Source organism: Salvelinus fontinalis, chromosome 7 (genome assembly GCF_029448725.1).
Source record: "Salvelinus fontinalis isolate EN_2023a chromosome 7, ASM2944872v1, whole genome shotgun sequence".
Taxonomy (NCBI): Eukaryota; Metazoa; Chordata; class Actinopteri; order Salmoniformes; family Salmonidae; genus Salvelinus; species Salvelinus fontinalis.
This window is the reverse complement of record NC_074671.1, coordinates 30,057,340-30,175,715: the sequence shown is the minus strand read 5'-3', so window position 1 is coordinate 30,175,715 and position 118,376 is coordinate 30,057,340. Positions and strand designations below refer to the sequence as shown.

Sequence of the window (118,376 nt, the reverse complement as noted above, 5' to 3'; positions counted from 1 at the left end):
CACTGCATAGCCTACTGCAACCGCATATTTGCTGCTGCTATTACTTACTACAACGACTGTGTGGCTGCTGCAATTATAATTATCAAATCAAATCAAGTTTATTTTATATAGCCCTTCGTACATCAGCTAATATCTCGAAGCGCTGTACAGAAACCCAGCCTAAAACCCCAAACAGCAAGCAATGCAGGTGTAGAAGCACGGTGGCTAGGAAAAACTCCCTAGAAAGGCCAAAACCTAGGAAGAAACCTAGAGAGGAACCAGGCTATGAGGGGTGGCCAGTCCTCTTCTGGCTGTGCCGGGTGGAGATTATAACAGAACATGGCTAAGATGTTCAAAATGTTCATAAGTGACAAGCATGGTCAAATAATAATCAGGAATAAATGTCAGTTGGCTTTTCATAGCCGATCATTAAGAGTTGAAAACAGCAGGTCTGGGACAGGTAGGGGTTCCATAACCGCAGGCAGAACAGTTGAAACTGGAATAGCAGCAAGGCCAGGTGGACTGGGGACAGCAAGGAGTCATCATGCCCGGTAGTCTTGACGTATGGTCCTAGGGCTCAGGTCCTCCGAGAGAGAGAGAAAGAAAAAGAGAAGGAGAGAATTAGAGAGAGCCAAGATTTTCAAAATGTTCATAAATGACAAGCATGGTCAAATAATAATCAGGAATAAATGTCTGTTGGCTTTTCATATCCGATCATTAAGATTTGAAAACAGCAGGTCTGGGACAGGTAGGGGTTCCATAACCGCAGGCAGAACAGTTGAAACTGGAATAGCAGCAAGGCCAGATGGACTGGGGACAGCAAGGAGTCATCATGCCCGGTAGTCCTGATGTATGGTCCTAGGGCTCAGGTCCTCCGAGAGAGAGAAAGAAAAAGAGAAGGAGAGAATTAGAGAGAGCCAAGATTTTCAAAATGTTCATAAATGACAAGCATGGTCAAATAATAATCAGGAATAAATGTCAGTTGGCTTTTCATATCCGATCATTAAGATTTGAAAACAGCAGGTCTGGGACAGGTAAGGGTTCCATAACCGCAGGCAGAACAGTTGAAACTGGAATAGCAGCAAGGCCAGATGGACTGGGGACAGCAAGGAGTCATCATGCCCGGTAGTCCTGACGTATGGTCCTAGGGCTCAGGTCCTCCGAGAGAGAGAAAGAAAACGAGAAGGAGAGAATTAGAGAGAGCCAAGATTTTCAAAATGGTCATAAATGACAAGCATGGTCAAATAATAATCAGGAATAAATGTTAGTTGGCTTTTCATAGCCGATCATTAAGAGTTGAAAGCAGCAGGTCTGGGACAGGTCCTGACGTATGGTCCTAGGGCTCAGGTTCTCAGAGAGAGAGAAAGAAAGAGAGAACGAGAGAATTAGAGAGAGCATACTTAAATTCACACAGGACACTGGATAAGACAGGAGAAGTACTCCAGATATAACCAACTGACCCTAGCCCCCCGACACATAAACTACTGCAGCATAAATACTGGAGGCTGAGACAGGAGGGGTCAGGAGACACTGTGGCCCCATCCGATGATACCCCCGGACAGGGCCAAACAGAAAGGATATAACCCCACCCACTTTGCCAAAGCACAGCCCCCGCACCACTAGAGGGATATCTTCAACCACCAACTTACAATCCTGAGACAAGGCCGAGTATAGCCCACAAAGATCTCCACCACAGCACAAACCAAGGGGGGGGGGGGGGGCGCCAACCCAGACAGGAAGATCACGTCAGTAACTCAACCCACTCAAGTGACGCACTCCTCCTAGGGACGGCATGAAAGAGCACCAGTAAGCCAGTGACTCAGCCCCTGTAATAGGGTTAGAATCCCAGTGGAGAGAGGGGAACCGGCCAGGCAGAGACAGCAAGGGCGGTTCGTTGCTCCAGAGCCTTTCCGTTCACCTTCACACTCCTGGGCCAGACTACACTCAAACATATGACCTACTGAAGAGATAAGTCCTCAGTAAAGACTTAAGGTTGAGACCGAGTCTGCGTCTCTCACATGGGTAGGCAGACCGTTCCATAAAAATGGAGATCTATAGGAGAAAGCCCTGCCTCCAGCTGTTTGCTTAGAAATTCTAGGGACAATTAGGAGGCCTGCGTCTTGTGACCGTAGCGTACGTGTAGGTATGTACGGCAGGACCAACTCGGAAAGATAGGTAGGAGCAAGCCCATGTAACGCTTTATAGGATAACAGTAAAACCTTGAAATCAGCCCTTGCCTTAACAGAAAGCCAGTGTAGGGAAGCTAGCACTGGAGTAATATGATCAAATTTCTTGGTTCTAGTCAGGACTCTAGCAGCTGTATTTAGCACTAACTGAAGTTTATTTAGTGCTTTATCCGGGTAGCCGGAAAGTAGAGCATTGCAGTAGTCTAACCTAGAAGTAACAAATGCATGGATTAATTTTTCTGCATCATTTTTGGACAGAAAATTTCTGATTTTTGCAATGTTACGTAGATGGAAAAAAGCTGTCCTTGAAACAGTCTTGATATGTTTGTCAAAAGAGAGATCAGGGTCAAGAGTAACGCCGAGGTCCTTCACAGTTTTATTTGAGACGACTTTACAACCATCAAGATTAATTGTCAGATTTAACAGAAGATCTCTTTGTTTCTTGGGACCTAGAACAAGCATCTCTGTTTTGTCCGAGTTTAAAAGTAGAAAGTTTTCAGCCATCCACTTCCTTATGTCTGAAACACAGGCTTCTAGCGAGGGCAATTTTGGGGCTTCACCATGTTTCATTGAAATGTACAGCTGTGTGTCATCCGCATAGCAGTGAAAGTTAACATTATGCTTTCGAATAACATCCCCAAGAGGTAAAATATATAGTGAAAACAATAGTGGTCCTAAAACGGAACCTTGAGGAACACCGAAATGTACAGTTGATTTGTCAGAGGACAAACCATTCACAGAGACAAACTGATATCTTTCCGACAGATAGATAAGATCTAAACCAGGCCAGAACTTGTCCGTGTAAGCCAATTTGGGTTTCCAGTCTCTCCAAAAGAATGTGGTGATTGATGGTGTCAAAGGCAGCACTAAGGTCTAGTAGCACGAGGACAGATGCAAAGCCTCGGTCTGACGCCATTAAAAGGTACTTTACCACCTTCACAAGTGCAGTCTCAGTGCTATGATGGGGTCTAAAACCAGACTGAAGCATTTCGTATACATTGTTTGTCTTCAGGAAGGCAGTGAGTTGCTGCGCAACAGCTTTTTCAAAAAAAATTGAGAGGAATGGAAGATTCGATATAGGCCGATAGTTTTTTATATTTTCCGTGTCAAGGTTTGGCTTTTTCAAGAGAGGCTTTATTACTGCCACTTTTAGTGAGTTTGGTACACATCCGGTGGATAGAGAGCCGTTTATTATGTTCAACATAGGAGGGCCAAGCACATGAAGCAGCTCTTTCAGTAGTTTAGTTGGAATAGGATCCAGTATGCAGCTTGAAGGTTTAGAGGCCATGATTATTTTCATCATTGTGTCAAGAGATATAGTACTAAAACACTTAAATGTCTCTCCCGATCCCAGGCCCTGGCAGAGCTGTGCAGATCCAGGACAGCTAAGCCCTGGAGGAATACGCAGATTTAAAGAGGAGTCCGTAATTTGCTTTCTAATGATCATGATCTTTTCCTCAAAGAAGTTCATGAATTTATTACTGCTGAAGTGAAAGCCATCCTCTCTTGGGGAATGCTGCTTTTTAGTTAGCTTTGCAACAGTTTCAAAAAGAAATTTTGGATTGTTCTTATTTTCCTCAATTAAGTTGGAAAAGTAGGATGATCGAGCAGCAGTGAGGGCTCTTCGATACTGCACGGTAATGTCTTTCCAAGCTAGTCGGAAGACTTCCAGTTTGGTGTGGCGCCATTTCCGTTCCAATTTTCTGGAAGCTTGCTTCAGAGTTCGGGTATTTTCTGTATACCAGGGAGCTAGTTTCTTATGACAAATGTTTTTCGTTTTTAGGGGTGCAACTGCATCTAGGGTATTGCGCAAGGTTAAATTGAGTTCCTCAGTTAGGTGGTTAACTGATTTTTGTCCTCTGACGTCCTTGGGTAGGCAGAAGGAGTCTGGAAGGGCATCAAGGAATTTTTGTGTTGTCTGAGAATTTATAGCACGACTTTTGATGCTCCTTGGTTGGGGTCTGAGCAGATTATTTGTTGCGATTGCAAACGTAATAAAATGGTGGTCCGATAGTCCAGGATTATGAGGAAAAACATTAAGATCTACAACATTTATTCCATGGGACAAAACTAGGTCCAGAGTATGACTGTGGCAGTGAGTAGGTCCAGAGACATGTTGGACAAAACCCACCGAGTTCAATGATGGCTCCGAAAGCCTTTTGGAGTGGGTCTGTGGACTTCTCCATATGAATATTAAAATCACCAAAAATTTGAATATGATCTGCTATGACTACAAGGTCCGATAGGAATTCAGGGAACTCAGAGAGGAACGCTGTATATGGCCCAGGAGGCCTGTAAACAGTAGCTATAAAAAGTGATTGAGTAGGCTGCATAGATTTCATGACTAGAAGCTCAAAAGACGAAAACGTCATTTTTTTTTGGTAAATTGAAATTTGCTATGTTAGCAACACCTCCGCCTTTGCGGGATGCATGGGGGATATGGTCACTAGTGTAACCAGGAGGAGAGGCCTCATTTAACACAGTAAATTCATCAGGCTTAAGCCATGTTTCAGTCAGGCCAATCACATCAAGATTATGATCAGTGATTAGTTCATTGACTATAACTGCCTTTGAAGTGAGGGATCTAACATTAAGTAACCCTATTTTGAGATGTGAGGTATCATGATCTCTTTCAATAATGGCAGAAATGGAGGAGGTCTTTATCCTAATGAGATTGCTAAGGCGAACACCGCCATGTTAGTTTTGCCCAAACTAGGTCGAGGCACAGACACAGTCTCAATGTGGATGGCTGAGCTGACTACACTGACTGTGCTAGTGGCAGACTCCACTAAGCTGGCAGGTTGGCTAACAGCCTGCTGCCTGGCCTGCACCCTATTTCATTGTGGATCTAGAGGAGTTAGAGCCCTGTCTATGTTGGTAGATAAGATGAGAGCACCCCTGCAGCTAGGATGGAGTGGAAAGAGGGCCAATTATCTACAAATTCTATCTTTTGGGAGGGGCAGAAAACAGTTTTCAACCAGCGATTGAGTTGTGAGACTAATTGTCTCACTCCCCCTAACTGGGAGGGGGCCAGAGACAATTACTCAATGCCGACACATCTTTCCAACTGATTTACAGGCTGAAGCTATGTTGCGCTTGGTGACCTCTGACTGTTTCATCCTAACATCGTTGGTGCCGACGTGGATAACAATATCTCTATACTCTCTACACTCGCCAGTTTTAGCTTTAGCCAGCACCATCTTCAGATTAGCCTTAACGTCGGTAGCCCTGCCCCCTGGTAAACAGTGTATGATCGCTGGGTGATTCGTTTTAAGTCTAATACTGCGGGTAATGGAGTCGCCAATGACTAGGGTTTTCAATTTGTCAGAGCTAATGGTGGGAGCCTTCGGCGTCTCAGACCCCGTAACGGGAGGAGTAGAGACAAGAGAAGACTCGGCCTCAGACTCCGACTCGCTACTTAATGGGGAAAACCGGTTGAAAGTTTCTGTCGGCTGAATGAGCCACACCAGTTGAGCATTCCTACAGCATTTCCCTCCAGAAGCCATGAGAAAGTTGTACGGCTGCGGGGACTGTGCGGGGGGATTTATACTAACGTTACTATCTGTACTTACTGGTGGCACAGACGCTGTTTCATCCTTTCCTACACTGAAATTACCCTTGCCTAACGATTGCGTCTGAAGCTGGGCTTGCAGCACAGCTATCCTCGCCATAAGGCGATCGTTCTCCTGTATATTATGAGTACAGCGACTGCAATTAGAAGACATCATGTTAATGTTACTACTTAGCTTCGGCTGTTGAAAGTGCTGACGAACCATGTCCAGATAAAGCGTCCGGAGTGAAAAAGTTGAATGAGGGAAAAAAGTTGTGATGGAAAAACTAAAAATATAAACGGTAATTAAAAAGAAAAAAAAAAAAAACGTAAAGTTGTCAGCTAGTAAAGTAAGGTTGGCAACAAAACGCACAGCAACAAAACGCACAACAACACGTCTGCAAATTCAAGAGGAAGTTATAATTATAATTATACTACTACTACTACTACAACTACTACTACTACTACAACTACTACAACTACTACAACTACTACAACTACTACAACAACACTAGGTAGCCTAGTGGTTAGAGCATTGGGCCAGTAACCAAAAGGTTGCTCGATTGAATCCCAGAGCTGACAAGGTAAAAAAAAAAATCGTTCTTCCCCTGAGCAAGGCAGTTAACCCACTGTTCCCCGGCAGCCGAGACGTGGGTGTCGATTATGGCAGCCCCCCACCTCTCTGATTCAGAGGCGTTGGGTTAAATGCGGAACAGACATTTCAGTTGAATGCATTCAGTTGTACAACTGACTAGGTATCCCCCTTTCCTTTAATTCTATAATACTGAAAATAGGCTAATAAAAACACTCATATATAGGACTTAATTCCACCAATGTATTAAATGAAAACACTTGTGCTCTGTAATGTTAGATACAGGTATGGGTGTGATATCAAGACTATCAGACTATCATTGGTCTTCCATCTTTCAAGGTGAGGAAGTGAAAAGTTTACCCCTGTATGCTGTGGCTGTGGTATGCCTTTTTAACCTCTATATCACTAGGGCCCAACTCGTCAAATCGAGCTGCATCTTGGCTAGAGATGGCTTTGCCTCTTACCTCTTCTATCCCACCGCATCACTAGAAGAGGGACCTGCTGGGAAACAATCAACACATTTCTCTCAGATCTGAGTGATTCTGGACAAATCAATACTCCATGCTGGTCTACTGTGAACACGAGAGGCTTTGGCCCTGCAGGTATCAGAGAAGGAACATTTGTTGTCACCTTGTCTTAAAAGCACCTCATAAGTACACATTTCCCTTTTATATTTCTATCCAGTTCTGGACATTTGTAGGCTACCAAATCTGGGTCCTCCAAGGATAGACCTATCAATGTCTGTGTGTTGAGTCTATGTATACTGAACAAAAATATAAACACAACATGTAAAGTGTTGTTCCCATGATTTATGAGCTCAAATAAAAGATCCTAGTACTTTTCCATATGCACAAAAAGCTAATTTCTCTCAAATTATGTGCAGAAATGTGTTTACATCTCTCTTAGTGAGCATTTCTCCTTTGCCAAGATAATCTACAGTATCTACCTGACAGGTGTAGCATATCAAGAAGCTAATTAAACAGCATGATCATAACAAAAGTGTTTACCATAAAATAAAAATGTAAGTTTTACACATTTTGCCAAGGGGCGGATTTTTTTGTTGCAATTTTATAACAAATTTCATGCAATTCTAATAATTTTATTTATAAAAAAAATAAAAAATCTGTTTTAAAGCAAGCTTTCTGCAGAATGACACATTTTGCCATCGGGCGGAGAGAACATGCCCTTTTATAACATATTTAATGCAATTCTACTTATTTTGCCATGGGGCAGAGATACATTTTTGCAGGTTTAAAGCAAATTTAATTTAATTCTACACATTTTGCCAAATTATATATGTCATGGCAAAATGTGTAGAATTAAATGGAATTTGCTTTGAGTGAGAGTGACTTTGAGTGAGAGTGACTAACAAAAGTAATGGGGGCCCCCTGGAGGTCAGAGCCCCTGGGCACATGCCCTGCGTGCCCGGTCAGTATTCGGCCATGATTAGTTTAGATAACTGTTTAGATAGTTTAGATAACCTTGTTTCCATTGACCCATTTTTATTAGACAAAAGCAATGTCGCAAAAAAATCATTTCGATATGTGTAATGGCAATGGCAGATATAGCAGAAATGTTCTAAAGATCGACAACATTTTTATACATTCGACAGGGGTGGATTTTTCATTTGTTGAGCTTTCTTTATAGCAACAAATGATGATATAAATATATATTTTTAAGAAATGATGATTGCTGAATCATTTTTGAAGGTACGCAGGGCACGTGATGTCACCCCGTAACTTTAAAACTCCACTCCACATTTAATTCTAAATGCCTACAGCTAGCAAAATTGCCTTTTTCTTTACTATAAAAATAATGTTTCTTTGCAGAACAGATCTACAGGAGTGCAGGTTTCACCATGGCACCGACCGTGACGATACGCTGGCACATGGGAATTATTTGAATATGTAAAATATTAGTCAATTATTGCATTCTAACCATGCTTGCTGAGATGATTGTCCTACTGGAAGGTTCTCCAATCTCCACAAAGGAACTCAAGAGCTCTGTTAGAGTGACCATTGGGTTCTTGGTCACCTCCCTGACCAAGGCCCTTCTCTCCCGATTGTTGTGTGGCAGGGCGGCCAGCTATAGGAAGAGTCTTGTTGGTTCAAAAGTTCTTCCATTTAAGAATGATGGAGGCCACTGTGTTCTTGAGGGATCTTCAATACTGCAGAATTATTTTGGTACCCTACCCTAGATCTGTGCCTCAACACAATCTTGTCTCGGACCTCTATGGACAATTCTTTTGACTTCATGGCTTGGTTTTTGCTCTGACATGCATTGTCAACTGTGGGACTTATATAGACAGGTGTGTGCCTTTCCAAATCATGTCCAATCAAATTGAATTTACCACAGGTGGACTCCAATCCAGGAGTAAAAACATTTCAAGGACCATCAGTGGAAGCAGGATGCACCTGAGCTCAATTTCAAGTCTAATAGGAAATGCTCTGAATACTTATGTTAATAAGATATTTCTGTTTTTTATTTTGAATAATTTCACAAAAAATTCTAAAAAACAGTTTTTGCTTTGTCATTATGGAGTATTGTGTGTAGATTACTATTTTTTATTTATTTATATATTTAATAAATGTTATATTAAGGCTGTAATGTAACAACATGTGGAAAAGTCAAGGGGTCTGAATACCTTCCAAATGCGCTGTATGCATTTCAATCCTCAGTCTTACTATTTTAGGGCTTTAACTCCCCAAATTGATGCAAACAGAGAGCTGCATCTTGGTTAGAGATGGCTTTACCTCTTACTTTTTCTATCCCACCGCATCACTAGAAGAGGGAACTACTGGGAAACAATCAACACATTTCTCTCAGATCTGAGTGATTCTGGACAAATCAATACTCCATGCTGGTCTACTGTGAACACATGAGAGACTTTGGCCCGGCAGGTATCAGATAAGGAACATTTGTTGTCACCTTGCCTTAAAAGCACCTCATAAGTACACATTTCCCTTTTATATTTCTATCCAGTTCTGGACATTTGTAGGCTACCAAATCTGGGTTCTCCAAGAGTAAGCCTATCAGTGTTGCCTTTGTGTTGATTCTATGCATTGTTTCACAAATACAGGGCAATATTCAGGATAACAGAGTAAACTTACTTGAATAATAGAAAAAAAAGGACAAAAAATTAAGGAAATAAAATAAAAAAGTATATACATGTACAGACTATAATATGCAAGCAAATTCATTCTTGTAAACAATGCAATTTTCCATTTCTGTCAGCACATGACGTCATGAAAACTGACCTGTCCGCTCCACAATTTTTTTGTTTGTTATAAACAACAACAAAAAATCTCACAATGTTCTGGCTTGAAATCAATCATTATCTTTGTTGAAACGGAAGGTAGTCCATAGTAACCTTTGCAATAAGTAGCCTAGTTTAAGTTGTATCCATTAATATAGGTTCAAGTCTTTCAATGTCATTTGTGAATGGTTATATACGTAGTTGTTATGCCACATTTTAGAACCTTGCTCAGCTGTTTACCAGGAAATGTTTGTCATGTGGGACTTCCTACTCTTAAATCAACCACATGTTGGTGGTCAACATTGCCAGATGGAATCATCTTGTTAAAATATTATAATACACCTGCCTTTTGTGTCAATAACAATAAGATACATTGTAATCTCTATAATCTCAAATTAATTAAACAAACATTTGAGGACGGTCTATGAATTATTTTTTGTGCATATAATGACATCAGCACATAGGCTAGGAATATTTGGCCATGACCTAGGCCTACATTTGTGGGCCAATTCTCCAGAGTAGTGGAACATAATATACTATAATTTTTGGTGTTGTTGTAGTTTACCCCCTTTTTCTCCAAATTTCAATTATGTTCTTGTCTCATCGCTGCAACTCCCGAAGGGGCTCGGGAGAGGCGAAGGTCGAGTCATGCGTCCTCCGGAACATGACCCGCCAAACTGCGCTCCTTTAACACCTGCCTGCTTAACCCGGAAGCCGGAAGCCTCCTTGTGTCGGAGGAAACACCGTTCAACTGACGACCAAAGTCAGCCTGCAGGCGCCCGGCCCACCACAAGGAGTCACTACAGCGCGATGAGCAAAGTAAAGCCCCCCCGAACAAACCCTTTCCTAAACAGGACGACGCTGGGCCAACTGTGCACCGCCCTATGGGACTCCCGATCACGGCCAGTTGTGACACAGCCTGGAATCGAACCCTGGTCTGTAGGGACACCTCAGTAGTGACACCTTAGACCGCTGCACTACTCGGGCGGCCCCGGGACATAATATACTGATCAAAAAGTATAAACGCAATATGCAACCACTTCAACAATTTTGCTGAGTTACAGTTCATAAGGAAATCAGTCAATTGAAATAAATAAATTAGGCCCTAATCTATGGATTTCACATGACTGGGCAAGGGCGCAACCATGGGTGGGCCTGGAAGGGCAGCGGTCCACCCACAGGGGAGCCAGGCCCAGCCAATCAGAATGAGTTTTTCCCCACAAAGAGGCTTTATTACAGACAGAAATACTCCTTGGTTTCATCAGCTGTCCGGCTGGCTGGTCTCAGACGATCCCGCAGGTGAAAAAGCTGGATGTGGAGGTCCTGGGATGGCGTGGTTACACGTGGTCTGTGGTTGTGAGGCTGTTTGGATGTACTGCCAAATTCTCTAAAACGATGGCTTGTGGTAGAGAAATGAATATAACATTCTCTGGCAAAAGCTCTGGTAGGCATTCCATGCCAATTGCATGCTCTCTTAAAACTTGAGACATCTGTGGCATTGTATTGTGGCCATTTATTGTCTCCAGCACAAGGTGCACCTGTGTAATGATCATGCTGTTTAGTCAGCTTCTTGATATGCCACACCTGTCAAGGGGGTGGATTATCTTGGCAAAGGAGAAACGCTCCCCAGCAGGGTAGTAAACACATTTATTTCAGCTCATGAAACATGAGACCAACACTTTACATATTTAAATTTTTGTTCAGTATAGATGCCCAATTGTTTTGATAATAAATAACTGAGTAGGGTATTATAATAATGTACTGCCTTTAGAAACGCCTGTTACAGCCATTCCCTGCAAGGTAGAGCTTTGAGAGCATTATGCATCTTGTATAATATATTAAATAAGGTTGCCAACACACACAGTTAAGTTAACTATATTAGTCAAAATGAAATCAAATTGTATTGGTCACATGAGCAGAATACAACAGGTGTAGACTTTATCATGATATGCTTACTTTACAAGCTCATTCACAGCAATGCAGAGTTAAAAAAGTAAGACAAATGCTAAAAATTAAAATTAAGGAAATAGTAACACAATAACATAACAATAATGAGGCTATATACAAGGAGCACCTGTACCGAGTCAATGTTTAGCGGTACGAGGTAGTTGTAGGTACATGTAGGTAGGGGTAAAAGTGACTAGGGAATCAGGATAGATAATAAACAGAGTGCAGGCAGCGTGTGTAAAGAGTGTGGAAGTGTGTCTGTGTGACTGTGTGTGTGTGTGTTTGGCAACAATATGCATGTGTGCGTGTTTGTGTATGTGTGTGTTGGAGTGTCAGTGTAGTATATGTGAGTGGGTGAAGTCTAGTGAGTGTGCATAGAGCCGGTGCAATAGAATCAGTGCAAAAAAATATACAAGCGTAAATAGTCCGGGTAGCCATTTGATTAACTGTTTAGGAGTCTATTGGCTTGGGGGTAGAAGTTGTTCAGGAACCTTTTGGTCCCAGACTTGGCGCTCCGGTACTGCTTGCCGTGCGGCAGCAGAGAGAACAGTTTAGGACTTGGATGGCTGGAGTCTTTGACAATTTTTATGGCTTTCCTCTGACACCATCTGGTATAGAGGTCCTGAATGACAGGGAGTTCGGCCTCAGTGATGTACAGGGGTGTATTCCTTCCGCCGATTCTGTTGAAAAACGTTTCTTAAACGGAAGCAAACGAACCAAAACGGGGATAAAAATACCTGCATTTTTACAATTGAAATTCTTGTTTGCAACTATTGGACTAATGATTATACCCTAGATCAGCTAGATGCAGGAAGGAGTGTGCAAGGAGGTATTGAATGTATCGCTGTCTGTCCATGTGTTACTGTCTGTCACCTCAAGTTTTTCTCTCGACCTGTGTGCACCTACGTTGTAGACTTTAATTCATAGGCTAGGTTGAAGCAAACTCATAATGGGTATAGGGAAAATGTGAGTATCATGTAGTAGCCTAAACCTATGGCTGTTACATTGAACTGGGTGAATGGGATATGAATGACAGTCGTCCAACATGCTGCAATAGAAGTAAGGACATGCTCATGAAAAAAAACCGTCACCAACTGCCGACGGTTTGCACCATGATAGGTCCTTCGGGGTGTGGACACAGAGGAACTAAGGAACTTGAAGCTCTCAACCCGCTCCACTACAGCCCTGTCGATGTGAATGAGAGCTTGTTCGGCACTCCGTTTCCTGTAGTCCACGATAAGCTCCTTTGTCTTGCCCACGTTGAGGGAGAGGTTGTTGTCCTGGCACCACACTGCCAGGTGTCTGACCTCCTCCCTATAGGCTGTCTCATCGTCGCCGGTGATCAGGCCTACCACCTTCGTGTTGTTGGCAAACTTAATAATGGTGTTGGGGTCGTGCGCGGCCACGCAGTCGTGGGTGAACAGGGAGAACAGGAGGGGACTAAGCATGCACCCCTGATGGGACCCCGTGTTGAGGGTCAGAGTGACAGATGTGTTGTTACCTACCCTCACCACCTTGGGCGGCCCGTCAGGAAGTCCAGGATACAGTTGCAGAGGGAGGTCTTCAGTCCTAGGGTTCTTAGCTTGGTGATGGCACTGTGGTGCTGAACGCTGAGCTGTAGTCAATGAACAGCATTCTGACGTTGGTGTTCCTTTTGTCCAGGTGGGAATAGGCAGTGTGGAGTGCAATAGAGATTGCGTCATCTGTGGATTTGTTGGGGCAGTATGTGAATTGAAGTGTGTCCAGGGTTTCTGGAATGATGGTGTTGATGTGATCCATAACCAGCCTTTCAAAGCATTTCATGGCTAAAAATGTGAGTGCTACAGGGCGGTAGTCATTGAGACATGTTACCTTGGAGCTCTTTGGCGCAGGGACTATGGTGGTTGGCTTGAAACATGTACATATTACAGACTGGGTCAGGGAGAGGTTGAAAATGTCAGTAAAGACACTTGCCAGCTGGTCAGCATATGCTCTGAGTACGCGTCTTGATAATCCGTCTGGCCCTGCGGCCTTGTTTAAAGGTCTTTCTTACATCGGCTAGGGAGAACATGAACAGCTGGTGCTCTCACGCGTGGTTCAGTGTTGCTTGCCTAGAAGCATTGAGCCAGTGAAAGAATAGTTATTGTCAAGTTATCAAGAGGAATGTAATGTTTTATTGTCCAACATCATTAATGGAATGCAATGTGTTATTGTCCAAATTATCATTCATAGAATGGAATGTGTTATTGTCCAACTTGTCATTAATGTCAAATAAGGTATCAAGATAAATGTCATGTTTTTCAACAAAAAGTATCTCCATGCAAATGTGATAGATGTGGGCTGGGATCAGCTATTAATTTCTATCTAAGCAGGAAAACAATGTCTTCCTCTAGTTGACATTCAGAGTATTGCTTCTCCCCTAATTATGATCAACCAACAGTAGATCCGACCCACTGCCCCCTTCTGCAATTAGTTTGTATTAGACAGTGGATGACTAACACTCCCTGTTGACATGACAACTCAATGAAGTGATACATTCAATGACGTTCACTGCAAAAAGTCACTCCTGGCATCTGAGGCTGCCGTAGCTGGATTGGCCTGAGAGAACATTACAGGCTATGATAGGCTCATATTCTATTTGTTGTTGGGGGGGGGGGGGGGCATCAGACAAAACAAACACGTGGGAACCAGTAGAGTAAAAACATTTGTGCTCATTCTCCTGCCTCTCAAACTAGAATGATATTTATAAGGCTTTACTCTGCTGTGGTAGTGGTGTGGCTTGAGTCCAGATGGGTGCTATAGGCATGATTTGTCTCTGCTTTATTGAGATTGAGTTCCACCCCCACCTTCGCTTATCCATCCTCAGGAGAATTCTAATGCACTGACACCAGTCGGGAATCATTTTTTTTCTTTACAATCTATTTAGCAATGATTTATCGATCGCTGCCTCTTCCCTCATAGAAAATTACCAATCCTTTTTGGGAAATCAGATTTTCACACCTTCATGAGAATGTGGTTATGGTGCAGGTCCCAGGGGTGGGTGGGGGTGGCTGGGGGGAAGTTGACTTTAAACTCCCATGGTGCTGTGTGGCTCTCTGTGCCTTTCAGTCGTGATAGTGGCAAATGTAACGTTGGCCCAGGGATAACACTCTCTTTTTCCCTCTCTTTTTTCCCCTCTGCACAGCTGTCTGAGTTTGTAATGTTTTGTTTTTTAAATGAAATCTAATTGCAGATTTTGGTAAATGCTGACTACAAGAGGTATTGGAATTAACATGAAGATGAAGTGACCTTCTTAAAGTTGATACATTGCTGTTTCACTAAGACGGTTTTGAGCAGATCTACAGTATGTAGTGTAGGTTAGACCTGTTCTGTAGAATGCTGAGGGAGATGCGTTCCGAAATGACCAGCCATTTGTCGCACTGGTAAAGGTAAAGGTAGCTTTCCCCTGCTCAGATGTTGCACGGCGCCAGATTGCTATATCATATGATATGGTTAGCTGATACATAAAATACCTATCCAGGTATCGTAAGATCTGGTCAGCAACGTCTGAGCAGAGGAACACGACCGAAAGCTTGTTGCATTTTCCACAGGGAAAGCTTCACCTGCCCTTATAGGAGGAGTCAGATTAAACACAGCAAAGGCTTTGATGCTCCAGAATGTCAGCACTGTGGATTAATGTACAAAAAACACACTCCTGACCAATCAGGTTATTTTATTTGTTGTGGATCTGCTGTGTCTCCTGGTTTACAGGCTTCAAAGAGCTCTTTTTAATATACAGTCTTTGATAGTCTTCAGCCTGCGCTGATCCATTATGGCATGGCATTTTGGAACATGTTCTATTTTAGTGGAGGTAGGGAGCCTTAATCATTGATTATTAATGAGAAATATGAAAGAGAAACTTATATTTTCCTGTTGGATGGTTTAAACGGTCATTCTGGGAAAAGTCGTCCTATTCTATTCAGAGAATAATGTGCTTATGGGAGAGATGCCTTACATTAAATTTCAAGTTAGCCATCAGTTTACTGTATGATACTGGTATCACTTGATGAAGAAATCTGAATGAATTGCACTGGGGTCACATGTCTATAAAGGATAAGAAAGCCTCAGAGCATATTTATTGAAAATACTGTATATTTGAGATTGCACTTGACCTTTTTTCATTTATTTATTTATATAGTTTTGTCTTAACATGGGAATAGCTGGACACTATTGTAAAAGCCGCCCAGTGCACAACAGACGTGTCATAGTGGGGGAATGGGTAGATAAACAGTATGTTTCCCTACCCTAAGGGGGAGACAAATCATCATCTCTCATAGCACATGCAGCATGCCATAGAGGTGCTGGGTGGGACATTATACAATATCTCTGGGGTGTAGGGTGCATTATCCTTTCATTTCACCAGAATTATCCTTCCACCCACCAGCATTGGTGACAATGGCATCACTCATTTTTGTTGAAGCATATTCTCTTCAACGCTCCTACTTAACCTTTTATAGGCATTTGTTTTTCTAAATCTCAGAGAACTTCTCACTGTAACTTCTCACAGATAACTTCTCCGTGTGCTTTTTATTATTATTTGGAGACTAACTTTCTTCAGGTGAAAAAAAGGGCTTATTTACCCTGCATCTTGTACGCAAACACTGTACACAAGTGTAACAACTCTGCTATCTCCTCAGGGACATCAATTGTGATCTAAATTTAAGCAACACATATTCTGCCACAAAGAATGATCTATTCTTAATTTATGACAAGTGACGGTGAGTATGTCAATGACGCCTTAATAAAAGAAGACAATAGTTGTCATACTGAATCAGTTTATAGATTTACTGTCAAATACCTGGATATGATAGCTTTGGAACAGAGTAGAAATAGGCAACTTGCAGAAAACAAATAGCCACTGTAAATTCACCATTTCCTTTTGCGTTTAGAACATTCTAGATTATTCATTTCAATTGTGTAATGTGTTATAAATCAGGATTATTAACTTATAATTGTAAAATAATGATTGTCATAATATTATATTAGAACTTACTCGATTCTGAAGGACAGGCTATATGTTTGACACAGAACCGGGTGCAAATATTATTATTATTATTATTACCACCATTTTTATCCTTGTTATTACCATTTACTCTTATTCTTTTTATTATTATTAACATTACTTCATTATCATTCTCTTCCAGCGTCCAGAGCCTTGCATTTCGGTTGAGCTGAGCATGGTCGACCGAGGCAGAAGTCCCTTGCTCAGGGGGGACAACGGCATTAAGGCCATTAGCTATTAGCATGGATATCTGATGAGCACTGAGGGCTCTGTGCTGACCACCTCTTTCATGGACACTGATGGTAGGGACGGAGGAGTGGGAGGGACCGAGGGGTGAAAGCCAAGTGCTTTTCCCTGTTCCTGCACTGAGGCCATGGAGACGAAGGCAACCCCACTCCCCCCTACTCACCCCACTCCCCCCATACTCACCCCACTCCACCCCTAAGCCCCCACGCCAAACACACCCATTCCCACTTCGGCTAAAGAGCTGCACCCAGAGCCCTTTTTTAATCATGTAATTAACAGCCCTGGATGAAGGAGGAAGAGAGTGATGCTGCACCTATCCTCCAGCAGACTTAGAGGCCAGTGGAACTGAAGATTAGAGCTGTGATCTCATTCCCACCACTTGTTTAGAGTCTATCAGGAAGAGAAATGCCAGCATTACCAACACTCCTTATATGATGAAAAGGGGGAAAAGGAAAGAAATGGAATGATGGACAGATCTGGACCCTGCCTTGATTCTAAGTGTCATTTGATTATTATTCTATTTCTCATCATAACTGGTGGGGAAAAGATTCCCCTTTCTCTTAATTTTTCCCACATTCCAACAAAAGGCACTACCTTCATTTTTATTATATTTTATATTTTGTCTTGCGAACTCTCATGCCCCGGTGAAAATTACATTGTGAAATGACGAGAGAAATTTCAGCACCGCCCGTGCTCCCTGCTGCTGTCCCTCTGAGCTTTCAAACAGCCGACAGACTGTGAAGAATAAATAATACAAAACTATTGATTATTTTGATGACTGCAAGATTCAATTAGGTATTAATTTTGCCCTCCAGTGGACCTATCAAGCGACTCAAAGGATAGGAGATGGGAGGTGGGGGTGGGCCCAAATGGATGCAGAGAGAGCGTAAGACCAGCCTCAGACAGAGGGGGAAATGTGTTTACCTCGCCAGGCAGAGAGGTGCATTTATGCTCAGAGTTCCATATTTAAGTGCTCCACCAATGAAGCCCTGATGACAAGCGACATTGTTACCAGGGATATGAGTATTGACCAGCCGGCTCGCCTTTGGATGACAGCTACTATTTCCATTGATGAACATTTTCATAGATTATCATGTCATATCAAAGCCCCCCCGATTCCTCTGATGAGCGCATTAAAAGAGCCCCTCTGGGCAGGAAAACATCGACCACCCTGGCAGGAGTGGGGGTGGTGGTGTACTGGCGCAGGGGCAAGGTTGGCCCCCCTTTCCCTCTCGCCATACATGCTGGTCACCTGTCCCCATCTCCAACCCATTTAGACTGAATGTTCTTGTCCATAAATAAGGCAGCATGAGTGGGACAGAGTTTTACCCCTCTGTGTTGCTGCGGTTCTTTGTGTGTCTCAGAGCAGGAGGGAGGGGGAACAGTCTGAGGTGACACAAGGGAGAGGAGACACAGGAGAGGCAGAGAGAGAGAGAGAGAGAGAGAGAGAGAGAGAGAGAGAGAGAGAGAGAGAGAGAGAGAGAGAGAGAGAGAGAGAGGAGAGAGAGAGAGAGAGAGAGAGAGAGAGAGAGAGAGAGAGAGAGAGAGAGAGAGAGAGAGAGAGGAGAGAGAGAGAGAGAGAGAGAGAGAGAGAGAGAGAGAGAGAGAGAGAGAGAGAGAGAGAGAGAGAGAGAGAGAGAGAGAGAGAGAGAGAGAGAGAGAGAGAGAGAGAGAGAGAGAGAGAGAGAGAGAGAGAGAGAGAGAGAGAGAGAGAGAGAGAGAGAGAGGAGAGAGAAAGTAGAGTTGACGTCTCCAGTGCTTGTCTTGGAAGCAACCTCAGGCTTGAACCCGCAGTGGCTATTCAGATGCAACAAGGTCGAGGAGGCTGTTTCTGTTTTTGTAGCAAGCATCATGCACTAGCTGGTCTCTGCTCTGTGGTGGCGAGCATGTTTTAATTGGTTTCTGTCAGATTTTTGGGACATTCAGAAGATAATCTTTGACGCTTTTTTTTGTCATTTAGTGGAGCTTCATTTAGGTATGTATGCTTTTTGTTGGTTTATTTATTTTGTGCACTTTTAGATAGTTGCACATCAGTAATTAGCCAGGTTACTTCATTACACTATACATTACGTTGTTAATAATTCATTGACAGTAATTCTAATTCCCTCCAGTTTATGGTGGTTTTTGTTTTGTAAAATGTGAGACATTGGAATTTCAAAACGTAATTTGGGGAGGACCTATGATATGCCGTGATCTATTCCTGCTCTTGATTGGAAGAGGCCTTGATCGTTCACTGGTTGCCTCTGACTAATGCATAAGAATAATGACACATTTGACTTCTTGCTCTTACCGAAAGTATCGTGCAGGCTTTACCTTTGAGAAATGAATAAACTGTCTACATAGATATTTTTTTTGTAATAGCAAATACATCTTTAGCAATTTAATTTCTAGGTACGGTATGCGTGTACAGGATGAGTGTAATGATGAAATTGTGACACGTGTGTTCTGTTGGTATTATCGAGCCTGGGGAGGTGTGGAGAACCTTTAAGGCTGAAAGGTATAATGGCAAAGCCATAAGAAACCTTAACCGCTCTTCACTGGGCAGGCTGCAGCCAGCAATATCAGCGGGAGAAGCACCAGTCTCAGATACAGGAGAGCGCGCTAGAGAGAGAGAGTGATGAGTGAGCGATAGAGGGGAGACACCGGGATAGAGAGAAGGGGCGAGTGAAGGGGGGTAGACAGAGAGAACAAGCCGGTGTAGAGTAGTGTGCTGCGAGGCAAATCTAACCACGTTGTTCTGTTGTTTTCCCCACCTGGGCTCCCCAGCTCCCTCCACGATCCGATGATTACAGGGCAGCTGAGCAAGCCGCTGCTCTCCCTGCGCAGCGAGATGAGCGTGGCGGAACTCCGGGCCGAGGACAAAGCGGCCACCCCAGATAGCGAGCTCAACGACGAGTCCCTGCTCCTGTCCTCAGAGGCCAGGGACAGAGAGGACATTCCTAACAAGCTCTATGGTGAGTCCATGGACAGGACAGCTCTCAGTCTCTCCTCTCCCGTCGGGGACTGGTCGTGGCACGAGAGGACAGGGAAATGCTCTGCTTCTGTGTGTGTTGGATAGGGCTGTCTGAGACCAGGTGCTGCTGGATCAGGTGCTAGAAGACTGTGATAGACCTAACTAAGTTGAGGTGTAGGGATTCAGGGAGGAGGTGGATGCAATAGGGTTGGTTGCCTGAGTTGTAGTATTGTAGAAGACAAGTTATTTAGGTGAGTTTTCAGGTGATGTGGTGTTTTACATGTTCATTATGTCTTCATGACTTTTTTTCACTGGAAATATAAGTGAAGTCATATCCTACAAACGGTTTGGTATTTTGTTATGAGTCTTGTGTTAATTGATTAATTGATTTATCTTTAGAAGTTTATCTTGAGAAGTTTAGGTGTGGTAACATTTTCAAATAGAATGTGTGAGAGTCCCCATCAGATGATTATTCAAATATCACACTTGGAGTTGTTCAAATATCACAGTTGGAGTTGCAATGTGCCTTTAGGCATAGACAAACAAATTTAGGTATTAGTGTTTGTATAGTTTACATAGATTAGATTGGTAGGACAGACGAAAATATTTGTGACAAGTGACCCTTCCTTTCATAACTTTTAAAATAAGCATCTATGGCTGCGTTTACACAGGCAGCCCAATTCTTTCATTTTTCCACTAATTGGTCTTTTGACCAATCACATCAGATCTTTTTACATCAGATCTTTCTCAGAGCTGATCTGACAGGTCAAAAGACCAATTAGTGAGAGAGAAAAATTGAATTGGTCTGCCTGTGTAAACGCAGCCTATGTCTTGGAACGTGACGTTTTATATTTTGTTGCTTGTGTGAAAGTGAAAAGTGTGAACGTTGTGACAAAATATGCCAAATTAGAGAGAATGTTAGGCTATATTGTATCAGGGGAAAAAATGCCTATGAATTGAGCAAGTGGTGAGAATCTCTGGCTTTGGTTTTCGTTTGTGAAATGTGCTTGTGCTTGATTATCTCTGCAGTGGTGGATCATCACAATGTATTATTATGTGAGCAACTAACAAATGTTTTTTTGTAGTCCAATGGCAAATAACGGTATGAAGATGAATTGATATTTATTACAAGTATATACAGTAAACACATTTAAATCACTTAATATAACATTTGCAATTTAGACATTGAAATGATGGTCAAATTAATAATTGTTGGAAAATGGCCTATAGCTCTTATAGGGAATTACATTCAAATCCCACAATTAGAATATTAAGAGATACTAATTAGTAAGAAATGGATGTCATTTTAACAGATAGAAAATGTGTATTTATCTATCTCTCTTATTCATTTCATGTTCAGGTTCAATTACAGTTGTGACCAAGTTAATTAATATGCTTTTAGTTCAACTAATTTACTTATCCAGGCAGTCCAATTTAATCCCAGGTCATAACAATGAATCAATAGGTCTAATGAGATGAAAACACGTTTTATAATGAAACTATAAAGGTCATAACACTATGTCTAATATTGACTGCTGTAACATGTAGATTCAGCCTCAAAGGAAAGCGGATACACTACCTCAATTATTTCAACTTGTTTGTTTGGATTTTGCTCAGATCCTTTTTGATGGGAGTATTGGCACTCAGTTTTTAGTCAGTGCGGTCACAAAAATCATTCAGATGCATTCAGTCACTCACTAATCCTTACTTACGCCAAATGATCACTCAATAAATGTTTGGTGCCATCAAATTTATGGTTAATTTTTAAACAACATGTACCGATTCCAACATTGATATGGTAATATGGATCTAAGATATGCATTTCTGCTTTTCAAAAAGGCACCACAGAGGCATACTTTATTTCTTCTACTAATTCTCTCAGGCACTGCAATTTGAACGTTTTAATTAAATGAGCTAATAGAACCATTATTGTATGTCATGGAGAGGCTAAAGTTGACTTTTTTGCTATCCTGTGCTGCAGGTGTGGGTAATGGGATGGGCTATGATGTGGTCTATTTAAGACATCATTTTAATCTGTGCTTTCATCAAAGGCTATTTCATGGTACAGTACTTTAAGACTTAGTACACATCTGAACATGCTTTTAAGGTTATGAGTCAGTACTCAGCCATTAAGGATGTAATACGTCTATTTCTGAAAATGCCCATGGACATCAGTGTAAAAGATTATTGACTAAAATTCCATAAACCCCCTTCAAATTACAGTAAATGTATGCGTGTGCAAAGAGGCTTTTAGTGGTCTGAAGAGATAGGCGAACTTGTACAATTACAAGATAATGGATTTAATATGTTTTCATGAAAGAAAACAAACTGAATTGTGTCTTACAGATAATATTGATACAAACTACTACAGTACTACTTATACGTGATTATACTGGTAGGAACATGCATACTCATATTAACGTACTACATTATGAACATAATAATGATAGTATTATAGTAATACAAAAAAAGACATATTGTTCTGTAACATAAACATCCTATGAAAATGTTGTACCAAAATAACAAATACCAAATATGTACACACGGATTCTGACGAGAAGAGTGCAGTCACCATATGGCATAATTGTAGATGATTCTATTTGGCCTTACAGGAATGTATGTGTAAGGTTTGATGTGGCTTTATAGGTGGCAACAGAGCATAGGCTACCTCGAGCTCCGATTATACCAGAAAAACATACATACACACAAAACCTATAAAAAAAAACATTTGGATTCTGCATTTGGCCTGACCTTAGCTACAATACCTTAACTCCTTTTCTATTGAAACACTGTCAGCACAACAATACATACCATTTTTACATCTCATTTACTTTTACATGTCTTGATGTTTTTTATTTGGCAATATTGTGACTTTCTCCCCCACACGTGTTAGTTAAGGGAAGGGGGTGCGCTTCCTGAGAGAAAACATTGAGCAGGTGTGTTACAACCCCCTACATAGATGTACTGCACTCAGTGCTAAGACTTGGAGGCATTATGATAATGCAAAAAGAGATGCTATCTTTTCTAATTTATGTGTGCTACCTGCTGCCAAAAACACAAATATATCACGTTAAAACAAGTTGAGTTTCTAATTATCACTGTATAATCAGGGCTAATCTCCTTTTGGATGAATTCTAATGATCAAGTACATGAAATCACTTACACTCATTAGGACACAAATAACATCTGGAATGACCCATTGCTGGTGACGTCCTCCAACGCCATTAGTGCCCAAGAGGAGCAATGCTCTAACAGTCTACCTGTAACACAAATCATAAACAAGGCAGTGTTACATTGGACATAAAAAGACGAGAGAGGCATTGGTTATTGCTAAATGAATAATACATCAGACGACAGCTATCATGTTGTGATATAGCATACAGTAGCCAGGTACTGTATGGTGTGTGTTTGTGTGTCTGTACAGGTTGTGTGTTTTGGGACTAGACAAGTGAGTGGTGCAAGGGGACGATAGTGTGTAGCCTGGCAGTGTTGTGTTCTGTTGTTGCCACAAAGCACCACTTGGCTGAACTTCTGAGAAATATTTTGGGGGAAGGTTCTCCAAACAGCTTCACGTCCTGATCAGTGTACGGCTCCAGCTGTCATTCAAATTAATTTTTTAGGATATCCCAGGGCTAGGCTCTCCAACACAGAGACTAGGCTAACAGGTAACTCATTCATCTCAACACTGTTACAATTCTCTGTAATAAGCATCAAGCCTGCTTTCACTTCACCTTCAGACTCCCGATAACAGCTGAAGCCCATTAGTCCATGTTTGTTTGTTCTCTCTCTATCTCCCTCCCTTTATTTCTGTATCTCTCTCTCACACACACACATTAAATTATAGACCATTTCTGCTGAAGAGACTACAATGATTTAAAAAAAAAAAAAAAAAAATCTAAATGAGAAATTACATCCTTCATACTGCAATGCACTTTTCTTAAACGGCAGTTGTTATTCTTATAATACTGTATTTAACATAACTCTGTTATCATTTTGTAATTCATGTAAATTCACCTGCTGTCACCTGTTATAAATAGAGTGGTGTGTTTTGGTAGAGGATGTCCTGATATGTGACTGACTGGCCAGAGTTGGTGTCTCTTGTGGGGCTGATGGAGGAAGGCATGACTCTGCCCGTAGGCTGTGCCTGGGGTGTGCCCTCAGAACCACTGCTCCTCCCCGGAGACTTGGCACAGCATAGAGGCAGTCAGGACATGTGGTTGCCAGGCTACCCAGCCTCCTTGCTCCAGCCAAACGCCACAGTCAGGAGATGAACGAGAGAGAAAGAGAGAGAGAGGGGGAGAGAGAGCAAGAGCGAGAGAGAGAGAGAGATAGGTAGGTAGCTCAACTCCTCTCACGAAGCAGCACTGCTCCTCTAACTGCAGGCCACAGGGCAAAGTGGATGACAGGAGGATGGTTGCTGCTCACAAACAAGAAAAAGTGTAGTGTTAAGCCAAGGTTGTACTGTATCTTTGTGCACACGTTTGTTTATGCATGTTTAGCCTATGTTACAGTACTATGCTCAGTTTTAGAGGGTGTAGAGTGCAGTGCTACCTCGGTGCGGATATGAGAGCGCGAGGTATGGAGACTCCATGCTATCTTATCAGCCTCCTTTAGTCCCCTTTACCGTAGACTACAGAGGCATGTACTCTAGGTTAAGGATGGATACGTATCTCTTTGCGATGATCGCTGCAAACTTTTATAAATGTGCAGGTTTTATTAAGGAGATTGATTATACTTAGAATTTCTTTATCAGAAAAATATATATAATGAAGTCTCCAAGTTGTGGTTTAAATGTTTGATCATGGATGTCCAATGCTCCAGCGTTTCCCTCTCCAATGTGTTGTTGTGTAGTTTTATGTGTCCAAGTAAAGAAATTGGGGGGGATGTTGAGAGAAATGCGGACTCTTAAGATTGTGTTACATTTTGACCCCTTGTTTATTAGCCAAGCTATGATTGTCCATGTATCTCAGCACTGTACAAAGGATTCCATATGTACTGAATCATAGTAAGTTCAACTCCGTGAACAAACCCCTTCTGGATAATGGTTATTAAGCTACTAATATGAGTCCTTTCAGATACTTTTGATTTGGTTAAGAAGTCCCAAGCCACCAACTTAACATATTAGACAAAATCCACAATATTATTTGCTGTTGATGGACTTCCTAACTTTATGTGACGCAACTCTTCACATTGTTCGTTGATGATTTAACCCAGGACAGCAAAGGAAAGTTTCTTATTTTTTGTGTGTCATTTTTAACATTACTTTGGTGGGTGAGGTCAATGTAGCCTACATGTGACGATTGTCCTATGCCCTCTGTCACCTAAGCTAAAGACAGGCCTTATGAATAACCAGACAGTGATTAAGTCAACCATTTATTCAGAAAAGCATATGTATTAATTGTAATCATGTGTGGATAGGTGATGTCCATTTGATTGTGGATCACCTGTAAAGAGGGCTATGGAGATTGGTTTCAGTGTGCAAAACCTTTTGTGGTGCGTTGCCCAACATTTTGCTTTCTATGCAGGAATGCAGCGATCAGATGGTACAACTAAAATGTGATCACGTTTAACTATTAAAACGTTAAGGTTAAGCTAAAATATTTTTTTAAACAATTACCTTGTTCACCCTCGTTTATTGAAGAGGTCCATTTCCTGGTTGTAGTTGCGACTGTCTAATGTGGCGATTGAAGAGGGCATAGAGTATTGAGAGTTACGGGGAATGCGGAAAGTAGCATTTTCCTGTGGGGACCTTCGAGTATGTGTATAATCTGAAGATATTTCGATTGTAATTCATGCTTCTGAACGTTAATTGATCATGATGTGAAATGTAATGTTCCCGTTGGTCAGATGCATGATGGTGAGTGGTTAAGAGCGTTGGGCCAGTTCAAATCCCAGAGCCGGCAAGATGGAGAAATCTGCCGTTCTGCCCTTGAGCAAGGCAGTCAACAACAACTGCTCCCCGGTGCCGATTACGTGGGCGTCGATTAAGGCAGTCCCCCCCCCTGCACATCTCTGATTCAGACGGGTTGGGTTAAATGCGGAAGACACATTTTAGTTGAATGCATTCAGTTGCGCAACTGACTAGGTCTCCCCTTTCCCCTTGTTTAAACTAATTTCTTTGTTTGTCTGACAGACAGGAACAGGTTGCCTGACAGACAGGCACAGGTCAAAGGTCGTCATGCTGCCGGGTTAACAAGTGTACTTGGAAGCCAGAGTTTTTCTTTTAAGAGCTCTATTTAATTAGGTTTAGTTCGACCCTTTGGTTCATCATCCTGTTTATTTGATTTTGTAGATATTGTACAGTTCGCCAGCTCTTTATCTCCACTTGGACATAAAAATCCTCCCTGGCAAGAAAAATTAGTTTTGCATTGTTGCGTCCTCATTGTTAAAATCGTACCGCTGGGTCAACCTCACTGTACACAATGATAGAGGCGTTTGTCAAAACCTACACAATATGGTTTCACACCATGCTCTTGAAAATATCCATGCAGCGGTCAACAAAAGCATGTCCTTGGAGACTGTATGGCTGAAAGCGCCTATATTCTTCTAGGTGGCTATGAGCTATAGTGGGTTGAGAGGCAGCAGAGGAAAATAGCAGAAAGAGTGTGAGAATGACATTCAGTGACTCTTTCAGACGGCGTCAACACAGTGAGCGAGTTCAGGTTCAGCCAGGTTATTTTGTGATGAACTGTTTTGTATAGAGTAGAGTGCTGCTTTTGGCTTTAATAGAATTTTTGACAGTTAAGTGGATAAGTACAAATTTCTGATTGCTGCTGCTGCAAAAAAAAAAAGTTGATTGAAGTGAAGGTGCGTACGTTCTGGGTGTTTTCGGGTTCGGTTGAGTGCTCAGGAAGCACTGATAGACAATGTCATTGGGAGTAATGTTTGTCTACCACACACCCAGCCATGCTCCCTTCACTGGTGAAATGGTTTCACACGTTTTTTTTTTAAAAGCTCATTTCTCACGGCTGTGCAAATAGCCTTCCACTCCAGCTAGCAGAAGCCATGAGGCACCACAACATCCTGATGACATGTATTTATTGCCTAGGAAAAATGGACATTAGGTTGCGAAAGCTGTGGTTAGGAAGCCACGCTATTTTCCCCCCGTGGGGGGCGAGATGGCGTGGCTGTGTACAGTTTCTGTCTTCCCCTCTCAAGCAAATCTCCCCCTTTCAAACACCAGCAGACAAGATAATAAGGCACTTGGAGCACAATTCGGGTATTATATTCCGCAACCAAAGGCTCATCTCTTGTCAGTTTGCATTTACTCTCCCAAGGATGTGACGCTTCTATCATCATGCTGTCAAATAGAGCCTGGCTGGAACGACAGGGCCACTCATTTCATACACTTACTGTTTACATGAAATGGCCTGCACTTATACCGATTCTGCCAAAATGGAGGAACATTTTCAGAAAGGTCACCTACAGACTAAAAAGAGGAGAGAAAAGGGAATCTTCTATTGATGTATGCGATTGGAGGTCATTCCGAAGAAAAGGTCTAGACAGACTCCTGTATAATACCCTACATCTCTTCATTTGTTGTATTTCGTAAGAGCAGTTACTCATTCATCTTAATAAGAAAATATATTTATGTTTTTTTGCACTCTGGCAGCTACTGTACAGTACCTCACTGAAATAATTTTAATGATTTGGATTACCGAGGTGGTAGTTGATACGCCAGTATAAAAATATTGCTATCACCAGGAAGAAACTTTTTTATTTTATTAGGATCAGCATGTATTGCATTTCATACCATCACTCACTTATCTCCCACTTCCTCATCCCCTTGTCTCCTTCAACCTGCCTTTCACTCTTCTGCATAAACACAAAGACAAACACTGCTGGAGGCACCCCCCCGCACCTATTATTTTTGTGTAATCAGCTTAGTGAGCAGGGCGAGTGACTGGAGGGGAGGGGGGGTTCTTTGGCTGCTTGCTAATGCAAAGAGGCCTGTAATGTCCTGCTGTGCTGGGGTTAAGTAATGAAGTGGTAGAGACACAGTGTGTGAATGGGACCAGCTCAGTAAAGTTAAAGAGACCAGGATAAAGGAGAACAAGAAAGGGAGTAGGACTCTCTCTCTCTCTCTCTCTCTCTCTCTCTCTCTCTCTTTCTCTCTCTCTCTCTCTCTCTCTCTCTCTCTCTCTCTCTCTCTCTCTCTCTCTCTCTCTCTCTCTCTCTCTCTCTCTCTCTCTCTCTCTCTCTCTCTCTTTCTCCCCAGGAGGTTGATCTCATTAGGAGGATTTCAGCTGCATGCCTATAAAGCAGGTGTAATACATTCTCTAATGCGCCCGGAGTTCCCGTGGGCTATCTTCGCTATCTTTACCATCACAGATCAAATAGCATTGAGGAACAAGGAGAGAATAAGGAAGATGGAGATGGACACGGAGAGAAGGTCATCCGTTTTACACATAAAAACCCCAGTCATGTAGATTACATTCATAGTGACACTGAGCACTTCAAAGTGACTGATATTATGATCTGCTGAATATATTGTGCAGATACAGTAGAAATGAATTGTTAACCTTTGCGTTGCTGAACAAACAAATATTGTAAAGCAAATTATATTGAGGGCACTTTGCCAGTGGCAAAGGAAATGTAATGAATACTATAATACACTTTATTCTGTTCTCACTATACTCTGGGGGAAATGATACTTTTCAAAGAAATATGTATTGCATAGTCTAGTTTCCATAAACAATATCAAAAAGCTCTTCATGTTGGACTAACAAAGAAACGTCACAGCTCCTTGGCGTTGACACGGTCGTTGATGTTTGGAAATAATTGAAGCAGGGAATGGAAATTACAATGTTGTCTTTGACTTGTGTGGCGTGAACCAGAGATCCATCCAAGCCCATGTGTCCTTCACAGCCCTTTATTATTTATAGCGCTCGTTCTTTGAGCAATGACCAGTACTAATGCATAACCTTCTGTCCTTCTGGCTGATTCGCTTCCTTTGAAACCAAAGATTGAGGGAAGAGAAAAGGGTGTGTGGAGGAGGCGGGGGTGCAGGGGAGGGGGTGCGGGGGGGGGGGGGGGGGTATAGGGCAGTCAAGATCCAGGCTATCGAGAAGTTATTATGTTCCCCCCCCCCCCCCCCCCCCTTCATATCTGAGGATGTGAAATAACATTGTGATGCTTCTTTTCTTGGGAAATGGAGTTACGGGCTTCAAAGCAATAGTCGATCCTGTACGTTCCCCTCCCTCCACAGCGTGACGGCACTATGAGTATGTTGTGTACTGTGGAAATTCTGTTCGAGAGAATGGAGGGTCGGTTCTGCCCCCCTTCACCATGTTTGCTGTTATGCCCATAGAATCTATATAGTTAAAACATTGCAGAACTTTGCATTTTCACCGTGTCACCTCCTGACTAATAGTGAGTTGTATAAATCCTTATTTGGAGGTTAGCACCCTGCTTCACATTGCTGGGGATTGAGGTGAGAACGACTCCAATGCAGACTGGAGCACTTTCTGTGATTCTGGGATGATAGATGCTGCACAGTAGCAGTGTAATCCATTATTATGATACTGTTATGAGAGTGTGCGATGTGGAGGCAGAGTATTGGGGGGGAACAGAAGCTCGGTGGGACAGGGGGCAGAAAGTGGGACAGCATTAGTGTAGGATAGCCTGAGGGCCCGAGGCTGATGTGTCAAGCGTGATATGTGGGTGTCTAGTCGCCCCCCGCACCGGCCCCTGTCCCCTTCCCCATCCCCGGCCCAGTCTCCACCCACAGACGCCACCGGCTGCCTCTTAATTGTTCTGCCACTGCTCTCGTTTGGCCAGATGCAACGCAGGTTGACAGGCGGCCGCTCTTTGGACGCGGTGAGTTCACCGTACATTCTACATTTTCTGCCTACAGTAATGTAAGGGTTGTGAACAGTTCACATAAATATCACTGTTTCTTTCTTTTGATACACTAAATATACAAAAGTATGTGGACACCCATTCAAATTAGTGGATTCGGCTATTTCAGCCACACCCGTTGCTGACAGGGGTATAAAATAGAGCACACAGCCACGCAATCTCCATAGACAAACATTGGCTGTAGAATGGCCTTACTGAAGAGCTCAGTGGCTTTCAACGTGGCACCGTTATAGGATACCACATTTCCAACAAGTCAGTTCGTCACATTTCTGCCCTGTTAGAGCTGCCCCGGCAACTGTAAGTGCTGTTATTGTGAAGTGGAAACGTCTAGGAGCAACAACGGCTCTGCTGCGGAGTGGTAGACCACACAAGCTCACAGAACGGGACCCCCGAGTACTGACGCATGTAGCGCAAAAAAATGTATCTGCCCTCGGTTGCAACACTCACTACCGAGTTGCAAACTGGCTCTGGAAGCAATGTCAGCACAATAACTGTTTGTCGGGAGCTTCATGAAATGGGTTTCCATGGCCGAGTAGCCGAGCAGTTAAGATCAACATGTCCAATGCCAAGCGTCACCTGGAGTGGTATAAAGCTCACCGTCATTGGACTCTGGAGCAGTGGAAACACGTTCTCTGGAGTGATGGATGCCAGGAGAAATCTACCTGCCCCAATGCATAGTGCCAACTGTAAAGTTCGGTGGAGGAGGAATAATGGTTTGGGGCTGTTCGGGCTAAGCCCCTTAGTTCCAGTGAAGGGAAATCTTAAAGCTTCCAACTTTATGGCAACAGTTTGAGGAAGGCCCTTTCCTGTTTCAACAGGACAATTCCCCCGTGCACAAAACGAGGTCCATACAGAAGTGGTTTGTCGAGATCGGTGTGGAAGAGAGCCCTGACCTCAATCCCTGCGAGCCAGGCCTAATCGCACAACATCAGTGCCCAACTCCCTAATGCTCTTGTGGCTGAATGGAAGCAAGTCCCCGCAGCAATGTTCCAACATCTAGTAGAAAGCCTTCACAGAAGAGTGGAGGCTGTTATACCAGCAAAAGGGGGACCAACTCCATATTAATGCCCATGATTTTGGAATGAGATGTTCGACGAGCAGGTGTCCACTAGGGCTGTGGCGGTCACAAAATCTTTTCAGCCGGTGATTTTTTAGCAAATAACTGTCGGTCTCACGGTAATTGCCTGTTAATTAACATAAACACATTTAGCATCTCCTGGCTTCCACACATAGTCTACAAGCCACTGATGCAGACCTTTGGAACATCTACATTTTAAAAAGTATAATAATATATCCATGTAATATAGCATACACCTTCACCATAAATCCAATATTTATTTTAGACAGTTCTAAAGAAGCATGATATGAAGAAAATGTAGTCTATTTCAAAAGGACAGAATAGCAAACTCTAAGTTGTCCTTATGTTAGGTCCTGATCTGGCTATTCCAAATGGCAGTGGGCTACACTAGTTCATTTAGCAGACAAGATTTGTTTTGAATTCCGTGGCATTCTTTTATAGTATGAAGAATACAATTTAACAAAGCTGAATAAAATAGAAAGGAGATTTTCTCCAAACTGTTTGAGGGAATGCGCACATTTGTGTTGAGCGGTTACCAAATAAAAATGTATTCCTATATGCTTAATTTAGAGTTATTAATGTAACGTTAGTTCTTCTATAAATGTTGGGCTACATGATGCGACTCTATCATGTGATCAGCTCTTTCTCACAGGCTACAAGTGAAGACAGACACATCGGGGATGCAACTGCAAGAGTCCTTATCCAATTCCGACGTGCATATTGAAGATATTGAAAGAACTGTCCACGTTAACTTTTCGTCTGCTAACAAGATGATTAGGACTAACGAACAGCAAAAGCACTAGCCTATGTCATTCTACTATCCCCCATAGTACAAAAGTCGACCTATTCTATAATGTGCAAGAAATAAATATTCCAAACATAGTCTGGGACAGTTGTGGGATGCGATAGATCCCAAATTAATACAACCACTAGCATCCCACAAAAAATGTTAAGCAATGTGGCTGACGCAACAGATCAGAACGTTTAGCTTAAAAAGTTGATAAACTATGTGGCTATTTCTTCACATTATAAGCGCAGCAATGCACACATGGATGTAGGCTGTAAGCGTCAATGTTCCATTAGCGGAAAACACCATTATCAAAAGTGACCGCAAATGCAATTATGCATGTAATGCTTTTATTATAAAGGTGCATTTTTATGGTGAAAATGATCTTCCCCAAACTTGAAACTCTCGCGCTGCTTATATATGCAAGTTATGCTCTACAGCCCTTGTAAAGCGCATTAATGTGCTTAATTTTAGGAATTTATTTGGCCACTTTAGTTGTGATACAAACCTTATCAAAACATATGGACATATGGGCTAGGCTACATGAGGTGTGCCACTATGATTAGAAAAAGTCAACAACAACAAAAAGGCATTGTTTCTTATGCTGGGCATCATTCACAAGTGATCATATATAATTCACAAGTAATAGGCTGATATTGTCACCCATCAGACTATTCTTGATTTAATCTTGTCTTTACATATACTAAATAATATATGTGTGATATTTGTTTTGATTTAGAATGGACCATTATCATGCACCTGTATCGAAACAGGGTCAGCGGGGGAAAAATACATTTAATCTATTCACTGAAATAGCGAATGGAGGACGCTTTTCTCGTGGTTCGTTTTCATGCCAGTCAGGTATGCAATACTCCTGTTTTAAATATAAGCAATGTGCTTAATATTAGGAAAGTTGAGAAATAAATATAGTAGACGTAGTCTATAGAAAACTAATGGGATCCTCCTCTTTTTAGTAATTGCATAGCCTATAGAAATGTTGCGCAACATGAGCTCATGGGCTCTCAAGAGGTATTTAATGTGATTTTTGATTTCATTTGCATTGATGTCAGAGTGATTAGAGGGACAATAGAGTGCTGAGTACCAGGCAGTTAGCACATTTGGTAGACTACTAATGACCAGCAGCCACATCAGAGCTTGGAGAAGCCTAATCACATGTGACTAAATGGTCATGTGGAATCTGACTGCCTTCATGACTCGTGACCACCGGTGTGGCGGTAATACGGTCACCGCAACAGCCCTAGTGTCCACATAGTTTTGGTCATGTAGAGTACTTTTGAAATGAATTGCATATAATGATGAATCACTTATTTGCTCTTCATTTGAAGCCGTATTACTCCACAAATCACTTTGTTTGTGACAGGAAAACACATTGGATAGAGATCCAGACAGAGAGCTATGGTTAAAGAGAAACCCTCTTGCGTGACGATGAAGGGGGCACCAGATCAGGCTGAATCCTATTTACCACAAATATAATTTAAGTAATTTCAGAAGAGGCTCCCATCAATAGGAAGGGAGGCATCTCAGCATTCCCCAGCTCTCCTAACAGGCTTACAGCTCTCTCAGGCAGGCCCTGATTTCCCCGTCCATGCTGCACTGATGACCATAAAAGGATGAGGAATAATTTGGGATTGTTATTGGTCTCTTTCAACCCTGAGGTAATCAGGTTGACATTGCTTGGGGAATGAGGAGAATGGACCGCAACAGATGTACTCATGTGCAAAGTGTTTTGCTCCCCTGAGAGCTGCCTGCACAAATGCTCTCTCTCTCTCTCCAACTCTCCCCCTCTTCCTCCTCTCCACCCCCCCCCCCGTCTCTCTTACTCTTCATCACACCCTCTCCTTCTTGACCTTTGCGATGAGCATTACCCCTTCTCTCCAATTGACCTCATCCTGTCCCATTTGTGCTCTCCAGTCTGCTTGGCTCCTGGTCCACTTCAAGGCAGAAGGAGAGGCAGGTAAGAGCAGGCCAAGAGTACTTCCTGTTGGAGGAAGACCCATGGCCATGTAAGAGAGGATAACTATGGGAGGATGCTACTTCCCTGTTATCAGTTGCATTTGCATACTGACGATGACCAATAACTACACTGAGCAGCAACAGGGGGGGTCTACACTTCAAAAACATTGTTTTTACCCTGTAATAATAATAATAATAATAATAATAATTTCTTAATGGGAAGACAGTCTTTAGTCAGTCTCTATACCCCCCCCCCCCCCCTCCCCTCTATCCCATGTTTTCTGGTGATCCTGTAATTACTGACTCCAGAAGTGGCTGAAGAACTGCTGAGGTGAAAAATCCAATCCACACTGCCATGTGCTTTGCTTTTCTTCCCATGTAATACCTTGACTCCATAATTCCACTTATTGGTGGAATAATGAATGAATTTGATATTTTTGCCTGTAGGGTCTGGAGCTCCTTGCTGCTCCAGCAGAAATCAACCATTAATATAAGGGGCCCAGAGAGACTGGCTCGGCCCCTGACCACCAAGCCCCTGCGCTGGGCCCTTAATTAAGGAAATGACAGCTCTCCAGGCTCTAGTGTACGATAATGCAGCTAATGGTATTACAGGCAGCCACTCAACAGTCAATGTCTGGTGTGTTCCCGACTCCAAAAACGCTATTGACGTATAACCAGCCAGCCTCTCCTCTGAGGGTCTCTAAACAGAGTATTACTTTCCTGCTCATCCTCAGGGAGCCATCTAATAAAGAGGACCCAGAGGTTATTGGCGGAACATTATCCTCTGGGTTATTGTTGAGGGATTTGGCGTGCTCAATGCAAGACAGAACAATGCTACAGACGTATTTGATCACCCTTTTGCAGGACAACGTTCCTGCCACGCAGGAAATGTCAAATGTGTAGTGTATTTGGCCAATGGTGCATGTCTTAACCTAGTTTGAGAAAAGCTAAGGGATTGGTCAAAAGATGCCTGAGTTATTGACAAATCCAAAATCTAATTGTATGTGTCCATTTAAACCACTGTAAATCCAGGGCACTATACAGTACTGTCCCTTCTCTTATTTTCAGATATAATGCAGTATGACTTACTGGGGAATAGGAAACTCTCTCTCTCTCTCCTCCTCTCCCTCTTTCGCTCCCGCGTGTAGAAAACTTGTGTTTGTGCCAATACCATAAAAGCTATGCCGTGTCAGGCCTTTCAGAAGCATTAGTGGAATCAATGGCCAAACAATCCAGCACAATTGGTCTGGTATTGATAGAATTAAACCTTGTGTATGATGTGACTTGTCATTTCTTTGGCCCAGTATGATGCCCTGACCCCCATCATCAGTGAATCTCTATTGATTCCTGCAGCCTGGGCTTTCACTCTCATTTGTTTAGCACTCAACAATAAGGAACAAAAACACATATTTCCATAGCAAATAGAAACTGTATGATAAGAATGCACAAATGTGTTTTCTTTTGAATGTCGATATTGTGTTGATATTTAATAGTAGAAAAAAGCATGAATAATAAATACGGAGGGGGAATAAACTGTGTTGAGATACGTTTAGTCACTGGTGTTGTTAATATATTAAATGCACGTTGTCATTTATTAGGACGACTCATGTACTGGAGGCAGCTCTGCAGGGTAGCCAGTAGATGGCACAGCAACAAAGTCATAAAATCGGATTTTTAACCTAACCCTAACCTTAACCCTAACCCTAACCTTAACCAACGTGCTAACCTTAAATGAAGACCAAAGGCACAGTTTGTATAGCCAAGTTTGACTTTGCCTCTGGCCCATCTAGAAATCTCTCAGCTCTGCCTCCAGGACAAGATTCATCCCAATACACGTCAACCTGCATATTACATCTCAATGAGAACAGCTACATAACGAAACAACATGCCCTCAGCCCAGCTTTTTGAAAAGAGCCATTACTAAAAAAAAAGGGGGGGGGGTTGGGGAGTTTATGGGCTGGTTGATTTTGAAAAGCCTGAATCGTTACCGCGGCTCTCTCTCCTATATTTGACAGCTTATAATGCATCGCCACTAAAATAGCTTAAGTGTTAACGCTTCTTTTATGGACAAAAATTGATTCATAAATGCAGTGGGGTGAAAGCTAACTCGGACACAAAGCCTTCAATAACACCCATGTCATTCACATGGTCAATGGATAAAGCAGTTGTTGCATTAGAGTAGATGGCAAACTGATTGCTTTATGAAATGCGGACTAATTGTTTTGTGTGGTCTTGTGCTTGGGGCAGCACTCTGTATTGAGACGAGCGGCGGATGACGTCAATTAAATGCAGCTCTTTGCACCCCATATACAAACCCTCTGCCCCGTGTGGGCATTGGACGTGGCTCTCCAGTCGCCACTTAGGTGATCAATGCAAGATCATTTATTTAGTGTCAGATATTGGGGAATATTTCCACACCATAAGCCACCGATCACGGATATAGGAATCATTATTGTTGTAGTGTAGAAGAGATGACTGTGGTTGGATATATGGGAGATAGTTTGGGGTTATTCAGTTGTGTTAAATCAGCACAAATAACAGAGTTGAGAAATTGTATTTTATAATGACAAGCATTAAGCTCTTAAGTTCAATGCAAGGTCTATGTGCTGTAATGCTGGGAAAAGGGTACCAAAGAGAGTTTACCAAATCAAAATGAAATGTGAACACATTGTTTTCTGGATTTTTGTGCACAAAATAGTGAAGGAATTACTTCAGTCTAAGTATAAAATTGTATTAACGTGTAAGTAGAAAATATGTATAAAACATTATTTCAGCAAACATTTTATCATTAACAAGTGTCATTATAGCTGTTATCAGTCCAGTGCTACTGTCCAAAAGGGAATCCACTTAAAGAAACCTTCACAATATATAAACTGGTTAAAATAACAAAGAACCTAGTAATAAAAGATCATTGAAGATGGACTCCCAAGATATTTCTCCTGTCAGCGTTTTAATTTTGTTAAAGAAATCACGACCAACACCTTAGGGCAAAGATGTGCATGTGCATTTATTTACTATCGATTCCTTTCCCAGAGCTAAACGTCTTTACGTCACAGATATTTGCAGGCAGATCAAGCTTTCTCTTAACATCCCGCTGAAATTATTGCGAGATGACGCAATGAAGGCATACAGCAGTTATTTAATAAGCCATAGCCCTCTGCGCTGCTTATCAAATGGAATATATTATTCACTACACCAACTGTGTTCATTACTTATTGATTGGTATTGCCATGCTGTAAACTTTCATTCGTTCATCAATAATAGAGCAGAGTGATCCCTCTGATTAGGGGTGGATGCCATAGTCAAGCCGCTGCTTATTTCATCTCTGATATTGAGACGGAATGGATATATGCTAATGAGATGAACTGCTGCCAGTGTTCAATGTTCAATTCCACTGTCGTGTTTCGTCGTTCTTTGATGTGACATTTGAGGATAGGCGTGCTTGTAGTTGTCGAAATTGATCGGAAACCAGTGGGGTCATTGAGTAATGCCTAATATATTCACAAATATGAACGAGATCCTCAATTGACTTGTGAATTTCCGGTTGTCATTATATGAAGAAACTTGTCTTCAAAAGACATTAGATCAAGTCAGAGGAAATGGTTGAATGGATGTCATGTATCATATCAGTGAGAAACCCTAAACTTAGCTCATCATCACGCAATTATGATAACGTCTTTTGAATGTTTGCCCCGGTGTTAGGATGAGACTAGGTTTCTGCTGTCCAAATCCAAATCCATTGTCTTCAAAATGGTTTTACTTCTCTTCAGTAATTAAAGGCATTGGGTTGGGCTATTTTTGACCCATAATGGGTAAAATTGGTAAGAAACTGCACTGTCTAATGTTAAGTGACTGCAGGGTTGACAAGCTTGGGTTTATGTGGACCAATATCAAGACACAGGCCCAGTGAGCCAGAGGTAGAAACCAGCGCAAAATGCGGGCTTGTCCCCCAGGGCAATTAAATCAAGCATCAAATGCTTAAGGTTCATTTGATGGGTCATGCCATTCACCAATTATTTGGAGTTTATGTAAAGATGAGATGATTTTGGATGGCAGAGTGGAGTTTGGGACGTAATGCGCAAATTTGTACCGTCCCAGTCCCACACAACCAACCAGCAACCGCATCTTGACAGCAAAGCCTTCAGTAATACAAAGGTCAAACTTTGATGCAGTGATTCTTTTAGATATATTTGTCTTCTTGTAACTTGCTCAAATTGAAAAGGGATACACCAGTGTATTCATGTTCTTTAGCTTCCTCTAGAACTCTCCCACTCGCTTTCCTACTTTCCTCGATTTGTTTACTTCTTTTACCAACTTGAATTCAAGTTTTTGTGGAAAGGGAGTTTTAATCTGTTGTACAATACATTGAAAGAGTTGTATAGTAGCCTACCATTGATGTATGGCTGCATTTAGAGAAAATATCAATATGCCGAGACCTCTATATTGATGACTTCTTTTGACTTGTGATCAATGTTCTTGACTTTTGGCAAAGATGGACGTTATACAAGTTAGCCCATACGGTATAAAAGCAAATAGTTTATCATTGAACTATCTGAAGGAATATACTTTTAATGAATAGTTTCATGGTTTATCTACTGTATAAAAGTTTCAACAGCTAGGCAGAAGGGACCTATAAAAACTGTACTATAGTGGCAAGGGACTTTTCTATCAGAACACGTCATCACACATGATGACTGAGGTCTGAGATGCGCATGAGCTGTAAGAGAGATGCTGAGAGCGAGACTCCATGTTTTAACAGTCCGTGCCTGTGTCCCAAATGGCGCCCTATGGGGCCTGGTCAAAAGTAGTGCCCTACGTAGGGAATAGGGTGCCATTTGGGACAGAAACCTGTGTCTCACCGCCCACCCACCCTGAGTGGTTTTGTTTTCTCTCCTGCCGTCACATCACACAGCAGGCCAGGCTTATTATCATGTCCCTGTCGGATGTGCTCCTCCTCGCTCCGCCGTGGCCTCATACTGTAGGAAACAGGTCTAATTGTGTCTCAGAGCCACAGGCTGTCTTCTGGTACGGGGGGGGGGGGGGGGGGGGGGGGTAGATGGGTGATGATACTCAACAATGTAAATGTGGGAATAATGCAGGGCCAGGCCCCACAGTTTATGTGGACCTCCATCTCTCATCCCTCATCTGTAATCGAGGCCGTCTGGGGAGCGGCTGCCTGGTAAGCATCATCCTCACGTCAATGAGACTCTCAACTGGCGGGTCTTTTATTCAGCGCTGATTGTGAGCGGTGCCGCAGCGGTTATTGATATAGCACTTTAACACAAAATCCCCTCCCCTCGCCTCCGTACTCGGGGCTGTGTGATCACAGCTGGCTATGTCTGCGTCTGGATGTTTTTTTGTGCATGATTGTTTCAACGTTATAGTGGATTAACATCTCGCCCCCCCCCCTCTCTCCCCCTCTATCTTTCTCCACCTCAGGAGCCCGTGATGGCTCTGTCCAGTCTGATGCCAGCAGCAGCCCGTCAGAACAGAGTCAGCTGGGACAGTGTCACCCAGCCTACCCGGTGGGACCACAGGTGGGTGTCTCTCCATGTCTCCTATTGACCTGCACCCAGTGGTGGAAAAATGAACCAATTGTCATACTTGAGTAAAAGTAAAGATACTGTAATAGAAAATTACTCAAGTAAAACTGAAATTCTCCCAGTAATTCTCCTTGATTAAAAGTCTAATAGTATTTGGTTTTAAATATACTTAAGGAACAAAAGTAATTGTAATTGCTAAATTATACTTAAGTATCAAATGTAAAAGTACCAATAATAATACATTCCTTAAATTAAGGGGCACACTCCAGGGGCACTCTCCAACACTCAGACATAATTTACAAACGAAGCATTTGTGTTAAGTGAGTCCACCAGATCAGAGGCAGTGGAGATGACCAGGGATGTTATCTTGATAAGTGTGTGAATTGGACCATTTTCCTGTCAAAATGTAATGAGTAATTTTGGGTGTCAGAGAAAATGTATGGAGTAAAAAGTACATTATTTTCTTTAGGAATGTAGTGAAGTAAAAGTAAAAGTTGTCAAATATAACTAGTCAAGTAAAACGTACAGATATCCCCCAAAAACGACTTAAGTACTACTTAAGTAGTACTTAAGTACTTTACACCACTGGCTGCACCTAAACACATCCCACCAGATATCACTGTATCCCACCAGATACAGCAGAACATGAAAATGATCTCCAAATGATATCAAATCCTCCCCAAAGATAATCAGTTGAGATGTCTTTATGAGCATATACTATAAAGCAGTTTTTTGGTGATCACTTTGTCATCAACATAGAATATATAGAGAGTTGTTTACATTTCCTCTACCCCTTGCCTTCAAGGCCAACAAAACGCACTCCAACCGCAGGCAGCCCTACTAAACAGCTCAATAGGACAGCCAGTGTATGTGATTGGTTTTACTGGGCTGGTGGCTCTGCCCCGTTTAATGAACATTTATCTCATTAGTGGTGTCTCACTGTCACCCCCCTAAACACAGTAGTGTGAACAGCCAGACAGGCAACCAAGCAGGCACAGAGCTTCCCTCCCTCCCTTCCCTTAATGAGCACACTCTCGCGGCACTCAGGGGTTTGAATCCCAAATGACACCCTATTCCCTTTATAGTGCACTACTTTTGACCTGAGCTCCATGGGCCCTGGTTAAAAGTAGTGCTCTATGGAATAAGGAATAGGGTGCCATTTGGGACACGGCACTCAGTGTTACTCAATTAAGGGATCCGCTACTGAATCAATCCTCATCAGGGTAAACAAAAGAGGATATTTGAGGGAAGAGAGACTAACTCACTGAGTTCCCTGCTGAATTATCTAACTCAGCTCAGCAGAATGAGCAGCCGACAACCAGACTGATTAAAACCACACTGTTGATGAGAGACATGATAGCTGTTTAATACACGGATGCTAAACAAGGGTATTAGACCAAATAGAAATGCTTTAGTGCAGCTGGTTGTGCCAGAGCCTACTGTATGAGCTACAAGAGATTGTTCCCCCAACAGTCTCAGTCTAATATATTAATGCTGTCAGTACAGTCTCAGTGAATCTAACACTTTTCAGAAACAAAGGCGCTGCGCATGCCATAACCAATTCTCCTGTTTCGGGATCAATATGTTTTGATAGATCCTCTCTCCGGAGCCGGATATTGTGCGAACAGCCATTATCCGAGGGTAGTTTACCCAACATGAATGTGCCTTCCTCCCCCCGACAAAAGTCGTCTATCTCTGTGATTACTGGCAATTTCTCAGAGCCTGCCTGTGCTGCAGATGGAAGGGCCTGCTGGCCCCTAATGGGCAGAGAGGCAGGGTACCTCATCTAGGTCTAAAGCCCCATCCAGCTCCACCCAGACCCCATCCAGAGCCCAACTCGACCCAGAACACATGCAGAGAGGCAGGGTACCTCATCTAGGTCTAAAGCCCCATCCAGCCCCACCTAGACCCCATCCAGCCCCCATCCAGAGCCCAACTCGACCCAGAACACATGCAGAGAGGCAGGGTACCTTATCCAGGTCTGGATTGCCACCCAGACCCCATCCAGAGCCAAACTCCAACCCAAAACACTTGCCTGCTCCCTTGGAGCCCCACTCCTCCACACTCAGCTGTCAGCCATGCCAACGGCAGTACCACACCATCCCCACTAGACCTGTGTTGGAAAGACAGGCAAGACAAACAAAGAATGGGAAATAATGCCGAACTATTCACACAGACACCCAAAGGAACAGAATGGGTTGTTTACTATAATGCTCTGGCATTTTAAAAGACAATATAGTTTTTACGATCTGGAAAGTGGTGGCGGCCAGAGGCTAGTTTTTCAGTAATCTTCAGTTAAATTAGTACTCACGCTTTGCATGTTTTACCGAAGCAAGTTGGGTAGACAATCAATTTCTAAACTGCCCCCGCCTCTTCTCTTCACAAAAGCCATGAGCCGCCCAGCAACAAACGAGCACAGCCTAAAGACAAATAACAAGGGGTCTTATTTACTCGAGGTGCTCTGAAGCTGGCAGACACGTGCTTGAAATAGTACATCGGCAGTACATTTGATGTATGTAGAATTGTTTTTTAATATCATTCCCTTCCATGTAGCTCTGTCTTCAGTGTCAGGCGAAAGGATCTCATTTAATTTGAAGTTGAAATGAATGTTCAAAGATGTCTTTGATTATCTGCCACTACAATTCAACATGAAATTTACTTTAAAAAACAAGATTAAACATATGTCACTTGCGCTGACAAAATTCCCCCCTTTGTTATTGTCCTTTGATGGTTAGTCTTTGCTCACTCAAATGACTAATTCCTTATTTATAGCTAATGACAAACATAATTTGGAATACGTTCAATGTCAACCAGTGGCACTCCTTTGTGTTATGATTTTCTATAGTACTTCAAAGCAAACTAAAATGGCTCTGAATGTTTTTTTAAACCTGATGAGTATTGACTATTCAAGCAATAAGGCATGAGGGGATGTGGTATATGGCCAATATACCACAGCTAAGGGCTGTTCTTAAGCACGACGCAACGCGGAGTGCCTGGATACAGCCCTTAGCCATGGTACAGTATATTGGCCATATACCACAAACGTCCGAGGAGCCTTATTGCTATTATAAACTGTTGACCAATGTAATTAGAGCAGTGAAAATAAATGTTTTGTCATACCCTGGTATACGGTGTGATATACTACGGCTGTCAGCCCATCAGCATTCAGGGCTCGAACCACCCGGTTTATAATAAAATAAAATAAATAATCATTGTTATTTAATCAGTTTTGTTTACAGGATACAGTTGCTAGCACCAAACCTCTCCCCATGTCATTGACTATCAAAGCTTCGTCGCTGGTCACCTTTTGATCAAAGGTGTAGGTGAAAGAAATACATGAGGAAATTAGAAACATATGTAGGTTTTCTCTTGCCCTGTTGTCTGTTTAAATGCTAGTGTTTCACCTTCCAATCTCTCCCAGCCTCTTGGCTTTAAACCCGTGTAACATCACATTCCTTAAGCTGTGATTGTGTCGGAACTGGTGCTTGCTTTCCTTAGCGCGCCGGGTTATCTTAGTGACACCGCTGTCACCCAGCAGCACCAAGCCTGGAAGTATGGTGGCATGTTGGCACCAGTCGGCCCCTCCGCTCCCTCGCCACAGACGCCCCATTCAAAATAGAAGCAGATAGCTGCCTAGTGCTGTTAAAGTTTCGTGGGCTCAGGCCAGTGTAGAGGAGTCATGCAGAGCAGGAGCAGCACCGAGGTCGCAGGGCAGGCAGGTATACTACAGGCATACAGGAGCCGAGACGTTTAAGGGATGTTTTTTAGGCTGGGCTTGGACACAAAGACACCATGCATTCTTTCTGTCTAGAGGGACACAACCCAGCAGATGTTTTAGGAATGTCGTTTTACACCATGTAAAAGGCTTGTTTCCTCTGATGACTTTATGAGAAGTCTGCATCTGGCAAACGGAAGAAAAATGTCGATGATATCAAGTTGAATGCATATCTGGATGTCACAGCTCTGTAATTCCGGTGGTGCTACAACCTTTTCACACCTTGTGTAAAGAACATGAGTTAAACTCGGGGTCAAAGCACTGTGGCAATAGAAATGTTGTCTGTATATTTGCAAACCCACTCCCTGGTAAGATACATTTGAACTGCTCCTCTACTCTGCCAAATATCTCCTGATCTCCAGATAACATATCTTAGCGTACATCTTAGCGTCTGTGTCTACGACTGCACAGATTCTACTCTGACTAATATTAGTGAATGCGGACATGAGGTCTTCTAGCAAAGGAGGAAAGTGCTGATATTTGCGAAATGACTGATTCTACGGTACAAGAGGTCAAATCAAATCACATTTTATTTGTCACATGCACCGACTACAACAGGTGTACACCTTACAGTGAAATGCTTACTCGCAAGCCCTTAACCAACAATGCCGTTTTAAGAAAAATAAGAGTTAAGAAAAATATATACAAAATAAACTAAAGTAAAAAATAAAAGAGCAACAATAAATAAACAATAACGAGGCTATGTGCAGGTGGTACAGGTACCGAGTCAATGTGCGGGGGTACAGATTAGTCAAGGTAATTGGGGTAGTATGTACATATAGGTAGGGGTAAAGTGACTATGCATAAATAATAGATAATAAATAGCGAGTAGCAGCAGCGTGAGAAAAAAAGGGGAGAGGGTCAATGCAAATAGTCCGGGTAGCCATTTGATGAGCTGTTCAGCAGTCTTATTGCTTGGGGGTAGAAGCTGTTAAGAAGCCTTTTGGACCTAGACTTGGTGCTCTGGTACCGTTTGCCGTGCGGTAGCAGAGAGAACAGTCTATGACTAGGATGGCTGGAGTCTTTGGCAATTTTTAGGGCCTTCCTCTGACACCTCCTAGTATATAGGTCCTGGATGGCAGGAAGCTTGGCCCCAGTGATGTATTGGGCCGTACGCACTACCCTCTGTAGCGCCTTGCGGTCATAGGCCGAGCAGTTGCCATACCAGGTGATGATGCAACCAGTCAAGATGCTATTGATGGTGCAGCTGTAGAACTTTTTGAGAATCTGAGGACCCATGCCAAATCTTTTCAGTCTCCTGAAGGGAAATAGGCACTATCATGCCCTCTTCATAACTGTCTTGGTGTGTTTGGACCATGTTAGTTTGTTGGTGATGTGTACACCAAGGAACTTGAAGCTCTCAACCTGCTCCACTACAGCCCCGTCGATGAGAATGGGGGCGTGCTTGGCCCTCCTTTTCCTGTAGTCCACAATCATCTCCTTTGTCTTGATCACGTTGAGGGAGAGGTTGTTGCCCTGGCACCACACTGCTAGGTCTCTGACCTCCTCCCTATAGGTTGTCTCATCATTGTCGGAGATCAGGCCTACCACCGCTGTGTCGTCTGTTAATGATGGTTTTGGAGTCGTGCTTAGCCACGCAGTCATGGGTGAACAGGGAGTACAGGAGGGGACTAAGCATGCACCCCTGAGGGGCCCACCCGTGTTGAGGATTAGCGTGGCAGATGTGTTGTTGCCTACCCTTACCACCTGGGGGCGGCCCTTCAGGAAGTCCAGGATCCATGTGCGGAGGGAGGTGTTTAGTCACAGGGTCCTTATCTTAGTGATGAGCTTTGGGGGCACTATGGTGTTGAACGCTGAGCTGAGCTGTGGTCAGATCTGCTCAATGGAGGTTGAGGGAGAGCTTTGTACACGTCTCTGTGTGTGGAGTAAAGTTGGTCTATGTTTTTTTTTGTAACATGCTGGTAGAAATGAGGTAAAACGGATTGAAGTTTCCCTGCATTAAAGTCCCTGGCCACTAGGAGAGCCGCCCCTGGAGGAGCATGTATACAGCTCGTTGAGTACTGTCTTAGTGCCAGCATCAGTTTCTTGAAAACTCTCTTGGTAAATAGTGTGGTCTACAGCTTATCATGACATACTCTACCTCAGGTGAACAAAACCTGTGTGTTCATTGTAATGAAATGTAAACCATTCTGCATCCATCTGAGAGGAAAATGCACTGCTCTCATTCAAAGGTTGGAGTTGTATTCCTTTTTCCACACGCCAATGAGCAGCACTGCGTTCCGACTGTCACTCTGGCTGTGGCATGTTTCAAAGCGGATGTCATCAACAAAAACAACAGCATTCATCAGAGCAGCACATTGATTAAAGCACTTCAGTCGCTTGAGTGAAATGAGCGTTACACGTGTGGTTACCTTGTTAACCCATTAATTCCCTCCCAGATGAATTTGATTTGAATATCATAATGTATCTTTATGAATGGCGTGTTCCATATCCCGACACAAGACACTCATAAACCTATGGATGAAATGGAATGTGAATGTGACCTCTCGCTACTATGCATACTAATACATTCATCACCTTCACTATGCCTTTTACTAATGTCAATACATTTTTTGTAACCCAGTGTCTTTCTATTCAGTCTCTGCTGATGGCTCAGCAACTAGCCCAGCAGCTGGCCGGGGGGTCTCCAGGCCTGAACCAGCCCATCCTCATCCCCTTCAATACAGGCGGCCACCTGGGAGGCCAGCAGGGGCTGGTGCTCTCGCTGCCCACGGCCAACATCCAGGGCCTGATGGCTGCAGCAGCCGCACAGGGCATCATGACCCTTCCCCTACAGAACCTGCAAGGTAAGAGGGCTGCTCCGCCAGATAACCTCCCAGAGTGGGAGACTCAATTTACAGTCATTTTGACAGTAATGCGTAGAGACGCATGCATTTGACGTAACAACAGCAGTAATCTTATGTTATAACATTCACCAAAAGTATTTCGTCCTCACACACTGTACGTACCAGTATGTACAGTTTATGCTACACAGGTTATGTGTTACGATTCACACTGTAAAAAATGTCAATCTAAAAAAAAACAGAGGATAAAAAGAGTTTTGGTGGGGGGGGGGGGTTATGTTCCAAATAGCTGCTCATCTTCAACTTTCCTGGAGAAAGAGCCATATTAATTACAGGTCAGCGTTTTGCCGCGCGGCGCAAAAGCACTTTGTGCCTGTTTTCCCTGCGTAAGAGTGCACTGTGCTCTCTTTGCTCTCTTTCCATCCTCATCCGTCCGTCCACGTGGCTGTACTTATCCTCGCCTTTTAAACTTTAATGCCCAAGTGTTCTCTTTTGATCATAGTTGTAAATGGTTTTCATTTTAATGTTTAAAACATTGTCTCTTTTATACCATTAGATTGAGGGATGGCTGGGGAAACCTTCAGTCATGAATGTTGGATGAGAGGGGCCTGGAGTCGCTAATGTAAAAAGATGCCAGGCTGCATGTAAAGCAGTGTGTTTTGGGGTGGAGATTACAATAATGCCAGTGCAGCACAAAGTGCATAGAGAGGAGCCCCCCCCCCCCCCCCCCCCCCCCCCCTCTTCATGTGAGGAAATGGATGGACAGATGGAATGAGTGAGGAAATGGGAAGGAAGGTAGAAGCCCTAATGGACACAAACATGCATAAATAACAACGTGCATCATCGCTATGGGGTGAGCTTTTAATAAACCCCACATCTATCTAGCCATTGTAGCCCCTCCAATGTATCCCGGAGCAATGGATGATAATGGGACCAGAAGGTCTGTCTGTCTCACACTTCAACAACTCACATTGTATGTGGGACAAGCCAGAGGCTGTGATAACCGACTGACAAACACATTGTCATAATGTTGAAGGAACATAACCAACACCTCTCAATCATCTTTTCTTAACAGACGGTTCGGTCCGCAATCCGTTGCTGTACTTCACCATTCGTTGGGTACAAAGCTAAGGAAAGAAATGCCTTCTCTGCGGTTTCTTTTGAAGCGCACAGACGCATTCACACGTTCTCCTCCCATCCCATCTGAGAGGGACGTATTGAAGGGACCTCCGTGGAGAGAAAGTGACACAAGTCAGGAGTGAAGCTAAATGTCTTGACTGTGTCCAGGGGCCTCTGGCCACGCGGCGCCCCTCCACTCTCCCCTGTCGGAGCTCATCAGGGCCCTGCTGACTATGAGGCCTGCTGGCACAGCACCTCTGTCAGGCAGCCCCGGCCTGCCCCCTTGCCCCTGCCCTCGCCCCTTCGCCCCCCCCTACTCACCCCAGTCCCCCTCAGCCCTGATTAATCACACGTTTACTGTTGGCAGTGTCCCTACTCCCTACTGTCGCCTGCAGCGCCCAGAGCTAGCAGCCAGCTCATTTCACGACCTCGGGAGCAAGTGTGTTTACAGCCCTGCTACACCGCACCGTGACACGCTGCTACGCTGGTTAATTAGCGTCAGAACAGACACAGACAACTATTAGCCTACAGTAATAAGACTGCAGGAGGATCTCTGGCTCTATTTAAATCTAATGACCCAGCTAATGATCAGCAAATATGTCTGTTTGACTTGGGGGGGGTGGATTCTTCACAGTATATAGCACAGTTTAGTAGCTACTATAGCCAGGATGAATTCCACTTTTTCCACGCTTTAACAAATGCCCAAATGTGATGCTAAAAAGTATACCTTTTCTGTCAGCGCTCACTGGCTTTTTAATCCGTATTGTTCACCCCATCAGCTTTTTTAAGGTGCTAAACATTCTTACAACTGAGATAAGCAGAGAAATGTGAGAGCCAAGAGGATTCCCGTTAAGCATCTTTGATCACTTATCTCTCGTTAAACACTCCTGGCATTTTGCCTCGTCTAAGATCCTTCTTTAAAATGAATAAAGAGAGAGAGAGAGAGCGAGAGCGAGAGAGAGGGGAGAGAGAGAGAAAGAGAGAGCGGGAGATAGGGAGGGAGAGAGAGGAGTGTGCAGGCTGGAGAGTTGTGAGAGTGAGACAGAGTGATGAATAACCGTCATTGTAATGAGGTTGTGCAGTAAAGTTGGAGCTGCTGCTTAAATAAAATGGAGCAGCAGCAGCAGCATCTTGCCGCGGACACGGTAAACACAGCAGCACCCAATGTAACTTGTTATTTGTCAGAATGATTTATGCCAGGAAACATTCTGTACAAACAAATTCCCATTGAAACTAAACAAGGGAGAAAGGTATCTTGTGTAACAGAGTTTACACTGTTGTACCTGCAAACTAGTTTAGGGTTATGCTGTTTGTCCAATTTTGTGATGATGCATATTGATTAACTGTAATTAACCTAATTTGACGTAATTATTACTATATTACTGTTGTATATTGTATAATTAGATATGTGAATGAAACGAAAAACAGTTGCACAACAAGTAGCTAACTAGATACAGCATTCTTGGAAGTATAGATTACTCACATAAATACCCTGCACTCTTAGAAAAAAAGGTGCTATCTAGAACCTAAAAGGATTCTTCGGCTGTCCCCATAGGAGAACCCCTTTGATGAACTAGTCTTGGTTCCAGGTAAAAACCCTTTTGGTTCGAGGTTGAACCCTTTTCGGTTCCACATAGAACCCTTTCCACAGAGGGTCCTACACGGGACCCCAAAGGGTTCTACCTGAAACTAAAAAAGGGTTCTACCTGGAACCAAAAGTAGTTATCATATGGGGACAGCTGAAGAACCCTTTTGGAACCCTTTTTTCTAGGAGTGTGATAACAATTTATTGGATTCTCAACACAGCTTTATTGCACGTACAGCCTACAGTAATTGGCCATGCAAGATTGCCTTCCTTGTATTGTAAGTTGTAAAGTATCAAAGAAACAGAATTGTAAAAGCTCAATGGAGGGAAATAAATGAAACATCATTGGCCTGCTTCTTTTCTCTATGACTGACTCGACACTAATTCAAGACTCAATTCAACCAAACAAACCCCTTTCTTGTTAATAAGCGTATCCCGTCCTTATTTGTTCTCAGCCCAGGCACCAGGCACCGCGCACATGACATCAGAGACCACAGTTCCAATGGTGAGGTGAGAGTATTGTTCCCCTCACTTGAAACGGCACTCAGGGATCCAGGTAGATAAATGCTGTGCATCCCACTCACCTAGCGGTGCCGCCTAATGAGAAGACATGTCAGTAGCAATCAAAGACATGTCTCCTCCATGGTTTGATGAAAACGTTCAAACACTACCGTTTTCATGTTGTGAGTGGGTGTTAACATGATACAAATTATGGAAATCACTCTGCTCATTACAACACCAAAGGGGTGCACTAGTTAGTCCATGTCAGACTCCATCTCTCCCGCTCAGCTGAATGCAGGTGGGGGTACGCCACCGCTCTTTTAAGAGATTAGCTCACCACAGCACCACAGCTCCCAGGAACCATGGGATTTAAAGTGAATCCCTGTCTATACCCTTTTCCTTACCCCTTTCCACCATTGGTGCATTTCAAACATGCCACTTTGTTTGAACTATACTGTCGTACAATGTGTGTGTGCGCGCGCGCACATTTGCATGTGTGCGTACTTGGCGGCGAATAAAGAGCTCTGTCACATAAACATTTGAGTTTTGAGAATCCTAAGAATAACTAACATTACAGCAGACTGTCATGGTGGTAAAGATGAGCTATGCAAAACGTATAATAGTTAATCTAATTTCAGTTTATGTGACAAAACAAGCAATGTCGAAAATCATAATACAACGAGGGTCTAATCCTGAATGCTGATTGGTTAAAACAACATTCCAGCCGGTGTCTATTCCACAAGTTTCCACCGGCTAAATTGGGCGCCCGAATGGCGCAGCGGTCTAAGGCACTGCATCTCAGTGCTAGAGGTGTCACTACAGACACCCTGGTTCAAATCCAGGCTGTATCACAAAGAGCCGTGCTTGGGGAGTCCCATAGGGTGGTGCAGAATTGGCCCAGGTTTGACCAGTGTAGGCCGTCATTGTAAATAAGAATTTGTTCTGAACTGACTTGCCTAGTTAAATAAAGGTTACATTTAAATAATCTATGAGGTTAAAATGCCTATTTACTCTGTTCCATCTGACTGCACATGGGATTAAAAGGGATCAGCCCAGCCAAGCAATTTATAAACTTGATCTCAGCTATAATCTCACATTTCTTTTAGACTAACATTTAGTTTTCAACAGCGGAGATTTGTATAAATGTTGCTGTCTGTCTCTCCGACATTTGCAACATTGTTTCAATGTTGAATCTCCTGTTGTCCCATAGTAATGAACCGGATGAGACAGCGCTTCTCAGCCAGTTGAAATCCTTAAATCAGCTGGCATCATTTTTATGGAAATATACAAAAAAAAGGTCAATTGAAAAAAGGTGAAACTATCACGTTTCAGGTAAGACCCAAATGCAGACTGTGTCGAAGTAACAATGTTTATTACAGTAACAGGGGCAGGCAAATGACAGGTCAAGGCAGGCAGGGGTCAATAATCTAGAGTAGTGGGCCAAAGGTACAGGACGGCAGGCAGGCTCAGGGTCAGATCAGGCAGAGGTTGGTAATCCAGAGTAGTGGGGCAAAGGTACAGGATGGCAGGCATTCTCAGTGCAGGCAGAAAAGGTCAAAACTGGGAAAAACAGGAACAATCAAGAGACAGGAACAGAGGGGAAAAAACGCTGGTAGGCTTGACGAAACAAAATTAACTGGCAACAGACAAGCAGAGAACACAGGTATAAATACACAGGGGATAATGGGGAAGATGAGCAACATCTGGAGGGAGTGGAGACAAGCACAAAGACAGGTGAAACAGATCAGGGCGTGACAGTACCCCCCTCTAGGGACGCCACCTGGTGACTTACCTTGGCGCATACCTGGTTGAGCGGGAGTGGCGGCGTTGGAACTCAGAGATGAGGCCTGGGTCCAGGATGTCCCAAGCGGAGACCCAGCACCTCTTCTGGGCCATAACCCTTCCAGTCAACCAGGTACTGGAATCCCCTGCCCTGAGGTCAAACCTTCAGGAGACGCCTCACCATGTAGGCCTGTTGGCCGTCGATAAGACGAGGGAGAGGGGTGGGCCTGGAAACAGGAGACAGAGGGCTGTGAGACATGGGTTTACATCTAGACACATGAAAAATAGGAAGTATACGGAGGGTACTGGGCAACAGAGGACGAACAGCAGAGGGGCTAATGATCTTGGAGCAGGGGAGAATAGTCTCGGCTTCATGAGGTGTAGCCGCAGGGCTATAGCGACATGCCAGCGCATCAGGCTTGACATTCTTGGGTACCAGTCGGTGTTGTGAAGCGAAGTGGACCGGACCTTACTGAACCCCTCCCGGAGGTCCTGGCGGAGAAGTCCGGGTCAATTTCCAAGCCCCCAGGAAGACGTCCCGGGGCAGGCAGAGCTGACTTTAGTCAATGAGTGTGGCAGAACGGGCTCCAGAACATGATGGCACCAGTAGACCAGTTAATAGAGGGATTGTGTCGCTGGAGCCAAGATAATCCCAATACCACGGTAACCTGCAGAGACTCAATTAGCAGGAATTGGATCATCTCGCTGTGGTTCCCCGACACTTGTAGGTTGATGGGGGTGGTATGGTGGGTGACCCGGCCTATAGAGCGCCCGTTCAGTGCTCTAACATCCATGGGAATGAAGATGGGTTGAGTTGGGATGCCCAGCTCGGATGCTAGGGTAACGTCCATAAGACTCATATTGGACCCCGAGTCGATGAGTATCTGGAGAGACTTGGACTGGTTGCCCCACAGCAGGGTGGCATGGAGAGGGGGGTGAGTAGGGGGAGATGCAAAATTATCCTTAAGACCCATAAGAGTACTCATTCTAACAAATGAGCTAGGTCTCTTAAAGGGACAGGTAGACACCTAATGACCGGCAGTACCGCAATACAGACAACTCTGGGTGTTAAGTCTGCGTTCGCGTTCGGCTGGAGACAACCTAGCCCTGCCGAGCTGCATTGGCTCGGGAAGAGGTACATCGTCACTCTTCGGAGGCTCTTGGAGGAACTCGGGTAAGCTTGGCTCCTCTCGGGGACGTAGACGCCAGGGACTTCCGGAGTTCATCAGATGCAAGGTGGGATCCTTGAGTGAGCTATCAGACCTCTTCTCCCTTCTACGTTCCCGTTCCCGTCCATCGATCCGGATGGTTAAGGCGATGAGTGAGACGAGATCCACCGGTAGTTCCCGGGCTGCAAGCTCGTGCTTTACTTCCTCCGATAATCCATGCAGGAACGTGCCGAACAGCACTTCCGGGTTCCAGGCACCCTCCGCTGCTAGCGTGTGTAAATCCACCACAGGCAGATTAGCCAGGCGAGGGCCCTCCCGGACATCCGCATGATGAGGTACACTATCTTAGAGCTGTCCGAGAGGAAGGAGGAAGGCTGCAGCTCCATGATGAGGGAACACTGAGCGAGAAACGCCTGACAGGTGCCCGAGTCTCCATCGAAGCGCTCCGGGGGAGGTAAGCGGGGTTCCCGAGAAACCGGGTTACTGAGGGGCTGGGAGGTTACCGTCATGGTAGGCTGCCTAGTGGACAACCCACGGAATTGCTCCTGCAATGTGTCCAATGCTAGGTCGTGCCGTTTGGCCACGTCCTGGAACCCTTCCATCAGACTGTGAAGCAACTCCTCACGCCTACCAATGGTGGCTCCTTGGGAGGAGATGGCATTGGTCAATTGAAAAAAGGTCAAACTATCACGTTTCAGGTAAGACAAGATCCCACAAAAACACAAAGGGGAAATGGCTGCCTAAATATGATCCCCAATCAGAGACAACGATAAACAGTTGTCTCTGATTGGGAAGCATAGCCAGGCCAACATAAACCATTAATCACCTAGATGACCCACCCTAGTACTATCATGCCCCAACCAACATAGAATAAACAGCTCTCTATGGTCCGGGCGTGACAACTATATCTTGTGGAAGGATGGAATAGTATGAATAAATTAATCAAAATAACGTTTTTAATGAAAATATGTCAATCATTATTGGAATACATTGGTAAACTGTTGTATAAAAGTAATAATGCCCTCAACGCCGGTGTTTGGAGGAAATAATGCCACAGTTTGCCGGCCCGAGACGTAGTCGAGGGCTGAACAACACCCGTGCCAATATATCCACCAAACAGCGGCTTCGAGGGAATTATCACTTAATTATACTATCTAAACCGCTGTGAAATATATTTTCAATAACCAAAAGTATTGTATTTTCAGCTGTTTGAAGCTGGTGTACAAAACGGACTAAAAGTAAAAGAAGCAAAAACTAAACTTAAGAAGGGAAGCATAGAAATAGCATACATAGAACAGATCCATCACTTCTTAGTCTTGCTTTCAATGAGAATGACATATTCATAACTCACATTTCAATGTAGATTTGATCGGATCGCCCATAAAGTTACATATAGCAGCTTTGTACGTGTTTGTCAAATTCATAGTGCATCAGGATGGATTATTATAATATCAGACAGAATTGTGAGACTTTATTACCTCCAAGTCCTCTCATACGTCCCCTAGATCAACACCCCTCTCGTAATCTCATCACAATAGAAACTATCCCAGCCCGTCTCCTGTTTAATTCGGAAGCGTCCTCCACCAGTATGTATTCCACGTCGTTCCTTTAATGATTCAACTTTGCTGCGGTTGTAAGGTGACTCGCAGGGGAGGGAGTGGCATTTACATAAATAACAGTGATAAAATGTAGACCTCATACATTTCAAATGTAATGCAACTAGCGACGCCATAAGGAGCAGCTGCATACACTGTCCTGGAGCGATAATTTGATTGATTTGTTGTGACAGCAGCCAAATAATTGAGAGTGAGAGGTGCTGTTGAAGATGAAGAGCAGACTGAGGCAGGTTCGCCCAGGCAATCCCAGCAGATATGACGCCTGGGTTCTCATCTCTGCCATTGATATCAGCTGCCACTAGTTTATTGTTTGGGAAACGTGGGGGGGCGACTGCCTGTGTGACAGTTCAGGGAAAGAAAATAACTCACCAATCAGAATGAGCCAGAGCAGTGTTCAAAAGGTTAGAATCAAACACCCTTTTTTCCCACTCAAGCAGGCAAACACTCGTACACACACGCATACACCTATCCCTTGAGACTTACTATTTAAACCTACATGTTAGTTTTTGAAGCAGAGGTGTAATTCAATTTCACCTCCGAATGTTACATTATTTCAAAACGTTTGTCCTCAATTTGCGGTTGTATTGCAACATCATGCATAGGATCAAATAATACGAGGAATACTATTTATTCTTTCTCCCTGTATACAATTTATTTACGGCTTATGTCTTTAAAAATGGCCATTGTCTGGCATACTCTCCCAGCTTTGCTGGTCACAACATTGACCTGCTAAATCCCAGCTCCTCCACATGTCGTTGTTTGTTTTCAGCTGTGCTGCAGGACAGCGAGTTGCTGGTGGAGCCTAAAGCAGAGAGAAAAAGGGAGAGGGTGAGAGCGAGAGAGAGGGGGGTGAGAGAGAGGGGGGAGCGAGAGAGAGAGAGAAAGGGAGAAAGGGGAGAGAGGGGGGGGGAGCGAGAGAGAGAGAGAAAGGGAGAAAGGGGAGAGAGAGAAAGAGAGAGAGGGGGTGAGAGAGAAAGAGAGAGGGAAAGGGAGAGAGGGGGAGAGAGAGAAAGAGAGAGAGAGAGATGGAAAGGGAGAGAGGGGGAGAGAGAGAAAGAGAGAGAGGGAAAGGGAGAGAGGGAAAGGGAGAGAGGGGGAGAGAAAGAGAGGGAAAGGGAGAGAGGGGGAGAGAGAGACAAAGAGAGAGAGAGGGAAAGGGAGAGAGGGGGAGAGAGAGACAAAGAGAGAGAGAGGGAAAGGGAGAGAGGGGGAGAGAGAGACAAAGAGAGAGAGCACTCTTGATGTCAGTGTAGTAATAACAATGCTAATCAGACATGGCTGTGGCTGCTTCACTACAGCAAGCCCTGACATGTGCCCTTACTGCGGCAGAGAGAGCACTGAGGGAGACATTCTGCTAACATCATGTCATAAACATAGACCCAAGAACTACACATGAGGTACCTGTACTGTATAGGGTGTGATGTGGAGTTCTACATATGCTTTGCACGATAGTAACGGTGTTTGTCGCCTAGCTATTTTGGCTGACAATAGAGGTCTGTGTGGAAGAGTAAAATGCTCTATTCTGACAGAGGTGGTGCAGGGAGGCCTGAAATGACTTGCGATTTTCCAACTGGTATTAAATTAAATCACAAAGTTGGAACACATTCCCTTTACCCTAGCCAGCTCTGATTCGATCAACTGGACTATAACAATACATTACATTACCAGCCTGACTCCTTCTGTCGCCCCATGTTCAGTCAAATATGGAATGAAAAATGGGATGGTGTTAAATATATATGTTTTTTACTTCTTCGATACTGAACTTGTATTTTAGGTAATACAATTATTATTATAATCATCAAGAGATTTTGTTTTTCAAACATTTTTACATTTCCATATTTCCAATATTTCTAGCAAATTACCTCAGAGCCTAGACAGTCGGACAGATGGTTGTTAGCATATACAGAATTACCTCTCACTCTGGTTATTTTCCCTCCAGAAGGTTAACAGAGGATTAGCACCCCTCACACATTAAAGGTCTGCCAGAGATTGCCACGGCACGATTCCTACGCGTTCAGGAACAATCTGTAGTCGAGCATTTTAAATGAAAATTGATTTGTGATTTACATGGTCACTGATAGGAAAATTACCTTACGAAATATTGTAAATGAAATATTAGACAAGGTGCTGTGGTAGAGAGCAGACAGACATGCTAATCTTGTGGAACTGAAATTCCCGCCTGGCAGAATTGGGTGACATTTTACATTTATCTGTGTTCCGCATGACTTGTAATGTTAATGGTCATTTTATGGGACAGAACTGGAATGAACATGGTGTTATCACCGATGGCCTCCAATGTAGAATTGTGTAAAGTAACACAGCTGTGTCCTTTACTTCCTATTTTTCAGTGAGGTGACTTATTGAATGATCTGTCCTCTGTTGTTGAATGTATGCGTTCACCCCCATTTTCTTTTTTTATCAGGCCGTTCAACTCCAAACGTCGTTACAAACACACACCTTTACTGAAGCAAAGGCTGCGAGACTGTAGTGTATTTTACCACAGGGTTGTTTGAAAATTCCTCTTCATGGGTTAGAGGTTTTAGAAGTGTGGAGGGAAAAGTACTGAAAGGCTTCTTTTCCTTCTACCAAGTGAGGATTTTAAAGAAGCTATTCAATCTGAATTTTCCTCTGGGGATACTTACAAAAAAAATGGCTACTGAAATTGGTAACGTTCAGTATGTTTTTGTCAGAAATCCTGAGAAATATATAGTTTTGATTTCTTACCGCACTGAATACTTTTCAAAAGTAATAGATATTTCTTTCATAATGGACAAGCAGCTCAAGCGTTACCGGAATACATAATTTTGTCAATACAAAAATATCAGATTATCAATACAACCCAACACTTTTTCAATACAAATCTACCATCAACTTAATAATAACAGGAAATCAATAAAGACTTATCTACTAATGAGTACTGCTTACACTCACCCCACATTTACTCATTTTAATCAATAGCCGGTGCACTCAACCTTTCCATTCCCTACAGTGACCAGACAGGCATAACACAGGGATTTCAAAGGGGAACAGTCCGGCGTGTTTGAAAAGTAATAGAAACAATTTAGCAGAACAAAGTGTGACTCCGTAAAGAGCATAAGGCTCAGGGGGTCACAAGGATCCAGTCCAGATCACTCTAAGGTCATTATTAACCACGGCTCGCCAGTTCCATGTCTGTGAAACCAGAGAGCCTGTGGTGACAGCAGATAGTGTTGAAACAAACCCCATGGCCATTGGGAGAAGGCTGGTCCGACAGGCTGCTAAAAGCTATCTGTGGTTACTAATTGCTGGCCGGGGCCTAATTGCCTTAATTAATAGGTTTGGTGTTTCAGGGCTAAGACAGGGGAGCTTGTATCAGTGTCAGAGGAGCTCAAAAGCCCAGGAGGTCTGGGGGGTGGTGGGGTCCCTGGGGGCCCATATCTGGATTAACCACAGATACATCACAGATGGATTATATAGTGTTTGAGCAGGATGGCATGTTTAGACCGGAGAGATCCATTACTCTCTGATCATAAGAGAGCATTACTTAGTACATCTCAGGGTAGAGAGAAAACCAATGGTTTCTGTCTCTGTTCACATCGCTCACCCCTCCTGTACTCTCCTCCTCTCCTCCCCCTTCCTCTCCGGTTCCTGAATTATGTGGCTGTAATTCAGAGGGACAAAGTAGATTTAGCACCTTTTCCCACCGACAATGGAGGTTTTGTTCAGTGAGCTCTCACTGTGAAATTAGCCCTGGTACTCTCTTTTTCCGGCTGCAGTGAAATGGTTACAAGACACAGATCAGCCCATAAGAAAATAGAAATGATTCAACAAATCTTCTGCTTTCCCCTCTGCCTGCTCCTCACCCCAACCCCACCTTCCCCTCTCCACTACCCCTTCCTCTTCCCCCATCAAGCACCTGGCAAAGGCTTGTAAGTTTCGGGTGCATGCATTTTTTTCTTCTGATGATATATTGTCCCGGCGGTGAATTTCATTTACTGCTGCTGCCCTTTGCTAAACCTGTTGCTAGTCAGTGAGCATGATAAGCGTATAAGTAGTGCACTACTTCATTCATCATACATCGTTCTGGGCCCTCAAATATCTCATATGCGATTCAGGAGGAAACTACTAAACCGGCACAAATAATCCCTCTAGGAAACAGCTGAGGTTATGTTAAACGCTGCGTAAGAAATATTTTGGATTATTTGCATGTGTAATGAAATATACATTTCTGATGCTTGCATTTTGCAGCGTATTTGCCTTCATTTCGGTTTATGTGCTATGAGATGTATCACAAGTGGTGGTGCTTGTGATTTACATCATAAAGCTCTCATATATCATCTTTGCCTTTGCATTTTGAAATCTGCCCCCCCCCCACCCCCAATCATATCGCTGCTGTGTTGTGTTGTATTAAAGAGCATCACTAATCACAAGAGGCTCTGTGTCACTCAGAAGTCTCCACATCACTGGGGCTGACAATGTTGTGCTGGTGGGCATGTTGTGCTGTGCGAAAGTGCTTACACTCTCCCACAGACAACCAAAGGGAATAATTAAAGACAGAATATGGAGGCAGAAGAATGGAGAGCAAATCCCATTGTTTTGGGGTTATTTCATCCCACTGAATTCTTTCTCTCCTCTCTCTCTCTCTTTCTATTCTCGCATTCCTCTCTCCAAATGCACTGTGGGTAATATGGCACACTTTCAAAAGCTTATGTAAGCGAGGCAGCGTACAACAAAGGGCCTATGATGTCCTACTCATCCCCACATTGTCTTTTCATTATTTTAGAATCATTTCATATCTGGGGGAGTGGGGGAGTGGGGAAGTGGGGAAGTGGGGGAGTGAGTAGGCGAACGAAGCAATGCTTAATAACCCCATAATGTAGCTGCCGGGAAGCTGAGAAGGAGAAATGCTTTTTGAAGGACTTGAAAACAAGCCGTGTGCTCTTATTTCTCCCTCCCTCCCTCCCTCCTCTCTCTTTTCTAACGGCATCATTTCTTTAAACCTCCCACAATCACAACTGTTATCAAAATAATCCCCAATGAAATTCTAATTTAAGTTGAGTAGACTATTAGAGGAGCTCGACTACACTCCATTCCGGGAGCAGTAAATGTTGCCCCTCAATCTCTCCCAGCTTTTACTGTCAGTCAGAGAGCACTCAGTCATCTCCGTGCATCGGGCCCGCAATATTGATTTTTCCACCCACTGAAACAGCCGCATGAACATAAATTTTGCATGAGGCTTTTACTCACGTCCTCCGCCTCGGTCTGACGACAGATGATGGGACCGTGAACGGGCTGTAATAACCCGGCCTGGCCTGCCAGGGCCAACAGGCTTCACAGGGGCTCCAGACTCTCCTTTGTTATCTACCACAGAATGGCAAAAGGCAGAGATACTGTTAGATGGACGATTTACGTCTGATGTGTTCAAGTGGCACGTTCTGTATTACCTCCACCTCTGTCTGAGCCTCCCTTCGGGACGGACTTTTGAAGAGCGAGAGAAGCCTGCTCTGTTCATAGGGAGTTTTCCTACTGTAGGGAATGAGTGGGTTAAGCAGCCATGTCTAGTATTATGTCCGATTGGGTGTTACAGAGAACACCTCAGCGGACAACTGTGATCAGCCGTGTCACTCCTCAGCTGTAGTTAAAGAGCCAGTTGGGATGTTCGGCCATCTTGATTGACTGTACTACTGTTTTGATGTAAGATATTGACCTTTCAGGTGGACAGATACAGGCTATAAAAAAAAATGCTATTCAAATCAATTATAGCAATTAAATATCTACTACGGTGAATCACAGATAAAGTAGGTCCGCTATTATACTGTATCTTTTTACTTATTTGTATTCTAATATCTCCACGGAGAGGACTCAATAGTCAATACTTTCAAATCCTTCCCCTGGGGTGAGAATTCCACAACACAGCTTCATATTGCCTTGCATCACAAAGTGAAAGCGTTATCTGTGGATCCCTACAAGCGGTGCGTTTTACTCTGTAAAACCCCACGGCCCGTTCGACTCAAGTCTCTACTGCTTCCATTTTTTGTAGTGTCTAAACCCCTCCAAAGCGACACTGAAACATTGATATTGTCTACAGTGACTGCAGGTAATATTTTTACACAGTTGGATCTTTTATCTGGTTTTATTTGCCCTGTGTTTATTCTAACCATGGCCAAGGAGCAGCAATCAATTTTTCATGCTCTCAACGTGATTCGTATACCACAGCTACCGAATGGAAAAACTGAGAAACACATTTGTGTTCCCAGATGTCTAGGGCAACCTATGACATTGAAATGTGTTGTGTGACCTTTAGTTCAATGTGTGAGCGTTATCTGTCGTTTCGGTGTTTATAGGATGTAACACCACAATGTCCGGAGCTGAAATTTTAAATCCTCCACTACACAAAATAAAATATGTTCGGTTTTAGTTCGATGTCTATTAAAAAAAGGGTGAAGAGAAACATGTCATTGAAATCTAATGCTGCATGCTAAATTGAGCCGCCATATTGCTAATACCAATAACATTGACTATTTCTCTGGAGTCAGTGCTCTTGCTAATTTACCACCTTGATAAAGTCGCATGGAAACAGCTGCATGTGCAAAAGACGTTTCTGCAAGAAATAACATGTTTTCATCCAGTTTATTAGTCTGAGTGTGCTTCCTCTTAATCCTCGGGGTAGAAATGACCTTCCTCCGTCCATGTTCATAATTGCCAAGTGCCTCGCCGACTAGTCCATCTCTCTCCAGTGGAGTAATTATCCGTGTGGCTCATTGAGCAACCATTCGAGACAGTGCTTTATGTACTCCCACAGTGGGACGTGAGGCAGAGACATAATAGGTCTGTTGTTTCCTCTCATTATCTCCTCTCCTCCTCTCCTCCTCCTCCTCCTCCTCTCCCTTTGCTTGTTCAAGAACCACAGCAATGTTAAGACGACCCCCTAAAATACTGGATGAGTCAGAACATTGAATTTTCATTTACTTCATGAAGGCATCTCTTCAGACCCCCGACTGACTCCTATTTTACTGCAGTCTGCTAATGATGCTGGGAGGAGAGGGGTGAAGATAGAGCGTGGTCGCTTTAAATTCGTTTTTGACCTTTTGATGTTTTATGCCTCCGAACAGTTGAACACATATTGTACCATTTTTCATTGAATGTTGTAGCCTACAATATTCTTATTTTTGTACTTGAAGAACTAACTCTTTACACAACATTAAATTGACTGGACTCCTCATCGTTATGTCTGTGCGATACACACAATACAATGTCAGAAAGAGATTTAGTAAAGAGTTAACCAATGGACTTAACTTTGTGGGTTGAAACCAGACCAGTCAATGTCCTTTTATCTGTTTATTTCTTAACTGTCTCGTTCATGTGGGCTTTGACCTGGCCTTTGCTGGGAGCTGAGTGTGATGAGCATGGATGTAGACACATTGAATGCTTCTCCTTTCAATTATAACATGACCTTTTGCCATTGGTGACTTTCTTTCAATACTGTATATAACAAATACTTGGCCTTTTTCATTATTTCTATACAGTATTTTTTATTGTACCTCGTATGCATGTGTCCTAACTACACACACACACACACACACACACACACACATCCACACACACACACACATATAGTGTGCAGTGCTATAAAAGTAAGTTAACTTGCTTCTCCTTAAAAGTAATTTCTTTGTAAATCTTTATTTTTTGTCTTTATTGTTCCTTATATGTATGGAATGATTTAATATCCTGACTTTCAAAATAGTTACTGCACATATGCATCCTATAGACAGATATGGACAAGTGCACATTACCCACTCACACACACACAAACACAGGGGTGAGCTGTTGTTAACACAGAGGAGAAAAGGACAGAGGCCAAATCAAGCCCAGAGAGAGAACTGCAGTAATGGTGCAGGGACCAGAGAGGGGGTCTGTTGTAATGAGAGAGGTGGCTGCTTCTCTCTCTCATCCTCTCCTGAGCGACACAGGAAACAAAAATAGCATTTTGTTTGACGTACGAGCCGGTTTTGACCTAGCCTTGCGACCTTTGACAATCAGTCTCGCTTTGTACTTCACACAGTCAGGGCTGCAGCAGTCAAAGACGACAGTTCATTTCTACAGTGGTACCGTCCACGCTGAAACAAAGTAGACAAGAACCCACAGTAGGGGTGTCAAACAAATGGGATCCGGCTCACGGGTGGTTTGATTTTGAAAAAACGACCTAAAAACGAACTCAATATACTTTGTATTGATTGAAACCAAATCAAAACGGCATACCCCCCAAGCCATAAGACTCCTGAACAGCTAATCAAATGGCTACCCAGACTATTTGCATTGCCCCGACCCCCCCCCCCCCCCCCCCCACCACATGCTGCTGCTACTCTCTGTTATTATCTATGCATAGCCACTATAATAACTCTACCTACATGCACATAATTACCTCTTACCTTCGATACCCCCTGTATATAGCCCCGCTATTGTTATTTACTGCTGCTCTTTAATTATTTGTTATTCTTATCTCTTACTTTTTGGGGGGGATTTTCTTAAAACTGCGTTGTTGGTTAAGGGCTTGTAAGTAAGCATTTCACTGTAAGGTCTACACCTGTTGTCATCGGCGAATGTGACAAATACATTTGATTTGATTTGAAATAATGGTCCATACAGTTTCTTGACTGTGTACAGCTCGCTAATAATCACCGAAATGAAAGCTAGATAGGGAGTATTGGTTAGCAAATTTGGACGGAGAGGAAGTATAACCAATTTTCAGTGCGGCCCTCCGGACCTCGTTGAAGGACAAATGCGCCCCCCCCCCCCCCCCCCCCCCCCCTGGGTCAAAAGGGGTTTGACACCCCTGGCCTACAGTATCCTGGGTCATATGACTCCCACTCCTCTGTGTAGAGAGAGAATCACTGTAACCTGTTTGAGGTATTTCATCTTCCACCTACTGGGACCTCTAATGGTCCAAAAGTGCTACAGTATACAGTAGATTACAACTTACAATAATACACATCTAATGAACATTTGACTTAATTTCTTCAGCTGGCATGTATTTTCAGTATTTTGTCCATGTTGTGGCTTATTCTTAATATCATGATTATCAGAGGCTTGCTGGTTCAACAGTCAGATTGGGCTGACGTTATCCTGTACCCCTTAGCATGGTGCCTGTAAGTGAGAGGGCCACTTGAACACAGTGCCAGGATTGGTGGACGTTCAGCCATGGGAGTGAAGAACACATAATGGGCTCCATAGGATCCAGGCAGCCTTTTGCCCTTGTCTCCATCTTCTCCGAACCTCCATTTCTCCTCCTCCTCCATCCACTGTCTGCTTGAGGAGGTAGCACGAACAATTAGTGGATACAGGGGTGCTAGATTATGAGGTCAGCCAAAGCAATCAGACAGCCGCTGTTAGAAAAATGCTCTTCCTTAAGCCGGGTGCCCGGCAACAGGGGGAAGAAGGGTCAGTGACGGTCTAAACAAGATGACAGAATTTATAAAGCATCGCTGTTAAAGAATATAGTTACCTGCGGTGTAGCCGTTATAATAAGGCCACATGGGGCTTCTACCATATTCCCTCAGTATTTGTTTTCCTTTTTCATATTCTTTTGTTTTGCCTCTCTTTCCTCCTCGGCCTCACGGTCGACGCTGGAGGAAATTCTCTGACTCCTCTTTGATCTTCCCCTGGTTTAGATACATTTTTTGACAGAAATCTCTTTTTATCTCTCTCGCTCTCCTTTTCGTTCTTTCTGTCTTTCATTCCTCCCCTTTTCCATCTTTTTAACTGGCGCACTCCACATTTCCTTGCGGTACACTTGCGAGCAGGAAGAGAGGTGCCCAGTCCTGTCATAGCTTGCTGGACAACTTGGCCCAACATTTCAAATGAGAATTGGACTCTTGGCTTTAGCGAGCCAAAGATGATATATAATTCATGGTGGGTGTGGGAGAGGTGTCAATGTGTCAGGAGGTAGAAGAAATGTAAAAGTGTTGCCGCTATTTACTGGCACAGAGACACTGGCCCACATCCCAAATTACACACTATTCCCTTTATAGTGCACTGCTTTTGAGCGGGCCCCGGTCAAAACTAGTGCACGGTATAGGGAATAGGGTGCCATTTGGGACACAACCACTTGCTTTCTTCACTGGGATTCTTCTTCTGCTACTTAGAGCCGAGGAAAAGAGGGAGGTCTTGATCAAATACTCGCATGCGCCTCTCCAGAACCCAGAGCGACCGGACTAATCAAAGAAATGTCTGCCCTCATGTTTTATTAATTCATCTCGCTATGAAACAGCCGTTGGTTTAATTATTGAAGCGCATTGATTCAGTATGTATACAAGCTGGTCTACCCCTCTATTCACAAATGCTCTGTTGTGTTATCAAACGCCAGCCAACACTCTCTTTTCTGCCATTGATCTATTGTTATTCTCTCCATTTCTCGAGACCTCTCATTGTTTTAAAGGCTGAAAGAGGACTCCGTTGCAGTAGCCTGGTCACTGTAGGTTATATTGATGTTATACGCCTTAAAATAGGATTCTTAACATACAGGAAGTAGGTAATAGTACTTTTGCAAGATACTGTAGTATACTCACATGCAGTCCCAGAACTGGCAAAAATACCACCAAGTATTAGGCTGGGGGCAGACCAATGGTAACAAGAGCCCTCTGAATGTCTATCAGATCTTTGCATGGGGCCTGTCGTTCACCACACCGCCAGTACCCTCTTCTCAAGGAAAAAAGTCAAGTAGATTCACAGTCAAATACTGGTCTCAGAACCTACAGTCTTTTTACTAGAGAACCGGTAAAGGTCAGGGAGAAAGTTGACGTCTTGATCAAATATTTGGTTTTGCCATTAGAAATGACTTGTTTTTTTGTCACTCTCTTTATACTGCCCGCTGAGTGATTATAAGGGTGAAATGCTGTATGCCTTAGGTCAAAACAGTCACTCATATAGTCACTTATGGTTTTGTAAAAAAAAAAAAAAAAAAACAAACAAAGATTTTCTGAGTCAATGGTTGAGAATTTGTGAAATGCACTACCACGCACTGTATTATATATGAAGAGCTGGATACGTATACGTATGGCATATTCTAAGAACCTCGTGGCTGCGTCCGTGTTGACGTACACACGAATGTGTCTGTCTGTCCATCCGGCCCGTCCGTCTGTCTGTCCATCTCTGGCTGTGTGTCACCGAAACGGTGAGAGAAGTGCATTGGGTTTCAATAGCGTTTAAATCCAGAGACGAGGATAACGCTATGATTTCTTCCGACTTGCCCATTCAAGAGGGATGACTCTCCTTCGGAGATTTCCCCGCAATTAAACGCGAGATTGTGACATCCTCCGAGTGAAAATGAAGCGCTCCTCTCCAGAGACGCCAATTATATCAGTTCATGTGGATAGCTTTGTCCTCTCACCACTGAAGCCAGGTTCTTCTGGAACTCCGTGGTAGAGGTTACAATGTTACGAGACTTTGTTGTGGGACTGGACAATTTACATTTATACCCCCACACCTTGACCTATTGTCTATCTATTGTTAGGTGTGAACATTCTTACCCCGACTGCTGGTTTTCATGATTACACATGAATGTGTTACAAACACTTTTGAATGAATGGTTTAAGATACAGTAGTGATGATATCAGTTTGATGTTCTGCTCCTCTTCCTTCACCAGCTACCTCATCCCTGAACTCCCAGCTTCAGCACCTGCAGCAGCTTCAACAGATACAACAGCACCACCAGCAGCAACAACAGCACCATCACCAACAACAGCAACACCATCAGCAGCATCAACACTCCCACAGCCACGCCCACAACCAGCTGTCATCGCGGGGTCACATGACCTCGCCCAGCCTACAGCCGTCCTCCGTCTCGGTCCCCTCCCCTGGCTCTGCCTCCTCCACCACCTCCATGACCGGCTCGGGCCAACCGCCACAGTCTCCGCCGCTCAGGCAGAACCAATCACCGGCCCGCAGCCTGCCCTCGCCCGTCACACCGCCCATGCCACTGCAGGTGAGCTCACTGTACCCTGTTACTGTATGCCACTGTGTTAGTCCCAAAATGATCTTTAACTTGTGTTATCCAAGTTGCAAGAGCTGTAGCTTACATAGGCCTACTTCCTATTGCTGCTGCATCTGACGCCCTCATACAAAAACCTCTCGAATAGTCTTACTAGTGGTGGTATTGTGATGATATGGTGTTGTGGGGTGTTGTGGAGAGACAAAGGCCAATTTTGACATAACACAATGAGGATGACTACTCATTAGACCCTGTTTGTCTAGGTACTGTTTTATACTTGATATGATTCCAGAGCTAGTGTTTGACACCTGATGTCAGTGTGGGGACATTAAAATGTGCATCTACTGTAATTGACAAGGTCATCGTTCAGCGAGAGGGTTATTCAAAGCACACTAAACTGAGATGCGAGCCATCATGCATCGTTTTTGAACTCTTCTTGGATACATCAGGTTCTCATCAACGTTTATCAGACCTTTTTTATCTTAGCTGCCCTTCCCTCATCCAACCTCCTTTTTTCGTCAGTTTGTCTGTCCATCCATCTCGGCCCCCTTCTGTCCGTCTGGCTGTCAGTGTGTGACGATAATAACCTATTTTATATCCCTGTGGTTTCATTTCTGGTGGAGCTCGGCCAGGGTCGCCTCCTTCTCCCTGGCCACATTCATCAGCGTCAGGCCTTTATTGGGTTGTGGCGCTGCACCCTTCTTTATGGCCGGGATGAGTATGGCCATTTGTTTCCCCCTTGCACCCCTCTCCGGCCCTGTCACGGCCTAGTGAGACTCAGCAGGAAAAACAGACGCCCGCATTTAATGGCCTCCAAAAGCTGGCTAGCTGCTACCTGCCTCCCAGACCTAGACACCAACCATATACTATAACCACAGTCAAAGGCTGTGCATCCCAAATAGCACCCTATTCCATCCAAATCCCCCCATAGGGCTCTGGTCAAAAGTATATAGGCAATAGGGTGCTATTTGGGACGAACCCACAGTACTGGTCCACTCAGACACAGCCAGCATAAGGGCCAAAACCTGGCAGTAATAACCTTCTTTTCTTGAGTACGTACATGTTCTGATGTGCATTACAATCAAGCAAAGCCCCCCTACGTCTTCTTTGAATATTTTTTCATTAAAAAAAAAGAATTTCAGGTCTAGAAAGCATAGCTACAGAGAGCAGTCCCTGCCTGACGTACCGCAGTGCCTGACGTACTCACAATTAAATATAATGCTCCTCTGTTTACTAGCACAATTAATGAGCAATCATAATCTATTTGTACTATAATGAAATCATTCACTAGTGTGTGTGTGTGTGTGTGTGTGTGTGTGTGTGTGTGTGTGTGTGTGTGTGTGTGTGTGTGTGTGTGTGTGTGTGTGTGTGTGTGTGTGTGTGTGTGTGTGTGTGTGTGTGTGTGTGCGTGCGTGCTAGGGCTGCGTCCCAAAGGGCTCCCTATTTACTGCACTACTTTTCACTACTTTTTCATAAGACTCTGGTTTTAAAGTAGTACACTATATAGGGAATAGGGTGCCATTTGAGATGCACTCTAGCAAAGATAACAGCTCTCATTTCATCTCCTATTATTCACACACACATGACCACTCAGCCATTCAACCATTTGTTTTAATAACCACAGCCATTAGTTTTAATAAGCAAAGGGAGTGTCAGATAGACAAACATTCATTAGGAGACTATTACTCTCCTAATTGTCCACCACTGGGAGGTGAATAGAATCAACAGCGCTAGATGTCTGTGAGCTGATTCTCACTGAATAGAGTTATCAGGACGAAAATCTCAATTGACATAATACACTACATGACCAAAATATCTCATTCCAAAATCATGGGAATTAATATGGAGTTGGTCTCCCCTTCGCTGCTATTACAGACTCCACTCTTCTGGGAAGGCTTTCCCGCTAGATGTTGGAACATTGCTGAGGGGACTTGCTTCCATTCAGCTACAAAGCATTAGTGAGGTCGGGGACTGATGTTGGACGATTAGGCCTGGCTCGCAGTCGGCGTTCCAATTCATCCCAAAGATGTTCAATGGGGTTGAGGTCAGGGATCTGTGCAGGCCAGTCAAGTTCTTCCACACCGATCTAGACAAACCATTTCTGTATGGACCTCGCTTTGTGCACAGGGGCATTGTCATGCTGAAACAGGAAAGGGCCTTCTTCAAACTTTTGCCACAAAGTTGGAAGCAGAGAATCGTCTAGAATTTAACTGTATGCTGTAAGATTTCCCTTCACTGGAACTAAGGGGCCTAGCTCGAACCATGAAAAACAGCACCAGACCATTATTCCTCCTCCACCAAACTTTACAGTTGGCACAATGCATTCCGGCAGGTAACGTTCTCCTAGCATCCACCAAACCCAGATTCGTCCGTCAGATTGTCAGATGGTGAGGTAGCCTAGTGGTTAGAGAGTTGGGCCAGTGAACAAAAAGTTCATGGATTGAAATCCCTGAGCTGACAAGGTAAAAATCTGATGTTCTGCCCCTGAGCAAGGCAGTTAACCCACTGTTCCTCGGGTGCTGAAGATGTGGATGTTGATTAAGGCAGCACCCCGCACCTCTCTGATTCAGAGGGGTTGGGTTAAATGCAGAAGACACATTTCAGTTGTACAGCTGACTAGTTATCCCCTTTTCCCTGAAGTGTGCTCCAGAGTCCAATATCGGTGAGCTTTATACCACTCCAGCCGACGGTTGGCATTGCGTGTGGCTGCTCGACCATGGAAACCCATTTCATGAAGCCCCCGACAAACAGTTATTGTGCTGACGTTGCTTCCAGAGGCAGTTTGGAACTCGGTAGTGAGTGTTGCAACCGAGAACAGGCGATTTTTATGCGCTTCAGCACTCCGCGGTCCCGGGCTGTGAGCTTGTGTGGCCTACCACTTCACGGCTGAGCCATTGTTGCTCCTAGATGTTTCCACTTCACAATAACAGCACATAGAGTTGGCCAGAGCAGCTCTAGCAGGGCAGAAATGTGAACAAACCTACTTGTTGGAAAGGTGGCATCTTATGACGGTGCCATGCTGAAAGTCACTGAGCTCTTCAGTACAGGCCATTCTATTGCCAATGTAATTTTCTATTGCCAATTGTATATGAGGATTGCATGGTTGTGTGCTTGGTTTTATACACCTGTCAGCAATGGGTGTGGCTGAAATAGCCGAATCCACTAATTTGAAGGGGTGTCCACTAGAGGTCGACCGTTTATGATTTTTCAACGCCGATACCGATACCGATTATTGGAGGACCAAAAAAAGCCGATACCGATTAATCGGCCAATTGTTTTTATTTGTAATAATGACAATTACAACAATACTGAATGAACACTTATTTTAACTTAATATAATACATCAATAATATCAATTTAGCCTCAAATAAATAATGAAACATGTTCAATTTGGTTTAAATATTGCAAAACAGAACAGAACATATGAAAGCTGGTGGTTCCTTTTAACATGAGTCTTCAATATTCCCCGGTAAGAAGTTTTAGGTTGTAGTTATTATAGGAATTATAGGACTATTTCTCTCTATACGATTTGTATTTCATATACCTTTGACTATTGGACGTTCTTATAGGCACTTTAGTATTGCCAGTGTAACAGTATAGCTTCCGTCCCTCTACTCGCTCCTACCTGGGCTCGAACCAGGAACACATCGACAACAGCCACCCTCGAAGCAGCGTTACCCATGCATAGCAAGGGGAACAACCACTCCAAGTCTCAGAGCGAGTGACTTTTGAAACGCTATTAGCGCGCACCCCGCTAACTAGCTAGCCATTTCACATCGGTTACACCAGCCTAATCTCGGGAGTTGATAGGATTGAAGTCATAAACAGCGCAATGCTTGAAGAATTGCGAAGAGCTGCTGGCAAACGCACGAAAGTGCTGTTTGAATGAATGCTTACGAGCCTGCTGCTGCCTACCATCGCTCAGCCAGACTGCTCTATCAAAGATCAAATCATTGACTATATTAAAACATAACACACAGAAATACGAGCCTTTGGTCATTAATATGGTCCAATACGGAAACTATCATTTCGAAAACAAAATGTTTATTCTTTCAGGGAAATACGGAACCGTTCCGTATTTTATCTAACAGGTGGCATTCCTAAGTCTAAATATTGCTGTTACATTGTACAACCTTCAATGTTATGTCATAGTTATGTACAATTCTGGCAAATTAATTACGGCCTTTGTTAGGAATAAATGGACTTCACACAGTTCGCAATGAGCCAGGTGGCCCAAACTGCTGCATATACCCTGACTGCTTGCACGGAATGCAAGAAAAGTGACACAATTTCCCTAGTTTTAGGAAATTCATGTTAGTAGGCATTATGAACTAAATATGCAGGTTTAAAAACATATACTTGTGTATTGATTTTAAAGAAAGGCATTGATGTTTATGGTTAGGTACATTGGTGCAACGACAGTGCTTTTTTCGCAAATGCGCTTGTTAAATCATCACCCGTTTGGCAAAGTAGGCCGTGATTCGATGAGAAATTAACAGGCACCGCATCGATTATATGCAACGCAGGACACGCTAGATAAACTAGTAATACCATCAACCATGTGTAGTTGACTAGTGATTATGTTAAGATTGATTGTTTTCTATAAGATAAGTGTAATGCTAGTGTTAAGTGCCTCCTAAGAAGAGGTAGGTGCAGGAGTCAGGAGAGCAAGGAATTCCCAGTAGCATAATGTTTATTAGAAAGTCCCAACACAACAACAGGTGGGGGAAACACTCCCAACGAAGTCGCCACACACAGGGAAATATACGTAACACACGGAGGAGAAATCTCTACTCCTAATTACAGTCCAAACGGTACAACGACCGTGAGAAAAAAAACCTGTGGCGCAAACACGAACCACTAACAGCGCAAACGGCAGCAAATAATCCCGCACAAAGCATAGCAGTCAACGGAGGTTAATAAACCCACCGAAATTAACTAATAGGACACAGGTGTAAACAAAACAGACAGACACAAACGAAAAAGACAAATGGATTGGTGGCAGCTAGTAGGCCGGCGACGACGACCGCCGAGCACCGCCCGAACAGGGAGAGGAGCCACCTTCGGTGGAAGTCGTGACAGCTAGTAAGCAACTTACCTTGGCTTCTTATTGCCCTCGCGTAACAGGTGTGCAATGTAAGGCAGGTGGTTAGAGCATTGGACTAGTAACCGGAAGGTTGCAAAAACGAAACCCCTGAGCTGACAAGGTACAAATCTGTCTTTCTGCTCTTGAACAAGGCAGTTAACCCACCGTTCCTAGGCCGTCATTGAAAATAAGAATGTGTTCATAACTGACTTGCCTAGTTAAATAAAGGTGTAAAAAAAAATATATATATATATATATATATAGGCAAATCGGTGTCCAAAAATACTGATTACCGATTGTTATGAAAACTTGAAATCGTTCCTAATTAATCGGCCATTCCGATTAATCGGTCGACCTCTAGTGTCCACATATTTTTGTATATATAGTGTATGTACAAACACTTTTCAATTCACATTAGCAACAGGAATGTCACAAGCCGAAAAAGGGTTTGGTTGGCGTTCTTGCTTCGCAGCTCAAAAGTACCGTAAATGTCACAGTAGCCACTAGCCAGGAGGCTAACTATTGCATACTATTCCACTAGCTAGCTATCTACTAGCTAACATTAAGCAAGCAACTTCATGCAGACATTCATCCATGTTTCTCAAATGTCAAGTTTGGCATTAACTCCACATTTTTAAGGTTAGGCTTAAGTTTAGGCATTAACTCCGAAATGTTAAGGTTAGGCATTAACTCAGCATGATTAAGGTAAGGGTTAAAACAAAAATCTCAAAACAACTTTCTATTGCTGGATTCAAACATGCAACCTTTGGCACCGAACGCAAATGCTTACCCCTAACCTTAAACTTAACCTTAAACTTAACCCTAACCTTAAACTTACCCCTAACCTTAAACTTAACCCTAACCTTAAACTTAACCCTAACCTTAAAAAATGTGGAGTTAATGGCACCAAAGGCAGATGCTTACTCCCATCCACCAACCCCGTCCACAACACCGCAGCAAAACTCCCAACGTCCTCAGACATGGATGGATGTCAAATAATGACCTGGCTGTAATTATTGCAACACAGTACACTTGAATAATGCAAAGAAACACAATTATGTGCAGACAATTAAAGGTCTGTACACTCATTATTTTAGCTCCAAGACAAACGCAAAGAGTTACTTCTAGCTCAACTTTCTTAGCTATAGTAGCAGGTTGTTACTGCAGTTTCAGGTAAAAACTCAATAAAACAAGTCTCAAATATCTATACATTTCAGCTGTTTCAAAACAATGGCTCCGCTATTACCATTTACAGTGGTGATTTTAGCATGTAAATCTTGGTGGGGCAAACTCCCCATTTTTTGTTGTTGTTGATGCCTGCCAGCAAATCCACAACACAACACTAAACAATACATGAATTGCACTATAACAGTGACAAACGGTGCCCACAAAGGGTCTACACAAAGATGTTCCAACAGCAGAGCTTTCTTTTCAGTACCATGGAGTGAATCCTTACCACCTCTACACCTGGCTATCAGAGGAGCCTTGTCTGGCAGCGAAACAGTTCATTCAGCCTCGTTTACTGTCTTTAAAAAAAAACATAGCTCCTATGGCTGACTTGCTTAAACACATGTGGTTTCTACTGACAACTGAGATGTACAAACTTTGGCGTAAGGGAACAGCGTGCGGACGAGAGGCAATCAGTCATTTCGATGAAGACATTAATGAGCGAGCTAGGACGGACGTAGTCAATATAACTATTTGTTCGAAATGTACAGCGACAGAATTCAGAACATGGACCGTTCTTACAGTATTCTCTCTGCGCACCAACTGTAGGATAAATAAAAGGGGCATATGAGCAGATAATGAAAGCTCTTACAATACTCAATGATTGATGACATTTCTCTAAAACAGGCTATAGGCTACATGTGCACCACCAAGTCAGAACAGTAGGCTAAGTTATGAGGGGGAAAGGGACCAAATTATTATTGTGAGGCACATGGGCTACTAACAGCTTACTACACAACATACACTTAGTATTACATTCTTAGCTACAGTATACTGTACATATCTCCCTGGCATATTACATCATTTATGCAGCAGCATACAAGAGTTTTTTGCACTCACCTTGTTGTGCTCATTTGAACAGGAAGGTGGCGCGGCGGTCCTTCTGGTCAGCAAATTGTGTCATCTAACTTTGTCATCAAAGTCTGGCATTCTCTGGATTTATGGTGCTTTCATGACAACTGGGAACTCGGAAAAAAACAAGGTCGAATCATGACGTCAGTGATCTTCAGGTCGGAGCTCTAGAAAGAGGCCAGAGTTCCTGACTTGGAATTCCAAGAAGACCATTCAAAACATATTTTCCCAATCGGGGCTCGTTTTTTTCAGAGTTCCCAGTTTTCTTGAACCTACTGAAGTCTGAGATTTCCCAGTTCAGAGTTTTCAGTTGTTTTGAACGCGGCAGAAGTCATGCTGGATTGACAGCATGGCCAATGTATTCAAACTTTTCTGGCGTATGGTGTTGCATATGAATGTTTATCCTTTTAAGCTTGTAAAAGAGACTCTTAAACCCAGACTCCGACCACACACCCACTCCACTGAATAGCAGGCTAGTGATTGCTCTGCAACGCTTGCAGTTGGCCACTGATTCTTTCCAAACTCATTCATGAATTTGCGATTTCCAACTTGTTGTGTAATGTTTATGTCCAATGGCCTATGAGCACCGATACCTTTTATCTATAATTTCTCTTCATATGACAAGGATTGGAAAGGATTTGCCAGTAGATTGTTGACTTGGTTCATGATGACGACTGCTTGTCTAGCTTGCTGGTAAGATTTTGAAAGTATAATGTTGACATGATCAGTCCAGTCAAAGCTCCTGTAGATGTAACGTGATTTGACGTCCTTTTATCTGTAATGACCAATGATCTTGAGCCTGCTTGGATGGGCACTTCTAATGTAAATCTATGGCAGCACCCAAGGGGCTTGAATTTTCGAGCTCTCCCTGTATATTTTGCGGTGACGTGGTGTCCCCATAAGTGACAGAACCCTGAGCCAATCACGGCGCAACTAGAGAATATTACCATCCCCTATGCTCCGTATTTTCCCGCTGAATGCCCCACCGCCCCAGAATGCACTGAGCTAGGCTGAAACACCTGCATTTTGGAGCTGCCTTCCTCAAGAAAGCAAAAAAGAGACCATGTTCGTATGCGGCTTTATTAACTACATTTTACATTGTTTGCAAACTGATATGTGACACGTATTAATGCCAAATCAGGCAACAACAACACAAAAATATATACAGTGTATATATATATATATATATTTTTTTTTTATAGTTACACAGGTATGGCTCAAAACAGGTGTGGCACTGTCCCACCTGCCCTGAATTACGGGTTGCCACTGACCATTTATATCCTACTGTAGTGTTGAGCTCAACGACATATTGTGTTCACACTGCCCTGCTCGAGGGTCAACTGCGAGTGTTGTGCGCGATCTCCGGAGGTAGCGCTCTAGACGTGATAATTTCGCAAGTTTACTCTCTCTCTCTCTCTCTCGAGAATCAATAGCTCTCGAGAACCTCTCGAAAATAACCCTTTGCTATCGCCAATGTGAAAACGGTCTTTGTATGGAGAGGGCCGCACAAATATCCACTGGCTTACCAATATCAACATTACAGTGGATGAAGAAAAACAACTGTTGCTTTGAGACAATGCTCCCTTGTTTTTGTTTCAGTAGAGTAGCCTAGCCTAGCAGCCCGAAGGTTACTGGTGGACTCTCCACAGTTTAATGTGAGTTTCACTCTCCCACTCCTCAGTGTGTCTCCACCACAGAAGCCTCTACTACGCTGCTACCTCTCCCATCCCTCTCCAGCATGCTGAGTTCCAGGAAGTCACAGGCAATGGCCTCAGCCTCCCTCCACAGTGATGACAAATAGACAGGGAGGGAGATTATGAAATTTGCTTAAGTGTGTTAATAGGCTGATTGCTGCAGCCGGGCTGAATTTGCTGGAAGTTGATTGATTAGAGGCGTAGGTTTTCTCCACGCCCAGCAGAGCTCAGGGATTTGACGGGGTGCGCGGCGCTCGCCAAGTCTGTTACAGCGGAATTGATCTTAATTAGATCTGAAAGACCTGCCACAGCAGAATAGTCACGGCGATTAAAATGAAAAACAGGAGAAATTACTGATCAAATTAATCATAATGTCGGGCTACAGCTGTAGGTCTGGTGTAATTTGCCAGTCCACTGAGTTACATCGGCCCCGGCAGGGAGAGGCAGAAGAGGGAGAGAGAGGCTGCTACATACTGATCCGGCGGCAGCGGGGGGCTTAGGCCAGCCCATCAACTCTCTCTTATTCAATTCGCTGAGCCCGGGCCCTCGTGACCCCTGTGTGCCATCCACTGGAGCTAGCACTTACACACACACATGTATACACACAGATGCTGTTTGCATGTACCCATACGCACACACACGCGCACGCACAGACATACACAGGTGTGCGCACGCAGACGCACGCATACTGTACACAGGCATGCACACAAACCCACGCGTCAAATCGAGTTTTATTCATCGCATGCTTCGTAAACAACAGGTGTGGACTCACAGTGAAATGCTTAGGTACGGGACCTTCCCAACAATGCAGAGAGAAAGAAAATAGAGAAATAATAGAAAGGTAAAACACGTAATAACAAAAGTAATAATAGATACACAATGAATAATGATAACTTGTCTATATACGAGGGGTACCAGTACAGAGGCGATGTGCAGGGTTACGAAGTACATACATACATTCTTCCACATGTTATCATTCTCTTCCATTCTTGTTTTATTTGTTTATTTTTCTGAGTTCTCATTTGTCCTTCCTCCCCGTTCCTGCTTTTCAATAGAAACAAGAATATCTCTTTGCGCAAACCTTCTGGTTGGTTAGCTACAATACACAGTCTGCCTGAACATTATCTGCTGTTTCTTGTTGAGCAACAACTTCCAGAGGCTCATGTACAGTATCTTGTATTTTCCAGCCTAACACTATATTTTGTCTTGGTCTAGGCTGTCCTGTCACACACTATGTGTTGTGTGTTCACTAATAGCCCTTGACCTTGGCGCGGTGTCTAGCGGTGTCTAACTCTGTGGTTTCAGGGCTTACAGTATGTCCTGTCTCTATCCTCCATCCTCTATCCCTTCGTCAGCTTCCTGCCGTGTGTCTGGCCTCCCCCCTGCAGTCCTCTGCTTTCCTCTCCTCCGTCCCTGTCAGAGCTCCACACTGGGCCTGTCCACTCTTCTCTTTCCCGCCATCCCACAAACTCACTGGGGTAATTACACCCCAGAGCCCTGCTCTCTCCCTGCCTCCCTCTTGTCCCAGCTCTCCACAATTTACCATCAAAATCTCTCTCTCTCTCTTCCTCAGTGGACCCCGACATCACAGGGCCGCGGGGCCTCAGACCCACAAGTGCTGCAATTACCTGAGCCCTCTCTCTCCCTATCCTTTTCTCGCTCCTTCTTCCTTCTCCCCTCTTCTCTCCCCTCCGCTCCTGACTCCCCGTCAGCAGTCCCTGGCAATCAGGTTTCATTAGAGCCCTCTTGTGAAAACCCATCGTCACCAAGGTCAGCACCTGCCAACCACAACAGGCTTTCAGGGGCCTGGCTGTCTGCACTCTCTCCATCTCTCTCTCTCACTCCCTCCCTCCATCCATCCCTCCCTCCTTCCCCTCGGTCGGTCTCCAGCCCATCTCAACTGCTTTTGTCTCCTGCTGAGGCTCCTTCAAACACCCGTGTCACTGTCTTCCGCTGCAGCGCACTTTTTCCTTTGTCAACCGCTGTTAGAATCAGAATCCTCCAATATGCCCCTTTCCTCTCTTTCTGGGGGGGTGGGGGCTGTTATTCCCATTATATTAACATGTGTATTAAAGGGCTCTTGCACGTCGATTCATTGATTTTCCAGATCAGGTACGCGCCTGCAGCCCCTGATAATTCCACCGTGTATTAAATCTAAATTAAAATGACATGCCCCTAGCATGCTTAAATGTACCCATGATTTCCATTTTCCGGACTGACTTAAGTCTATGAAATTGTCCATTTACGTCTCAGAAATCTCATGAGAAAATAGAATATTCTTTAGTGAACAAAAATACAGTGTTAGAAGTCATAGGCTTAATACACACACCACTGTCATGTGGTCATATCGCAATTAACTACTAATGAATTAAATACGGCAGAATTGATATCAAATTTCATAAAGCATCAAATGAATTTGTTGTTTACAAATAATATTATTTTTTATAAACGTATATGTAATTGTGCTGCTGGGGTCTGTCGAAGGAAGAAGGCTCATTTGTAGTGGCGTCACTGCCGTCTAGTGCTAGAAGTAGGGCCTTGTGAGTAGTCGGGATCCTTAGCTGCTCAGGTTGGGAGGGGGTGGAGGGAGGTAGTTTCATTAATGCACAGGAGATCCGGCTCTTAACAAGGCAGAAAATTGCCTTACGTAACGACCTGCGCACCACCACCACAATTTAGAAATACAAATGTGCACTGTTGACTGAAGCAGAAAATAAGACTGTTGCCCATCAACAGACAGCGCCACATTTTCCGTATGAATAATTATACTGCATAAGGGGAGCCAGATGAGGGAAATAGCCTGGCCATGACAGCACTGCTACTTTTATTTACTTCAAATGAGAGGGATTAGGGCCAAGGAAATATTCAGACTCAGGCCAAAGAAATGTGGAATAAGTCTCAAAAATAAGCATGTTCATGTTTAATATATTTTCTAAAAAACAATTATACTTGGAATCAGGAGAGAAAAAGCAGGAAATTCGGAATCCTCCAACCAGGAAAACCTGTGAATTTATTGAAAGTTCCCGGAATTTTGCAATTACTGCCATTCTTGAATTAGGGATGTAACAAGCAGGCAGTGGTGTAGAATACTTAAGTAGTTATTTTTGGGGTATCTGTACTTTAGTTTACTATTCATATTTTTGACTACTTTTACTTTTACTTCACTACATTCCTAAAGAAAATAATGCACTTTTTACTCCATACATTTTCCCTGACACCCAAAAGTACTTGTTACATTTTGAATGCTTAGCAGAACAGGACAATGGTCAAATTCGCACACATAAAGAGAACATCCATGGTCATCCCTACTGCCTCTGATCTGGCCGACTCACTAAACATACTCTATATACACTAAAGTATGTGGAAATCCTTTCAAATTAGGGAATTCTGCATTAAACAGTTGAAGTCGGAAGTTTACATACACCTTAGCCAAATACATTTAAAGTATAAATTCCCTGTCTTAGGTCAGTTAGGATCACCACTTTATTTTAAGAATGTGAAATGTCAGAATAATAGTAGAGATAATTATTTATTTCAGCTTTTATTTCTTTCATCACACTCCCAGTGGGTCAGAAGTTTACATACACTCAATTAGAATTTGATAGTATTGCCTTTAAATTGTTTAACTTGGGTCAAACATTTTGTGTAGCCTTCCACAAGCTTCCCACAATAAGTTGGGTGAATTTTGGCCCATTCCTCCTGACAGAGCTGGTGTAACTGAGTCAGCTTGTAGGCCTCCCTTTTCGTACACGCTTTTTCAGTTCTGCCCACACATTTTCTATAGGATTGAGGTCAGGGCTTTGTGATGGCCACTCCAATACCTTGACTTTGTGGTCCTTAAGACATTTTGCCACAACTTTGGAAGTATGCTTGGGGTCATTGTCCATTTGGTAGATCCATTTGCGACCAAGCTTTAACTTCCTGACTGATGTCTTGAGATGTTGCTTCAATATATCGACCACATTTTCTCTCCTCATGATCACATCTATTTTGTGAAGTGCACCAGTCCCTCCTGCAGCAAAGCACCACCACAACATGATGCTGGCACCCCTGTGCTTCACGGTTGGGATGGTGTTCTTCGGCTTGCAAGCCTCCCCCTTTTTCCTCCAGTTCTATTTTTGTTTCATCAGACCAGAGTACATTTCTCCAAAAAGTACGATCTTCTTCCTTGCTGAGCAGCCTTTCAGGTTATGTCGATATAGGACTTGTTTTACTTTGGATATAGATACTTTTGTACCTGTTTCCTCCAGCATCTTCACAATGTCCTTTGCCGTTGTTCTGGGATTGATTGGCACTTTTCGCACCAAAGTACGTTCATCTCTAGGAGACAGAACGTGTCTCCTTCCTGAGCAGTATAACAGCTGCGTGGTCCCATGGTGTTTATACTTGCATACTATTGTTTGTACAGATGAACGTGGTACCTTCAGGCGTTTGGAAATTGCTCCCAAGGATGAACCAGACTTGTGGAGGTCTACAATTTTTTTCTGAGGTCTTGGCTGATTTCTTTTGATTGTCCCATGATGTCAAGGGGAGAGGCACTGAGTTTGAAGGTAGGCTTTGAAATACATCCACAGGTACAACTCCAATTGACTCAAATTAAATATATATATATATATGTATAATAACTACATGTATTGGGACATGTGTATAAAATCGAGCACACAGACATGCAATCTCCATAGACAAACATTGGCAGTAGAATGGCCTGTACTGAAGAGCTCAGTGACTTTCAACGTGGCACTATCATAGGATGCTAGAGCTGCCCCGGTCAACTGTAATGCTGTTATTGTGAAGTGGAAATGTCTAGGAGCAACAACAGCTCAGCCATGAAGTGGTAGGCCACACAAGCTCACAGAATGGGACTGCGGAGTGCTGAAGCGCGTAGCGAGTAGAAATTGTCTGTCCTCGGTTGCAAAACTCACTACTGAGTTCCAAACTCCCTCTGGAAGCACGTCAGCACAATAACTGTTCGTCGGGAGCTCCATGAAATTGGTTTCCATGGCAGAGCAGCCGCACACAAGCCTAAGATCACCATACGCAATGCCAAGAGTCAACTGGAGTGGTGTAAAGTTTGCCTCCATTGGACTCCGGAGCCATGGAAACGTGTTCTCTAGAGTGATGAATCACGCTTCACCATCTGGCAGTCCGACCGACTAATCTGGGTTTGGCAGATGTCAGGAGAACGCTACCTGCTCGAATGCATAGTGCCAACTGTAAAGTTTGGTGGAGGAGGAATAATGGTCTGGGGCTGTTTTTCATGGTTCGGGCTAGGCCTCTTAATTCCATTGAAGGGAAATCTTAACGCTACAGCATACAATGACATTCTAGACAATCCTGTGCTTCCACATTTGTAGCAACAGTTTGGGGAAGGCCCTTTCCTGTTTCAGCATGACAATTCCCCCATGCACAAAGCGAGGTCCATACAGAAATGGTTTGTCAAGATCGGTGTGGAAGAACTTGACTGGCCTGCACAGAGCCCTGACCTCAACTCGATTGAAGACCTTTGGGAAGAATTGGAACGTCGATTGCGAGCCAGGCCTAGTCGCCCAACATCAGTGCCCAACCTCACTAATGCTCTTGTTGCTGAATGGAAGCAAGTCCCGCAGCAATGTTCCAAAATCTAGCGAGAAAGCCTTCCCAGAAGAGTGGAGGCTGTTATAGCAGCAAAAGGGGGACATATTCCATATTAATGTCCAGATTTTGGAATGAGATGTTTGTCGAGCAGGTGTCCACATACGTTAGGTCATGTAGTGTACATGCTTTGCCCCTGGCGATCTGTAAATAAAAAAAACAAGAAAATGTCGTCTGGTTCAAAATAAGGAATTTGAAATGATTTATACTTTTACTTTTGATACTTAAGTATATTTTAGCAATTATATTTACTTTTAGATTTTTACTGAAGTGGTATTTTACTGGGTGACTTTCCCTTTTATTTTTACTCAAATATGACAATTAGGGACTTTTTCCACCACTGCAAGCAGGTTTTCTTTACACGGCACTCTGTTACTATGTACAGTAGCTGTACAGCGACATACTCGCCTATTTGCTGCTTCCCATCTGTGTTTTGGTGCTTGTTCCTCTTCCCCAGCCAGCCTTCCTCTCCCACTAGGCAGAGGAGAGGAGGCTGAAGAGAGGAGGCTGAAGAGAGGAGGCTACCAGCTCAGAGCAGACGGCCAGTAGACAGACTTGGTGCCCAGATCAGCCCACGCTCACATTGGGTGCAACACACATTAGACGCCCACAGTTGAGCCTTGGAGATGGGGAGCTGAGCCAAGGCTCACTTAACAGTGGATACAGAATAGGGTTTCTTTAATTATGAGGGTAAGCCGTGACATTGGGTCCCACCCCCCCCCCCCCCCCCCCCCTCCTCCTCCAGTGGGCTCCCAGACACAGGCTACGTTCTAAGTGCTCGGCTCCACTGAGGAGGCCAATCCTCCCGCAGGGCGAGATTCTGCCGCCTGTAATTTCTGATGCCCATTAGTGACCGCAAACAGAGCATCGGGCTCACACGAGGAAAACAGCCGCATCGCACAGCAGCAGCATCGCAAAGTGCCTCCTATTTCAATTGAATGTTATTACATTATGGCATCATGCTAAGACCAAGTCAAAAGTCCGAGCTAAATATGACCAGAAAATGTTTTATTTGCATGTTATGTTGGAATTAGATTTTCTAATTCAGGCTTAATAGGTGCACTCAATAGCTGTATTCTAAATTGCTGATACACCATTGGAATAAAGGAAAGGGAAGCGCCATCATGTATTCGTCCAGGTGGGTGATCTTCTGCCCCATTTGATTAGCAGAGTGAAACTGATATGGAAGATTCTGTGAATGAACCAGAAATCAAAGTCAATAGTTTTACTTCGTTTTTCCTCAAGCAATTTTTGAGATCTGTGTTGAAACGATCTATGGCAGAATGCGCAAATGCGTTTACAGAACGTCTGATCGTTTTCTTGCCTTAGCACCTGACTTGCATATCTTAGATATATCTCTGTTGCGAAACTTTCAATCCAAATGTCATCGGTGAATTCAAAATTCACTGTTAAAGGGTTCTGTTCACAGAATATAACGCATTGTTTTACTACTGCACAACAAAATTACCCCATCAGTGTCATACCAATGGGGACCGTCTAATTGTTAAGATTTTTTACAATATTGCAGACATGCAGAGAAGGAAGTTGGGTGGGTTAGTTTTTCTTTGACATTGTGGCCTTCCATTATATAGCTTTGTTTTGGAGTGGATTGAGGCCTATACATTCATATCAGTTGTGTTCCTCCATTGTATTCACCTTTCCGTCTTTCTATTGTGGATAGTGTGACAGAATACAGGGAATTGGATTGTGATGATACCGATGAATGAATCCTGCACACAATGTACTTATGTTTTACTACATTTTTTATCAGGGATAATATTTGATTTGATGTGTATGAAATTGTTTGGTGAAATATTCATAAAAGGAGAGTAATTGCCCATAATTCTGCAAACTTTGGATAGTTGTACTTTACAAACAGCAAAGAAAATTTATTCATCTACTGGGATTTAAAAAAAACGAACTTTCTGTTTGTCTGCTTGGACTCAAGACATAGAGTAAAATGTGGCTGTGTTAATCTTTTTGCAGGCAGTCGTGTTCTTTTGATGAATCTATTTGCAATTTTGACGGTATAATATAGTTTTGATGAATGTATTCATGTTTTTAGAAGGCAACTTCTCAAAACATAAATACTTAAAAAAACTTTTTTTACTGTTTTGCAAAAGGCCACAGAGTTCTGTGTCTTGCCGACTCTGTTTTGAAAATCAACAACATTGTTCCAAAAAATACTTGTGCGCGTTTGAGAAAAACTGAAGTGTGTGTGTGTGTGTGTGTGTGTGTGTGTGTGTGTGTGTGTGTGTGTGTGTGTGTGTGTGTGTGTGTGTGTGTGTGTGTGTGTGTGTGTGTGTGTGTGTGTGTGTGTGTGTGTGTGTGTGTGTGTGTGTGTGTGTGTGAGCGGTGGGGTTTATCGATCCGGGGTGACCACGTCTCGGCCATGGAGCGCCTCTCTTGTGATTAATCTCTGGACTCAGAGTCGACCAATGACACGTGACAGGCCTCCCCCTCAATCTCCCTCATTTCTCTTCATTATAGGCTGTATTGTTGGACACCACAGAGGAGAGTAATCATTTACCTTTATTGTGTTTATAAAGCCGGATCATGGATGACCCTTTCTATATTGAATTGAGGACATGGAAAGATCACCGGTCATTGATTAGGAGGATATTAAAGTCATTCAAATGCTATATTTATATGTCAAACAACAGCAACGTGAAAAGAGATGGCATTTCTATGCCAAATGAAAAATAATGGAGGTTACCGTGATCATGTCATAAAAAATTGCCAAAGTTAAGCAATATATTTTGTTTAATCTTGTTAGGTGATTGCTGTTCCTTAACTTTTTGGACAGAAATGGTTGAATGCACACCCAACATAATTTCATTCATTTTCAGGGGTTGTTTCCCGGACAGATTAAGCCTGGTCATAAACTAAAAAGCACTTCCTAATATGAAAGAATCTCCATTGAGAATGCTTTTAAGTCTAGGACTGCTAGTCTGTGTCTGAGAAACCAGCCCCTAGTGATTTACCATGTGATTATCTGGTTTTGTTATTCAGTGCATTTTTGACCGTCTGTTTCATTTTTCACTTACTTTTGTAGTAAACTGAGAAGTAGCACAGAGCAGGGACGCAATGCATCCACTTCACACTCTCAGCCAGAGTAATACTCTCTCTGCTGTTTTACATCTGCAAAAACCTCATGTTTCTCAACTTTACAACCATACGGAAATAACTGCACCAAATATGTCACTTCATAAAACCGGAATGGTCAGCGAATTTCCACGAATAGTACTTCATCACATAGCCAGTGGCCGTAAATGTAACACACCTGAAAAAAAATACCAATATTACGGACCATTCCTCAAGCGGTGGGAGAAATTAGAATGAAAGTTATATGTTATATGGTACATGTTGTAGCCACACAGTCTGTGGCCCCTCTGACCAGAGGAAATTGAACATTACAGTCCCCGTTGTGAACTCTCAAGCCCCACAATTATCAACACAAGGTCGAGAACAGGTTTTACGTAATGATTCAAGCCGCTGTTCATTTCACATGAAGCTAGCGAGAGAGGAGATTGGCGGCTACTCTCCTGCACTCAATCATCCCTTCATAGTTAGCCCCAACCTTTTCACCACTCTGCTCTTCCTTAATTTGCATTCTGCCTCATTAAGTTCATTAAATATGGCCATTCTCCACGCCAACTAAAGATGTCTATTTCCTGGAGTTAATACATCTTATTTGATCAGCCCGACCACCCTCTGTTAACTAGTTGTCGGACTCCGTTAGCACGCACCACTCCCCACTCTCACCTGTCTCTGGTCCACTGCCAATAGAATGGTCCGTATGGTTACTGTTGTCGTGGTGTTGTATTGGCATGGCGTTTACTGTCCCTGGCGTTCTATAAGCCTTTCTGGCTTTCTCTTCCCTCATCGTCAATGTTCAATGTCCTTTCCAATGTTGATTTGTGACAAAGGCCCATAAGTAGAGTGGTAACAGAGGCCCATCGGTGGCCCAGAAGGAGCTCTGAGGACCTAGAGTGGAGGAGCAGTGTGTGAGCCTCAGTCACCCCAGCCAACACAGGGACTAGAGGTGTTTGGGAGGGCCTAATGGCATTTCGATGTACATGAGCCTAGTGGCGGATGCGAGGGGAAGGAGGTTGGGGCAAGGAGGGGAGCTGTTTGGGGAAGATAGGCCCAGCAGAGGACTGGCAGACGGAGAGCGTGCTTTCTCATGTCACAGCTGATTACATTCACTCAGGAGTGGGGAAAGAAGAGAGGGATGGAGGGATGTGCGAGGTGGGGCCGGGAAAAATGGAGCGAGGGATGGGAAACTTCTTTGTTTTTCCTCCTGAGATAGACGCCCGTTCCTCTCATCCAGAAGCGATAACGCTATTGATTGTTCATTTTCCCTGTTTGGTTCACTTTGCCATACTTTTGGCTGAGTGATGACGAGTATGACAGAAGGACTTAAGATGGATGTGCTACTTTGACAGATGGGCTATGTGTATCTGGCTGCATTCAATAGCATTACTTTGCCAGGCTTCCTTCTAGTGCTATCATCCCCATTACTACATGAGGACCCTCTCAGACAAGTACATTATATTCAATACTGTGCTCATATATAGATATACTGTGCTCTCGTGTACAGGTTTGTTTGTCCATTACACATGCTGTGTATGCAGTTCCACTAGAGGAAGTATTTCCATCCGACCGTAATTGTCCACTCTTAGGTGGTTTGGTCCAGTTTGGTCCAGCTAAATGCTCTCTGATAATGACCTTATAAGGAGCTGAGAGAACTGAGGACTATAATGGATGTTGTTCCAAGCTCATTGGTAATTCTAGAACACTCTGTTTTCCTTTTCCAATACTTATCGCTGCAAAACAAACAGATAAGTTTTGCCAAATTATTGTGAGTTTTTTGGGGGAGCTAAACGTCAAAAAGTTTGAGCGGTGCATGCATCAAGCCTATCAAGACTAAAGTCCCATGAGTTTCTTCCTTTTTGTTGTCTGGCCCCGGTTGATACCCATTACCTCTGCTGTGTTCTGTTCCGTTGTGTCCCCCGGAAAAAAACAGGCACATAAGATGAGCCAGACCAGAGTAAACTCCAGTTAGTTTGTGTCAGACACTTTAGTTTCCAGGGGGTTTCTCCACGCTCACAGAGAGCCTATTTTCTCTCCTATTCCAGAGATTACACGGGTTACTGCCCCCGGGTGACCCTCATGGTCAAATGGCAACAGCACGGGCAACAGTGAGCATAATAGAGCATAATAGTAATACTCCTCAACTTTTGCCCATGGTGAAAAACATCTCTTTTTAACAACGTGACTGTTTTATCAAAGAATGACCTACCTTGAATCAAGGACCTTATTTTCTCTATATTGACCCATACTCCATGTACTGTACAGTATGTATACCGTTAGGGTGATGAATAAGGCTTATAGAGACTGATGGCAAGTAGTAGTGACTGGAAACATCTGTGGCTGGTGGTCCAGTGATGATAACCTGCTGTGTGTCTCAAACTGGTGTTTGGTCCTACAGTGAACCTGACTTTACATTATACAGCATCAGAAGACGCAATACTCCATGGTGACTCCAGAATATGTATTTATGCATTTATTTAGTGTCATTATCAGGCTCCTGGGGCTCCTGTTGGTGTGTTATTGGCCCGATTCAGCCACGGTGAGCGACTAGTGAGATCCATAACACTGAGACTCCATAACCACACGATTCACCAACCTATTGACGGGAGAATGAAAAGTCTGGAACACAATGGTTTACATGGCGGCACTGCAAACAGGAAGATCACTATTTATCTCCTGCAACACACGCAATCAACACAAATGCTGGGCCAGGTCTGTCATTTTATGCCTCCTGTTGTGCTGTTGAGAGGAAGCACTGTGGCGGAAAATCACCTGTTTAGGTGTCAAACATCGCTATCCCCCCTCCTTATGCCTGGCTCTCCCTCAAACTGCTAGCCATATTACCCAATACAAGATCCTAGGCTACAGCCCAGTCGGCGCTCTCGTTTTACCTGGATTTACTAGAATAACAGCCTCTGAATAGCAGAGGGATATCAAACACAATAATACCACCACAAACAGTTGTTCAGCTGCCCACTTATACACTGTAGCTACACAGGACATAGCAGCATAGTTTCAAAGCACAATAGTATCACACACACACACACACACACACACAAACACACACCGGGTGGGAAATTTACTCACACACACACAACACACACTGACAACGACATGGCTCGGGGCCCTGGGTCTAAACCTCAGCCTGTGCAACTGGGTTCTGGACTTCCTGACGGGCTGACCCCAGGTGGTGAAAGTAGGAAACAACACTGATCCTCAACACTGGGGCCCCCACAAGGGTGCGTGCTCAACCCCCTCCTGTACTCCCTGTTCATGAATGACTGCATGGCCACGCACGTCTCCAACTTAATCATCAAGTTTGCAAACGAATACAGCAGTGGTAGGACTGGTTACCAAAAACGACGAGACAGCCTACAGGGAGGAGGTGAGGGCCCTGACGGAGTGGTGCCAGGAAAATAATCTCTCCCTCAACATCAGCAAAATGAAGGAGCTGATCGTGGATTACAGGAGACAGCACAGGGAGCACGCCCCCATCCACATCGACGGGGCTGCAGTGGAGAGGGTGAAAAGCTTCAAGTTCCTCAGCGTGCACATCACTGATGAGCTGAAATGGTACATCCACGCAGACAGTGTGTTAAACAAAGACAAATAGTGCCTCTTCAACCTCAGGAGGCTGAAGAACTTTCGCTTGGGCCCCTAAGACCGTCACGAAATTCTACAAATGCAACATTGAGAGCATCCTGTCGGGCTGTATCACCACCTGGTACGGCAACTGCACCGTCCACAACCGCAGGGCTCCCCAGAGGGTGGTGCGGTCAGCCCAACGCATCAACGGGTGCACACTGCCTGCCCTCCATGACATCTACAGCACCCAGTATCACAGGAAGGCCAAGAAAATTCACAAGAACCTCAGCCACCTGAGCCAAGGCCAGTTCACCCGCTACCATCTAGAAGGCGGAGACAGTACAGGTGCTTCAAAGCTGGGACCGAGAGACTGGAAAACAGCTTCTATCGCCTACACTCAGTACCCTGCCCTGAACCTTAGTTACTGTTCCAGCCGGCTACCACCTGGTACTCTACCTTGCACCTTAGAGACTGATGTCCTATCTACATTGTCATTGAACACTGGTCACTTTAATAATGTTTACATACTGTTTTACACACTTTATTTGTATACACTGTATTCAAGTCAAGGCTCATCCTATATAACTACTTCTGTACACACCTTTTCTATTCATATACTGTCCATACTGTCTGTACACACCATCATATTATATTCCGGATTCGGACATTGCTGGTTCTAATATTTCTATATTTGTTCATTCCTTTCTTTTTATTTTGGGGGGGATTTGCGTGTATTGTTTTGTATTGTTAAGTTGTACTGCACTGCTGGAGCTAGGAGCATAAGCATTTCGCTGCACCCGCGACAGAATCTGCAAAATATGTGTACGTGACCAATACATTATTGATTTGATTTGATTTTGATTGGACGCCAACTACATCAGGAAGTCAAGTGACTCTGTCAGAGCTGATACCGTTGTCTGTTTTACTGATCTAGACCTCTCCGCCTCCACATGGAGCCTGGCTCTGTTCTGCTGTTGTGTAGACACCCCTCTCTATATCCTCCTCCTCTCCACTGTGCCTCTATCAGGCTAGCACATCACCCCATGGGATTACCAAATACACATCATCAACCCAGTTACATGAGGAAATCCTCTTTATCAGACCAGCATAACCAAAACGCCTAAGGGCCTGATATTTAAACGATCACAACGATCACATAACCAAATCCTCTCTGTCTCACCTGGGCTTGGCCATTGTATCACGTCTCACTCCCCCCTCAGCAGAGGAGAGAGAGCGGCTCCACTCAGAAATGAAGGGAGGATTATCTCTTAATGCAATCCCTGACTGACTAACTGATATCCCCAGGCGACCCTTTCCCACCACTTTTTCACCGATACATGTAGTCATTTGAAGATTTGGCCCAGATAAGCCCTCCTCAAATCCAGCTCTGTTCCTTCAGCAGGAAGCAGGATATAGGGTTCTGGCTGACTCTCTCCATTCCCCCACTACATATCTGGATTTCAGCCAAGGGATTCCCTATGGGCCCGGGTCAAAAGAAGTGCACTAGGGAATAGGGTGCCATTTGGGACGCAGTATGGGGGTCTGGTCACACTCTCCTGGAACTGTTTTAGTTTTTCTGATATTATGAAAATATGCCAAAAATACAGGTCATTGTGTGAACTTGCATGTGAATTGCAAGGAAGACAACCCTTATATCTACTGTATATCTCACTCTCACTATTACTATTCACATAATACCTTTTTTGCACTATTGGTTAGAGCCTGTAAGTAAGCATTTCACTGTGAGGTGAAATGCTTACTACACCTGTTGTATTTGGCGCACGTGACAAATAAACTTTGATTTGATTTGACAATGTCATGCTAAAAAGGCTAAGTGACACTGCATACTTTATCATAAAAAAGGAATCTAGACACACTATCAGTCTGTCTAGGTACCAATTCCACTCCAAAGACGTTTTGGCACGAAGGCATCTTGCCACTCCACGGGGTAGCCAGGTTATTTTGATCCTGTTTATCTTGAACTCCCGCTGATTCCATGAGATGTAAAAATCAACAAACTATTGCTATCTCCATTGACATGAGCTTCAATATGATCAAAAATGAGTGAGATAAGTTTAGAAGGTTAGAAGTCGGTAGATATCATCGCAAAAATGGAGATCCAAAATGACACGAGTCCTTCAGGGCATCCATTTCACTGTAGAGTGACATGTTTTCAAAACGATTACTGAATGTCAAGTAATGAAATACATGCTTCCTCCTCTGTTTTGTTCCTCTGGCCTTTACTACCCTCAGTAGAGGAAATTAATTGTAAATTATGAGCCTCTGATTGGAACAAGATCATGGAAGAACAAATCAAATTGTCAAAGGTTATAACCCTCCAAAGATATATGGAAATGATGTGCAAATGTTTTATCATTTGGAGATGATGATAGATGTCAAGTAGCCAATGACGAGTAAAAGCTTGAATGAACTCTCAAATGCGCTGTAAAAGGTAAACAACTAATGTGGAAAGACATTTCTTCTTAATGTTTTCTACTGAGGTTGCTCCGAAGGACGAACGTGGCATGGGCACATAAGAAAGAAAATCCTGTGATTATCTGAAGAGAAAAAACAATGGATGACTTTCAGACTAGGGGACGCAATATCAATCATGGCCAATTTGAGGCCACCAACATGAAATATGATTTCATGAGACAAATGCAGTGTCATTCTTAATGTGCTTAACCTTTACTGTCAATGAAAAAGTATTGATTGTTCTGTGGCATTTTTTTCATCATTTGATTTCAGAAAGCGTAATAACACATGGTGATGGGGAACAATAAAAGATGAATGGCAACTGAATGGTCTCAGTTTAACAAAGATCAAATCCCCATAGAGCGATTATGTGGAGAGAAAAATTAGTGGGATTTATGCCTTTGCTGGAGTAGTTTTTGATATTGTCCAGAACTATCTGAATGATAATATATTTCCATTACTCTCTAAGTTATCTATCTACGTATCAATATTGTTTTCACATGACTGTAACATTGTCTACTCGGCGTGATATATAAAGGCTATACATGAATTTGAGTGATTACATTTCTCCCGCCTCCATCCCTCAGCTGTTTACCAAAAAGTGGTGTGGTGATGGCTTTGTTTTTGTTTGAATTCCAGAATGCCCCTTTAAGGTGCTATTAGGCTGTTCAATATTTTCTCCAACCATCTTTGAATATGTATTAGCCCTCTGCATAACATTATTGCCAACCAGGAATAGTTATTCACAGCCTAAACAGTATTTCTATTATTTCTCTATTCTCGAGTCATTGGACGGTCTCCTCTGCCGGCCTGCTATTTTTTTCCACTTACTCAACCTAATAAGGCTCTGCTCTGCTGCACTACAACCAAATCAGCAGTGCCTTTTCACCCTCTAATAAGTGGTTAGCTTGATTTATCTGGGTGATCTCATGCTCCTACGAGGCTGGAGCTCCACAGGCTCTGCCCACACGGGAGACGTCCTTTATAATCACTTGGCCTGTCCACCAGTTCCAGATGAGTCCATTACAGCCAGGGTAAACGCTGTCATTTTTTTTTTTTACCCTGGAAAGGAGCAGTGTGGTGGCGCGGGATGGTGGCAGGTTGATTCAGAGTGGGGGCGTGTTGAGGTGGTTGAGGATACAATGATGCATAAATACCATGGCTCCTTCTGTTGTTAAACCGACATGGTCTGGGGCTGTCTGGCCTCTGCAGAGATGCTGCAGGGCCCTGGGGGAGCCCCGAGGGCCACAGGAACCCCTTAGACTGGTAGAATGGGCACTTATTCACCGGCCCACCCCCTCTTTGTGCCCTCCCGGACCCCACCCCCTGTCCCTGCCCTCCCGGACCCTTCCCCCTGTCCCTGCCCTCCCGGACCCCTCCCCCACCTCCTGCCCTCCCAGACCCCTCCCCCTCCCCCTGCCCTCCCGGACCCCACCCCCTGTCCCTGCCCTCCCGGACCCCTCCCCCTTCCCCTGCCCTCCCGGACTCCTTCCCCCTCCCCCTGCCCTCCCGGACCCCTGTCCCTGTCCCTGCCCTCCCATGTTTGTTTACTTACAGTAACACTTGGAGAACACTGATCACCCTTGTAATTTATAATCAAACAGTAACAGTCATTACCTGTATGATTCTGTCCCTGCAGTTGAACCCTCTGGCCAGCCAGGCTGCTGTGGCGGCAGCAGCAGCAGCAGCTATGGGCTCTATGGCCGGATCCCAGGTCTTTGGCAACACCCTCTCCAACCTGCAAGCGGGAGTCACGGGGCAACTGGTCACTAATGCACAAGGACAGGTTAGTGATCTTTACCAGTCGTAATATCAATAGAGGTTTTCTATAGGTTTCACAGTGTTCATTAGACCTGACTAGAACTACTTGTAAATTAAATGCAAAAGTTATAGTGGGGGAAGATCACATCACATAATGATGGTTTCACTATATTTTCCATGTTCTTCAGTCAATGTTACACTATACCAGTCTTAGAAAACACTTTCCACTAACTAAATACACACAAACACAATTCCAAAGATTGGATGGTCTCAATATTTCATTTTCCTATGTAGTAATCTTGTTTGGGGGTTTATTTCTTTCTTTTTTAGCTGTGTGGTATGTGGCGTTGCTCCGCGGCAGCCATCCTGCCATATGTTAAGCTATTTGGGAATAAACAAAGCCCTTCCTCCTCTTATCCGCATGCGCCCGTCGCAGTAAAACGCTGACCTTGTCATATTTACAGGGTGGCTGCAGAATTGTTCCATCAGTAGCCAGAGGCTTGAACGATGACGCTTGTCAGAGTGGGGCCCTATCTAATGAATCATCTTATCGCAGGTGCACACGGCGCATATTAAAGGAAGATCGCATGGACAATGTGCCCTTTCACGCCAGCCAGTTATTTACCTTAACCCCTATTTCATCCCTCGCTCTCCGCGCTCCTCCCGCTATCCTGTTTATCACTCAATTAAAACTACGGCCCGCTGAATATCTTTTGTGGCTTTATGATAAGACGGACCTAATTCCATGCTTGTTTGTGTAGGAAGTCTGTAGGGAGTAAGAATTGCTGTACATGGAAGATTTTGTCAACATGCTCATGACAGAGCAATGCACATACAGTTGAAGTCGGAAGTTTACATACACTTAGGTTGGAGTCATTACAATTCGTTTTCAACCACTCCACAAATTTCTTGTTAACAAACTATAGTTTTGGCAAGTCGGTTAGGACATCTACTGTGTGCATGACACAAGTAATTTTTCCAACAATTGTTTACAGACAGATTATTTCACTTATAATTCACTGTATCACAATTCCAGTGGGTCAGAGGTTTACATACACTAAGTTGACTGTGCCTTTAAACAGCTAGGAAATTCCAGAAAATTATGTCATGGCTTTAGAAGCATCTGATAGGCTAAGTGACATCGTTTGAGTCAATTGGAGGGGTACCTGTGGATGTATTTCAAGGCCTAGCTTCAAACTCAGTGCCTCTTTGCTTGACATCATGGGACAATCAAAAGAAATCAGCCAAGACCTCAGAAAGAAAGTTGTAGACCTTCACAAGTCTGGTTCATCCTTGGGAGCAATTTCCAAATGCCTGAAGGCACCACGTTCATCTGTACAAACAATAGTACGCAAGTATAAACACCATGGGACCACGCAGCCGTCACACCGCTCAGGAAGGAGACGCGTTCTGCCTCCTAGAGATGAACGTACTTTGATGAGAAAAGTGCAAATCAATCCCAGAACAACGACAATGGACCTTGTTAAGATGCTGGAGGAAACAGGTACAAAAGTATCTATATTCACAGTAAAACGAGTGCTATATCGACATAATCTGAAAGGCCGCTCATCAAGGAAGAAGCCACTGCTCAAAAACCACCACAAAAAAGCCAGACTATGGTTTGCAACTGCACATGGGGACAAAGATTGTACTTTTTGGAGAAATGTCCTCTGGTCTGATGAAACAATTTTTTTTACTGTTTGGCCATAATGACCATCGTTATGTTTGGAGGAAAAAGGGGGAGGCTTGCAAGCCAAAGAACACCATCCCAACCGTGAAGCACGGGGGTGGCTGCATCATGTTGTGGGGGTGCTTTGCTGCAGGAGGGACTGGTGCACTTCACAAAATAGATGGCATCATGAGGTAGGAAATATTGGTTATGTGGATATAGTGAAGCAACATCTCAAGACATCAGTCAGGAAGTTAAAGCTTGGTCGCAAATGGGTCTTCCAAATGGACAATGACCCCAAGCATACTTCCAATGTTGTGGCAAAATGGCTTAAGGACAACAAAGTCAAGGTATTGAGGTGGCCATCACAAAGCCCTGACCTCAATCCTATAGACAATTTGTGGGCAGAACTGAAAAAGCCTGTGTGAGCAAGGAGGCCTACAAACCTGACTCAGTTACACCAGCTCTGTCCGGAGGAATGGGCCAAAATTCACCCAACTTATTGTGGGAAGCTTGTGGAAGGCTCCCCAAAACGTTTGACCCAAGATAAACAATTTAAAGGCAATGCTACCAAATACTAATTGAGTGTATGTAAACTTCTGACCCACTGGGAACGCGATGAAAGAAATAAAAGCTGAAATAAATCATTCTCTCTACTATTATTCTGACATTTCACATTCTTAAAATAAAGTGGTGATCCTAACTGACCGAAGACAGGGACTTTTTACTAGGATTAAATGTCAGGAATTGTGAAAAACTGAGTTTAAATGTATTTGGCTAAGGTGTATGTTAACTTCCGACTTCAACTGTAAACGGCTTGTGTGAGTCAGTGTTAGCCCTTGATGCTAAATGCGGCTAATGAGACAGTATGGGTTTCCCTGGTCTGGGGAAAGGTGCCGGGGCCGCAGGGACAGATTGCCATGGAGATGGATTTGATGGGATGCTCTGTGCTTTTGTAGTGTATCGGCGACTGACATTGGCTGACACAATCAGGTCACTGAGACGGTCAAAGCCCTGGGCTACAGTCCTTTGCTCCCCACCTCATTATTTCAGAGCATTATTCAGTCTGAGCACTCTGAAACGTGCACCACACTACTAACGTAGCCAGGGTCCCCCCACCGCACACGCACACGCACACGCGCGCACGTACACACCACCACCCCTCTTATACTGGGAAGGGAACATTACAGAGACTAAATGCATGCTTGGATCTTGACTGGGAGACCGACAAACACTGCCTCAGAAGCTGCCCACCGTAAAATCAGAAATGGTGTCGGTATGTAGATTCTCAAACAGGAAACAAAAGAATAGCTTTTATCAGACTTTGGTGTTTATTTTGCTGGGAGAATGATAAAGGAACGAGAATAGCTCGAATACATGTACACTTCTTGAATATGAATTCTCTAGCTAGGTAAGACAACATTGTGACAGCGTTGTAACTGTACTAAAGCACAAGTACTTTGATAAAAGGTATCTGTGTGAAAATCCCTGCCCTGCATTGATTTTGAGTCCTTTCTTCTCCTAAGAGAGGTCTTTTAATCTAAATGAACAATTTTGGTGTTTTGAAGAGAGCGGAACACAGTACAGTAGGGGTTACAGTCATTCACCCTATCACTAATGCCCATTGGATTTTTTAGGGGCGCAACTTTGGTTTTATACGTGGGGGGGACATAATATATTACATTTTTTGTCAGATAAACACTCCAAACAGCCTACCCGACTGCTCATAGGCATCCGCATGGTCCTAAATCACCCCGCACCCCGTTGTTTGTATCACATTCCAATGATGAAAATGCAATTTCAGAATATGTGGGGGGGGGGGGGACATATCCCCCGTCCCCAGTGAAAGTTGCGCCCTGGATTTCTTGTTAGAGTAGGTTCCCGATAGGGGCCTTGAAAAGCGTTGGATTTAATAATGTGGCTTTAACATGTATCAACCTGATTATGGAGTATATGTGTCCAGTAATCAACGAAGCCATTCTTCAGTCCCGTCTTTGTGATTGAGGCTGTAGTGTAAGAAAGAGTTCATTCAATAGTGAATTTCAAATCAGTACACGGTCTGCCTAAGGAAAGCACTGCACCATTTTACCGTAGTTCCTCAGTATCAAAATGTGAATGAGAAGATTGAGGCCCATACTAGAGAAAACATTTCCTCACAAATGTTTCTGTCATAGGACTACGTATTCCCTTGTACTATGCACAATTTTACCACACATTCTGTGCCATACTTTCCATGGCTCCATAGAGAAACCTATAATATTTTGACAAAGAGAGCAATGGTAAGATATATGACCTGAAAAGTAGCTAGCCCCAAAACGGTCTGTGATGGGGGAACTCCCAGCCCTGTTAACCCTGGTGGTTGGTCTTTGTGTTTCCTGGTGAAACCCCCATGAGCCATCCATCCCCTTCAATGGGCTTTGATGAAGGCTACAGCCCACAGGGCAGACACTGCTGTTACTAATGCACACTACACCAGGTAGGAACACACACATGCACTGTTTTAACCTGCATGCACACGACCAGGGAGGAGCTCCATTGGAATACAAAATCACTCCCGCTCGTGGAAGTCCTCAGAGGTAGAGGAAACATTCTGGCATTGCCTTTTTAACTTTTGAACACCTGCTTTAACGATAACAGCAGGACAAATTAAGCCAGGTGAATGCTAGCTGCTGTGCAGGTTTGCATGTTTGTGGAAGATTGTACTGTACCCAACATTACCTACACCAGTATTCCATTTTAGAGCCAGACAATCAAGAGCATTCGGGAGCTGTATAAAGCAATTGACATACCATGTCCCTTATAAAATTGATATGCTTGGTGTCTTGGAGCTCAAATGAAGAAAGTCGGGATTTCCCAACATGGGCCTCTATTTCCTTCATGGAGAGAGAAGGAGGGGAAAATGGCTAAAGATATTGTCTGGCCACCATGGCTAACACCACCGATTGGCCTGGCTGAGGAGATGACATGACATTTCTGTGGAAACAAGAGAAGAGCAGCATAATCTTAATGAGCTCTGCTGAGAGAGAGGGAGACAGAGGACCCAGGTCCTGACCATTCCTGACACGCCTCACGATTGGAAACAAAAATACAAGAGGAGGAAAAAGACAAAAAGGAAAGAGAAACATTAAGAATGCTGGTTGGACAAAGCTGAGAAGGTGCCACGGTGTATGTTGTTAAAAAATACCATAACTGGCTGTAGTCTGAGACCAAAGCATGTCTTCTCCATGAACCTCTCTGTGAATCTACAGGTAAAATAATAATAATTTGTGGGTGCTTATATTTGTTCTGTTATACACAAATGTGTGATGGAAGTGTGTTTCTTGCATTTCCCAACTCCCCCTGAGACACACACAGGAAGTGGGGTCACAGTAAAGGTTGCCATTGGCCAGTGCCCCTGGAGCAATTAGGGTTTAGTGCGTTGCTCAAGGGTACAGCGGCAGATTTTTCACCTTGTCGGCTCCGGTATTCAAGCCAGCAACCTTTCGGTCACTGGCCCAACGCTCTAAACTCGAGACTACCTGCCGCCCACCAGCTCTTCCCTCTTAATGTATTATGTTTTACATAATCAGTGTCACAATCGACTGCCTTGAGAAACGCCATTTGAGCACTACCATGCAACACCCAGGAAGTCTGAGGGAGAGATGTAGAGGTGCATCCGGGGACGAGAGCTAAGCTGTCAGTTCCCTGCCTGTGTTATTACGTTTATAGAACAACCACTTAGTCCAATAAGGATGAATAATTGAGCGGAACAAGTCAACCGCCACGGAGGCACGCGAAGCCAGGCGTCGGGAGGCATGAGCGTCAAGCGGCGCAATAAAATATGCTAAGTGGCAGGAGATGAGAGCATTACAGGGTGGAATCAGAGCAGGGGACGCGGGGCGCGGAGAGAGAGATAAATTATCTGTCGCTTAATGCGAAGCAACGTAAGCAAATGAGCCGTGGAGGGGATGAATTACAGATTGCCGGCCTACAATTCTACCACTGATCCCTCCACATTATATCAAACAGAGAATGGGGAGAGAGGGGAGGGGGACCAGGCAGAGGGAGGCATGGCAGGAAGAATTAGATTAGCACCGGGAGCAGTGGTGAGATGCTGGACTACAGTATGAAGGGATCTGTTTGCATCTCGCTGTGAAATCATATGAAGTGACAGGTGCATGTGTAATAATTGAATCCCTGCCTAGATTCAATTATGTTGGCGTCTCGTTTATACACGATGCTTGAAGTAGGTCGAAACCCTGAGCAGCATGAGCTACCAAAACATTCATTGTGCTCGTGTCCATTTATTTTGCTTTGAATTTTGCCTGTGACTGTTTACATATCTATAAAAAATACGAACGTGCCAGCCCAAATCTTCCAGCCTGGTCCAAACGACAAGGTTTGTAAAATAATGGCAACCCCAACCATGTTCACTCTCCTCTGGCATAATGAGTCTGGGTGCTGTTGTTCTGTCAGTGGAGAGAGCAGGCAGAGAGACTGAAGTTGTCTGTCCAGGACCAGTCCCCAGATGACACTAACCTTCATCATCGGGAAGAGGCGCTAAGTCCCCCCCTAAAGCGCTACTCTTGGCCGCACTCTGGCAGCTCTGAGAGCTAAAACGCTGCGGTGACACTCTGCCGCCCCTTTTGATCTGCACTTCCTGATTACAGCCATGGAGGAGAGCAGAGGAGAGCTGGAGGGGGGGGGTGGAAGAGGGGAGTAGGGGATGAAGTACCCCAGGGACCCTGGGAGCTGTTTGGTCGTGTGTGTGTGCGTTGAGGGAAGGAGAAGGGAGGGAGATCTCTCAGCACAACCACATTACCAACCCCCCTTGACAGAAACAGACAAAGACGCATATACACACATGACTCACACACACACGCCCCTCTCCTGGCCTGGTGATGGATAACACAGTCAGTGGTCTGCACCAGCACACACACAGGTACTCAGAGCTGACCTTTGCAGTGTGCTCCCAGCTGGGTGCTCTGCCTTTGCTTGCCTTGGCCTATAAAAGCTCCTCTGTGACAGATGATCAGAGAATCTGTCTGTGCGTTCCCTCATACACTTACTCATCCATCAAGTGCTCTGCGCTCGGGCTTGATACTGTCATTCTAATGGTTTGTGCGCTCACTGATATACATGAATTGACGTGCACAGTACTTTATGTTTTACTGCTACTTTATGTTTTACTCTGGGATTTCATACAGAACATGAACATCGCTCCATACTTCTGTCCAGTAGATCATACGAACAATATGTTCTGATGACTTTCACCCTCCTACACTTATCCGTGTACTGTAGATCACTGGAACGACCCATCTGATTTCTTCCCTTCTCCTCTCACCCCTCCTTCGTAGATAATAGGAACGATCCCACTTATGCCCAACTCTGGGGGGCCCTCGAGCCAATCAGGGGGCGTAAACCCAGCACTGCAGGTCCAGCCAATTACACCCCAGCTTCTGACCAACGCCCAGGGCCAGATCATCGCCACGGTGATCGGCAATCAAATCCTGCCTGTCATCAACACCCAGGGAATCACACTGTCACCAATCAAGCCTGGACAGCAGGTAACCACACACGCAGACGTACAGTACACACACACACATGCACAGATACAAGCATGTGTGCACACACACACACACACACACACACACACACACACACACACACACACACACACACACACACACACACACACACACACACACACACACAGGAAGCAGACACATGAAGATGTGCTTCTAATCCCAGTACATTTGCAGACCAAAAACATTTTCCATCCAATTGGCGAAAGATTTTCATGCGACTATTCAAAATTTCACATAAGCAAATGATGCGCATTTTCCCACCAGAGATGTTTCCATCAAATTGACTCGTTGTGGATAAAAGGCTGTGCGTGATGATGTCGTGCTTAGAAAAATTACTTTTGTGGTTAAATTCCCATGTACGAATAAAAAAGGATGTTCAACTCTACTGATGGTTTGGTCACAGAAACAATGATATAGCGAATGTGTCCACTCTGGTATTGGTACGTGCGCGCTAGCCAACAGCTTGCAGATACAGTGCGGGTATAGCCTACATGATGAGATTATTATGGACAAAAGAGCATGATTATTTAAATTTGTCAAACGTCAACCAACATCATGTCACCAGAATAAGACCCTCGATATTTATAGGAAAGGAGCATCAAACTCATCACCGTGCAATTTCACCACCCTGTGAAGTTCACCATAATTTATTTCATCTGTAGCCTAATAAACTGCATGCTTTCCCGAGTTGTAGTGGGAGGACCACACAACATGTCATCGCATGATGGTTAGAGCGGCAGGTAGCCTAGTGGTTAGAGCATTGGCCGAATCCCCGAGCTGACAAGGTAAAAATCTGTCGTTCTGCCCTTGAACAAGGCAGTTAACCCACTGTTCCTAGGCTGTCATTGTAAATAATATTTATTTCTTAAACTGACCTGCCTAGTTAAATAAAAGTAAAATAAAAAATGTATCAATATTTGTGCATAAAAGCTTTTCCACCGCCATTTATCGCATAATTAACTTTACCATCACAAAAAGATCCCACCTTGTCTAGCGTATGTTTTTTGTCGACATTTGGAAAGTTTGTTGACACATTTGCTCTTTCCGTCAGGCCTGTCGTGACATTTTTTAGGCATAAAAAGGTTGGATGGAAACCTGGTTAGAGGAACACATAGATACACACTATAAAAATGGATGAGGAGAAAAATCTTTATCTGTGTGGATTGAACTTTTTTTCTGTTTACTCTTGAGAAAAGTAACCCTTACAAAACGAGTCAAGTCTGATGTTTTTTTCAGCTATCAAGTCGTCTCATCTTCTGTCTAAACACAACTTGAAAAGGTTTTCCTTCACAAAAACATAACTCCCAACTGTAACATTTCATTGGTCCCAGTGTTTGGAAGAAGTTGCTTTCGATAAAACCATTCAAATTGACTCTTTTGACTCGGGCAGTAAAGATTATAGAAATGCTACAGACAGAAAAAAATTCTGTCAAGCGGTAGTGTGTGCGCGTGTGCGTGTGTGTAAAGCACCTGTCAGGCATCCTCTTAGACTCCATCTCAAGAAGTATGCAGAGCCCCTGCAGAACCAAACAAAAAGCAATGCTTTTCATCATCCCACTTAAAACTAAAATACTCCCCCCTACACCTTTTTGACCTCTGTGACCGGAGCATGTTGTAATTCTCCTTAATAATAAAACATTTAAAGGGATAATCATGTGTCTCTAGCTATCAAAACAATACAAGACCAGACTGAACCTCTAAAAGGGACAGAAGGCTCTCTTGTACTCAGAAGAACATGAGTTCTTTAGTGCTATTTGTAGGAGTGAGCTTAAATCCCACCTAGTGCAAAAGTTTTATGTACAAAGTAAATAGCTTCCTTCTTTTGGACTTGTACATACATGGTAGATGTCAGACGCACACCTACTAAAGAAATCAAATAAATTACACAGCTTTAAGTCTACCTAATATCGACCAGACTTTCAGCCATAAAAAAAGCAGGTTAAAAAAGTGAAACATGATATGTAAATGGCAAGGACAATAGTTCAATCTGATAGGGTGGACTAACTCAGACGATGGCCTTAAATGTGACTTCACCGGATCACGCTCGTGATCGAATGAATGCATTTGTAATAATGTTTATGGTTTTTGTCCTCACTTCAAAGACACACGACACCGACAGTTCCACAGGTGTAATTTACGGCTGTCAGCGCCGGCAGTGCGGAATATTTCCAGTGAAGCTAGATAATTCTCTCTGCCTGTCAACTGTCTTGACAGTATGTGCATCTCTGTTGACATCCACCACACTTTCCAAACAAACACATACCGAGGGGAAAATAATTAACAGCAAGAGAGAGGAGTGGGAAAGCCAACCTAGTTTACGGAGGAGACGGCCTTCACTTTAGAGTGAAGACATAGCAGCTTGATCTTGTAAGAGCAATTCATTTGCTCACAAACATGAAAATACATCGTTTTCATAGAGCCGAAGCACATTGCCTGTAAATCCTAAATTATGTTTGATACGGGAGCGGCGGTGTCCACGTGTCTTTTCCTGCACAGACCTGCCTTCATTAGCAATTCCCTTGTGTCTGACGACTGGGGAAAAACACTATTGTCATCGTGTTCTCTACACTCCTGTATGGCAGAGAGAGAGAGAGAGAAAGAGAGAGAGAGGGAGAGAGAGAGAGGGAGAGAGAGAGAGAGAGGGAGAGGGAGAGGGAGAGGGAGAGGGAGAGGGAGAGGGAGGGAGAGAGAGAGAGAGAGAGAGAGAGAGAGAGAGATACACAAACAGCAGAGACACCAGTCATCTCCTATCAAACCCCACTGTCTATCTCTATACAAATGTAACACTGTCTGTTTCAATAGAAATCTAGCCCTGACTAGTTTACTCTATTGACCCGACTATTGATACTGCATTGTGTGTTATCATTCTGAATAGTTGTTATGATCATATAACATCTTTACACAAACCTAATCATATTATGTTCAGCTGTTAATGTCAAATGTAATTGCTGCAGTGTCACAGCAATGTACAGGTGCCGGAGAGTCACCATAACTGCTGTGGTTGGTTATGAAGATCGCTTATAGTGCTATTGGTGCAACGTTATAGGGGATGTATTGTTGTTTTAAGTCAATATTTCATTTCTGTGTGTCCTCAGCTGCCTCAGGCTCAGCATGTTCAGACAGGCCCAGTGTCGTCTCAGCCCAACCTGCTCCACATGCCCCACAGCCAGAGTCCTCTCCGCCAGGCCTCTTCCTCCTCCTCGTCCTCATCTTCCTCCTCCGCCCTCAGCGTGGGTCAGCTGGTCAGCAGTGAGTACCCGGTGACACACTCACACACACGCGTGCACACACACACACACACACACACACACACACACACACACACACACACACACACACACACACACACACACATATTAAGAGAACATACGAGTCTACAGAATTTTGTAATTGACCGCAGTCTTTGGTATGGTGAACCTTCTATTTCAAGAGGACTGGATTTCTGTTTGTCCAGAAACTTTAGATTTTTCTCCTTCCTCTTTTTGAAGGATTTATTTAATATTCTGTTTATTAGACTATCAAAAACACTGTGTGTAATGAACACCAGCCTCAGTTTCCAAATGCTTAGCCCTCTGTGGACCCTTAATAAATCATAGAGCCTAAGGCTGTCAGCATGCAAACCGTTGCCTTAAAAAGTCAGTTTTAGTCAGATAAATATAAATACATTTAATTTGTCACAGGCTATTCACCTAAATTCCCTAATTTTGAAGGCATCTGCGGCTGAGTTCTGCATTCAATATAAAGAAGTTGCCATTGATCAACTTGTTTTATGTACTGGGTGGTTTGAGCCTTGAATTCTGATTGACTGAAAGCCATGGTATATCAGACCATACACCACGGGTATGACAAAACATTTCGTTTTACTAAATTGGTAACCAGTTTATAAAAGCAATAAGACTCCTCGGCTAAGGGCTGTGCCTAAGAACAGCCCTTAGCCGTGGTATATTGGCCATATACCACACCTCCTCTGGCCGTATTGCTTAATTACACCATGGCATTGTTGATAATACTTGTTTCTGATTGGCTTGAAGGCCATTCTAGAGCGTGCATTATTTCCCTGTAACGCATGGTATATCGGCACGGTAAAATTCAATGGCTATAGTTCATTCTTACATGTTCTATGTTTCAGCTGCTTTTGAAAGCAACAGTCGAATTGAAAACATTATTGTCATTGTTGAATTCAATTTTCATAACAACACGCTAGGACTGATGGTTTGGTTAGCTAAACTAGCAACTACCGTAGCTACCTAGTAAACGTTCTAGCTACTTCAGTGGATGTTGAACACATTTCTACTGTCAAATGAACACATAGAAATGATCGTCATGGTATGAAAGGGATAATCAAGTCGGGGTTCTCCGTCAATGCATCGTGGAACACACCTTCCACGTCATTCAAGAATGCATAGCCCCTCGGTGAATATCCCGTACGTGGACATGGAGCATTATTTCTGTGTCGAATCATACGTAATACAGTTTTTTATTCTACATTCCTCTTGCCAATATACTGCCCTGGTCCAGCTCATTGTATTTGCAAGGTCCAAGGGTAACACTTTATTTGGATAGTCCATCTGTAGATGCTCTACAGACTATCCACAAACCATCATTAACATTTAACCTAACATTTAACCTATCTACTAACCCTAACCCTAACCTTAACCCTTATCCTAACCCTAAACTTAACCCTAACCTGAACCCTTACCCTTATTCTAAACCTAACTCTAACCGTAACCTTAGCAAGCAGTTGCTTATCAACAGATAGTTTGTTGATAGCATCCATACTATAATAAAGTATGACCAGCATTTTTATTCTAAACGAGTGGATGGTATTTTTCTTTTTAGATCACAAATACCTACACAGGGTACATAGGAATTTCAAACCCAATGTAAATGAAATCCAACGCCATCATATGGAATATGTATTATTTGTAAAGCCTTGAAGACAGTCATATAGGAAGGAGACCAGTGATGGATCCCAGTGGACAGACAGTGTGGGCACCACTTACAGAGAGGACTAATCATTTCATATAGAAACACACTTCAATGGCTCGCCATTGGGGATAATCAGATGCTCATCAAGGTGGAACTGATGAGGACTGAGGATGCAGCTAGTGCCCATCCTCCCATCCTTTTAAGATATACAGGGCCTGCATCCCAAATGGCAGCTTATTCCGTATATAGTGCCCTACATTTGACTAGACGAACCCTCCATTCAGTCCAAAAAAAAATATATATAGAGGACCTGGTCAAAGTAGTGCACTACATTGGGAATAGGGTGCCATTTGGGATGACTTGGTCCCATGCCTCCAAATGTTCGCACGTCTAGAGCTCTGCCGCCATAGAAGCTCAGAATCGCTGCGTCTCTTATGAGGCCTCACGGCAAGATGGCAGCCCGATAGATTTTTTTTCATAAATACGCTTGGAAGATTCCTTTTAATAATTCATTGATAATGACCAAGATGAATAATTCACTGGCACAAACGTTGCTTTAGTAAGCAGGATGCCAGGGCACCTGACATTGATGTACAATGTGAAATCACTTTTTATTAGCTATGAAACTCTTCAAAATGCTTCAGGGAAAATAGGTCCCCAAAGTCACTTAAATGTGGGTCCGCGAAGCAGCAATTTACAAACAACATTTATACAATACAATGTCTTCTTTAGAGTAGAGTTGAATGTCACCTTTGAACAATTGAGTAGTGCAGCACACACAGCAGCATAGTCTTTCTGCGGAGGTGTCAATTGACTTCCCCAAAGGAGGGACAGATGATTGGAACGCTCCTCTAATAAACATTCCACAGGCTTCTTTTTCATGATCAAAGCACAGAGTTTGGGCTCTAAAACCGTTGGCTTTCAGTCTGCGTCTTGTTCATAATGAAGCAGGGGTAATGCCGAGAACGGCAAATGCACCACGGTGGACTAACCTATTGAATGGACATGTCTCTATGCTGCTGTGTCCATTATGTGTCTATGAGCTTTTATGCTGAAGATTAAATGAGGAACATTTTCAATGTAGCGTTAAACACAAAGCCCGCCTTTCACTCTCGATACCATTACAGTACATATTGTACAGAGACCGCTATTATCAACTAGAGGGCAGAGAAGCACCAGAATGGCAATCACTGCTAAATCAATTCATAATGTATTTCTAAAGCTACTCCTGTTGTTCGTCAACAGAGACCAGAAATGTCACATTATAGTGGAATGTATGTGAATTAGCTATATTCTTTGATTTCGGTGTGTTTAATGGTGCTAACCCCCCTCCCTCTGCCTCCATCTGTACTCCCTGACAAATCGTTTTTTAACGGCATTTTAACTATACGAAGAGTGCCTTGGTCCTTCGTGTTTTTTGACCCCCCTCTATCTGTGTTGTATCGTAGACCCCCAGACGGCCGCCAGCGAAGTGGACGGGGTCAACCTGGAGGAGATTCGGGAGTTCGCCAAAGCGTTCAAAATCCGCCGCTTGTCCCTGGGCCTGACCCAGACGCAGGTGGGTCAGGCACTCAGCGCGGCCGAGGGCCCGGCCTATAGTCAGTCTGCCATCTGCAGGTAAGGAGGACTTGGGGTGCCGAATGATTCACAGCAAAGCATGGTATTTTCTGGCATAGATCTGTTGATTATGGTGTCTCCTGGAATATTCCCATCCTTCCCATCAAGTGATAAAAGTTTTTTTTCATGACTGCAGTGCAGAAGTTAAGTTGACTTACTCGTTGTGGTACTAAAAGGGCAAATGAATGCAATATCTTACCAGTTTTATTTAAAATAAATATGTAGAACCTCGTGTAGGAAGATCTGAAACCGTTTTATATCTGAATGATGTGCGGTCACTTCTCCGTAGATCAACTGTTCCTCGCGCTGCGCTCTCCTGTCGGTGTAGTAGTCGCCACAGTAGACAAAGGTGCTCAGGAGCGCTGTCTTTGAGACTGCACATCGTTTTCTGGTGTCCATGACGACTCACATCCATATTTCATCTCATATTTAAGCAGACATCATTAAGATATTAAAATGAATACATAATTGAAGACCATCCAGTCAAATGAAGGTCTCGTGTCAATTCTTTGTCCTCCTCTCTTTTTTTCTCTCTCCTCTGACATGACTTACTTATGCAAAATACATTACCTAGAGTATTACACGAAGCACTTAAAGCATTTAATAATTACTTAGGCCTATTGCTGTTCACTCTACATTGGGCTTAAGAGAACCTGACAAGAACCCGTCTGTTAATAAGATTGTCATGTTCTACAGTCCCGTAAGGACGTGCGTTTTAAACGCCACATTATCTATTCATTAGATAATCAGACATTTAGTGTTACCAGGTAATGTCTCGTCCTTTTTAAGCCTTTGCTCCTTTAACTTCAGCACCAAATTAACTAAACCCCTTAGAAGTGCACGTCTATAAACATTATATTACATCACAGCATTCAAACTCCTTCATTCTTAAGTTTCACATGATCTAAAAGTACAATTATTTCTGTTCTATTTTATTTTTCTCAGCAAATTTATGAAATCAATAGTTTAAATATCATAATCACATCTAATTAAGTTCTGACATTTGGCAGTGACCTGTGGCTAATGTCATTTTGCCTTTTCTTTGTACTCTACCCACCCATAGTATTGTGCTTTACTGTAGTAGCATGCATCACTGTCAACAGTTATCATCACTGTGCCCCTTCTTATTCCTGTATTCATTTGTAATGCGCTTCTGAACTGCATGCGCTCTGCTGATGACCTGTCCTGCCTACAGTACGTGACACACTGCTACCATGCGCTCTTAAAATGTTCATCACATCAACATCAAATGGCCGGTATAATCTGAAACTGGGGGAGCAGGGTTCTTATGAGCAACAGCCATTTCAAACTAATGTTTCAAGTCTTTAAAAAAAATCGCCCATGAAATATTTACAAGCATGCATAATTCAGACATTTAGAGGTACATTAAAAGCCATTAGCTTCAAAAAATAAAAAATAAATAAAAAAACAGGTAATGTCTTCTTGTGGGTTTATGTATGTCGGTAAGACCGTCGTTTTTTTGTTGGTATGACGTTTTAAGTAGATAGTCTTCACATGCTTTAGTTTAGTTAACATCAACAGAGACATGGAAGTTGGAGGAGACGAGGGGACCGCATGCTAGCTTAGGGGCTTGCTGTTGTCATATATCACTGGAACAGACAGTGACACAGAGTTCCGTCTTGTCGGATTCCATTGCTCACTTTGTTAAAAAGCTTTATTAGCTTATCACAGGGCCACAAACATCCCATAAGGACATCATCAGGCCGATGGGTTTGAATATTGTCTTATCATAGAGTGCTTTGTACAAGCAGCAAATACAATCTGTCATGTAGGGTTAAACTAAAATAATGATATTGCCCAAATGCTTTCTGGATAACGTTGCAAATTATGATTGATGGCATGCTTTCACAAATGGATGACACATTTTTCTTGCGGAAAAATATGCAATAAGTTTAATTCCACCGCCTCCTCAATGCAACTACACGTCCAAAGATTCACAGTGCTGTTAATGTGAATACCGCTCAGAATGCATCGGTGCACAATGTTGTCTTAACTACTCGTTTCTGGTGTAATTCCTGAAGGGGAATTATGTTTCCATGTTTAAGCTGCATGCATTTACAACATTCCTTTACACTCAAACTTACACATCAAATTAAGCAGAAATGTGCCTTCACTTCCACCCTACTTACATTGCATCGCATCCACTTCTTTCTCCACCTGTACCTGGCATGTTGGATTCATATCTGCAAGCTCGGAATACTAATTTAATTCATCGGATATGTCCCCTGTATTCTGTAAGTAATGGACCTTCCACTTCGTCAAATACCCATTCTTACACATGGCCTCACGATATTGTTAAAGGGTTAAACACAAACAGCACTGTAAGCATTAGCACTTAGCAGATGTTTATGCATGGCCTGAAAAAGGTACTTTTAAGACCGTTGAGAGAGGGAGGGAGGAAGGGGGGTAAAAAAAGGTAGATATACAGTATGTATTCATTTCCCACTGGTGGTTCTCAACTCGTAGGAGTGGCTCCTCACTGAGGAGTAGCCGAGCAGCTTTCCACTCATTTGAGTGCATTTGGTCCCTGTTGATCCATGAAATGTCCTGTTTCTACCCACTCCTTATATTTACTGGCTAATGTATTCCCTGCAGGATGGAACCGTCCTCTTTCCACTGTTTAAGAGTGGCTTATAAATAATACTGCCCGTCGACAAGCAGAAATGTAAAAACAGAGTTGGAAAGCGGGAAAAACAGACAGGGCATTATTCGCTATCGTTCTGTATAACAAGTCGACTCTCCACTAAGAAATGTCTTTCATTTTGGTCCTATGAGAGGGGTTCCTTTCTCCCAGCTCTGAGGCAGCTCCTCACCTGCCTTCCAGGAAGATTATATCAAAGGCATCCATGATAGGTCGAGGTCATAGAAGAGGCCTAGACGTGTTCCGCTTTTGTTTTAAAGGCGTATTACTTTCTTCTCTCAGCCGCTCGCCCCTGAACAGCTAGACAGATGTCTGGACTCTCATTAGAGGGCAGGCAGCTTAAACCACACTCTGACACTGATTCCATTAATACACGGCATGTGAGAAACCCAGCAACTTTAGCCCAGGTCCATCATCCTTCAGCACGTCCAAGCCAAACGCCATCTCTGTGCTTGTCTCACAGAACGCTGCAGCTGACAGGGTAAAAATACACTGAGTTACAGTACAGATACCCCTTACAATGTTCTAATAGTACAATAGTATAAATCCACTATTTGGTGAGATCATACTGATCAGCAAACCATCATTTAGCTACTGTTCATGACTTAGGAACTCTTTCAAAACTTTTTAACTTTAGTTTTGAGCTATTGAGGGTTCATTTCAAAGGCACTAAAGTACACAATACACTAAATTCGAATATTTACTTATGCTTCGTGCATTCATAAACTTGCAAGTATATTCAAGACTGAAAAGTGGAAATGTATTATTTTTAAATATACAATGAGCACTTGAGGGAGAAAAGTTTGAAAAATGTATTAAAAATTTGCATTTTGATGAATAATTCAAACTGCTTTTGTAAATGATAGTTCTGTGCTTAAGTGCTTGCACTGCTGCCTGTTTGACCATATGAATGAAAAACCTTGACTTTTATCACTTGAAGGGAGGGTATGGGAAGAATTGCATTGTTTGGTTAACCCCTTTTTACCTTTTTCTGATTGATGATATGATAGGTAGATGGTATTGTGTATCAATGGATACTAGTGTAGTCTCCATAGCTAAAGCTCAGTGTTTGATCATTATAGTCAGGTGCTCGGGCAGTTTTATTGGTCCATCTGAAGTATTTTTTTAGCCATTGGCAGGGTCTCCTCACCCTAACGCTGCCTATCTGGGACAGAGGACTACAGCCACAGCCAACCAAACAAAAGACAAGCGAACAAAGCGAAAACAAAATGGCACCACATGTAACGTTCACTTTCAACTGCTATAACTTTGGCTACAAACTCTCATGGATGTAACCAAGGCTGGTGGGTGTCTCTGTCCCAGTGGCAGCTGCTTGGGAGAGGAGGCCCAGTTCACTGAGACAGGCAGGTTATCCCTTGGCCCAGCAGGGCACCTAAGTAAGATTCTTCTCTCTCAATTCTCCCCAGACACACCATCCTGAGAAGCCACTTTTTCCTACCACAGGAAGCCCAAGAGAACCCTATAGGTAGCAGTCTGACAGGCAAACTGAACCCTGGCCTTTTATATCCTGCCAGGTTTGAGAAGTTGGACATCACCCCAAAAAGCGCCCAGAAGATTAAGCCGGTTCTGGAACGCTGGATGGCCGAGGCCGAGGCCCGCCACCGGTCCGGCATGCAGAACCTGACCGAGTTTATCGGCAGTGAGCCCTCCAAAAAACGCAAGCGGAGGACCTCTTTCACCCCACAAGCGCTGGAGATCCTCAACAGCCACTTTGAGAAGAACACGCACCCCTCTGGACAGGAAATGACCGAGATAGCTGAGAAACTGAACTATGACCGTGAGGTGGTCCGCGTCTGGTTCTGCAACAAGAGGCAAGCGTTGAAAAACACAATAAAGCGGTTGAAACAGCCCGGTGACCTGGACCTGGACCTGGACCTCGGCCCGACCGCGCCCATGGACCCTCTCTCTGATTCTCTGGAAGAGCTCCCAAAATGAACGACCAAACTAGAGGTAAAGAGGAAAGTCTTAACAACATGGTGGATCATGACCCAAAGTAGGATGAAGACTGAAAGAACATTCCTCTCCCTTTATAAAGGCAACTGAAAGGACAGTTATGAAAGTTTGCAAACAAAAATAAGTGTTGTCAGTGTGATTACCACAGTTATTTAAATATTTTGGCAAAAACCAAATATAAGAAAAGATATGTTCACATTTGAGAGAGAAAATTACAAACCTACAGTGTGCTGTTTCAAAGCAATCAAATTCTGGCCTCATAGACCAGAACATTGTCCAAATTTGGGTTCCCATTAGGGAGATTTTAGTAAAGAGATCATACCAAAATCAAAGACAAAAACACTAACTACTTACCAAAGTCTGTTGCATCAGAAAACTAAGAATAATTTTTTAAGTGTAAATGTGTTCTAAATTTTTACATTTGTACTGGCAAAAAATCTACGATATATGTGTGAGGTTGGGTGTACATTATATCTTTGTTTCACTTAATTTTATTTCCTGGGCTTATATGTAAATATCTACTAAATACCGTCTTCAGATTGAAATCACAATGTCAAAGTTCTCTTTGAAAGATTTGTCGTGTAAATGCATTTTTGCTGTGAAACAATGACATTATGTTGTTTGTCTCAGATTCCTTCTCATCTGCAGCTACTCTAAGTCACAGTGTTTTTACAGGTAACAACTTTTACAGGTATTTATCAATGATTTTATGAGATTGTCTAGGTTTTGTTGATGAAGGACAATAAACTCAAGGCTGTCCAAACAGTGTGGGTATACTCAGTACCTAACCATAAAGGTCCTGTCTCTGTTCACCAAAATATATATGTCATCCGCTACGGAAGACAACGTCTTTTCAACCTTATTTTCCTTTTGTGACAACTGTGACTTTTTTTTATACATACAGAAACATGCCGTCAATTCTGTTATTTCAGGCCTAGTGTTGTGTCAGGGAGAACTTCCCTCAATGTTATACTGTGTCAAGTGCTGCTGTAAGTCATTCTGTTGCCAAAGCCTGATAGCCAAAGAACACATTACTTCAGCTCAAGGACTTGGGGAGATTTTTACCTTGGCCGATTACATGTTTTAGTTATTTTGATGTGCTTGTAAGTTCCCTTTCGTTCTTTTTTTCTGTGGGGTTTCTTTCATACACTGAGTTCAACTACTTTACACAAAGGCCAACGGAATGCCAAATAAAATGTTTACTTTCAAAAGAGAACTCTTTGTTAATTGACAACCCTCTTATATTGCAATATAGAAAATGTGTTGGACTGTGAGGACCTTCCTGCCCATCCCTTTCTGAAGTGTGTGTCTAGTTTGTTCTATTTGCTGTAGCATAGCATAACAGAATTGCTCCCGCATGTTTCCGATAACAAGGTTTGGGTTACAGGAATCTGAAATCAAGACAACAAAACACAAACGGTAGCCCAAGCTTCAAATCATTAAGTACATTCTTCAGAGTACACTGTCACAGAGAACAAATTACACATGTAGAGGATTTAGCAATTATCTCACATTTTTCTGCCCTTAGAGCAAAATATGGATTACTTTCTTTAAGCATTCAGCAACTCATTCTAATCGAATCAATCGGAAGGTTTTCTCATCTCTGAATCGTCTTCAGGGGTCAAATACTGTTTGCAAAATGTCACGCTGTTGTTTTGTGTTTGTTTCCATTGTCTTTTGCTTTGAGTGATTCTACAGCGAAGCCTTGACAGACAGTGTAGCCTAATTTAAAAAAAAAAGTGTATTGGAAAAAGTTGTGTGAAATGCAAAACAACCCAATAGGCCGTGCGCCAGACATAATCCATATTCACTTCAACTAACAAATCATAGGGTGTTGTTGCTGTGTAGCTGTTAATATACAGATCTAAACAGAGTCTCATCATAACGTCGAGCTCCCCCCCCCCCCCCCCACAGGTGTACTTCAATATTACCAGGACCCACATGAAGGATTCAAGGAATCAATATTGTTACACCGTTGATGTGTCAATAACCTATACTGCCAATGTGTTGAACTTCTCCACTGGATATTGCAAACTAGTACATATGTGTAAAACCACTTCTCAGAACTCTTAAGATTTCACATTGATGTGAAATGTTCTTATTTGACTCATATAAAACACTTAAATAAGGTGAAGGGAGAATGGCGAGTGTTACATGACAGGCTGAGTGAACTTAGATTTTCCGCGATGTTTTCGTATCGGTGTGTTTTGTTCAATGTCTCTTAGTCCCCATGTGCACTGTTGTTGCCTAGCAACGTAAAGTGCACTTGATAACACTTACAAACGCATAAGGAAATAGACATTCATTGATATTGTAGTCTGGACTGTATGTTCCAGTAGGCTGAGGTTTAAGAGGTACTATACATACAAGCTCCCTGACGAGTTCATTACATGTATTATTTATTATATACCTTTACAGGAAGTAGTGTTAAACAGTGTCATACTACACCTTTTTAGATATTTAAAGTCAGTATTACTAAATAGTGGTCAATCAATCCAAAGATTTTTGTGTGTTCCCTCCCTGTCTCACCCCACCTCGTCCCAACACGTAAGAGAAGTGATGATGCTGCGGCTGATGTATAGTATGGGCATGTAGTACTGAGGCTTAACAATGAAGCTGTAACCAAAAACAAAGACAGAGAACGAATTTATACCTTCGCTCAACCTTTCGATGCTGCACCAAAGCTCTATAGTTATATGCACATTGTACAGAGAAATGGGTTCATGTCGCTGACAATCTTGAAATACGAAGAGAGTCGATGATTAGATAAGTTGTAGTTCATTGACATTTTACCTCAGCACTGTCCTCGTACACTGAGCAATGCCATGCAAACGCCATGACAGAAGAAAATACAGAAAAATGGCTCCTGTAAAATGTTTGTAAGTAGTGTTCACTTCTCATGGGGGGGGGGGGGGGGTTGTGTCTGAACTGAGATTCTGTATGACATGTGTTTTATTTTTGTCAAGTGGTTTCCAGGGTCACATGTACAGGACTTTCTAAACTTTGTTGTTACTTGTTTTTTTGTTTTTTTTCTCTCTCTCTGTGACTTTGTTACATGCACTGCTCAGTTACAGTCTTCAAGGTGTGCCCTGTTTCGTAAGGGGCAAAGAAGGCTTTATAATCGCACCCAATTATGTAAAAAATAAAAAATAAAAAAAAGATTCATAATTTAAGTAAATGTTTTCAAACGATATCCACACAGACTCACACACCAACTGGTTTTGAAATATTGCTAGAACTCAAGAACAACCTTGAAACCAAAGCTAATGAATCTGCAAGGGTTGCTTCAAATTTTATAGACTGAACTTAATCTATAGAGCAATATCTGTTTGGTCAGTTATGCAGCACTTTGTGTATCTCAAAAAATTCTTCAAGTCTGTCACATTTATTTGTACCATAATTAATAATAAACAACTGTTTGACATGAATGGACTGTCTTGTTTCTTATGAAATGTAGAATGAATCATCTGAATCTAAAATCTATGTTTAGGGACATTTCAGAGAAGTTCTCTGCTAAGAGCTGCATATTATGATGAAGAAAGCAATAATGCACCACATTCCTAACAATATAGACTCTTAGGAAAAAAGTGTTCATCGGGGTTCTAAGAGTGTACCAACAGACATTGTAAACACTGCAGTTGGAGTAATAAGGGATGGATTGCGGAAAATCTGCTTTTTGAATTCACTGTTCTCCAGTCTCACAAGATTTTGACATATTTTCCTATCCTATTTTACCAATGCGTACTTTGCTGTCAACGCAAGTGCATCTCAATTCCATTAAAACCCAGACACAGTGTACACGTACATGTATAGTTGGAGCATAAAGTTAACTCAGACTTCTGTGTTCTGCTCCATATCCCCCCACCCCACCCCCTTGGCTATCAGTTTAGAGTTTTTTTTCTTCTTGCACTTCCACTGTGCCATGATTGAGAGAGATCTGTCCACAAAGGCTTTTCCACCAATGAACCACCTTTCAATACAGAGAGTTTGCACCTAAAAGCAAATGGACAGGCTGCAAACCTCTGGGGTCAGTAGCAATTCATTTAGATTTCCATAGGGTCAATAGAAAGGAATACATGTCAGGGTTATTTCACATCAATGCTTCATTTCTTTGCCTTAGCAGAAAACAATACCGAGACAAGTGTATGAGGGGGAAAACACATTCTTGGGTGAAAGCCTTTTGAAACTAAACTCCAAAGTTTGAAATAGCTTTCTTGTCCATGAAGCCTTTGAAAACTGACTGTCTGGTGAATAGAAAGTAGTAAATAAATAATAATAATAAAAAAATCACAGACAACATAAATTATTTACATTAGGCTGAAAACTGATGTTGAAGATGTTTTTTGTCATCCTTTCAGTTTTTTCCCCTCTTCGTTTCGAAATACTAGATGTATTTTTAAGTGGCGATGGTTGAAGTATAACTTGGGCTATGTGATAGTCTTTTGTTTTGTATTTATTCCAGTTTCTTTATTTTTCTATGTACAATATCATTGTGCAGAGACAGCTATTCCGACTCATCTTTTTTCAATATCTTAAAATGTTTATAGTTTGTTGATGGAAAAGTAAACTTCAACTCGAAAAGTTAGTGTCAATAAGTGAGTGACCAGTGCACAAAAACAATAGATCTCACTCTCAACATATAAACAACACACTACTCTTGTAAGGAGAGGTATAAACCCGATATGTGAGGGGGAATCATAGAAATTGAATAGAGTAGACAAACATTCTTAAAGTCCACATGATTTTTCAGTTCACCCATTTGTCTCTGGACAATGCCATACTGATGCAGAATCACACTCAAACGTTCAAAATGGTACAGTTGATATGCTGATATTTTGGTCCACATCTCATGGAACATTGTTTAGAATTATAATCAACAAAAATATAGACGTAAACATGCAACAACTTAAAAGATTTGACTGAGTTACAGTTCATAGAAGGAAATCAGTTAATTGAAATAAATTCATTATGCATATGAGAGCCAGGCCCAGCCAATGGGGAGCCAGGCCCAGCCAATGGGGAGCCTGGCCCAGCCAATGGGGAGCCTGGCCCAGCCAATGGGGAGCCAGGCCCAGCCAATGGGGAGCCAGGCCCAGCCAATGGGGAGCCAGGCCCAGCCAATGAGTTTTTCCAGACAAAAGTGCTTTATTACAGACATAAATACTCCTCAGCAGCACCCCTCTCCTCAGACGATCCCACAGGTAAAGCCGGATGTGGAGATCCTGACCTGGCCAGTTTACACATGGTCTGCGGGTGTGAGGCTGTTTGGACGTACTGCCAAATTCTCTAAAGCCTCGGCTTATTGTAGAGAAAGCTCTGGTGGACATTCCTGCAGTCAGCATGCAATTGCCCGTTCCCTCAAAACTTGAGACATCTGTGGCATTGTGCTGTGTCACAAAACTGCACATTTTAGAGTGGCCTTTTATTGTCCCCACCACCTTTGTAATGGTCATGCTGTTTAATCAGCTTCTTGACATGCAACACCTGTCAGGTGGATGGATTATCTTGGCAAAGGAGAAATGCTCACTAACAGGGATGTAAACAAATTTGTGTACACAAGAGAGAAATAAGCTTTGTTGTGCCTATGGAACAATTCAGGGATCTTTTATTTCAGCTCATGAAACATGGGACCAATACTTTCAATTTCGCATTTATATTTTTGTTCAGTATAGAATATTCTGTTTTATGAATTGTATTTATATGGGTGGGATAAGGTTGCTGGTAAAGTATCTTTAATCAATACTGTCAATACTGAAGCTGTTTGACCCTGGATTTTAAACAATATCCATGACCCCTAATAATAATCAGAAACACGTCAGTGTTCTTTGCAGTTTAGTTTAGTTTATTACGATCACCATTAGCTACTGCACATGCAGCAGATACTCTTCCTGGGTTCCATATAAAATGTACAAATGCATGACAAAGTATTAGAACAGTTATAGACAAGAACAAGTGCCCTATCTCAATTAAATCAGAGGGGTACATTTATCACTTCTTTATGTGATGTTGGCAAATTAGAAAATTCTATTTGGATTTTGGCTACAGAACGTATATATAGTCTTTCAAACTAGACAAAAATACGTCTCTCTGGGTTGATCTATGACAGTCTGAATAGAAAAAATAATAATCTCTCTGCAAAAGTCAACTGACTGACTTATAGCACATTCCTGTTCAACTAGACACCAACTGAAATTGTCCTGGAAGGGAAAGAGGGTTAGAAGAAAATATTATGACATGTCGGCAGTCCAAATGGATTATGTTTCAATATCAGTCAGGACACAGAAAGAGAAAGGTGGAGGAGGAGGGTGCATGTGTTGGATGCAGATGGTTTTAAATTGCCCCCTTTGTTTTCCATCAGGCGTGAGGCATTCACTTTCCTTATCTTTCCGACAATGTGCACTGGGCTGATGTTCTCAGTAAACGAACTGTCGGTGTATCCCTCACTACCGGCAGCCCTCCGCTTCCTTCTTTTCACTCCCTCCTCAAGGTTGAGATGTTGCTCCTCTCACTGCTCAGCCCCCAAGCCGCGGAGGAGTCTCCCACTATGCTGCTCTGCTCTGCACACCAGGATGCCTCTGGGGGTACAATTACCAATCCTCATGCAATCCAAGTTGTCCATGCATATGATCCCTTGTTGCTTTTGGTGTTGTTCTGGAGGTTTTCCCACCATTATTAGCCATGACACAATTTGAGGCATTTGAAGGTTGAAGACTTAATAGCCGAGGTTTTTATGGAGATGGCTGGCACCCTGACTGGAGCAGCAGATTGCATTGCCCACAGCCCATTAAACTTTCCACACTGTCTTGTCTACACTGACTGTGTGAATGCATCTTCTCACTTTATGATGCCTTCAGTTTTCCATCAGGACTCAGGGTTACGCCCAGTGTTTCATGTGTCCCACTTCTCCAAGGGAGTTGATTTGACTTCAGTTTTTTTTCTACCATTCTTGGTGTTGTGGAAATGATAAATGCAATCATTTTGAATGAATTCAACAGAGATGTTTACATTACTGTAATGTTCAGAACATTAGGTAAAAATCAAAGGGCAAACACCATCTGCTTTACCTAATTATTGTTGTCAGGGTGAAAATCTATAGGTCTGATTATCTCTTCCAGGGTCAATTCCACCTCAAGTTAACTCAATAAGGAATTGGCTTTATAAATAGGAGGATTGCCCATGGATTGACTTTCAATTAATGAGTTGAAATGAATGGACCCAAACCGGATCTCTAGCCATAGTCACTGCTATATTTAATTATACACACAGCATAGCTATCCTGATCATTGTGGAAAATCGTTGTGCTGTCCATTTCTTTCAGATTTATATAATCCAAAAAAGGTCAAAACAAGACGACTGGGTTTTATTCTAAGTGGAGTGGTACCATCTGAGAGAGTGCTATATATTTTTGTACATGGATCACAGGAGTCTTGAAGGGTCAGAGATCCCTTCTTTCGGATGTTTGGTAGTCTGGAAGATAACTGTTCCTCTGATGAGATGTTTGTGTGGACAACATCCACCTCTTCATCCGCCTCTCACTCTCTCCCTGAACCACCTATAGTGTACTTTGAGACAAAGAGACAGAGAACACAAAGCAAAAGGCAGTGAGTGAGAGAGGAGATATGGATAGAGGAGTGAGTGGTATGGTTGGCTGCATCTTTGCTGTCTTATTAGTGGGGGCCCAGTGAGGACACTTTGGCCTTCTTTATGGGGCCATGATGAGACCCTCCACGCACATCTCAGGAAAATGGCTGGGGGAAATCACAGATGAGAATCACTCAAAAACAGAGAGATGTCAACAGGCCCATAATGATACCTGATGGCCCCAGAAGACTCTCTCCCCTTTTCTCTCTCAGCCTTATACCTTGCAGAGTTGCACTATACTTGAAAACATAATTAGAGGTAAAAACATGGAGAAGGAAGCTTTACATCCCCTGATTCTTTTTTCCCCACCTTTCTTTCACTTTTTGAAAGAGGGAGACGGAGATAAAGAAGGAGGGGGGAGAGAGAAAGAGAGCGAGAACGAGAGAGAGGAGGTGGAGAGTTCCCTCTGTGAGATGCCAAGGTGCTCCCAGTCCATTGTGCTGCCGGCTGTCAGGTTAAATTAGGGAGTACAGGCTCCGTGAGTGTAAAAAAATCAATACTTGATGGAAGATTGCTCTCCGGAAAATCTGTTTTGATTCCAGGATTAATTCTTGACCAAAGGCTCCAGCAAAATGACATGCCATTAGGCCGAAAATGAACACATTCTGCAGTGGAAATTGGATGGAAATGTGTCAGGCGATTGCCCTGGCTGGTTGTTCTACTTTCTGTGCAGAGGGACTGAAGGTGTGGCTGCTGCTGTGAATGAGGCCCACGGACTGACTCCATTTCCAAAGTAAAGACAAACCCACCGTGGCCTCTGAGTATTCTCAAGGCCATTGTTGTCCAGCTCCTGCAAATGCATTCTTACCTAGGTGAAATGCATTTGTCCACCACATTCTATCTCTCCTGTGTTTTCCATAAAGCATGGCACGAAGAATGGGAAATCTTAAAATAAAGCAGGGACTTTTTTCTTCTCTCAACAGCAAGAAGGGGGAAATGCAATATTGATGAGCAAGTAATGTGTTTGTCATCACAAATAACATATTTTCCTCTTTGAAACTTCAACAGGAGATAGCAAAGAGCGTCTGAGCAGTGACATCAACGACAGATCCAGTCAAGCTGGACAAAAGATGTTTGAGGATGTATTGTGTAAATAGATCATACGGTACAGACCTCTAATACCACAACAAGACGGTCTACATTTGATATTCAATCTCAGCCCTGTGACATTTACTTGAACAAAATGTGAAGACTTATTGAAAACAAACATTCATTTGGTCACTACTCAATTACACAAAGCAATCAATCACAATTCCTAAAACTAATTTTACTAGAATGATCAAGGATGTGGGTTAGGTACTGTGGCTGCCAAAGTAAAAGTATTAACATTTCCGGCATCATGAATGAAATGCTATGGGAGAGAGTAGTCCATTTTCAAAAGATGTTTACTCTGCGTGTACACCAGCTCCCAAAGGACATTTTGCAACTCTCTTAATGGATAAATATCTGGGCACCAAAACTCTGTAAATAGACAGAAACATTTCTTGCACACAACATAGTCTGGTATTGCCATTCTTTTTGTTCTGGCGTTCTTCCATTGTGCCAGTAATTTAATGATTAAATATTAACATCCCTCTCTCAGTTTCAAGGAGCTTTAATGAATTAGGACTGTCCGCAGTCAG

At 43.2% G+C, this 118,376-nt stretch overlaps 1 protein-coding gene across 4 annotated transcripts; it reads left to right on the top strand.

Annotated features, from left to right (window-relative positions):
- The first annotated feature begins 18,525 nt into the window (after positions 1-18,525).
- LOC129859370 (POU domain, class 6, transcription factor 2-like) lies at positions 18,526-112,023 on the top strand. 4 transcript variants are annotated; one of them, XM_055929087.1, is made up of 10 exons: positions 18,526-18,751; positions 19,543-19,730; positions 38,869-38,966; positions 45,332-45,554; positions 64,945-65,282; positions 90,574-90,720; positions 97,701-97,910; positions 101,027-101,180; positions 104,309-104,477; positions 108,675-112,023. In XM_055929087.1, exons 2-10 carry the CDS (start codon positions 19,559-19,561, stop codon positions 109,093-109,095), a joined length of 1,932 nt encoding a protein of 643 aa, XP_055785062.1. In that variant the 5' UTR covers positions 18,526-18,751; positions 19,543-19,558; the 3' UTR covers positions 109,096-112,023. The 4 variants fall into 4 exon arrangements, with proteins under 4 accessions (XP_055785062.1, XP_055785061.1, XP_055785059.1 ...); XM_055929086.1 differs by having other exon boundaries at positions 18,527-18,751; positions 45,347-45,554; positions 108,567-112,023; XM_055929084.1 differs by having other exon boundaries at positions 18,527-18,751; positions 108,567-112,023.
- The last annotated feature ends 6,353 nt before the right edge of the window (positions 112,024-118,376 follow it).

What these genes read in the sequence shown, in the direction of transcription:
- LOC129859370 (XM_055929084.1), top strand. Translation starts at nt 19,559, where the DNA reads ATGATTACAGGGCAGCTGAGCAAGCCGCTGCTCTCCCTGCGCAGCGAG. An exon ending in TCCCCTACAGAACCTGCAAG is followed by an intron (nt 45,555 to 64,944) that starts GTAAGAGGGCTG and finishes TTCCTTCACCAG; the next exon opens with CTACCTCATCCCTGAACTCC. An exon ending in CACCGCCCATGCCACTGCAG is followed by an intron (nt 65,283 to 90,573) that starts GTGAGCTCACTG and finishes CTGTCCCTGCAG; the next exon opens with TTGAACCCTCTGGCCAGCCA.